General features: G+C 29.4%; 20 protein-coding genes and 2 long non-coding RNA genes across 41 annotated transcripts; 10 read left to right on the top strand and 12 right to left on the bottom strand.

Annotated features, from left to right (window-relative positions):
- Window positions 1-27,814: 27,814 nt before the first annotated feature.
- On the bottom strand, window positions 27,815-31,870 carry LOC100750155 (cysteine--tRNA ligase, cytoplasmic). Its single transcript, XM_003490347.4, has 10 exons — window positions 31,262-31,870; window positions 30,972-31,166; window positions 30,514-30,856; window positions 30,229-30,369; window positions 29,936-30,146; window positions 29,400-29,869; window positions 29,147-29,291; window positions 28,792-28,997; window positions 28,361-28,723; window positions 27,815-28,300 (listed from the first exon to the last, which is right to left on the bottom strand). The coding sequence occupies exons 2-10, from the start codon at window positions 31,148-31,150 to the stop codon at window positions 28,175-28,177; spliced, it is 2,184 nt and encodes a 727-aa protein (XP_003490395.1). The 5' UTR covers window positions 31,151-31,166; window positions 31,262-31,870; the 3' UTR covers window positions 27,815-28,174.
- Window positions 31,871-32,428: 558 nt separating this feature from the next.
- Window positions 32,429-41,443, bottom strand: LOC100749957 (carboxypeptidase D). 2 transcript variants are annotated; one of them, XM_012386842.3, is made up of 15 exons: window positions 40,860-41,443; window positions 40,521-40,765; window positions 40,278-40,433; window positions 40,022-40,197; window positions 39,799-39,946; window positions 39,623-39,717; window positions 37,499-38,001; window positions 36,898-37,374; window positions 36,551-36,819; window positions 35,932-36,109; window positions 35,454-35,839; window positions 35,156-35,297; window positions 33,591-35,070; window positions 33,328-33,504; window positions 32,429-33,108 (listed from the first exon to the last, which is right to left on the bottom strand). In XM_012386842.3, exons 1-15 carry the CDS (start codon window positions 41,316-41,318, stop codon window positions 32,972-32,974), a joined length of 5,028 nt encoding a protein of 1,675 aa, XP_012242265.1. In that variant the 5' UTR covers window positions 41,319-41,443; the 3' UTR covers window positions 32,429-32,971. The 2 variants fall into 2 exon arrangements, with proteins under 2 accessions (XP_012242265.1, XP_033177132.1); XM_033321241.1 differs by lacking the exon at window positions 32,429-33,108 and adding an exon at window positions 33,205-33,236.
- Window positions 41,444-42,068: 625 nt separating this feature from the next.
- On the top strand, window positions 42,069-43,736 carry LOC100749837 (nuclear speckle splicing regulatory protein 1). Its single transcript, XM_003490344.2, has 2 exons — window positions 42,069-42,289; window positions 42,370-43,736. Exons 1-2 carry the CDS (start codon window positions 42,264-42,266, stop codon window positions 43,487-43,489), a joined length of 1,146 nt encoding a protein of 381 aa, XP_003490392.1. The 5' UTR covers window positions 42,069-42,263; the 3' UTR covers window positions 43,490-43,736.
- On the bottom strand, window positions 43,607-45,737 carry LOC100749717 (serine/threonine-protein phosphatase PGAM5, mitochondrial). The gene is made up of 5 exons (XM_024368305.2): window positions 45,361-45,737; window positions 44,861-45,048; window positions 44,533-44,747; window positions 44,328-44,458; window positions 43,607-44,172 (listed from the first exon to the last, which is right to left on the bottom strand). Exons 1-5 carry the CDS (start codon window positions 45,522-45,524, stop codon window positions 44,022-44,024), a joined length of 849 nt encoding a protein of 282 aa, XP_024224073.1. The 5' UTR covers window positions 45,525-45,737; the 3' UTR covers window positions 43,607-44,021.
- Window positions 45,738-46,380: 643 nt separating this feature from the next.
- Window positions 46,381-48,907, bottom strand: LOC105680891 (serine/threonine-protein phosphatase PGAM5, mitochondrial). Of its 2 annotated transcripts, none has more exons than XM_012386720.3 (5): window positions 48,418-48,907; window positions 47,853-48,031; window positions 46,932-47,146; window positions 46,694-46,824; window positions 46,381-46,616 (listed from the first exon to the last, which is right to left on the bottom strand). In XM_012386720.3, the coding sequence occupies exons 1-5, from the start codon at window positions 48,567-48,569 to the stop codon at window positions 46,472-46,474; spliced, it is 822 nt and encodes a 273-aa protein (XP_012242143.2). In that variant the 5' UTR covers window positions 48,570-48,907; the 3' UTR covers window positions 46,381-46,471. The 2 variants fall into 2 exon arrangements, with proteins under 2 accessions (XP_012242143.2, XP_024224071.1); XM_024368303.2 differs by lacking the exon at window positions 48,418-48,907 and adding an exon at window positions 48,156-48,178.
- LOC117151766 lies at window positions 48,904-49,512 on the top strand. The gene is made up of 2 exons (XR_004461879.1): window positions 48,904-49,170; window positions 49,236-49,512. It is a non-coding gene; the product is annotated as an uncharacterized LOC117151766 (long non-coding RNA).
- On the bottom strand, window positions 49,491-53,788 carry LOC100749532 (centromere protein J). Of its 3 annotated transcripts, none has more exons than XM_012386876.3 (3): window positions 50,166-53,787; window positions 49,874-50,069; window positions 49,491-49,751 (listed from the first exon to the last, which is right to left on the bottom strand). In XM_012386876.3, the coding sequence occupies exons 1-3, from the start codon at window positions 53,537-53,539 to the stop codon at window positions 49,623-49,625; spliced, it is 3,699 nt and encodes a 1,232-aa protein (XP_012242299.1). In that variant the 5' UTR covers window positions 53,540-53,787; the 3' UTR covers window positions 49,491-49,622. The 3 variants fall into 3 exon arrangements, 2 of the variants coding, with proteins under 2 accessions (XP_012242299.1, XP_033177139.1); XR_002946853.2 differs by having other exon boundaries at window positions 49,652-49,751; window positions 49,874-50,016; window positions 50,166-53,788; XM_033321248.1 differs by lacking the exon at window positions 49,491-49,751 and having other exon boundaries at window positions 49,927-50,095; window positions 50,166-53,788.
- A 240-nt stretch (window positions 53,789-54,028) lies between these two features.
- On the top strand, window positions 54,029-57,366 carry LOC112212994. The gene is made up of 4 exons (XR_002946850.2): window positions 54,029-54,268; window positions 56,889-56,998; window positions 57,072-57,146; window positions 57,230-57,366. It is a non-coding gene; the product is annotated as an uncharacterized LOC112212994 (long non-coding RNA).
- LOC100749413 (E3 ubiquitin-protein ligase TRIM33) lies at window positions 55,500-61,043 on the bottom strand. 2 transcript variants are annotated; one of them, XM_012386848.3, is made up of 12 exons: window positions 60,922-61,041; window positions 60,190-60,714; window positions 59,245-59,474; window positions 58,877-59,157; window positions 58,670-58,780; window positions 58,398-58,592; window positions 58,213-58,325; window positions 56,874-58,052; window positions 56,603-56,762; window positions 56,347-56,530; window positions 56,110-56,262; window positions 55,500-56,007 (listed from the first exon to the last, which is right to left on the bottom strand). In XM_012386848.3, the coding sequence occupies exons 2-12, from the start codon at window positions 60,518-60,520 to the stop codon at window positions 55,834-55,836; spliced, it is 3,111 nt and encodes a 1,036-aa protein (XP_012242271.1). In that variant the 5' UTR covers window positions 60,521-60,714; window positions 60,922-61,041; the 3' UTR covers window positions 55,500-55,833. The 2 variants fall into 2 exon arrangements, with proteins under 2 accessions (XP_012242271.1, XP_012242272.1); XM_012386849.3 differs by having other exon boundaries at window positions 55,834-56,007; window positions 56,603-56,741; window positions 60,922-61,043.
- Window positions 61,044-61,471: 428 nt separating this feature from the next.
- On the top strand, window positions 61,472-63,915 carry LOC100745661 (WD repeat-containing protein 55 homolog). Of its 3 annotated transcripts, XM_033321334.1 has the most exons (9): window positions 61,472-61,610; window positions 61,651-61,677; window positions 62,107-62,271; window positions 62,403-62,595; window positions 62,693-62,875; window positions 62,949-63,022; window positions 63,091-63,257; window positions 63,334-63,551; window positions 63,634-63,915. In XM_033321334.1, exons 1-9 carry the CDS (start codon window positions 61,541-61,543, stop codon window positions 63,893-63,895), a joined length of 1,359 nt encoding a protein of 452 aa, XP_033177225.1. In that variant the 5' UTR covers window positions 61,472-61,540; the 3' UTR covers window positions 63,896-63,915. The 3 variants fall into 3 exon arrangements, with proteins under 3 accessions (XP_033177225.1, XP_033177226.1, XP_003490357.1); XM_033321335.1 differs by lacking the exon at window positions 61,651-61,677 and having other exon boundaries at window positions 61,473-61,610; XM_003490309.3 differs by lacking the exons at window positions 61,472-61,610; window positions 61,651-61,677 and adding an exon at window positions 61,684-61,883.
- A 1,377-nt stretch (window positions 63,916-65,292) lies between these two features.
- LOC100749174 (cytoplasmic FMR1-interacting protein) lies at window positions 65,293-71,504 on the bottom strand. The gene is made up of 19 exons (XM_024368279.2): window positions 71,365-71,504; window positions 70,955-71,182; window positions 70,688-70,867; window positions 70,409-70,590; window positions 69,812-70,336; window positions 69,530-69,734; window positions 69,250-69,464; window positions 69,012-69,142; window positions 68,765-68,935; window positions 68,610-68,692; window positions 68,304-68,372; window positions 67,856-67,929; window positions 67,385-67,790; window positions 67,098-67,297; window positions 66,477-67,006; window positions 66,313-66,407; window positions 65,970-66,208; window positions 65,753-65,900; window positions 65,293-65,678 (listed from the first exon to the last, which is right to left on the bottom strand). The coding sequence occupies exons 2-19, from the start codon at window positions 71,162-71,164 to the stop codon at window positions 65,463-65,465; spliced, it is 3,879 nt and encodes a 1,292-aa protein (XP_024224047.1). The 5' UTR covers window positions 71,165-71,182; window positions 71,365-71,504; the 3' UTR covers window positions 65,293-65,462.
- A 5-nt stretch (window positions 71,505-71,509) lies between these two features.
- On the top strand, window positions 71,510-74,579 carry LOC100745539 (putative neutral sphingomyelinase). Of its 3 annotated transcripts, XM_012386816.3 has the most exons (7): window positions 71,510-71,647; window positions 72,547-72,679; window positions 72,856-73,029; window positions 73,110-73,293; window positions 73,378-73,704; window positions 73,788-73,893; window positions 74,005-74,579. In XM_012386816.3, the coding sequence occupies exons 2-7, from the start codon at window positions 72,606-72,608 to the stop codon at window positions 74,349-74,351; spliced, it is 1,212 nt and encodes a 403-aa protein (XP_012242239.1). In that variant the 5' UTR covers window positions 71,510-71,647; window positions 72,547-72,605; the 3' UTR covers window positions 74,352-74,579. The 3 variants fall into 3 exon arrangements, with proteins under 3 accessions (XP_012242239.1, XP_012242241.1, XP_033177227.1); XM_012386818.3 differs by lacking the exon at window positions 71,510-71,647 and having other exon boundaries at window positions 72,220-72,679; window positions 72,856-72,952; XM_033321336.1 differs by lacking the exon at window positions 71,510-71,647 and having other exon boundaries at window positions 72,220-72,679.
- A 586-nt stretch (window positions 74,580-75,165) lies between these two features.
- LOC100749296 (rho GTPase-activating protein 26) lies at window positions 75,166-84,747 on the bottom strand. Of its 6 annotated transcripts, XM_033321331.1 has the most exons (22): window positions 84,706-84,747; window positions 84,557-84,641; window positions 83,421-83,584; window positions 82,810-82,967; window positions 79,905-79,976; window positions 79,709-79,810; window positions 79,528-79,638; window positions 79,323-79,427; window positions 78,688-78,759; window positions 78,379-78,445; window positions 78,202-78,299; window positions 78,018-78,112; window positions 77,864-77,945; window positions 77,666-77,789; window positions 77,362-77,583; window positions 77,116-77,221; window positions 76,706-77,027; window positions 76,416-76,605; window positions 76,176-76,332; window positions 76,040-76,096; window positions 75,855-75,934; window positions 75,532-75,771 (listed from the first exon to the last, which is right to left on the bottom strand). In XM_033321331.1, the coding sequence occupies exons 3-22, from the start codon at window positions 83,578-83,580 to the stop codon at window positions 75,680-75,682; spliced, it is 2,472 nt and encodes an 823-aa protein (XP_033177222.1). In that variant the 5' UTR covers window positions 83,581-83,584; window positions 84,557-84,641; window positions 84,706-84,747; the 3' UTR covers window positions 75,532-75,679. The 6 variants fall into 6 exon arrangements, with proteins under 6 accessions (XP_033177224.1, XP_033177222.1, XP_024224048.1 ...); XM_024368280.2 differs by having other exon boundaries at window positions 84,557-84,726; XM_033321333.1 differs by lacking the exons at window positions 84,557-84,641; window positions 84,706-84,747 and having other exon boundaries at window positions 75,166-75,771; window positions 76,047-76,096; window positions 83,421-83,580.
- A 427-nt stretch (window positions 84,748-85,174) lies between these two features.
- On the top strand, window positions 85,175-92,156 carry LOC100748936 (transcription factor SPT20 homolog). Of its 3 annotated transcripts, XM_024368347.2 has the most exons (22): window positions 85,176-85,475; window positions 86,476-86,586; window positions 86,679-86,870; window positions 86,985-87,103; window positions 87,210-87,459; window positions 87,611-87,823; window positions 87,945-88,123; window positions 88,205-88,414; window positions 88,517-88,676; window positions 88,760-88,834; window positions 88,952-88,970; window positions 89,058-89,284; window positions 89,371-89,530; window positions 89,614-89,819; window positions 89,889-90,036; window positions 90,141-90,334; window positions 90,408-90,545; window positions 90,631-90,727; window positions 90,898-90,974; window positions 91,060-91,243; window positions 91,457-91,623; window positions 91,770-92,156. In XM_024368347.2, exons 2-22 carry the CDS (start codon window positions 86,539-86,541, stop codon window positions 91,923-91,925), a joined length of 3,219 nt encoding a protein of 1,072 aa, XP_024224115.1. In that variant the 5' UTR covers window positions 85,176-85,475; window positions 86,476-86,538; the 3' UTR covers window positions 91,926-92,156. The 3 variants fall into 3 exon arrangements, with proteins under 3 accessions (XP_012242307.1, XP_024224115.1, XP_003490385.1); XM_012386884.3 differs by having other exon boundaries at window positions 85,175-85,475; window positions 88,952-89,284; window positions 91,460-91,623; XM_003490337.4 differs by having other exon boundaries at window positions 88,952-89,284.
- Window positions 92,157-95,563: 3,407 nt separating this feature from the next.
- Window positions 95,564-107,294, bottom strand: LOC100747930 (1-acylglycerol-3-phosphate O-acyltransferase Pnpla3). 2 transcript variants are annotated; one of them, XM_003490328.4, is made up of 13 exons: window positions 106,809-107,294; window positions 100,232-100,344; window positions 99,942-100,061; window positions 99,660-99,848; window positions 99,428-99,511; window positions 98,982-99,158; window positions 98,730-98,905; window positions 98,063-98,173; window positions 97,359-97,513; window positions 96,627-96,714; window positions 96,453-96,546; window positions 96,178-96,376; window positions 95,564-96,103 (listed from the first exon to the last, which is right to left on the bottom strand). In XM_003490328.4, exons 1-13 carry the CDS (start codon window positions 106,966-106,968, stop codon window positions 95,913-95,915), a joined length of 1,857 nt encoding a protein of 618 aa, XP_003490376.1. In that variant the 5' UTR covers window positions 106,969-107,294; the 3' UTR covers window positions 95,564-95,912. The 2 variants fall into 2 exon arrangements, with proteins under 2 accessions (XP_003490376.1, XP_003490377.1); XM_003490329.4 differs by lacking the exon at window positions 98,063-98,173 and having other exon boundaries at window positions 106,809-107,291.
- A 1,246-nt stretch (window positions 107,295-108,540) lies between these two features.
- On the top strand, window positions 108,541-112,359 carry LOC100746144 (ankyrin repeat and LEM domain-containing protein 2). Its single transcript, XM_003490313.4, has 10 exons — window positions 108,541-108,999; window positions 109,096-109,427; window positions 109,521-109,829; window positions 109,955-110,107; window positions 110,174-110,400; window positions 110,495-110,642; window positions 111,415-111,550; window positions 111,640-111,745; window positions 111,852-111,980; window positions 112,125-112,359. Exons 1-10 carry the CDS (start codon window positions 108,873-108,875, stop codon window positions 112,171-112,173), a joined length of 1,716 nt encoding a protein of 571 aa, XP_003490361.1. The 5' UTR covers window positions 108,541-108,872; the 3' UTR covers window positions 112,174-112,359.
- A 132-nt stretch (window positions 112,360-112,491) lies between these two features.
- Window positions 112,492-115,381, bottom strand: LOC100747100 (clathrin light chain). 2 transcript variants are annotated; one of them, XM_003490321.4, is made up of 7 exons: window positions 115,222-115,381; window positions 114,577-114,735; window positions 114,289-114,375; window positions 114,120-114,209; window positions 113,925-114,036; window positions 113,706-113,717; window positions 112,492-112,874 (listed from the first exon to the last, which is right to left on the bottom strand). In XM_003490321.4, the coding sequence occupies exons 2-7, from the start codon at window positions 114,728-114,730 to the stop codon at window positions 112,694-112,696; spliced, it is 636 nt and encodes a 211-aa protein (XP_003490369.1). In that variant the 5' UTR covers window positions 114,731-114,735; window positions 115,222-115,381; the 3' UTR covers window positions 112,492-112,693. The 2 variants fall into 2 exon arrangements, with proteins under 2 accessions (XP_003490369.1, XP_012242195.1); XM_012386772.3 differs by lacking the exon at window positions 113,706-113,717.
- Window positions 115,382-116,248: 867 nt separating this feature from the next.
- On the bottom strand, window positions 116,249-118,831 carry LOC105680898 (cyclin-A2). Its single transcript, XM_012386769.3, has 6 exons — window positions 118,441-118,831; window positions 117,773-118,243; window positions 117,464-117,687; window positions 117,173-117,377; window positions 116,850-117,097; window positions 116,249-116,756 (listed from the first exon to the last, which is right to left on the bottom strand). The coding sequence occupies exons 1-6, from the start codon at window positions 118,600-118,602 to the stop codon at window positions 116,675-116,677; spliced, it is 1,392 nt and encodes a 463-aa protein (XP_012242192.1). The 5' UTR covers window positions 118,603-118,831; the 3' UTR covers window positions 116,249-116,674.
- Window positions 118,832-119,620: 789 nt separating this feature from the next.
- LOC100745419 (nuclear fragile X mental retardation-interacting protein 1) lies at window positions 119,621-125,827 on the top strand. 2 transcript variants are annotated; one of them, XM_012386768.3, is made up of 6 exons: window positions 119,621-120,388; window positions 120,917-121,108; window positions 124,511-124,809; window positions 124,879-125,084; window positions 125,206-125,391; window positions 125,502-125,827. In XM_012386768.3, the coding sequence occupies exons 1-6, from the start codon at window positions 119,960-119,962 to the stop codon at window positions 125,819-125,821; spliced, it is 1,632 nt and encodes a 543-aa protein (XP_012242191.1). In that variant the 5' UTR covers window positions 119,621-119,959; the 3' UTR covers window positions 125,822-125,827. The 2 variants fall into 2 exon arrangements, with proteins under 2 accessions (XP_012242191.1, XP_012242190.1); XM_012386767.3 differs by having other exon boundaries at window positions 119,622-120,388; window positions 124,879-125,108.
- Window positions 125,828-125,916: 89 nt separating this feature from the next.
- Window positions 125,917-130,349, bottom strand: LOC100744691 (RNA cytidine acetyltransferase). The gene is made up of 17 exons (XM_012386764.3): window positions 130,218-130,349; window positions 129,828-130,091; window positions 129,604-129,762; window positions 129,233-129,469; window positions 128,953-129,157; window positions 128,771-128,892; window positions 128,557-128,693; window positions 128,199-128,474; window positions 128,043-128,124; window positions 127,863-127,979; window positions 127,610-127,786; window positions 127,398-127,545; window positions 127,168-127,312; window positions 126,887-127,092; window positions 126,638-126,810; window positions 126,290-126,538; window positions 125,917-126,197 (listed from the first exon to the last, which is right to left on the bottom strand). Exons 1-17 carry the CDS (start codon window positions 130,323-130,325, stop codon window positions 125,970-125,972), a joined length of 3,033 nt encoding a protein of 1,010 aa, XP_012242187.1. The 5' UTR covers window positions 130,326-130,349; the 3' UTR covers window positions 125,917-125,969.
- Window positions 130,350-130,737: 388 nt separating this feature from the next.
- Window positions 130,738-132,828, top strand: LOC100743628 (adenosine kinase). The gene is made up of 6 exons (XM_012386770.3): window positions 130,738-130,752; window positions 131,121-131,342; window positions 131,620-131,793; window positions 131,870-132,140; window positions 132,254-132,523; window positions 132,595-132,828. The coding sequence occupies exons 2-6, from the start codon at window positions 131,143-131,145 to the stop codon at window positions 132,793-132,795; spliced, it is 1,116 nt and encodes a 371-aa protein (XP_012242193.1). The 5' UTR covers window positions 130,738-130,752; window positions 131,121-131,142; the 3' UTR covers window positions 132,796-132,828.
- An 864-nt stretch (window positions 132,829-133,692) lies between these two features.
- Window positions 133,693-135,669, top strand: LOC100742429 (zinc finger matrin-type protein 2). Its single transcript, XM_003490283.4, has 5 exons — window positions 133,693-133,918; window positions 134,289-134,509; window positions 134,594-134,667; window positions 134,764-134,909; window positions 134,999-135,669. The coding sequence occupies exons 1-5, from the start codon at window positions 133,910-133,912 to the stop codon at window positions 135,140-135,142; spliced, it is 594 nt and encodes a 197-aa protein (XP_003490331.1). The 5' UTR covers window positions 133,693-133,909; the 3' UTR covers window positions 135,143-135,669.
- The last annotated feature ends 4,459 nt before the right edge of the window (window positions 135,670-140,128 follow it).

The raw sequence follows: 140,128 nt of genomic DNA, 5'->3' as shown, positions 1-140,128 counted from the left end.
TCCTCGGGGAGTTGTTAAACGACACTTTAATGTACGACTGAGGGATGGAATTGGATATCGATTGCATTCGTTCGTGGAGATACCGAATGAAAAATATCGCGTGTATGTATGCAAATTTGTGGGTATATTGGTTTTTTTATATCCATAATAGATATTATACACATGAAAACATTTGAGTTTATAGAGTAAGATTTCGAGAATTTTCACACCCTATAGATAAATTGCAGGTTTACTAGGGTATTTATATGTATAACTAGTAAGATTTAAAGAAAGTACTTTTGCAAAACGTCTTCAATTTTACTCGCTTAATATTATCATCGTCTTGCTACATCACGATAATAATTATTAATTTCTCGCTCGCAGCTGAAATTAAGAAACTCAATTTATTTGTAATTTCTTTGCTCATTAGCAAGTGAAATTTCGGTTATAGCCGGTTAAGTAATGTATCATTCTTACCATAATAAGGGATTGTAGCTTGACAATACCTATATTACTAAAATATATTTTCAAGAAGTGCATACATAATTGACAAAGTGCAATAGTTGACAAACAGAAGATTAAAATTTGTTTACTTTTATACTAGACATTTATGACATTGATAACGGTGCAACATCTGTACCGTCTGTTACATCCTAAGATAAATACATTATATTTTTTTATTGCTCTTGTCGAAATCATAATTCTGTCTGAAAAAAAGAGATGTTGAAACTATAGCATTTAGTTTAATATATCTCCATTTTTGTCTTGTATCTTTTGTTCGTCTTTGAGGCAACCAATTACCGGGAGCATGCAGACTGTCGATGTTGCAAAGCTATTGTGAAAAACACCATGAACGCATGAAGACAAACACTGTTTTCGAGATTAAACTCCGGAAAACTGAAAGGTTTCTTGACCGTTATGTTGTTACCTGAATATTGGTACAAAATAAATAAACATACGTAATCTGTACCGTAGTAACTACATATAGCAATAAACCAATTGTCTTACTGGCTTAACTCTAGCAGAAAAACTAAGTACATTCAATATCTTTTATTAATTCAAATATCATATACTGACTCTGTCAGACCTGTAAACCAAGGAACATTTCAGTACCACAAATACGAAAATATTTATACCTCAGCTATTGGAAGGGTTGGTTTTATTACTTTTCGAAATGCTTCTCCGACATATTTATAATGCTTAAAATTGCAAAATATAAGTGAAAGCGATAATCTTTCGTTCATTATAATAGAACAATTTCCAAATCCGACACGAGAGAGTAATCTTATGATTCTATATCGACAGTCTTCTTATTTGATTTAGATTTAACGATTAAACTAATGATACACGTTACGAAACATTGTGCATCCGTCATTTACTTGCGAAGGTTTTTAAAAACCTTGAAACGGTTAAAAAATTCTACCACGGTACTGGAGACCTTAAAGAAACAATAGAAAATAAATAGCTCCCAATTCCGACTCACCAGGCCTCATTCTTCAACTCCATGCTCTAATTCCACAGGAAAATCTACTCTGTGGACTGCTTTTCCACCTTCCAAATAATCGTAAGCCCGTGAGCGACGGTATACTTTTATGCGTGCCTGGATTTCACGTAATTTTGGGTTTCTCCGAAAAGTAAATGGTATCGCATTTCTTGGGGCGCTGCATCGGATTGGCGCATTGTCAACGGTGGGCCACCTAAGGACCGAGGGTGCCACCAGTCCACGATCCCTTTCATCTCTCTTTCTTCCTGACAGCACGCGCGCTTTGCCCCTATAAAGGAGCGTTTTTTTTACCAAAAAGACAAAAAACAAGGAGGCTGGCCGATGGAATAGCGGAAGAGGGGCTACATCAGCGTCTCCTTCTGCCCTCTTCTCACTCAGTTCATCGTGTGTGCTTTTAGTAGGACGCGTGGCGTGCACACGACGTCATTATTTCACGTCTTTCTCTAATGCTTCTCTGCCCCCAGTGCACCGATGGAAAATTTATGGTGAACTAGTTGCGCGTTTCTCGAAAATTTCCTCGTCGAGTTGTCTCCATTAACGTCAGTTCAAAGATCGTCCTCGATCTTTTTAAATATCGCTGGAGGACTTCCATTAACGATGTTTCAACATTGATAGTGGACTGCTACCGGATCCACCCCCTCCTTTGCAGATTCCTTTTTTTTTTTGTACGGAAGTTAGCCGGTTGTTATAAATCTTCCAAAGGGCATTTTTTAATATCTGCAAATGGATTTTCCATATCTCTTATATACCGTGGTTCGCGAAAGTATTTTAATACTTATAAAATATAATATTTTGAAATGTATTTGATACTGTAATGAAACTCATCTGTCATTCAACATTCAACATAAATCTGAAAATGTGCATAGAAGCTATAAAATATTTAATGAAAGTAAATATTTCGTAGCAATCAGAAAGGTATTTATTATTCATACAGTCGATTATTCATTATATTAGTAAACCTCGATATTCACCGTGCATATTAATTCTTTATTAAATATAATTCGTTGTAGATATCTCGTAACTTTTACATATATTCTCAGATTGGTTTTAAATTCGAACGACGTAATCACAACAGTCGTATCTCGTTACAGTGCTAATGAAATTTTGGAATGTTTTATATAACACACATAATATAAATATACAAGTTTTCCGTAGTCTGTGTTGAAATATTTTCGTGTGCCAGTATATCTATTAAAACATAATTTTCGTTTTCAGCTACATAGCCCAAAGAAGAACAGCAGGGTTAATAGGTATAGAGGACCATGGGACAAGCCATTCAAGGCAATAAACATCCAAAAACTTCACCAATTTCGTTCTTTTGTTCCTTTTTGTTCTCTTCGTGGCATCGTTTGCATGGAAATCGAACTTAATGCCCGGAGATGGAAGTCACGCCCGAAGGAGATCGCCGTTTCGTGCGATGTTCGAAATAGCGGCGTTGATCGTTTTTTTCATTGTTCCTGGGCCATATGTCGGGAATAAAGCCGACTTCCGTAAAACGGGAAGTCATTTAAATTTAGGCTGTTTACGGAATTTAAGAGGCGAACCGAAACAGAGGGTGGAGAGGGTGACGCTGCTCTCCGACTAATATATTCCAATTTTACGTTCATTTCGAGCTTCTACGAATTCTCTGGATCCGTGTATTTTTAGTTACTTGCACGAAACTGTTTGACTTCCAAAACTAAACAAAAAGACACTTTTGGTAACACATTCAACAACGTATTGAATTGTCAATGTATTTTGCTCCTCTATAATCGTCATATATATTAAACGGATTTTTATTGCACTTATGGGATTTTTAACTGTGCAAAAATTCGCAAAAACAGGCATAATACACAAGTATTTAATAAATACAGAAAATCCTTGCCTGGGTTCTAACCTTTCTATCATTTTCGTAAAAGTATGTATTTACGTGCATATTTGTACAATCCAATAATAAATATATAAAATATCTCTGTTCTTACCCATTATGATTGAAGAAAATAAAAACATAAATATATATGAACATGGCAAGACTAAAAGGAGAAAAAAAGAAGAGAAGAGAGAAAGAAATATACGGTATATGTTCGATCGAAATAGTTTCATTTACTGATGACCGGATATTTCCGGAAGTGCGTTTCGAGTGGACGATGGAGAAGTGGCGGATTCGAATTCGAAGGACCGCACGGGGAGCCGAGCAATATATTTTCGAAACTCGTTTTCCAGCTAGCGGGAGAAAAAAAAGGACAATGAGCTGCTCCGGTGAGGCCCGGTTTCGAGTCCTAATTATACAGCACACGCCAAATAAATGGGCATCGTTCCTCGAAAGCACCGTTGCCTCTCGGCAGTCGAATGCTCTTCGGCTTCTCGTAGCACATCTAATGATAAGTAGAAGACCATATGGCGAATCCTTTTGCCACCAGTCAAAATCGCCAGGCACCAAGTTGCACGACCTTCGGACGAACTCTTCGCGTCACGAACCGATCCTGATATTATACATCGTGGTTATAGGGTAATTTGAGTCATCTAAACTTCGACATTGTAACATCCAGTTACGAACAAACAAACTTGTCGTACATCTTGAGACGCGATTATTTTTCAACTTAATTAAGAATAGGAAAATATCGTTTTCTTTAGGTCCAGCGAGAGGAAAAATCAATAATGAGAAAACGATTCGTATAATTCCTCCGAAGGTTTATTTGACTCTGCGAGGAAGTATCATATAAAAATTAAGAAAATAAACAACGAAATAACCAGCAGAAATAAAGTATGCATCTTATCGAAGTATAATAATTACAAATGAGAAAGTATCGTCGAACAAACTTCATTCCTTCGTATCCTCGATCTAATGAACTAAACTTCAGCGAAGAAAATAGATCTTGACTAATTCGCTTAATCGTACTGTCAATAACGAATTTTTAACCCAATTAAATAGTAGTCGATATTTAAAAAATGTCCAGGAGAAATGTAAAAAAATTCCAAATTTGAAAATATTCTTTTGGATATCGAGAAATCGGATTCAAAGCGTCGTTTCACGAGAACCGATAATCAAATCCAAAACATCGTTTCACGAGATCTGATGGCTCGAACGCGAACGCTCTCAGGAAATTAGGTTCGAACGGTTGCTGTCCGCTTCACGAGTTTAAAGAGAAGCGCGCGGTTTCCACTTACGTAGAAAATTCATCCGATAAAATCAGAGAAACGCTTGGTTACCGCAGTCCACCATTGCTTTTCACCTGCTTTCCTATCTTTACCGCTGTATTAGTTTATATACGTGTGTGCATTTATCGCCTGTCATCTTAGTCTGCTAATGCCTACGGAGAATCCACCTTTCTAAGTGACAGGTGCCACATTCTGGACAGAATCGTTTCGGTTATGCTCGAAAATAGCACCACACCGGTAATAAGCTTTAATTTCGTTTACAATACATAACGAACAGTGAATACATAACGGATATCCTTCAAATCGGACATATTCGGACATGTTTGCGAACCGATATCGAAGAACCAATGGAAACTATTGAATACGATTTGAAATTAACGAAGATTATTATTGGCTTCACTTTTAATCGAAATTTTTCCATTTTTCATCTGTGTTAATTTATTCTTACTATCAAAATATTTAATCGTGAAATTTATATTCTTGAAACATATTGTCTTTTAAAGTTTCTGCCCTTTAAAATATTACCATTCATCCGAATTAAATGTTGCTTCCTATGAGAAAATATTGTACGAGTAATAAACGCTTTCATTCTGAGAAAAGCATAGGTAAAGTTAAACTTCGATAAGAAAAATCTGTATCTATTCAAGTACACATAAAAACATCTAAATTCATCAAAAAATTGTCTAAACACAAACCTCATATCCTCCTGTTACTCGCTTCGTTCTTTAAAAAAAACTATATTTGTTCTGCTAGATCTTTAAAACAATCAAACAATTCTCGATCAATCCTCCTCATAGAAATCTAATTGAAAAGCAATAATTCTTATCGCGGTAACCAAACAAACATCCCCTATAGGTATCTGTCTTTCGTTCGAAACTTCACCCATCGTCTCTCTAGCGGTTCGATCGCTGTCCGATCGAATTCACCGCACGAATCAACGGAAAGAGACTCGAAAAGCTGGGGAATCACCAGAGACATCGTAAAGACTTGTATTTTAAAGACATCCCGGGCGCGTTACAACGCAGTTTGGCCACGCAATCACGTAGCTGTGGGAAACGCCGGTAGCTTCCACAAAGTTCCGCGTAAAAGTAAGCTCGGCCCTCGTAAAAAGGAGGATTCGAACATGAAACGATCCAAGGGGTTGGCCGCTTAGGTGACACCACCGTGCCAAGGGTTGTCAAACCCCTCGAGATCCACCCCCGTGAAAGTAACCCCTGCAGCCTGCAACCCAGTATGCTTCGATGTTCCTCCGCTGGCTCCGTGCAAGGAGACCCCTATAAGAATCGGACCGAATGGACCTACGCGTTTCTTTATCGCGTTACAGTAACCGAATTTCACAAGATGGCAACGCCGAACCCGTGTCCAACGTTGGACGCCGTCTTTTCCATGTGGAATTTCATTTTTCGATAATGTTCTTGCATGGTCCCCCTCTTTTTTTTTTGGTGGTCCCCCTTCAGGAGATTGAGCGTTGGAATATCGAAAGTGGATTTTAGGACTTGATTCCGCTAATGAGAAGAGATTCGTTGATCGTGATTTTTATAGAAGTTGATTGCTCAAAAATGTATTATATTCAGCGTTGCCCTGTGGAATTTTAATCTTCGATAACATTTATCGCGTGACCTCTCATTCGATGGTTAGTTCCCTAAGGAAAGATCGACCAAAATATTAAAAGCCAATTTTAGATGTATTTCTATTGAATTTGTGAAGAGGATTTTTGAAACGTCTTAGCAAAGTTCTGCTTTCGTGTTGGATAAGTATATTTTTAGAAATTTGCAAACGTAGAAGAGAGTAATGTAAAATAAGATTCATCTCTATCTATATAAATCCTTTATGTATTTGTAAAAGTGATACACAATAAGCTTGAAATATTGAATTAGAGAAATAACTGAGAAACAATTCGGTAAGAAATAGAGAACTATTTTTAGTATAGCAGAACAACGTGAATAATACCGTAAATTTACAATATAATCTCAATTTTCAGAAATCCAATCGAGTATCCAAAAATTCCTTGAAGGAGCTCTCGGTTTCTCTTCGTTACTCTATTAATCGATACGATACCGCACTTTACAACCTCCTTTTGTTCCAAACAGGCCGACAAGACCTGGTTACCTTTTTTTCCCTTTGCTTCACAATTAACGGTACAAACAGCTTCGAGTACGTTTTACCAGCACAAAAAAAAACAAAAGGAAGAGAGAAAAAAAGAGAAGGAAAGGGAAATATGCAAACAGAGAGACGTGACACTGCGGAGAAGACTATCGAGTTCGACGCGTTGCTTAAAAGGTTATCTCGTCCTTTGTGAATTAGATTTTGTGGACTGCGCGAGACTGAAAAACTCTGAGGCCGCTTTCATCGCAGAAGAGCCGATATCGTGAGCATTAAACAGATTCCATGGTATCAAAGAAAGGGAGAGAGTCAGAGAGAGAAAAAGAAAGAGAAAGGGAGTGGTAAAAGGGTGTTATTAGGCTGGAGGGAACTGGTCAAAGGGAATGCAAAAGAACGAGAGAGGAGAAGAGAAGAACGTTCGCCCAGAGCATATTCCGGAACAAAGAGTGGCTGAGTCTCTGAAATATGCATCGACTTACCAGTCTGAAGGATATTCCAACGGAACCAACCCTCCCGCGAGAATATATACGAAAAGCACGATCGGAGGAGCCTCATATTTCCTGATTTAGGGTGAATTTAACTCTACCGAATCGCGAGAGGTTGCATTCCATCCGGAAGAAAACTGCGTACACCAGATATCCGAGGTAAGACTTTACGCGTCTATCAGTCCCTATAAATGATCCATATTGCGTGCTTGGATCAGAGAAACTTGTAATTTATCGTTATTTCGCCATGCTTGATCGCGCCTCTGTATCCGCAAATTTTCCCATTCCATGGTATATCTCTTTTATAAAAGTGTCTCTTAAATTTATATTGGGTTTTATAAATGCAAAATATTATATATCGGGAAAATAAAGGAGACTATCGGGTTTAATCGAACTTATTGATATTACGAAACAACAGATGCAGAAACAATGGATCTTTGTGTTTGTTTTATCGTAGATCCGTTTCCCAGAGTTTTCTAAAACTATCGTAACCTTCGCGACATTCTCGAAAAACACGGTCAGATATTGATTGTCAGAATTAATCGCGACCCGTGCCATCTTAGAATATCTACGTATATGAACACTTCAAGAGCCACATTCGTACGGCAAACATTACTTTTCTCAATTTCTCCTAGAATTTGCTATCCTCTGTGTCATCTGCTTGCGATCTCTCATACACGCGAATCATTCGTTTCTACGGTATCGCGCACCGACCGTATACTCTAAAGAAAATGTAACGAAATTAAAAAGTGTATATTAATATTTGATTGTTTGTTGACGAATAAAATATCCGAAGACCAATATAATTCTCATAGGAATCTACGTATTCGACTCTGCCAACTTAATCATACCCTGTATATCTACCGTAACCGTAGCCTAAGCGTGTACTTCCGCGATTTCTTCGTCAGTTAGTTCGCGTCCTTATCGCGCAGGCAATGGGAAAGGCTGAGGATGCCTCGGAATCAAGGAGGGATAATTCGGAGCAGCGGACGTTCCACGGACGAACGGACCAACGGACTGACGAACGGACGTAGAAACGAACGGACGGGGTAGAGAGTTGCTATAGAAACACTAATTCCGTCTCTGTCGTGCCAGCGGGCCGCGCTTGGCGATCCCTGCAGCCGAGGGAAGAAAAAATAGCGAGGGTGAAAAACCTGGGGGTGACTCAAATAAAAAAACGGATCAATATTAACTCTTTTTTCAGGGGCGGATGGCCCACCGGGTGGGGATGCCTCGGTTTTTACCCCTCTCTGTACCGCTCTTTTTTTTTCCTAACCTTTTCGCGCTCTATACCTCTCTCTCTCCTCTCTCTCTCTCTTTCTCTCTCTCTCTGGGTTACCACATCGCTCTCCCTTGCTCTTGTTACACATTTTCGACCCTTTTTTTTTCACCCTTCCAATGGGCCTTCGTAGGTCCTCTTCGTCCCGCCAACGACACGCACCGCTTCCTTATTCCTCCGCAGGTCGAACAGCACGAATACGAAATTAGCGAGCACGAACATCCTTCTCTTCCATTTTCTTCCACTTTCTTCCGATACGACTTCGATATGCTTGTTATGCTCTGGATGGTTATCAGGTTATCCGTTGAGAGCAGAATGTCGTTGATGAAAAATTTGATTTTTACGTTCCACGTTGCGAGCTTAAAGGTTTCCAGGCAATTTCATTTCGTTGATTCGTTGTTTTATAAGAGGATTCCTTGGAAATTTGTACGCGAAAGCTGCGATTGATAGGCGTTTCTCGAGAATTGATTATATGCGTTTTTAAGTACAGCTATCGCACTGCAAATTGGTTTCTCTTTGGTAGAAAGTTGGGTTAACAGTAAAGTAATTTCTCTAAATATTGGAAAACGGAAGAGATATTTTAATGTGAGCGCAGAGTGAAAAATGCGATCGTATAGAATGATATGTTTATATATGTGCATCGAGCAACACGTATTTAAGCGGTAAAGGATAGCGATTTAATAGTGTGCCGCAGTCCAAAATACTCGATAAAGATTGATGTATTGCCTGGTATCCCGATGTTCCGCCAACGAGGGATTCGCGCACAAAGAACCTATCAATATACCAAATAGCGAAATACAATTTGTTCCTCGTTTCTTAAATATAACGACACGTGTCTCTGCTACGACCAATTCGAATGATTAATCCACGAATTTAATAATCTTATGAATTACCAAATGTAAGAAGAATTTTTCGAGTACTTTAAATTATTTAATCAGAGACTTGTTAAAATGATACGCACTTTGTATGCATACGCTTGAAAAATTCAAGCCACTCTTCCTGCATCATGAAACCTAAACGTCAAACAGAATAGTCGTAAATTCACGTTCATATGAAACGTCTTTAACACCGAAACCTTCAAAGTTTCTCTTACGTTGAAATATCTTGTTTAAAAAATTCCTGCAACTGAGGAACTTTCTGCAAAAGTGACTCACAAAACAAAATGAAATTCAAATAAATTGTGTAGATCCCGTTACGTTTAGTTACAGTAATCTTTTAATGTTAGCTATTTAAAAATGACCGAAAACCTCATAACGATTCAGCTACTTGACAAAAAAAGGATCTAAATGGCTTTCTTACAGAAAGCTTCTGTGAGAAAGCCATTATAATTTAAATCCTATCAAAGCGTTAAGCATAAGAAGTAAACAGAAAAATCCACGTGACGAAGTGGAAACACCCTCCACGCACATTCATCATCCTGTAACGCAGCATCAGCCTTAAAAAAAGAAAAAAATGAGAGCAGAACGGTGGCCGAGTTTCTTGAAGTCAGTGAATGCGTCCTTGACTTCCGCGGCCGACCCTCTGCAACCCTTCTTTGCATTCAGTGGCCTCGAAAAGCGTACCCTTTCACCCTGCGCGCGCCCTCGCCTCTATGACCAAAAGAGCCCCAAACAAACAGGCATTTCCATGGTTACGCGCAATTACCAGGGTTGACCAACGACTAACTACCCGGCCTTTGAGTTTCCACCTTGAAGAACGAGCACCGCTAAGCAAATCGGTCAGGGGTCTCGAAATCGAACGCGAACGCGTTACGCGGCAGAAACGGGAGACCGAGAGAGCCAATATGCAGTAAATTCGCGCGATCACGCGTGGCCTAGTTTTGATCTATTTCCTTGCCGGTTCCCTACGAGCATCCTTTTTATGGATTACACTTATGGGGGAGGAGGGAAAGGGGTGCCGCAGCTCCTCGCCTCGCCTCGTTGATATAACCGAACAGAATGCGAATTTTCACCGCTATTGCTGTTCGTCGTCTTGGCATTTATTTGAGAATAGAATGTTCTTGGAGAAAAAAAAGGAACAGGTGGATTTCGAAAGGACGATACGAATGAGACGCGCGGATGTAATTGCTTGTTAGGAGTTATGGGTTTGGTATATCGGTAAACAATTATTGTGATTTCGAGCAGAATAGCGTGACCTGGATTAATAGTTTTATAATAATTGACAAGGGTATAGAGATTTTTGTGTACAATTGCTGTATGAATTGGTATCGGTAAACGGAAGCTGCATTGGTGGTTTTATAATTATCGCGCGTAATTGAGATGCAGGGTATAATAATGCGATAAAGGTACGTTGAACTATCGAAGCATTGATTCGAGGGAAATTTTTGTTCCCGGGGGACAGAGTTACGGTTTTACTTCAAAATTGTCTTTCTTCTCGTGTCATAATTAGTTTAGCAAATTGAGGTTCTACCATACTTTTATTGGAATACTGAAACATTGCTATATCTACTTGCCTTTTATAATACAATATCGGTATAGTTATAGTGATTTGTACGATACACATACAATAAACTTACATTAGATGCAGATTACAATAAGTGGACGTAAAGGATTCTAGACAGTTCGAGTATTATTAAATACAGTAGAATATGCCACAACGAGCAGTTTTTATTAATAAAAGCCAGATGCTATAACGAAAGCAGATGCTATAACGATCACCGTTTATTCCTTTCATGTGTGTTAGAGTGTGTACGCCTTTTATTAAGGAAAGTTTGCTCGAGGTTTAACACGTATATATTGCATAAAAGTTAGGTAAATTAACTTGATATTATTTTTGCGTTACTTTGTACCATGTGTTATACTTTACAACCTCAAATTGAATAAACTATTGCGTTCAAGTAGAACGATCCTGATTAATTTCCAGAATACAGGTCATTGTTTTTCTCATTCGACATTGGCATGGTTTCGAAGCCACAGGCCGTGAACAAAGGACATGAGGCCGGTTTTAAAAACAACAACAACCTTCAATTGGTTAACGCGTATCCATCTATAAAGGGGTGATGCTCACTTTACAATATTTCCCTTTGAAACTCTGCAACTTCAATCTCAAACACTCACCCCGTTAATAATTTCAACAACATATTTAAAATATCTAATATATTAAGAATATTAAACACATCGCGTTAAAAACAAGTAATTATATCTATAACTAAAAAAAATTATACCAACCATTTGAAAATAAGAGAAAGAATATTAAATGTAGCGTGTTCTTCGATGAAATACTATGTCATTGTTAAAATAAGATTACAAGGGAAGAACGTATGAAATATTGAAATAAAAAGGAAACGTCGCGAGCAGAAATTCCTTGTAGCTCTCGCTGTGAAGAGATTGATTTCAAAACGGTTGTTGACCTTGGACTTGAACACATTTGTGCATGTCGATGGAATTGATGCCATTGATTTTTTTTTCTGCGGGACTACTACAGCTATGAGTCTGTAAAGCGAACGAATATTCCTGATCCTCCCCACTATATGTTCACTATACATATATTCGCTGTATGTACATTCGATTTTTCGTCCATATAATAAAAAGTTTACGTTGAAATAAGTAGATTCAGTCTGTAGTTTATTTAATCGGACATTAATTAAAACTTCACTCTATTAAATGAAGTTTTCGTAGGTACTCGAGATTCATAAAATGTAAAAAAAAAAAAAACAGCGACGTGCTAATCTAAAACGATTCACGTTTCGAGCGACAACAAATATTTATAAACACCGTAATGATATTAAAGAATTACGTAAAACAGATATTATAAAAATAAGACACTTTTCTCAGTCTTTTGTAATCGATGCAGCATTCTAAAAAAATTAAAAGAATAAAATTCCGCAATCGTCGAAAATTTCCAATCTTCCTAAAGATTAGACGAATGAAATGTCACAATCGTCGCAAGTATTACATTTTTCAGAGATTAAAAGAATAGAACTCCGCGATCCTTCAATTTTCAAACATTCAGAAAGCAAAAAGAGAAAAATAATATTCTACAACGGTTGGAAAATTCGAGTTTGCCGAAAAATTAAAGGAATAAAATTCTGCGGTCGATGCACGCCAAAGATTAGAGATCGTTTGCATCCGAAAGATTAAAAGAACAAAATCGCATAAGCGTAGCTTTCAAACTTTTTCAAAGATTAAAAGAATCGAATTCCGCGATCCTTGCAAACTTCAAATTTTCCACAGTCACGGATCACAGAAGTTTTCTTTCCTTTTAAATAAATGCTCGCTACGTGTGATTTGCAAGTGATCGGTGGTCGGACACACCCTTCCCGCGTCTTCTCTCCTCTGCAGCGTATCTCGAAGGCCCGCTATGAATTCCTCACAATGGAACGCTTGTATAGCGGATATTTTATCGTTTATGGGTGGGTACCATGGTGTACCAAGGCTGATTTACATAATAGTGTCCGATACCGAAGCATACGACTTACACGAACACCTATACGTAACCGCGACTCATCGTGATTTATGCGCGAACACATTCCTACATTTCGTAACAGCCAGCAATTTCTTGTATTTCGCCGTTCTTCTTACGAAACACAAACCAATCATTTTGTGGTGGGACGTGATTAATCGAAGAACGGATAGAGTCGATCGTTATTCCGGTATAATTAATCGTATGCAAATCATTTAAGCGAATCAAGGGCGTGATTTATTCGTGACGCGCGACGAGCAGATGTAACTTGATTCGACGCTGCCTCTCACGCCCAATGATTCCGAGATTAATTCAACGAACATGAACGAGCGAATAGGTGGCCTCGTTTAAATATCACCACCCTTAACAGCATCATAAATTAGATAAACTCGGTGCAGCTGGTGACTGATTCCACAGTTCGATCGCATAGTATTCGATTTCACTGGTCAGTAGAACAGTGAGGATTTTAACAGACGCGAAGTTAGTTCTCAGTATTTTGGATATAGGTGAAATGTATGAGAAATAGGCGCCTAAATTTTAATGATGGGTCGTATAGTCATAAATACAATTGAGAATGCTTCCTTTTCTTGGATATGCACAAATACCTTTTCGAGTACTTTTTAAACTAAATTCTCTCATTTAAATTTATCAAGCTAAGAGCAGTAACATGTTCGAATACATCGTTATTTTTAACTTTTCAAACAAATCCAATAACTTGAAATGAATTAAATTTGATCCAAAAATCATTAAACCTTCAAATAGCTACAGTTTCCGAAACAAATCTCATCCCTGTTACCTGATCGATCCCTATTCTTAAATGGTCCACTCGTTCAACCTATTTCCCTTAAACCATCCCCCGGTTCCCAAGGAACTTTGATTACAATTCTTCCGCGAATGATTCAACATCAACGACATCCAACGACCATGGACCTATCGTCGAAGAGGGGTTAGACAAGAGAAGAAACAACGAAGGGAAGAAAGACGATGCGAGGATACGCCGGAGTAGAAGCGAGAAAGAAAGAGGAGGAGACGCAAGACGAAGGTATCGCGGCACGAGTGTCTCGTGGCTGTAATTGCTGCTCCCGAATTAAATAAAAAAAGGAAGAAAGCGGAAAAAGAGGAAAAGAAGGAGAAAATAAGACGAGGTCTAGGAGAAAAGAAAAAGCCGCTGAAACGAGCCTGCGACTCGGCCCCTCCTGGTCTCTACTCTTCCTACTCCGGCCGATGAAGGGTCGGAGTCGTCGCTGGTGCTCCGGCATATCATTACCCTCACTCTAACCAACGATCCTCCCCTTACCCTTCGTACCACTTACCATTACTCTTTCTCTCTCTCTCTCTTTCTCTTTCTTCTTCTCGCTATATCCAGCTCAGTCTATTCCCGTCTTGCTCGGCTTCTTCTCCAGGGCTCTCTTCACCCTTCCATCTCTTCTCTTGCCGGTAGCAACCCTCGGCACTTCGATTCGCGCGGCCTCCAACCTCCCTCTCCTCGGTTCGTCGGCCCACACCGGGGGCAATATCGCCGCCCCTGCACACTGGATACATTACGGCTGCGTTGCTTAATTACGCAAGATACTTCTTCGAGGGGGGATCGCGCGTGCTACCGTGCCGCTCCCTTCTCTTCTTCACCCTTCTTTCTGCTCTATCCTTGCGCACAAACCACCCACACCCAGCGAACGTCGCATCGTCGATGCTAAGGGACCAGAAGGAGAAGAGCACCACGGGCTACGGTCAAAATATTTCCTCCTCGTTCCTTATTTCTTCGCCTTCTGCGTCCGCTTCAAGGAATCTTCCTCCTTTCACCGAGTAGCTCCAGTTCAGACAAGCAGGATGACAAAAACAGATTCGTAGGTCGAAAGAAGAAGCGAAATTAGTTTGTTAACGCTCGCTACGCAATTCTTCGGACTAAATAAATTTGCGGATCCGCGGCTTGCCAATTATCGTACAGAAATTTCTACTTTCTGTCGTAACGGGGTTGTGTGGTTTATGGGGTAAATGAGGGTAAGTGATCTGCTCCTGGATGCCTCGCGGTATACATGTTGGCAGATTAATTAGATGTCCGATAGATGTAGGGTAAATAGTAATTAAAGTGGCTGGTTTATAGACACTGGGGTGTTTATTATATCGAAATTTTATTGGTAAAATTACTTGTTATAGCTTCCGCGTGATTAAGCTGAATTATCGAGTTGTTAGATTATTAGTAAATCGAGTTATATGTAGATACAGAAAGTATGTATGTATATTGACACGCCGTTGTATTTTTTAAAAATGTTTTTAATTATTTATACATGCTCGATATTCAATTCGGTTAATAAACGCAGATTCTCATTCTCATTCTTTTAACAGATTTATTCCTTACACTCTGTATTTAAGAATTTTGTTTTTAAATTAAAAACGGGTTGTTATGATAACAAGTAGAATATACAACACATTATAATACTGTCAAATTCTCGTACAATTTTCTCAGCCACTTTTTATTATGTTCCAGTATCATCATTCTAGTGCTCCATTCTTGTTCTTCTACAGAACAAAAGATCTCCTCTGCAGCGTATGATGTTAGACTAAATAATCGACTAGACTATGCAAACAATGATCAAAATATCCAGAAAAATCTACATATATAACCGTGAACAATTTCGTCTCACACCATGTCTTTTCACCCTTGTCGCTGTTCCAAAGACTCGGTAAATGCGCTGGATCGGCGGAAAAAAATTAAAAATTAAAATTACAATTTCCCCTGAACAGTGTCTGCTTGGCGAAGAAAGGCGGAAGGAGGACAGACGGAAATGGAAGAGACAAACGAGAAGGTAGCGAAGAAAGACGAGGCTGAGTGAGGAGGGGGTGAGCCAATGGCGACAGAACAGGGTGAAGAGAGTGCTCGGCATAAGGCATAAAAAATAATGCGCGCGTAAAAAGGCGACGCCCGCTTTTGCGACCAAAAAAGGGTACGGCAGAGGGAAAATATTCACGGTTTAGTAACGGGCCATGAATAATAAACCGAAGAAGTAACACGAGGCGAGCGAGGTCAGATGAGAGCCCATTAGCGGATATCTTGGTAAAAGTGTCCTAGTAGATACAAAAGGTGTTCAATTATAGAACACTTTGTCCGTCTTTGACTTCGATTCACTTTTCCAACGTTTCACGTCTTGATCTACTGTTAAGCTTCCCATTGTCTTCCCAGCTGGTTAAGCGAAACGTTTTCCGATGAAAACTTCCTGTTCTATGATCCGAACTTATAAACACGCGCGAAACGTTGTTTTTCAAATAAAACTTCAACTGCACATACAGTAGCTCCTGGAAATATTCGAATATTCGTAGAAATCTTTAATCTATATATTACGTGTGTTATACAAAGCATTCTGAAATTTCATTAACATTGTAATGAAAGTCGACTATCATGATAATGTTGATAAAGTTTGCTACAAATCTGAAGGTATATATAGAAATTACAAGAAATTTAATACAAGTACTTGGTACAAGTATATGTTTGCCATGATTATCGTGTAGGTTTAATATATATTTTCATATTGGTTTCGAATTTTGATCAATATGATCAATCGTATCTCACTACATTGCTAATGAAATTTCAAAATGTTTTACATAACACAGACAATATACATACAACGTCAAATTTTTCTATGATAATGGTCGATCCACTTTCACAATCCACCGTAAACCGTCGCAGCATAATCATACACATTATACGTCTTTGATTTCTCGCAGGAGGTACAAAGTCAAATATAAATAACACGGCGAAGTTATCTGCAAGAAGCCGGTTCGTTTCCCGTTCCCCGGTAACGCTTCTTTCCTTCTCTGCCTATCAATCCGCTCGGCCATCCTTCCTACTTTCTTTCCTCATCTCTCTTTCCCTTTCTCTTTTCACCCTTCCTCCTACTTATCCTTTCAACTTCTTCAGAGCAGCGAGAAGATGTACGGCTCGATACCCTACGGCCAAGTTGCTCCGCAGCACTCGAGAAGTCCACCCCAAAGATTTGATCAGGAAAAAAAGATACGCGGTCCCGGGTGGGTCGAGGGGCGAAGGGTGGCCCGAGGGACGAGGGGTGGGTCCCCTAGTTCTCGTCCGGAGCAGAGGGTGGCCTCGCGAAGCGCCTGGCCCGCCGCACCCCAAGCGCTATGAAAAAAACTTGGCTACCCCCTAACGATTTTTTTCTTCAACCCCATCTCCACGCACACTAATTACGTTTTTAAGCGAAATTACTTGCGAGACCCGGGCGAACGCGCCGCGACCAGCGCCTGATACTAACGGTTCAGACCTGTCAGGGATATACAGCTCTTAGGGGGGGTGTCAGCGATGCTCGTGCCGTCAGCGGGGTAAAATATCGTAGGGGTGCACGTTTCTTTTTTCTTAATTTTTTTTTCTCTACTGACTGAACGAGGATAGAATATATTATAGAAGAAGACTTTGAAGAGGTAACGAAGAGAGAAGCCAAAATGGGGAAGTGGGTTTCCCTTCTTCGTTTGAAGCAGCGGTCTTTCTAAAACACGCGAGGAGGATTACTTTTGATTATAAAATGTTAAATGGCATCGCCGATCTCGTTATTCATCTAAATTTTATTCGTGCCGGCAATTGGCCCCGGAGCAAAGGTCGTGGAAGAATCGGCTGGGTCAGCGGAAAGTGGCAATCACAGCCAGCCTCCTCTTCTGATCCTCTTTATTCCGTCCTGCCACCCCTCGGTGATCATTGCCAGGATTTTCGTTTTTTCTTTTTTTTTTCATTAATTTCATTGGCTTCGTACTGTAGCTGGCACGTGAAAGCCCCCCGCGCCTGTGCCTTTAATTCCTTCCCTTCTCTTTCTTAAACAGGCCAGCTAGCCTTCTAGTTTTTCCATCTATATGATAATTGGAACCGCTGTGTCGTTTGAATTTTGCAACGTGTCAGCGTAACGATGCAACGTGTTTCTGTGTCCCCGGGACAAATTCTTCTCTTTTTTTTTCCTCCTTCCGGCAACCCTTCCCAATATCGGTGGTCGATCGAGAGATGCAGCAGTTACGCGCATCTCATGAATAATTTCATCGCCTCTCTGTTTCTCTCTTTTGCTCGCTTTCTCTTTCGCTCTGGGTCGAGTTCTGTGGGTCGATCGGACGTTAGCTCGCGGGGTTTAGGTATAAGGGTGCAACCGGACCTAGGCTCGCTACAAATCCCTATAGATAAAAAGTCTGCACCCACCCTAGCCGCTATCACCCTAGCCGATAGTAGTGACTCACCCACGATCACCCAACCCATTTTTTTCAACCCCTACGTACCACGGATCCGTGGGTCCGCGGCTGGAAGGGATGAATCCTTTCGCCTCGTGCCTGCTCCTTGTACCTTACCGCTTCCGTTGAGAAGGGTTCGTCGAACTTTACGCGAAGGTTCCTCGTCAACTCGTTTATCAATGGAAATAGTAAGTGGTAACGGTAAGAACGACCGCGTTTATAGATAAATTCGTTCGTATTTTTTTAAAGCAGTATCGAAGATCATTGCTTTTATATGAAGACTACAGGTGACAAATATGACGAGCAATTTTAAAATTCAATAATCAACTTCGTGTTATCAAAACTGTTCTTTGAATCGCTTATGGAATTACGTGCACTGGTTCGTGAAAATATCCGGACACTTGCCATAGAAACCTTTTACCCTCACATCGTACGCATTATATAAAACATCTTAAAATTTCATTAGCGCTATTATAAAACACGATCATCGTGATTATATCAAATTTAAAATCAATCGGAAAATGTATATAGGAACTACTAGATATTTATTGTTCGAATACTTTTCCTGCATATTTTTGCACGCTATTGAACATTCCAGAATTGATTTTTTATTTAATGGTTTATCTAATGGTTTTAAATAAATAAAATTGTATAAATTGATCACCCATTTTCAAGGGATTTATATTTATGCCCAAATGTAACAAGTTGTTCGAAATGGAGAAATTAATAAAAATGTACTTGTTATTTTTCATTTATTATGTAATATTCACTGTTTTGAAAGAGATGATCTGTATACTTTTTGGTATTTTCGTTCGCATCATCGTTTTCATAGTAAGCATACAAATTGACAGGACTAGTCAGTGTGAAACATTGCGTCGTTGATCCCCGCGAGGATTGAACGGTGATCGCCGTTTAAAAATTCTATAACGGCAAAGAACCGATCGATGAACGGTATAACGCGTGTGTACGCTAATCTACGCGTGTAGTCCTAACAAAATTTACACACGGCGGCAACAGACACCCTTTAACATCGTTTTTGGAACGCCCCAAGTGTTATGTATCCGTCCACCGCCGTGACACCCTCGCTCAATCGAGTGCGGATCGATTTGACACAAAAAGCCTGATATCCTGTGAAAGCGTACACCTCTCGAAAGCCACCCTGAAATCATTTTCGTGACACTTCATCTCCATAACACGTGTCGACGCGGCTAATCATTTGCTCTACGCTATTTCGATAATCGTCAACGACACTGTGTGCAATTCTATTTTTTCACTAATAAAGATATTCGTGTTTGCCATCATACGCGAAAACCGTAAGAGGAAGAACAATGATAATTTCCAATTTTTTACAGGAAAGTAACTATAACATTCACTACGTTATCAATCAATCTCGTTCACGACCAATCGAGAACATTGCTTTTGCATTAACAAGACGTCTTAGCATCGAAGATTCTTACGATTGTGTTTAATAATTTTCTTTAAAACGAAGCTTAAAAAACACATTAAATAATTGTATGTTCGAATCGAAAACCTTTTGAATCCACATTTATTGAGAAACTATTCTCTAACGACTGTCTAAATATCGAAACACCCTCTACATTACACTTTTTGACGCGTTCAACGTTGCTTCCACTCCTTTCCCGTTTACAAGACTCGTAAAACGCGGTACAAAATAAATTTCAGTAAAAGCAGAGTGCCAGAAGCTCGCGGTATGAACATCCTGTCGAGCCAGTACCACCTGAGTCCAAGAATTATGTACGCTTGTGGAAGGACGTTCCAGCTCTAACGCTGAATTTATGTATACGGTCCCATTCTTCTCGAGAAAGTGCCACCTAAGTAACTCCAACTATGGTAAATTATAAAAACCCTGGTATTAGTACTAATGAGAGGACCGTGTGATTCTTTCTCTTAGATATTTTTGTCGAATGAAAACGAAGAATGCGTAAACAGGGAACGCGATACCAATGCGTTTCAACGGAAAGCAAAAAAGTAAAGAGTGGAACGTCGAATGAGTTTTGGCATGAATAAACTCGAAAAAATATAAGAAAGTAAGGTAACTTACTTACTGTCCGAGTACTTTTACGATTTCATTATTTAACTTATTATGTGGCGGATCGGTATCAACACGACGCGGACAGGTCGAAGCATCAACGCGGCGCAACACTTCCCGGGCGATCCGCTGGTACCAACCGCCAACACTAGAGGGCTACGACGACAACGAGTCTGTCTAACTCGCTAGTGGTCGAATATACGAGCGATTGATATAAATACCGCACCTAGCGAGACTTTCTCTACATCTAAGACAGGGACTACCGGGCATAGCCTTAATGACGAGTCCACCGGTAGTCCTGGGACGAAACGCACGACTCTCTTTTCATCCGCCACAATTATTTAGTCCATTATTTAATTCTGCCATTATTTAATTCGCCGCTTACTAAATAGAAAAATGTGTACGTTGAATAAATAAAATTAATGTTTCGACCAACTAGAACAAGTGTTCTAACATATTAGAAAATTAATATTAATATTATAATTATTATTATAAAGCAGTAATCTCGCAATTGCCGTGGTGTCCAAATATTAACGAAGATCGCCGTATTTCTTGCATCTCTTATAATTTATCTCCTAAATAAATCCAAGCCGTTATAAAGAATTGAAACGCAAAATATTCAAACGAACCTTTTGTTCTAAAGAGTCTTCGATAAATTTTCCTTCGATCTCGTTTAATAGCGACTGAAACATCTGAGAATCGCGTGGATGAAACGAGAAACAGGTTTCGCGAGTGCAGAGGAACGCGACGAAGGGAAAGAACGTAGAACTGGAAATCCGGTGCAAGAACTGATTACAAATTTATAAAGAGATATATCTCGCGATGCGTGTCCCGGGAAGGGAGGGGTCCGCTGCCCTTTGGATTCACCTTTGACCTCTCACCCTACCCCGCTCGAAGTGTTCGTGAACGAAGACGAGTCGTCGAACGGAGGCCTGTGCAACGAAGAGAAGACGAGATTCGCTCGTGGACCGGCGAGGAAGGAATGGAAAAGAGCGAAAGAGGCGAAGGGGATGGGCTGATTGAAGCAGGCATGATGTTTAATTCAAAGAAACTGAAGACACGCCCCGCTAACTACGGAGCAAGCCGCGCCATCAACCCCGAAGAAGACTGGACCAAGTAGAAGGAAGAAAAAGGAGTTTGGAGAAAGAAGAAGAAAAGAAAGAGGAAAGACGCTGTGATCCTCTTTGCCCTCCTTAAATCTCTCTGGTAATTGCTTCCTTTCAACGAAGCATGACTTTACGCGTGGCAGTGCAACCTCGAAGACGCTATCGGCCTATCAGAAACCACGAAACGAACGAAACGAGACTCAGTCGAAAGTCAAACGACGTCGAATTTGAATTTCAAAGTTGCTCGTGTGCTCGAAGACAGATATAGGTATGTTGTATGTATATCGACGATCGATGGGAAAGTGGTGGATTCGATGAAAACAGAAGATAAAAACAGTTTTTATATCTTCAGTTTCTAAGGTGTTTATAAGGTTTACAGATTCAGCGATTCCGCCATCGCTACGAGCGCCTACCATTTTGTCTCGGGTGCAGCAATTACCGAGGTTGCATTGCAGACTTTCCTGTGCGCATGCCTTTCAGGGTGAAAGGGTTAAAGTCTGCCCACCCTTTGCTCGAAGGCTGGTCTTCGAGATCTGTAATTTCTTCCTACCGTATTTCTCCCTTAGAGAATTATCGTTTCTTTCTTTGCCTACTTTCTGTTTGGTATGAATTTTGGTAGGAATTTTGCATTTTTGAAACTTTGTTTCAGAGTTGTTTAAACCTTCGCTTTGATTTATTTCACGACGATACTGTTGCGCGCATAGAAACTCTTTCGTCCCACATCGGTTATTCGTTCATTTTTATTAGATCGTCTAACAGCTTCCCAACGAGTTTGTAAAAAGTAAATTAAAAATTAATTATTATTGCTACCAAAATCGATATCGACAGCATTGATAGAGGAGACATGAAAATACAAAATATTGTTTCGCGAGAATTTAGATTAAATATAGTCGCTATATACGAAAGACGCTCATTTTTAATCTCATTTAATGCATCCCAACCAAAATTATTAATAAAAGTCTCGACCAACGAAACACTGGGAAACTGCAAGAAAAAAAAGTACGCGAACCTTTCGTGATTAATCGGATAACGGTACTCGCAGGGACGCCTCGTCAAGTCTAAAAATAAAAATAAATAAGTATCTCGAAGGGTTGAGCGGATTATAGGCGGCGAGAAAGCGCGTTACGTTCATTTGCAACCGCTCTTACTTTTCATCAAGCCTGACATTTTTTCCTTCTGTCTTTTTTTCGCTCTCATTTAATTCAAGCCAATCTTCACCCTCCGCCACCTTTCTTTCTGGTTACTTCTCCCCCTCTTTTTTCCATCCTTACTATCACGGACTACGGCAAAAACTGACCCCTAAAACGTAGCCTAACTGCGAGTCGACACGTGGGTCAGGTCAAAGCATAGGCGCGTGCGTTTTGTTTCATTAAAAACACGCGGGCAGAAAAAAAGCACGTGAAAAACTTAGCCGAGACAATGCGCGAACGCAGCTGGTTAAACGCGGAAGGGTTACCGATTAACATAAAAGGGTACCATTACACGACGCGAGACGCAATCGGATTCGAGGTGAACTCGTCTAACAAGCTGTATTTATGCGCTGTTTTTACGCTGGAAAAACACACACTGGCACGACGTGACCCTCACCCATGAGATCGGATACAGACGATCAAGTAGCGTCTATAGCTGCTTAAAGCGATTCTGGAGTAATTATGGTGGATGGTGGATGGTCGATTTCGTCGGATAGCTTCTCACGGTTAACGCTTACGCAAGCACTATACATATCGGTCTCCTCGGTTGAAATTCAATTTCTTAGTTCAATCTTCAATCTTCAATCAACATTTTCGTGCTTTTCAAGTTATATTGGTATTCCAAGTAAATATGTTAGAGATCATATGACAATAATTTAATTAAATGCACAGTGGTAATTTCTTACATAGGAGACATCTTTCCTCGATGATATCGGAACTTTCTAAAACATAGCTTTTTTATGGTTAATATAGGTAACTATAACTTTCATTGTATCCATATGTAAATATAATTGTAGAGATTTTAATACGGGAAATGCAATAGCTAGTTGTTGTAATCGAATAGAAATTGAAGAAATATAATACGAATTATAATGAACATAATTCGTGAAAAATATAATCATAATATTTCCAAAAACAATTCCATTCCTTCCATAATAATTTTTGTGCCGGGAACATAAATAACATAAATGTAACATAGATGAAAGGAGGCCGATGAACATTCTATCGGCAATTTGTCATCGACTTTTCGAACGTTTCAACGTGACCGATCAGCCGAAAGGGCGCAACAATAGCAATAATCGGCTGGGCTACTAGGAAAGTTTCGAAAATCACTCCTCCGCGGGAAAAAAAGAATAAATCAAACAAAAGGATAAGAGCACGGTGGAGTCTGCGGTGTAAATCGAAAACCGACGAGAGGGTAGCTGAAAATCGTCGATAGAGTTATAAAAGTGGGCTTCGTGGCCTCTTGCCACCTCTTCGAACGCACCCCGATACCACACGAGCACACACTGGGATGCCTGTCCTCGAATACCGAACAATGCATTATTTATGTCTACCTCATAGTTATCTTCCTAATATCGGAATTCGTTTGTGGTACCAAAGAATTCACGCTTATACTCTAATCTATCATTGCTTAGCGATATATGTATATATAATATATTAATCAATGAAACATTTAAGTACATATGCACATATCATATACTTGAGTAAGGAAAACATTGTATAAATTGAAAAAGAAGGAAACAAATTAATTAGGCCATTCAGGCTGCTTGGAGGAAGGTCTTCGATAAAATTAGTATTTAATTAGTATTTAAAATATGTATTAATATTTTCAATATACTCTTGTCGATGATGTTTATCAATTTCTAACAATTTTGGAATTTGATAACTTCCATTCTGAATTATCTTCAAATAATTTCGAGATATCTTGATCAATCTTCCAATGGTTTTTAACTTACAGTACGTTATAACTAAAAACTGGACTTTACAAAACCTGTGAAACGTTACACGTACGATGATCAACAATGTTTCTACGTATAGAATTCTCGCGAGAAGTCTGTTCTTTCCTTGTTCCACTAATTTCGCCATTGCCCCCGAAATCAATCTTACAAATTTCTACGTAACGAATTCGAGAAAAACCGTTGGTGCGATCAGCATAACGTGCAGGTCTTTCAGATTACAGAGCCCAGGGTGCTATTCTAATTTACCAACGTGATTCAATTCACTATACGAAGTCGATCTCTCGATACAATAACGTTTCAGCTTTCTACCATTCTATATGTATTTTTTCTTCCTTTTTTCTTTTTTTTTTTTTGTTCTTTTATATCGTTCGGTTACTCTGATCAGTGGCGTCACGAAAGTGGAGGAAGAGGAGGAAAAATGGCAACGCGTGAAAGAAACCAGGAGAAGGAAAAAATGTATGAACACGTTGGTAATACGAGTGAAAAGTGGTGCTCGTTAAATTACAACAGTTACCGAACTCCGATTTCGCAGTGAAGAGAAACCGACGAACGAAACGAAACCGCGTGTCAGGAGTGCGACGAAGAGGGTGAAGAGTAGAGAAAGAGGGTGGCTTTATATATGCATACGAGAACATTCAGGTGTCAATCAAGAATCGAGACCTTTCGACTTTGGGGTGTGAAAATCGGACTTCTCCCGAAAAAATTTACGTATTCATTCACGCCGCCACCGATGGAAAAAGATGGAGTATAAAAGAGAAAGAGAGTGAAAGAGGGGGCGAGTGAAAAAGAAAGAATTCGAGCGAAAAGTCTGTTTGCTTTTTTACCGCTCTTGACTTCATATTCGAGAGCATATTTTTTGCGCCAACCGTCACGCATTGTTAACGTCAACTTACTCGTCTTTTTTACTTTCTCTTTCTCTCATTCGCATTTTTTTTTCTTTTTTCTTCGTGCGTCGCAACGAAAAGAAAACCGTCTGGTAAAATCCAGTACACGCTAACAGGAATTTTGTAATTTCGCTAGAATATCGTGCGATCCCGGTGAACGAATTTTGACCAATGTGATTCGAAGGGTTAGGAAGATATGTTACGGTTGCTTCAGGAATAATTGCATTTATATCTTTTCTTTTATTTCGTTTATTTTATTTCGTTTACCATGATTATTTGATCATTAGCAACGAATTCAGCAATATAGCATACAATATAAATTTCATAACCGTTCCCAATAGATACAATGTTATAAGATCTTCAAAACACTCGGTTAACTTTCGTATTTCAGCAATCTTAAATTCTGTTGTGTCGTAAATCATTAAAAACGTTTCTATATCCACTTTTATCTAATGTATGAGAAAATTGTAGTTACCAATTTAAAAGCATTCACAATCTCGTCATTAAATGAAGGTTATGACAAATATAACAAATCAAGCGATCGTATTACGCATACAAATTAGTAAAACTTCGTTTGTTTGTATTTTTCTCAAAATCCTGTTATACGAAAGAAGTAGAAGCTAATAGTGCGGACACTCTATATATTACTTCACCATTTTTTAATTAAAAAAAATATGTACATAATATGAAAAATATGTAAAGTCGAAAGATATTTTGTAATTATTCTGTCAGGTTTTTGATACGAGACATTATCGGACGACGTATTTTCCCGAGTTGGAAAAGCGCATGATACACGACCCGTTTGCCTTTCTCGTCTCGCCTCGCCACGCCGCGCGTTTTCACACTTTCTGAATGCGGGATGAATATCGGTCTGGTTCGCCGCAAGTCGAGCATTATATCGCTTTTACATTTATAAAGCTGTCACACACCAACTCATGCGTCATTGTGAAAGGGGTATTATGCTTTAATAATGGACAGCATCACATGTCAGATTCATCCGGTTAGATGGAAATGGTGCAAAGTTTATTTCGTTCCAGGACTCTGGTGTTTCCAATCGCAACGTGTCACAAAACATTTTGCACGATCGAAAATAATAATTTTATATGTAACAATGACATTATCTGCTTGCATTCTAAGATATCTTTCGATTGTTCTTTACTCCCTCATCTTCGCCATTGACTAAATGCATGATAGACTTGATATCATCAGGATAGATTTCGTGTCTCACGGTCTGAAATACCGACCTCGAAAAAGATCAGTGTTTCTTACGCCCTCTGCGATTTGCTACGGCAAATATGGGAATTGTATTCGACTCAATGATAAAAATGAACTTGTCATCTACGGAGCTTTGTGCCACATGTTCTGTAATACCGACTATTCAGAGGTTTTGTTACGCTCCCTACAATTTGTAACATAATGCCGAGTGTAATTAGTCCGTTTAAACCTGCTCTGTTATTGAAATATTATGCTCATTGTTATTGACATATTAATGCTCGATTAAATAAACCTCTAGTAATTAAATTCATTTATCTGAATGTGAATTACTATTACATGAACGACAAATCGCAAGCAGTAAAGAAAATCAGTATGATCTTAGTACATATATGAACTATTTATCCCGCGACAAGTTTAAATAAATGGAGTGCTATCGTATATTAAAAACAAACCACAGACATTATTAAATAAAATAACATAAGTAATTAAATCAGTGATTCAACTAAAACAATACTTTAATATAATCTTATATTAGAAAGTAAAACAAAATTGCCTGTGTGTCTGTCTATTTATATGCTTAGAATTAAGTTAAACAAATTTATAAATTGTTATAAGATATTATGATGACTAGGTAAAAATTAAAAATCTTGTAAAACAATTCCAAAAAAGCAGTAATTACTACAAGTTGAAATACTATATACATAGGTAAATCTTTTTTTCTTTAGGCTGAGTGATTATTTTTAACCACTGATAAATAACAATTATAGTATAATTATTTTCATCATAATTAAAATTTAATGCAAATTAACATAGTTCTAAGCCAAAAACTAGTACCATAAAAGCGTAAATTTTGTTTTAACTTATAAAAAAGCATAAAAACTATAAAAATGATTATTGTAATAAATTGTTGAAGACGTGAAATTACAATAAAAATGTAGAAATTATTAAATTTGATTAAATTTGATTGTTATAATGAAAAAATTATGTTTCATGACATCGGTGAAGGTCGTTAACTTTCGAGCAACCTTGTCAAAAATATGTAACCTGTCATCGGGTATATATATTAGGAATATTCGATCGAACTTTCGCGCAAGCTCATTTTTCTCTAAATTCTCGTAACGTAAACATCAGAAAAGGCTTTTAATTACTTATTGGAAACAATAAAATTTTTAATTTATAATATTTAAGCAATTAATATTATAACACTGTCTTTTCTATATTTCGTCAGTGGTTTTAATTCATACCATTACTATACTGAATAATGACGTCGCATGTAACAAAAATGCTAAGGGCTTAAGTGACCCCAAAACGTGGGACACAAAAAAATACATATTCTGTTATACTATCTTTATGCCTTCACTAATCTATTAACTCAATGTTAAAAGATATCTCTGTAGTAAATAACATTAGGCTAATTTATTACAAATATCACCAAAACGACTTTTTACCACAAAATGTAGCAGTTTAATCGTAAGTAGTACGTATAAAGTTCTATTTTTATAAATTCATATGGATTCTTTTTAATATTAAAGAGGAATTTATTTAATAAATTTTTATTTAATACATATCATATATAATATTTAAATGTTGATTTAATACAATAGTATGACTGATATTGTAAGTATGCGTATAACGATAAATAAGCAACCTGTAAAATATTGGAAACATGTGCCAAAATAAAATTAATTTCTTCAATTAAGTACTGTACAAACATAAACATAAATATTATGTAAGCATAAATACGTTCATAAACGTAATACGTTCATAAATGCAATGATAAAAAAAGTAATGTTGAAATAAATATATTAAAAAGGTGAAACCAATATCTTTCTTAAATAATCAACTTTCCAGTATACAAGATTAACGCTATGCGGACAAAAAGTGTTAAGCATCATTGGTAGAAGCAAGATATTCGTTGTATCTCTTCTCTTGGGCTTGCTGCAATTTCAGCAACTTCTTCATCTGTCCTTTACTGATTTCTGTACCATCAATATAATGCGTCGGTACACCCTAAACAAGACAGTTTTTTAGTTAGAAAATAGAATGTATTATTATTATAAATCTACATACATTGCCATCGAATTGAGAATATTTATCTTTTTCTAGCTTAAACATCTCAGAAGGCGGAATTTTTCTCAGCGCTTCCTTCGCTGCAGCTTCCGCTTTTCTTCTTTCCTTCTCCAACGTCCTTTCCAACTCCATTTGCTTCTTATGAATCTTCTCTTTTAATAGTTCTTCTTTATTTACTAATTTAATTTTACAAACTTCTTCATTACTATCTTCCAAACGAACTCCAATATTTGGTAAAATATCGTCACGTAATGTATCACATTCCTCAAGAATACTACTAGCTTTCAAAGCTTTAGCATGATTTCTTACTTTCTCACGGAAATTTGCCAAAATTTCAAGGTAGGGCATAACAACTTCTTCAACCTTTAATAAAATTTATAATAAGGAGTCAGAACATAAGGAAAGAGAAAATAAATGTATATAAATCATACATTTAAATTCGCGGTATTGCTGTCAACTGGAAAACCAATACTATCATGCGATGATATAACCCCAAATATAATAAACATTTTTGTAATATAAACTGCAACATCTCTAAGTAATAGTGTATTTGGTTGTTTTATTTCTTTCATGTAAATATTGCAATGCGTCACAAGATCCCTAACGGCATCAAGCGCACTCCTTGTATCAATATTGTCTATAATAAAATGTATCGTAGATTTTATTAACATACAAAATAATATAATATATAATTATATAATATAATACGTATATTAAATTACATAATAGCAAAATATATATTAGTTATACAATTACAGTGCACAATATTTGTAAATGTTCACTTACCACATAATGCGTTATGTACTAAATCCCTGGCATGATAAAACTTTTCATTTAATTCCACTTCAGATTTAGTCCATTTAGTAAAAGTATTAATATTTGTCTCTGAACCCAAAGATCTAATTTTACATTTTACATTTAAAAAGAATTCCTATAATACAAACAAGGTGTTGTACATATATTACATTATTAAATGTTGAATTAAATAATATTAAATAAAATATTCATAAAATATTATATAACAAATAATTATATTTACATTTAAAAACTTTTCATATTGAATGGCCATATGCATGGTATCATCACTGTAATCTAATGTATCTTTCCATGAATGCAAAAGAAATGCAAGCCTAAGTTGTCTTGCTGAGTGCTTTTTTAATGCATCTTGTATAGTAATGAAATTTTTTAGTGATTTTGACATTTTGCATCCTGCTATGGTCAAATGACCAGAATGAAGAAAATATTTAACCCAATTAGAATTATTATAGTATGCTTCTGCTTGTGCCATTTCATTATCATGATGGGGAAACTTCAGATCTATCCCTCCAGTATGAATATCTAAACTTTCTCCACAAATTATAGATGCCATAACTGAACACTCTATATGCCAACCTGGTCGTCCTTTACCCCAAGGGCTTTCCCACCAAGGTTCTCCTTCCTTTGAACATTTCCAAAGTGCAAAATCAGTTGGTGATCTTTTTTCAGATACCTTTGTACCACTTAAATCTCCTAACAAAAATATTAAAAGTTATCAAAAATGAACACATTCATCTTCAAAAAAAAAAGAATTTTTACCTTCTCCTTCTTGCAAACTCGATGTATCGCCATATGCTTCTGGGACGAGTTTAGCATAATAATGTTTATCCTGCTTATCAAAGGTAGCAACATCGAAATATACAGAACCATTACTTTCATATGCAATTCCATTTTCTATAATTTTTTCAATAAATGTTATAATTTCAGGTATGTATTCACTAACTCTTGTTAAAACATTTGGCCTTAATATCTAATGAAAATTTCATTATGAATTATTCAATATAATTAATAAATATATATAGTTAAAATCAAGAAAATATACTTAATATTACATTTAAAGAATCCATATCTTTGTGAAATTCCATTTCCCAATGTTGTGATAATTTGGTAAAAATAGAATGTTCTGTAACTGTAGCTCCTTTCGTTTTATCCAACCATTCTGCCAAAGGATCTCGTGCTTCTTTTAATAATAACTGTATCCATAGAAGTTACAAAGATAGTATCTTTAGATAAATTATTAAATAAAATTAATAAGAATATTATTAATATTAAATTACATAATCTCTACTTATAAATTTATTACTTATACTCTAAAAATATGAAAAATATATATATACTTCTTGATATTCTTTCATTTTTTCTTCATCTTTAAGCTTTACTACGTTTTCCAAATTTTCAATAGCTTTTTCCACATTGCACAACAATGCCTCTAGCATACATTTTTTATCTGTATCATTCGTATTCTTCACTGTATCTTCAAAAATACACATTACATATTTTGCATCATCCAGGATTTCGTCAAGAGTATGATTTTCTTCTATATATTTCTCATATAAATAATTTTGTCTAGCTCTCTTTATAATTTTATCATCTATATCAGTAATATTCATCACATATAAAATATCGTATCCAAAATAATCAGATAAGACACGCCTTAATATATCGAAAGATATATATGATCTAAATAGTGACAAAAATGATAACAAATATATAAAAAATAAATATTATTATCTATAGCATTTTAATAAAATAATACGCATTTTTTAAATACATAATTTTATACGCAACTTTGTACCTAGCATGTCCCATATGTGATGCGTCATAAACAGTAGGTCCACAACTATACCATAATATATGATTTCCAAATTGAGGAACAAATATTTCTTTCTCCCTAGTTAAGCTGTTGTATAACTTAAGAACTGAGCTGCTTTTTCTTTCTGGTGGCATCCAAGATGGTTGTAACCTTTTTGCCATTTTTAATCTCTAGAAACTGGAAATATCCAAAAGTGATGAAAACCATAAAGTATATCTTATCTATCTCATTACTTCTCTTCTAGAAAATGAAAGTTATACAATTAAACTTACCTCTTTATGAAAAGCTTCACTCAAAAATATTTCGATACAAAAATTCTGTGTACAATTGTTTTCAAAGAAATGTTTAGACAAATATACAAAGAAAGATTGTCAAATAAATATCACGTGTCTCGAATTCTGTTGCAAATTTTTACTTCTTTCCACATACATTACTTTTTCAATATATTCGCGTATAGGATATTTAGTATTAATGTTAATATATTTCTCTTAATTTAATCAAATAATACAAAATACTGTTCACATTAACTATCATTAAACTCTTGAATGATTCACGTTCGATATCCGAAAAGACACGAGGAAATCGTTGCATGTATATATCAGTGTAGAAAGAGCGTTCACATTGTGACGTTGTCTAAATGTTCTGTTATCTCCGATCTCCGATGCTTCTACTCAATCTTTAATATCATGTTGTAAGAAACAGTTTAATGTGATAATATTTGAACTGTTTGTCGTAAAAGTAATTTATTTATTTTAACTATAAACCATATGTAAAAAAAGAAGTAAACCTCATGTATAAATAATTAGTCCTCGAATACAAAACTTGCATCATCCTAACCTAATTAACAGTTTGAAATGTAATGACTTCAGTGCTTTACAATATGTGTGTGTGTGTGGGCGCGCGCACGCGCGTGTGCGTGTTCGTGTATGTATGTATGTATGTATGTACACACACACACATACACACACACACACACACATACACACACACTAACTGATGGTCTTTGACCGGATGTATATCCTTAATAATTGAATTTTTAGATAGATTTTAATATTAAATAGAGTACAGATATATAAATATTACTTTTGTCATATTACTTACTAGATCTTTTAGATATATTAGAATTATAAATATATTACGTCAATAATATTATAAATTACAACACATATATGTAGTCATATACCAATAACTTCATTCTTGTTAAACAAATTAATATACCCACATAACTTGAAATAAAATTTTAGTTATATCAGTAGGTGATATATTTTTATTCAAATTCTTGTATAAAGTACATGTCATTATAATAAATATCTTTATAAACATATTTTTCATATTTCAAAGGTTCTGTAAAAATACGTGAAATGTTCCACACATTTATGAACTTAATATTATGATTTTTTTTTAAATGTGATATTATGCATAAAAATCCTTGTTTCATATATGTATTAAAAAATTTACATCATTTTATTATATTAAATTTTAAGATCACACATAGATAACATACAAAATAAGCACTTTGGAATGTGTATAATTCATATTCATATATAAAATATTAATCTTATGTTATATATAAAAATATAGAATGCAAAATGTTAGCTAAAGTTTTTCAGACACATACCTTTTTTTTCAGAACAAAGTTCATTATATTGTTAAATATATAGATGTTTAATTATATATATCCTGCTTTATCCTTATATTACTTTAAGTACGACAGTTTTTCTACATAAAATGATTTTATTGTTTTTATTATTTTTTATCTTGATCAAGATTGACTATTCCAGAGAACAGTATTTTTTGAAAAAATCATTTTATCATTTAGTAAGTATAATTGATTCAACATTTAAGTTAAACAAAAGTACGTGTTGCCATTTTAGGATTGTTATTCTTTTCTTCTCTGTTAGTAATTATTTGTTCAGTTTTTATACTTTCATATATAATTTAAATGTAATAACAAAACATCTCATTTAAAAATTAATATTGTATTATCTATGTTCTTTATTTGTCTCTTCTTCCCATTCTTTGCCTGGCCTGATAAATTCTAAGTCACTAGCATCCTCAGAACTTGAAATATTATCGTCATCAAAATATGGTTTTGTAACTTCGTTTGGTTGCATATGTCCTAAAAAAAACATGAAATAACCATACAAATAATCATATAATTAATCATAATAAAAATATAATACGATCCTGTATTAATAATTTGTAATAGATATTTCAAAACTCTGTCATTCTACATATTAAGAGAAACTGCAAATAGTTGCCTTCTAAATTTTTACAAATATTTAAAAAATAAATATTTAAAAGACTTTTATATGCATCACTTTGTTATTATACTTACCATTCAATGGTCTTCTAAATATTTCAATTTCTTTTTCATCATCATCAAAAAAGCTTGTTCCATCTTTTAAAAGACTAAACGCATATCCATTCCAATTATTTTTTTTTAAATTTTTGGAAGATTTACAGTTAGCACAAATAAAAATAGAACATGCAATAATTCCCAAACATACAGTGGCTGCAAAAATATGATTTAAAATTATATTCTAATAATACGTTATAACTTATGTGTTATATATATTATAAAAATATTGATTATCTTACTTATAAGAACTATAAAAACAATTCTAGGCATCCCAAGAAAGTTGTCATCATATTTTAATTTGAATATCAAATGCGAAACACTATGTACATCTGATGTTATAAACAATTTAGTCTGTTGAATATATCCAGATGCGCTAGCACTTATAATATGAGCACCAGGTTTGAATAAAAACCAGTAAGCTCCATTTATTCCACTTCTAACATGATGCACTGATTTATTGTATGATAAAATAGCATTTTCAATTGGCTCATTGTTCTCATTAAGGACAAATCCTTTTACTCCTTCATTAAGCTTTTCTATCATCATTAATAAACTAGCCTTATTATCTTCCCATATATTTCTTGAATCATCAGTGTTGCAACAAGTAACATATACATCAAGCATCAAAGTACTCGTATTTAAATAAAGATAATCCATTAAAGAATGTTTTCTTTTTCCACTTATACCGATGCCAGCATGAATAATTCCATTAGAATCTATATTTAAATCGTGATCACATTCTGGATTTTTAAAAGTCATGTTCATCTTATGTTTAGTATATAATGATGCTAAATCTTGCAATACATCATTATCATCGGTGTTATATATCTGTTCAAATATTTTTCCATACTTTCCCGCAAATGGAATTTCAATATGTTGCGAACCAATATTTAAATTTATTGCTAATACAGCATTAATGTTTTTGAACCAATTAATTAGTGTACTTGCCTCAGTGCTTAGTCTATCATTGATAGGAAATTGTAAATTGTCCACAATGAATGAATCACAAGTTTGATTATCATTAGAATTTTGAGATAAATCCGGTGCAATGTATATCGTAAATTTATCTAAATAATTTGTAATTCTAGTATCTTTCCGATAACGATCTAGTAAATAGGTCGCAAAATTAAGTAAAATTTTAGATGTTACAGGTGCACCATTTGAAATACCAGCCACGAAGGCTATAGATGGTCGACCAATGCGTTTGTAATTACCTTCAGTTCCAATTTCTAAACATATTATTCGAGTGCCCGTTTGTGATTTACCAATAATATGTAAAGTTGATAATTGTGAATATTTATTGTTCAGATTAATCAAAGCTTGATTTACAACATTTGTCTCTTGATCGTTATCGTATTTTTGGTGTTTTGCTTTTTCTACATGACGTTTCGTCAATTTAATGTGAAGATCAGTTATATTTTTATCATCTACATGGACTTTAATAGACTGTTCTATATAACCTTCACAAACAAATGTTAACGAATATTCACCAGGAAGAAGAATAATTTTAAAATAAGCCATGTTTTTAGAAACATGGTAACTATTTCCAATCTTAACTACAGTTTCTCTTAAGGGAGCATCGTCAGTATCTGTTACCACTGCTCGAACACCAGTTGTCAGACCCTGAATAAGTTGCTTCAAGGGCAATAAATTTTCACGCCAAATAATTGGAATAGATCCTGGAAGTGGATATTTACAACAAGCCATGTTGATACTTATCTACAAATATAACAGATTGTAACAGATTAATATACAAATAATATAAACTAGAAATGATTTTATACATTAATAAATAATTACTTACTGTTGGTATTTTATACTGATTTTGAATATAACTCTGTACTTTTTTAACATCATTGTTAATAAAACTGCAAGTTTCTTTTTGTATTGAATGTTCATAATTTTTGGCCAGAGTTTTGTACACATTCAAGCTATCATCTGTATAACTAAAATAAGAATATAAGGTATTATTATCTTAAATTATGTTATACTATTTTAAATTTGAATCATATAATATAACAAAAAAAAAAAAAAAAATACGTAAATATATTTTATTATACTATATATTAGTATATTATATCAGTAACTTAAATTTTCGTTACCTGACTTCAAGTGCTCCACTTCCTAATATTATTATTACATCATATTTTTCATTAGATAACATTGTTTTAAATGCATTAGTAATCATGTTCAATTTATCTGATGTAGCATTATTATTTTGTAGCAATAGCCTTTTGCCTATTTCATCATCTACAATAGGATTACACTCTTGAGCATTTGGCACTATATTATCAAAATCTGGATCTATGTAGGGTACAAAATGTAATACAGAGTTTTTCAATATTCTTTCTATAGGGGGATCTCCAATTTGATTTCCTTTCAGTATATGAGTTGCTAATCGTAACAGCATTTCTCTACCAATTGGTTGAGATGCAAATAGACCCCCAATTAAACCAATATGATATTTATTTTCTTCTGGTGCACCCATCTATAATTAATAAATTTGTAACTATTTTTTTATAATCGTAAAACGTAAAATTTGGAATAAATGGCTATATATTTTTTAAATGATATGCTCACATTATGTGTAACTTTTAAAGAACGAATATCTACACTGATTAATGACTCCCCTTGAGCTTGAAATTCTGCAATGTTTGGTTGATCATTTTCTAATTGATTAAATTTATCACTTAACTCGACATTTGTTAAATAAATATTGTCTAAGTTTGTCATTAACCGAAAATCATAAGCAGATGACCTGAAATAGAAAATTATTACATAAAATACGAATATATACCAAATTAAGAAACAAAAATTTGTTTTTATATTAAGTATGAAAAAATTAATATGTAATTAAAAAAGATCTATTCATTAAAATACTTGATGATAAGGAAACACATAAAATGATTATACAATAAAGCATTCTAATAATCAGTTCTGCTTCTATTAAAATATAATTGTAATTTACTTTATTATAGTCGAAATATATTTTATAATATATTAAAATATTTACTTCCGTGAAGTTTTTAAATTTCTTCCTAAAATGAAATTTTTATAACTCCTTATCAAAAACAATCCTTTTTAACATTCAACAATATATAAGTATCATTATTCTGGAAATTGCAATGCTTATAAGAATTATATTAAAGTACTTTCTAGTCTTAAGAAAATCATAAAATTATATGTTATATAGTTATACCAGTGTTGAGGATCATCTCGCATTAATGAGAAATCCAATACTACTCCTTCTCCAATATTAAAATCATCTGATACCACTGCAATTTGCGTTTGAGATTCATACCCTACTGCACTGGCTGTAACATTATATTTGCCTGGGACTAAAAGACGCCAATAATCTCCATCATTGGCTGCATAGATATCATGTTTAATTCCTTCTATAGATATTTTAGCATGAGGTATAGGATTTCCAATTGATGAACGTATTACTCCATGTATTCCTTTATGAGACTATAAAAAAAAATGTATAAGTATAATGAAAGAAATAATTATTTTTGTAACATGCTATACATATTAATACATAAATACCATTTCAATTAAACGTAGGAGAGGTTCTCTATTTTGTAACCAATACTCTGGTAATTCAGTTGCATTTGGAAATTTTGTACATCCTACTTCTATCGTAATTTCAAAATCATTGCTATGAACGTAATTATAATCTTGCATGCCTCCATTAACAGAATACCAAGCAGCCCCATTGGTTATACCATTTGGAAAGCTTTTCTCTAATACATTTTGTACTGTGTTTAATCGTCCATTTAAAAATGAAGGACATGGTTCTCCAAGATGCATACGAGGATGAGCATTTGAATATGCTAATGCTAAAGCTTTGAAAACTTTATCATCCGGACTTAGATTTTCATTATCATACATGTATTCTGGTTTATTATCATATGGATAATTTGCCACTAATGCTCCTCCATGAAAATTAGCAGAAAGTACAAATGGAATACTTGCAATCCAATTCATTACTGCTTTCGTCTCAGGTTCTGGTTCTTTATTATACTGTAAAATATAAAAATATAACTAGTAATCTAAATTTATAGAATCAATAAACATTTAATAGATATAAATATAAAATGTGCTAAATCCGTCAAAAGTGAAACAATAAAAAAGTGGAAATTCATACATTATTTGTTTCATATTGATCAGGAAAATTTCTGTTGAGATCAACATTTTTAGCATTTGTTCTTCCTTCATATATATTTTCTTCTCTAGAAATTTCATAACCATCTGGATTCATGCTTGGCATTACATGTAGTCTGACACTCTTTAATATTTTCGTAACTCTTTTGTCAGTTCCAAAATTTTCACAAAGGAACTTCAACAGCATTAGTAAAATTTCTCTGCCAACAACTTCATTCCCATGCATGTTTCCTATATATTTTACTTCAGGTTTATTTTGGCTATGTTTACCAGGATTTTCTGTTATTTCCATAACATATAACTGACGTCCTTTAACAGACTCTCCTATACTATAAAGCCTTGTGATATTTGGATAATTCAAATTTAATTCTTTCAAGAATTTTTCCATTGCTATGTAATTATGATGTTTGAATTCCGTATTATGGAGAAAACCATATTTGTCAGTAGGTCTAATAAATTCCTCAACTTCATCTGACTTTAATTTTCCTACAAATTAACATAATATTACAAAACAATTAAAACTATCGTATTGTAAAAATAAATGTCTTAAATAAAAAAATTAATAGTTCAACAAAAAGTACATATGTAAATATATCTTCTATAATAAACTTTTCATATGCATTAAAAAGACAAAAATAAATTATGAAAAACATGAAACTAAAAATTTAAAAAATATGCAACTATTACAACATTTACAACACAACACAAGGTATAGAGAACACAAAAAACCAAAGAAACAATAAATAATATATTATAATAATATTCAAGATGTATCACTACTTGATGGATAAAAAATATAGGAAAAGGCTGGAAAACATTTGAGAAAACTAACTCACTGTTTGAAACAAATATAGTATTTTATTTTTTAATTTTTTAGACATTATACATTCAATTTGATTATATTATGCTATACATCAAATTACAAATATGATCATAAACATCTCTCAGTGTTTTACATATTTTTGTTAATATTAATAAAATTACCTAAAGATATTTACGTTTCATACTAAAAATCTTTGGATATATTTTTCATAATTCATACATATTTTCTTATATATGTATCTCATTTACTTCATAAAAATGAGATTAACATATTCTTTACATTTAATGAAATAAACCTTCTACTTTTAGTGTGTAGTTTTTCTTGTTTATAAAGTTTAATCTGATTTTCATAATACAGATCTTTAAATGAACATTTAAATGAACACATGAAATTTAAGGAAGAGATACTACAAAATATTTTTATAATCATTTTTAAAAACTTTATTTGTTATGTTATTTGTTCTTGTAATTGTTCACTAATATAAAAGAGAGCATTCAAACAAAAAATAAATCACGATTTGCTATTTGTTCGATAACATAAAAGTTATTCACCTCAAAAATGTGAGTGTTACAAGAAGATATGTTTTTGATGTGCAGTAATGCTTAGTTCTCACAATCCAATTGTACATCTACAAAGTATTTAGACCAATTGTTTAAAATTATAAACTTATTACATTCTTTTTTATTTAACAAACTTTTGCATTTAAAATATCTTTCCCTAGATACAAAACAGGACAAATAAATTTAAAAAACAAATAAAAAATAATATAACAAATAAACGTAAACATAAAAATAATAAAAATGATTAACAAATTTATGTTTAACATATGTTTATGCTCCAATTAGTTCATAAGTAAATAACTTTCACTGTAAATAATTATTTTTGTGCAAATCAGAAAGTTTCTTTATCTTTTTCTCCATACCTTGTGTGTATCTTTTTTATATTTGCTTATATTAAGGACATAAACGATAATAAAATGTATAGAAATGGCAGTATCACATACTCTTGTGATATAATCATATCAGTGCTGTAAAATGAAAATAAGAATGATGATAAAACTAATTCATGAAACAAATAATAAATTCATATGTAAATATAAAAAATAATAATTTCGTTTCATTTTCAATTTTATGAGAAAACAAATAAAAGACAAGAAAATTCTTTAATTACGTATATGTAAATATAACTAGTAATTCATATCATCATAAGATGGTATTAGTTTATACAGTGCAAAATTCTGATTAGGAAGTGGGAGTGTATGAACAAAAGGAGCATCCTGATTACCTTGATCATCATAAGTATCCTGTGTTAAAGTGAAATTGACAATAGTTGGTTCATCCGATTTTACTGTCACATTTATTTGTTCACTTGGATGATATCTAAAATCATAAAAAGTTGATATATAGATCAAACCTTACTAAACAAAATACTAGTTTTGTAACAACGTTATGTATACTCACGCCCATGCTTCTGCATGCATGTTATATGTTCCAGGCAGTAACAAACGCCAATATTCTCCATGAGGTGTAGTGGATACATTATGATTTATTCCATGCACAATGATAGTTGCTCCTTCTATTGGTTGCCCATTTATATCTCTTACAAGACCTAAAATTATAAAATATAAATTAATATATACCATCGTTATTAATAAATAATTATACTTAATGAATATTTAAAGACCTGTTACTCCAATATGGGCTTGCTCGAGATATTTTATAAGAGATTCCTTATTTAATCTCCAATGTTCTGGCATTTCTGAGGCATATGGATATTTACAACAACTAAGTTCAAATGTTATCTCAAGTGCATTGGAGCGAGCATAATTGAAGTCTTGCATCCCTCCAACAACTTCATACCTAAAACAGATAAAGTTTAATAACATTTTCTTCACAAATAATATTTTCCAAAAACAAATAATTCAGATATGTATGCTCACCAATATGCACCATTGGTAACACCACCCTGAAAAACATCAGAACTGCATGCTGTACCTGTACGCATTTGTGGATGATTATCTGCATATGTATGTGCTAAATATTTGAATAACTCATCATCTGGACTTTTACTTTCAATACAACAAGATCCTTGAATGCTAAAAATCAATACAATATATAACTTTTATAAAATAATAAGTAAAATTTCATAATTTATTTTATAATTGCATTTATTATTATATTACCCAGAATCATAAGGATAACTTGCTACAACAGCACCTCCATGAAGATTTCCTGATAATACAAATGGTTCTGTAGCAATCCAAGTCATCATGGCTACTGTTTCATTCTGACGTCCATCTAATATAGTGCCACCTTGTTGGAGATAATTAGTTCTTCTATTAAACTGATCTGGAAAATTCCTATTTAAATCAACATGATTTGCATTTTCACGACCAGAAAAATCTTTTCTCGAGTCACAGTTTCCTTCCTAAAAGTTCAAAAGAACATTAGACCAATATATGCATGGATTTAAATTAACTTAAATCATAAAGGGAAATAATAACAAAAAATAGAAACATTACCGCTGATTTTTCAAAGCCATCAGGATTCATTGACGGCATAAGGTAGATATCAGTATTATTCACTAATTTTGTAATTCTTTCATCTTTCCCATAATTCTTCAAAAGATATTGAGCAAGATATACTAATAATTCTCTACCAACAGTTTCATCACCATGCATATTAGCAACATATTTCACCATCGGTTCACACAGTTTTCGTTCCTTAACATTTTCAGAAATTTCAATAACTAACAAATCTCTGCCTTCCACGGATTTTCCTATGGAAAACACTCTTGCCAAATTTGGATATTTTAGAACCAATGAATTAAACAACTGTTGAAGCTCTTCATAATTTGTGTAATGTGGGATGACAAAATCCTCATCTAATTTGTTGTCAGAATTTATCACAAAACCATTAATAATTCCAATAATTAAGAAAAAAAGTAACACGATGTTATAGATAATACGTGCGTGTACCATATTTAAATATTTATTAGCGTAAGAATATAACAAGCTTTTTTGACTTTAACGAAACATTCTACACAATTCACGATGTCGGTGTTAATATAGCATAAAAGTACTGATGACGTCCACAAGTGCGAGCGTGGGCAGAGTAGGGTAGAAGATTACTAGGAATGATATAGATATATGTATATGTATAATTTTTCATTGAGAATAAAAACATTTATTGTTCAATTATTTTATATATATTATATATATATATTATATATATATATATATTACATGTGTAACATCTGTATTATTTTTTAAATTTCTATAACAATTTCTCGTAAAAAATCACAGAAATTTTAATGAAAGAAAAATGAATTCTTGTATATGTGTAAGTAACATAGTAAGAAACGTTTTATTTGTATGTATATAACATACTGTACATGGATAAAAATTTTTGATAAGAATAATTTTTCTCTTCCTTTTCCTTTGTGATACCAAGTATTTACATATGTATGTATACATAATATATATAGTTGAAATAGTTCATAAATTACTAATGATATTCTTAAATATATATGTATATGTATATATAATTTTGAGTTGGCAGTAAAAAGATGTTTATAACTAATTTATATGAAATCTTAGTTTAAAGATATCTTGGTATAATTCAAATTAAATTCTAAAGACAATATTGAATAAATAATTGATAAGGGAAAGTCAAATGCATATTAGTTTATTTCAAATATTCTAAGTTTCTTATTTCTTATCTTTTGTTAGATATAACGATAAAACTTTGTTTCAATATTAGAAACATTGTAATTTCACTGAAAATTATTTCGAAAAATATTGTCGGAGAGAGGTTATGATCTTACTTCTACGAATTTTATTCGATTGCTTACAAAATGTACACAAATTATTTTATGTAATAGTAGATAACAATTTGTATGACTTCAGTGAATAATATTTCGAAACATGTCTAACAGCAAAGAAGAAAAACAGTAAGTTGTGTAAAAATATTAATAACCAATTAAAGAAAATAGAAAAATAAAAGGTCATTCACTATTACAAAAAATTTTAGGTATGGTTTAATTTTACCTAAAAAGCAACAACGTATTGCCCCAAAGGTAAGCAACATATTTGGCGATAATAATGATTCGGATGAGGAAGATGGTACAGATTGGGTTAAAAAGGCTCTTCAGGCAGAGGGAGAAAAAAATAAAATAAAAAGGCAAGTAAGATTAAATATGCAAAAGGCTTTAAAGGAAGACCCAACAATATTTCAATATGATGAAGTATATGATGACATGGAAAGGACAAAAGATCAGTCCAAAACTGCAAAAGATGAAAAAAAGAAACCAAGGTATATTCAAAATCTTTTAAAAGCTGCAGAGCGAAGAAAAAAAGAACAGGAATATAGAATAGAAAGAATGGTTCAGAAAGAACGTGAAGCAGAGGGAGAAATGTATGCAGACAAAGAAAGTTTTGTTACTTCTGCTTATAGAGCAAAATTAGAAGAATTTAAGAAAATGGAAGAAGAGGAAAATAAAATGGATAAATTAGAAGCTATTGCAGATGTTAAAAAGCAACAAGATATTTCAGGATTTTATAGACATTTGTATGAACAGACTGTTGTTCAATCTTCAGAGGAATCTGGAGTTAAGAATGATACTAATGATAATAAAACTAATTTAGATAACAATTTAGAGGATATGAATAAAGAAATAAATATCAATCACAACAAAGATCAGGTAAAAAATAAAGAAATAAAAAAGAATAGACAATATAGGCAAAGAAAAATAGAAGAAGATAGTGATACAGATACTGAAATTCAACAGAAAATGGAAAATAAAGTAAAAACTCCTGTACCTGAAAAACGTAAAAATGTTGAAAGGGAATCTGAAAGAATAGAGGAACCTGATGTTAAAAAACAAAAACAACAAACTGAAAGTGCTAAACTTGAAAAAAGTTGTAATGAGACCAAAATAGAAAATCCCATAAATTCAAAGGATGTGGAAAAAATATTAGAAAATAGTAAAAATGATGAAATTGAAAAAATAAGTATTAGTGCAAAAGAAAAAATAGAAGCAGAGAAAAGAGAGAGATCTAAGATTTGGGAAAAAAGAACAGTTGGGCCTGTATTTGAAGCAGCATTGCAAAGATATTATGCTAGAAAATCTATGAGGTTATCAGTTGCATAATTTAATGTCACTATAAAGTGTGTGTACAAGGAAGGAATTGTTTGTCTATGTATCTGTGTGTTTAAGTACTAAGTAATTTCAGCAATCTTTTGTTTAGGAAAACGATTACACTATATGTATGATAACATTTTTTTAATATAGCATTTGTAATATAAAATTGTATAGAAATTGCACTAATGATACACTGTATTCCGGAAAAACGTCTGTCTTTTCAATATTATAAAATATAAATTTCTATACATAGAAACAAATGATGGCACATTATAATTATAATATACCTCTTTAAATTCTACAATATTAACATACAGTAATGAAAACATAAATATTTTTCTTAATTTTAAAATTATTTCAAATATTAAACTTAATTTTTGATATTTAATAATGCTTGCAAAAATTTTTTATGATGAAGTTATAATATTAGTTATTTCACAAATGAATAATCAAAAATATTTTGTTCCTATATTACTTATTATAAATTGCATAACTTAAATATTTCATTATTAAACAAAGGTATAAGTTATATCATTCAGTTTCAATAAGATGAAATAAGCTGTGGCTCCATATGTCCACTATCACCTAAATTTCTTAGTGTTACTCTCCCATTAGATCGAATAGATACCCATGTAATACTTCCATGATTTAGACTTAAACGCAACCAACCCTCAGGTGGAAATTGCAATGCTCTGAAACACATAATAAAGAAGCATTTAATTCTGTGTATTAATACGTTCGCTACCTAGCCCGCGATTTCGCTCTAAAAGTCCGACTGCACGGTATTTTCAGACTGGGCAACAAACACGTTACTATTACGCGAATATCATTTTTTATGAATAGTTACCGGCATACAAAATATCTAATAACGTTTGCATGGCAAACAAGAATAACATATGAATCCTTTTCCTGGCTGGGTTCTGGACGATGAAAATATTTTCTAAATGCAGCTTCTATTCTAGGTCCATCTTCATAAACCTAAAATATATTACATAATATTATAATATAATAGAAAAAAAATAAAAATTCCCATAATAACATAGTATACTTACAACGACTTCAGAGTTCCAAATATCAATTGGTGGATCAGGTGCAATTGGCATACCTTCACTAAGAACAGAATCTTCCTCAACAATTATATCGTTAAGATATTTTTTTATAATTTTAGCAGTTTCTTTAGCTCTGACTATTGTTGATTGTATAATCATGGAGTATGGTAATCCTAATTCCTGTAATCTTTTTCCTGTTGCTTCAGCCTGTTGTCTGCCTTTGTAACGTATATTTTTACACAGTAAATGACAAAACTTAATATATTTATAAAATTATAAAATATTAATATATATGACATAATAATACATAAATAACATGAGAGATACCAACCAAGAGTTGTAAGTATTCGATCTGAATCCGTTTTACCATTTGTATTATATTGCCCATGACGGATTAAAATTATGTGATGTCTAACATTTGATTGTTGTTTGTCGTTTGTAATAGATCTCTTTTTACGTGACTCTTTATCACTTTCATTGTTTAATTTAGCTACATTTGCTAGCCATTCTGAATGTCGTCTACAAATAGACACAACAAATTATAAATTGAACTTTTAAATAGTAGAAATAAATTCTAAACAAAGAAAAAAAAATGTTTTACACTATCCAATGAATATGAAGTAGATGAAAATTTACAAATACTGGAATAATATTTATTTTAGCAATATACATGTATACAAAGTATATTTAGTACAGGAATTTTATTTGTGATATTTATTTAATTTGACGTAAGAAAAAGGAACGAAAGAGGGCCTTAATTATATATAATTATTAATTTGTAGAATCAATAATATTTTTATAAATAAATACAATAGCAGTAAAGAATATAACCTATCCCAATTATGATCCCATCTGCCCCAGGATGACGGAGGTATTATCCAAGATTGTTTTTCTGATGATTGAGTATGATCGTTTTCATTTGGATAAAAAAGAGCTGCACCACCTATCGCAACAAATCCACCGATCCATTTTTTAAAATTTAAACGTATAGGCATTATTGTAGTAAATTGCAGCGACTAAATTTTTTTAACGATTTAAACCAATACTGCTCATCTGTGGAACGTATTTACGCGATCGCTATCTATATACCTTCTTTTATAATAGTTATAAAAACAGTAAATATGTTTTGTTAAGAGGCGAGATAAGTTAAATGCTATTTCAATATCAGTGATGAGATCAGAAAGATAAAATTGGAGAATTTTCCCATACTTTGAAAATTATTTGAATAGTAACTGCTTACTGCCGCTTAAAATCATTACTTCTTGTCCGGGAAATTTGAAATGATTCCTTGGCACTTAAATCAATTTCCCTCTTTTTTATAAAAACGACTCATTGTTGAAGTTCATATTAGGTACAAATTATATTTTAACATGAAATAATTGAAATATAATTTAACTATTTTTATTCCATATAAGATTCGCGGATATACATATATAATACATACATATATATGTATATTAGATATTTGTAATTTTACAATCAGATTAAGTACATATTTTTTCAAAATATTTTCAGAGTAATAGGTGTAATACATAGTAATTATTATTATACGTAGTAATATATAGTAATATATAGTTTTTACGTGGTATATATAAATATTTATACACTTTGCATATTTATTTGCAAATAGGATTTATATACATTGTTTCAAAGGGAGTATCTTACCAGAGACATAAATTTTGTTTAGGTGGAGGTTTATAATAATAAGACTTATCGCAAATATAAGAATATGTATTTTTCATCAGTCTTTAAATGTACTGTCCTTGATTGTTAATAATTAAAAAAGTATTTCTTAGTTTTTTATTAACAAATTATAAGCTTTCATAGATAAAATAAATGGTTAAAAATACGTTCTTGTAAAATTTATATATTAAAATGATATCAAATGTAGATAACGTAAGTGTATTTTATTAAATAAAGTGATACGCTATGGTCAATTTAGTTATGAAATAAGTTGTGGTTTCATATGTCCTGATTCACCAAATACCCATAATTTTACAATACCATCAGGGTAAATAGTAACCCACGTAATACTAGCATGATTCAAGCTTAATCGCAACCAGCTTTTGGGTGGAAATTGCAATGCTCTGAAATGAGTATCGATATTTAAGGAAAAATGTTTAATACAAATCCATTATGAGAGTGATTATATAAAGTAGTGTACCTGCATACAAAATATCTAATAACATTTGCATGGCAAACAAGAATTGTATATGAATCATTTTTCTGACTGAAATCTGCACGATGAAAATACTTTCTAAATGCAGCCTCGATTCTAGGTCCATCTCTATAATACTGAAATGTGTTAATATTATTCAATATTATTTTAACTAAACACAATATCAAGTTTAAAAAATATATACATAGAAGTTTTAAATTCATATAAGTAGTAATATTCTTACATTTACTTCAGGTTTCCAGTTAGATGATGGAGGTTCAGGTTGAATTGGTGAACCCTCGTTAAGAATTGGATCACACTTTACCTTTATATTTTTAAGAGATTTTTCTATGATTTTAGCAGTTTCTTGAGCCCTTGTCATTGTTGAATGTACAAGCAAAGTATATGGAAAACCTAATTCTTGCAGTCGTTTTCCTGTTGCCTCAGCTTGTTGCCTACCTTTATAACATTTTAACAGTTTATAACTATAATAGTTCATTTTGCTATATACCGTATGTTTGGTTTATTTGCATATACACTATTATTTCTTTAATTATTGAAAATGTACATTTTACTATATGCCTAGTTCATTTGTATACACACAATTATTCCTTGAACTATTGAAAATACAAAAGAATGTTTTATATGAAAGTTTGACTTCATGGGAGAAATTTAATAAACTAATTCAATGTTTTTTTTATATTCTTATTTAAAGAGATTTCAATACCAATTTAACTTTTTAAAATGGAACTGTACATTTTTTTATACAGTATTTAATGCACCTTTTAATTATCTACAAAAAATCCTTGGATCAATTTTAACTTTAAGACAACAAATGTTTTTATGTTTATGTTTTCCTTGTCTTCATACAATAAGTTTTGCATGATTAAAATTGAAACATCTTTTAAAGTAATCATTTTTGACCCAAGTACTTCTTTGTATACAATTAAAAAGATATATTGAATGTTGATTGAGTTCCATTAAAAAAATTTATATCAGCATTGAAATCTTTTTAAATAAAAATATAAAAAAAACATTGAATTAGTTTATTAAATTTCCTCCATGAAGTCTTTCATATAAAACATTCTTTTGTATTTTCAATAATTAAGGGAATAATAACATATATACAAATAAACTAAACATGCTTTATATTGGAAATACTAACCAAGATTTGTAAGTGTCCCATCTGCATCTGTCTTAGCTTCCACATTATATTGTCCATGACGAATTAAAATTATGTGACGTGTAGCTTTCGCTGTTTTATTTATTAATTGTTCATGATATGTATTTTGATTAGATTCGTTGTCTGGTTTCATTGGTTTCACTAAACTTTTTGGATCTCTCCTATAAATAAAATCATACAAATAAAAGGACCAAAATAATGAATCAAAAGTAAATACACAAAAGCAGAATGCAATATCAATATAATATCAAATAATATAAGGAACAACAAATATTTAACACATACATTTATTTAATAAAATATCAATAAAATAATGTCAAAATCTCAAATAGAATAAAGAATTATGCATTATTTAGAAAGAAACTAACAGAAATGCTCTTAATTTTAATCTATCAACTACTTATTAAGAAAACATTTAAGTTCTTCTATTTATTTATTTATGATACATAACAAAGGAGAAATAAAATAGAATTTTAATTGTACGCTATCATTGTATTGCGAAGCCAGTGACATTTTTATTGGTAACAATAATAACAATGAATACAACCTATCCCAGTTATAATCCCAAGAAGAAGATATCCTAGATTTGTCCGTGTGCAATAATTTATTATTATCATTATTATGTGGATAAAAGAACATCGCACCACCTAATGCGCCAAATCCTATAACCCATTTTTTAAAACTTGGACGTACAGGCATTGCTATAATAAATTAACAATCAAATTTTTTAACTGATTTGAATCGACATTATCGGATCCAAGTATACACCGGATTATGTTGTTATAGCAACATAAAAATATATTTTTGTTCGGACAGCTTTAGGCTAAATGTACACGAGCAACATTTTCGTACGCGCGCGATTCTACTACGACCATATGTCTTTCTTTATTTTCCTATTAAGAACAACAAAGGTAGTCATATGACTACACGATATTGCACTATAAAATGTCGCTCGTGGAGTTTCCGTGTAAAGTAGCGCTATCCAGCGGTGGAATCTTTCATGTCATTTATTTCTTTCTTCTATCATCTTTTTCTGTATTATGCCCACATTGTAATATTAAACAAGTAATTATAAAGTTAATGTTTTAGTTATTAATAACATTTTTCAAACGTCAAAATTGTAGATAACACAATCATATAAACAAGTCTAGACATATTAAAAGCACTAAAAAAACCATTTGAAAATTGAGTCGTGAAAAATCAATATGGAACATAAGAATGTTCTCGTTCTATGTAGGCGTGATATACTATGACTGTCTTAGATAAAGACAGAGACATTCTACTCACCTCTGTCTACCTTGTAAGAACGCGAACTTTGTTATCTTCCATATTGATTTTTCACAATAATCACAATTTAGTTTTCAGGTGGTTATCCCTAGCGAGTGTCGAGACCTGTCTATACAGAGATGAGTTTCTATGATCGATCATATACATATGTATATATAAGCATGATTCAGGGTAATCTCCTCACCTCAAAAAGGCAATATGTACCATTGATCACAATTTTATTTAATCTACTCTAGTTATGCGAGAGATATTCATAATTTGGAAACACTACTACACTTTATGTTAACAGTAAAAGATTCAGTCTTTATTTTTATTTACTTAAAACATATCTCAAATATATCTAATTATAATTTTATTTATTTATTATTATTAAAAATATATTTATGTTAAATATGCATAACTTTAAATAAAATTTAATTGTTTCGTTAGATACTATCCTCAATTTTGTTAGGTGTGATATAATTTCTATTGATAGGAATCCATTAAAAGATTACCATCTTTATCTTTGAGACGTATTCTGCCATTTGAATATCGTGTTTCCTGTGCGCCATCAAGATAGATTAATTTAATGGTTCCATCAGGATATTCACGTCTCTAAATTTTATATAAAAGTATTAAAGTATAAATATGTATAATATAAGTATGTTTTGTACATATATGTATTTTATAAAAAGTTAAGGAATATATATTTTTGTGGAAATATTCTTGCTTGTTACCTTATGAGTACTAGTATGTATTTCACGTTGTCCATTTGGTAAAGTAAGAACTTTTTCACCATTAGTAAAAATTTGCATTAATGTTCCATCTGGTAATGTCCATTTTTCAATACCATCTGACTTTACGATTCGTACTGAACCATCTGGAAATAATACTTCTACTGTACCATCGTGCAATCTTCTTTCTACTTGACCACTAAATAATAGAAGAAGTAATATTCACTGAATAATAAATTTTTATATGCTGAAATTAAAAATTAAATAATAAAATGAAGTGATGAATAAAGCTTACTCAGAAAATTCTAAAATCTCTAAACCATCTGGCATTGTTGTGTGCCATGTATGTGTTGATGCATAAAAATATTTTATTTTTCCATCTCTATTAGTTTCACGAATATCGCCATTATAATATATTAACTTAGTTATACCTTGATCGGGAAATATCTTCTTAATATTTCCATTTGGAAATCGACATTCAATAGAACCATCAGGGTGTTCAATCTGTGTCATACCTTGTTTATCAGTACTAGTATTACTTCGGTAAGACAAAGATATATTCTCTATGTGTATATTAGGTAGTTTATCTGCTGATGCTAAATCTTTTGTATAATTTTCATTAAAACATTTATAATCATTTTGCACATGTAATTGAGTATTGTCATTAATACCATTATGATTAAAAGGTGTATCACATTCTTTATATGATTTTTTACAATTAGCTTTTGTAACATTTGTTTGACTATTTACTTTTTTCAATTCATTGTTTGAGTCTGACTTAGACTCACTTAAATTTTCAAGAGCATCAAATTTTTCTGGAATTTCTGTTAAATCTAATGTTGCTTCTTTGATTAAATTTTCATATAAATTTCGTTTTTTAACAATATCTATTATAGTTGTTTGATTTTTTGGTGGTTTATCATTCATAATATTCGTATTACTATTACAATTATATTCCTTCTTTTTTTCTATATCCTGTTCACTAGCTATACTTATTGTCTTCATTATTGGTTCTGTCAATTTTTGATCATCATCTGATGAAGCATCATTAATTTTTTTAGATTCTTTATACTGCATGTCAATTTGTTTATTAATTTGATGAATTGCTCTTGTATTTGCAGAAGCTCCAGATCTTCCTTTATTCCTAATATTATTTTTCTTTAATTTCTCTACTTCTTGTTTCAGTTTTGAATTTTCTAATTTTAATATTCTCATTTGACATCTATGTCTAGATTGTGCTGCATTCCATCTACTTTCCTTTATATGCATATCCTGCACCAATTGTTCTATTTCTTGCTTCAAATTTTGGATTTCCTGTCTTTCCAATTTACTTTGTTGAGCTTTTTCTTGTGAATCTCGCATTCTATTTTCTAATGCGGACTTTTCACGTGCAAGCTTTTTCCTTTCTTCTTGTAAACGCTCTTCTACTTGTTTTTTATTTTCTGCAAAATTTTTTTCTTTTTCCGCATACTCTTTGCGTAAACTTTGATGATCTTCACGTAATTTTTTACGCTGCATAAATAAAGCTGCATTTTCTTTACGAAATATATTGATTTCCTGCTCAAGTTCCAATAAACGAGCTTTTAAAAGTTCTGATTTAAAAATAGTTTCGTTTGTTTCTTGTAAGTATTTTATATTTTCCTGATCTTCAGTTACAACTACATTATTATGATTATCTACATATTCATCTATTTTTTTGTTGTCACAAAATTTCATATTTTTTTTAAATGTTCCAATATCATAAAAGTTATCAATTTTTTGTGGTGTTAAATCATCTTGTCCAGATTTATGTAAATTACTTACTTCATCATTGGAAGTTAAATCCTCAGTATCTGATAACTCTGATTCATCTTTATGACACACATTTTGGTACATATCATCTGTATTACAAGTAGAATCATTGTTCTCTGTCATATCTTTACAGGTTTGTGCCTTATGCATTTTACTTTTCATTATTACAGGAGACTGTGATACTTCAAATGGCACTGATAATGTTTGTACAGTAGATGTTTCTAGGATTGAGGAATCACTCCAAGCCTTTTCATCTGAAAAGCTTTTTGTTACTAATGATTCAGTTGATATACTTGAGGTATCTGTTAATCCAATTGTTTTGTATTCATTAAATTCAGAAAATCTAACATGAGGACTGACTTCTTTATTGTCTTCAGCAATAGGAACATCAATTCTATTTATAACATTCTGTTCATTATATATAGATTCGATTTGATCCCTTAATGACATGTATCCATTTCTATTTGGTTTTATTCTATTGTCTTCATTAGTATTTTGCAAAAACATTATATCTTCATGTATATCATCATGAATAATCTTTTGATTTATAAAAGGTAAGAGATCGCAGTGAGTATCAGTATCCTTATTGGACTTCATACATTTATATGCTTGATTAGATTTTACAATCAATTGTTCTTTAGGTATGTTACTTCTTGGAGTAACTTGTTTCGCATTGTGCACACTACTGCCCATTCTATATTCAGCATTTTTTATTTTAAATGGTGTTGATTGTTGTAAGAATGCAGTAACTGCACTAGATGTAGAACAGAAGCTAGAATTCTCTGCTTTTTCTTCTAACAATTCAAATATTCTTACTTCTTCTAATTCTTTCTGAGTTCCAGAATGAAAATCTGAAGTATTTAATTCAACTGCATTTTTCACTTCATTAATATCATCTTTCAAATATGTAGTTGTGGTATTAGATTTAGGCGTACTACGAATTTTTTTCTTTGGTAATGAAACATTTTTTAGACATAAATGTTTTTGAGCTACATTTATACAATGTGTCTTTTTTGATAATTGTGCATTCTTTAAATGTTGAGTTTTATTGCATTTATCTTCATTTCTAGGACATTTAGAACTAGATTGTGTATTGTTAGTAAATGATATACTATGTAATCTTGTTTTCAATGTAGAAGGTTGTAATTGTTGATTCAATTTAAATCGAGCCAAACCTTCTCCTTTTCTTAAAAATGGCCTTTTTATTTTATTCCCTGAACTAGCACTAGACTTTTTTCCAGGAAGTTCATTTTCACTGTCTTTCAATCTTTCTTCAAGCAATGTATGAAAATCCTTTTTCGGAGAAAATATTGGTACATCATCAATAGAAATGTGATGAACAACTATTTTATCAGGTGGTAATGGTGCTACTCCATCCATAATAAATTGTTCTAGTTGTTTTTCTTCTTCTATGTCATTTTTTATACCTGTTTTATCTTTTGACTGTCTTCTTATATGGCTTTCAATGTTAATTACATCTTTAATGAATCTTTGTGTCGGTGACTTTTGTCGTGAAATTATGTTTTCAAAATTGCCACTTATATTTTGATCAATGCATGAGTCATTCTTATTTATTGCTTGTGTATAATTTTCTTTCGTTTGTGGTTTATTATGTAACATAATTAGATTTTTATTATTAATTCCAGTATTTTTATCAGATTCATTTGAATTATTTATATCTAATATATCTTTATCCAGATCAAGTTCTTGTATTGATAATTCAAGCGCTTTATACATACAATCTTGTTTCTGAGTTAACATCTGTCTTTGTATCTCTTGCTGTTTCAACAATCGTTCTTGTTGTTCTAACTGCCACTGCCTCAGTTTTTGTAAACGTTTAACTACAGTTGCTTCTAAGTCCATTTTTTGAATGGGCATGGAATGTATAATAATTTTAATATGTAAATTTCATTTATAATATAGTTGTATATTAAAGAAGTATAAACACTCCAATGATTTACATACATAAATATATATATTAACACATACAAACGGGAAAATGTAAATTATATTATGACATTTTTAAGGATATAACATTATTAGTCTCATGTGACATTATTAAATTCTTTTGATATGTATAAAATTTTTAAATTCATTTTAACAAAAAATATTATTTTATTTCTTATTCAAAATTCTAACTACGAATTACTGAAAATTATTAAAAAGCTTTAAATAATCTTAAAACACACACATACACATAAACAAACATGTAGGTATGTACGTGTATATATTATCACGAAAGTATTAATTGATCATTTAAAATTAACATACTTATATTTTCACCTTTAAAGAAAGAAAAGTTACAAAAGCGATAAAAGATACGTTATAAATTAAATTTGTCAAATTCATAATATGTTTTTAAATAAATACAGAAATACTTCTTCTGCTACAAAACCCGATTGACAGTTTAAAAGTAATATGCATATATATATGTAATATGCATATATATATGCGGATATCATACATTTGAATTCATAACGTTATAAGACAGTTACCTAACACTGACTACTGAATACAAGCATGCGATTGGTTACTCGTACAAATGTTTCTTTCATAATGGAAAAAGGGCCACGAAACTGTCTTCCAATGCAACCATTAAGTAGTAAAGTAAGTAGGTAATAAAGTTTCCAATATTATACATCTTTTTTATATTTGGAATCATTTAGAAGTAATAAATTATCAACAATAATTCATTAATATAAGTAGAAAGTATTTATTGAATTAAATTACACTATGTAAAATAACTTTTCATTGTCATTTTTATTATAAAAATAGAAAAATAAAATTAAGATGTAAATATTCATAAATATAAATATATGAATTTCCCACACAATGAAAAGAAATTACTATGTAACTATATACATATATAAGAGTATCATGCAATATTACATAAATTTATTGTACTTATAAAATTATTACACATCAATTTCATCTTTATTGTAAAATTTTATTCTGATGTGTAATATAACTTTTAAGTTATGATGCAATACATTTTAAAATTATTAATCTTTTTGTTGTATTAAAGTAATTTAATTAATATTAAATTTTGTAAGAGTAAAATGTGTATTACAAATTATAATTTTGGAAACGATAAAACAATTTTAAAAAATTCCATTCCGTATATTTTATGTAAGATTATTTTGTACATCTGGTGTAATACAATAATGTGAAATTTAACAACATAGTTGTCTACATTTGATGCTACCAAGTAAATGCATTAAAACGTTTTAATATAAGACAATTTAAATAATAAAATTAATTATAATAAAATGAGAAATAAACATGAAAATTCAAATGTTAATATATTTCAATCTTTTGTTCATTTTCGAGTAACAAACATGTATTTACTTATCAAATACATCAGAATATTAACAATTAAACGGTTTTCTTACAGCAAAACATTTTAAAAATGATATTAATTTATAAAATTTTCAGTCAATATGTTACATAGTTAACTGTAATTTTTTATCAACAAGTAATTCAACATTTTTTCTATAGTTTTATTAAAATGATAATACAGATATACAAAATGTTTCGTACTATGTGAGTATATTAGAGAAGTAAATTGAGAACACAAAAATAGTTCATATGTTTATCTGAATTTTTGTTTTTCCATTTTTATATCCTCAACTCAACTCTGCAATACTGTCACATATGAACACTCTGTGTATATATTATATACATACACACATATATGCATGTATATAAAGTCGTAATACTTTGTAAAAAAATACTTATATATTTACTGAAATATTTTATTGTAAAATTAATGCAATTATTTTTTAGTAATTTTATTATTGATATAATTAAATGATAGGTTTTCTAACAGATTTTATGATAAATTTATAAGAAATAGTCAACACACTCAAATATTTTATGAACTAAATTTGTGATCACCTTTAATTTATAAATTCATGCAATAAGCTCGCAATATTAAGCAAGAAGTAAAATTTTCTTCACTGAACATAAAATGTGAAGAAGTCTATACTACAGTTGTAAATGTCTGCTCAATTGTTAGTATCCGTAAGTATTTATAGACATTTATTAATTAATTAAACACGAAAAGCAATATTAAATATAATTAAGAAATATTCATTATATGGAAATATAATTCTGCTATGTGTTTTAAAAATAATATACTTGTTTATGTGCTTAATTACGGAAAGTGAAAATTAGTCTGTAAGTATACGACGATATTTTCTATTAGGAGGAAACACTTCTTCGTCTTCGTCCTTGTCACCCGAAAGAAAAGGATCGTCATATGCGTAATTTGGTGCCCATTTTAATAATAATTTTTCAAAAAATTCTTCTAAATTACGTGCTTCTTGATACACTTGTGATTCAACCTAAATAAAAAAAAGTATATGATTATATGAAATGTATGAATGTTTTTATAACAATTTTGTATCATATTTTATATGATATAAATTCTTCAATAGAGAACTTACAGGATTATAAGTAAAAGCATTTTTAAACATCAATCTGATGTCTGCCATTACTTGTCTTAAATCTGTGTAATGTTCTGCATGCTCAGGTTTTAATTTATCTCTAATTACATCTAGTGCAATTGGCTTTTTTATGATACGATGATAATCAACTATCTGTTAATTATAAATGAAATAATAACTTTTATGTTCCTTCAATATATTTTATATATTTTTTAAATTTGGATAGAATAAATTTACCTCACTAGATACTATTTCACGGAAAGGTAAGCTTTGCTCATATTGACAATAAAGTTCTAACACAATTCTTTGTGCAATTCGTAATTCTTTTGCACTCATTGTGTTTGGTCTTTTTTCTCCTGGTGGGTCATCTGAGCAGTCTAGTACATTAGTACATAACATACACTGCCATGTTTCACTTTCACTATTGCACAACAAAATTTGACATTAGCTATTAAACATAAATATTATTACACTATATTATTCGTACACTTACTCAGGAAACGATTTTAAACTAGGAATATGACAATATAAGTGGAAGACTTTTGGGCATTTATCACAACATAATACTGCATCTCCTCCATCCATGCATACTGCACACCAGTCTTCATTTGGATCATCCTTTGCCATGGATGCTGCAGCATTTTTTGAATTATCTATTGGACACATAATTGTACATATACACTTATACTTTATACATACAAAATACATATTTAACCAATATTTTGAATAACAATTACATATTTTTATTATTTCAATTAAATTACCTGATGAATTCTCAGCCATTGGATTCAACCCTTCATCAGTTGAACTATCTACTTGGGCCGAATCTAATTGGTTTCGTTGAGCTTCTGGTATTACTACAATTCCATTGCTATCTAATTTTGCGATAGTAAGCATTAGATCATTCAAAGATTTTTGGCAAAATTTGTCTAAACTTTTTTCAGTTTCATCTGATTTTCCAGGAGGCACAGGACTAGGCGTTTTAGGTACTGACGAACTAACTGTATGACCAACAGACACTGAACTTTGTGACTGAGGTGGAGTATCAGAAGCAGTAGTCGTCTGTGTATTATATTTTTGATTTACATTTGATTGTTGATTTTTTAACGTTATCTTGTAGGTATCATTAGTAGGAACTGACATGGAAGGTGTATTTGATTGATGGCGGGAAGTATAAAAAGGAAGACAGGGATTGACATTTTGAGGTATATGCCAACGAGCTGTAGGTGGCTGTTGCATAGGATAATTTATATGTTGTGCGGATGGAGAAGTTGGATTACATTGCTGAAGTCTTATACCAGATACCATGGATGTATTTGTTGGTTGATATGCAGGTGGTGGTACTGGTCGTTGGGAATTATTTGGAGGATATCTATAAGGTGGCAATCGATATGATACATGATTTGTAGAAGATCGGAAAGGTGGTGGATTATGTGCAAGAAGTCCACGTAAACTTGTATTCTGACCAAGTTGATCTATGTGAACTTGTTGATGAGGATGTGTGGACGATGTTACTTGTTGATGACAGCTTCCCAAAGGACGTTGTTGCATTATCATTGGTTGTTGTAATCTGTTATTGAAATTGACTGGATATGGTACACGAGGTTGATGTGCTTGTGGTGATGACCGAGGTGGCATGTTATTCATAGGATAATGTTGCATATAATTTTGCGACTGTGTTTGTTGCTGCTGTTGAGATGCTATATGAAGAGGCACTTGTTGATAGGAATTTTGTTGCATACTATTAGATTGTTGTGTAGCAACAGGTAATTGTGCAGCTATGGAAGAACCATCCATATGTACATTTGACAGATTAGTTGTTTGCTTTTGATCTGTCTGTGATTCATTATATGGCATAGATGGTGTTGTATTTACTCCACCCAGTGGAGATATTGAAGGATATACTCTACCATCCACTACTATTCCTCCAATAGATGAAACCACTAAAATTAAGAAAGAAAAGAAAAAAAATATTTAATATTATACAAACCAAATATTTATTAGATGACTAATTTAAAAAAAAAAGGAAATCAGTTTTACTTGTAGCAATAAAACTACCTATTTAATAACATATAATTAAGCACCTATTATTATTAATTTAACCTTTTATCAAATCTGGTACTTTCTCCAAGGACAAATTTATTCTAACTGGTATTTCTGGATTTGGAATGTCAGCTCGTCTACTTTTTATTCTTTGTAAATGACTTGTAACAGATCTGCAAAAAAAATTATGGAATATTTATATTTATTATATTTATATACATATATTTAGTATTTCAAATACATACTTTTTGCTATAAAGTAATTCCATATCTGAACCTTTTTTTAAGGCATGAGTTACAAATTGGATACAATGATCAGTAAGCTTAGATAATTGATCTAAAGCAACTTTTTTCTCATTTAATGTGTTTTGTTTCTGATCACAAACTTCATTTAGACGCATAACTAATTGTTTTCCTCGTGTATTAATTGCATTTGTTAACCTGTGTGAAAAAATATTACATAAGTTAAATAATTTTGTTTCACTTAAACTTGAAATATAAAATTTACAATAACTTACTGCACCACCATTTGTGTTATGTCTTGCACTAAATTTTTCTTTTTTTCTAAAATAAGAACTTGTCTGTCTTCTATAACTTTCATTGCACTTTTTAATAAAACTCGTTTATAACTGCAAAACAGAGATTTTAAATATAACATAAAAAAGTTAATTTTAATATTTATAGAAAATATATAAATAAAAAAAGTACAAATACAGAAGAATTACCTCACTTCTTTAAGTAAAGTTGACACTGAAGCACGGGTTTCAGTAGCAATTTCATGAATAAATTTGTACTTATGATCTCTGTGTTCACTTAGCTGACAATCTCTACAAGTAAGTTTATCACATGTTTGACAAAATAAAGATAATTGTTCATGTGGATGAATTGTACAAAATAAATAGCCAGGTATTTTTTTGTTGCTTTTTTTAACATTATCTCTATCATTGGCAACTTCATCCTTTGGTTTAATTGTGTGATCCTTTGTTATTTTTAATCTCTGATGTGCCTTTAAGAAACACAAATTCAAAATAATTGTCGTTATTTCTAAAGAAATATATTTAATAAACATACTACTGAGTAATATTTTCATTACCATAACACAGTTTTGACATATAAATTCTTCACATTCTACACACCAACTTGTGGCATTGGCATTATCATGACAGCTAGTACATTTTTTTTCTTCTTCTGTTTCTTTAGATTCATCATCAGTACCTGGACTATTATCCTCTTCTATAAATTTTGATAGGAATCGATTTTCGATTAAGTTTTCTGCCTGTGTGGTGACATTACATATCTGACAAGCAATTACATTACTTTCCACTGCAATGACATATATGTTTTAAAGTCATGGCTTAATTATTATATGATATAATACACTTATATATAAAAACATAAATATTTTATAAATTATATTAATATCAAATGATCATTTTGAATCATAAAGATACTACTAAAAATTTATTCAAATAAACATAAGACTTGTTTCATGCTGTTTCTGTCGTTTAATATAAATAAGGTGTTCTGATATTTATGAATATTATTATACAGATTAGTAAATAATATTGAGGCAGATATAATTTGATGCTATTAATTTTTCAAGGATCAATTACAATACTTAAATGGAATCATATATTTCTTAATACATTAATCGATATAGCTCAAATACTAGTACCATTTTACAATATTATAATTAATATATGTCCTAAACTAATATATTCTTAACATGTCATAAACAGCTTAAAACTTTTTCTACATGTAATATTGCTACATCAATTAATGCATTTAAAAAATTAATGCATTAAACTAATCTTCATATATCCTTTATATCCACCCATAGAAAAGCTAATGATGTTAAATAATATTCTTTTTGATCCCAGTCAATTTCTATTTGGGAAATTTTTTTATACAGCAAGTAATTTACAAGATATTTGAAATCATTAAGCTAGAAGGTTCACTCTATAGATGTTAAGAAGAAAAACTCGCGGAATCAAAATTTAATAAAGTTGCAAAATGTAGACGTATAACATAGCCTTACACAGAACATCCACGTCGACCGATGTGTTGTGATCACTGAGTTTACTATTAACACATGTCGAACATGCTGCATGTAAACATTCTAAAAGTTTTGGATCATCACCGAAAGTAAATGTCTTTCCACAGAACACACATTTCGATAAAAATGCACGTGTCTCATTTTCTTGGCCCTCAGTTGTACACTCGATACGCTGTTCGCACTCTTCCTCAATGCAAACGCCCTGCACTTGAGATTGTTGCATATCTTGCTTCGCGCCAGTTTGATCAAGTGGCTCTTCTTTAATCGTTGCTATAGGACCGGTTGTTAACAACTCATTCGTCCGAGTTTCCATTTTAAAATTATCAAAGTATGAACGTGGCTACACAGAAGAATCGTTTTTATATCTTATGAAAATATATCTTTCTTGAACCATGTAGCGCCATGGTCCACCATGCTACATATTCCACACTACATACTCCACACTCCACTTTGATTGCAATTACTATAGTTAGGCAAGAAATTCGATGCAACGTATAATGGCGCCCTCTGAAATAGGGATTTTGATATTTCTAGATATTTTGGTAATTTTAATAATAAATCAAATATCTTTTTAATAAGGAAAGAAATTAATAAAAATTTTGTAGTATAATGAACTATTGTATAGAATTTCTCTTTTATTAATTAACTATTTACTTAGACAATAGAATATATATTTATACTATTATGTTATCGCGTGAACATAACTTTAATTACCTGTCTCGAATATAGCTTTAGTATGGGCTTAATCTAGGAAGATCGACATATACATGTGGAACGTAATTTGAATTGTTAATTTTAATCGTCGTGTATGTCTAAAAGACAAAATGTATCTAGAAACTGTATAAAGAATTGATGCGTAGTACGACGATGGGAAAGTTAAAATTTGGGAACAAAAATACTTTATTTAGCGAACTTGAGAAATTTTGTTAAGAATCGCAATCAATTGACAGCTTCAGTTAAAGTCACGCAGGCTCTCTCGACTGAATGTTTGTTTCAAAGAATTAGAGATTTAGAACTATATGCTTAAACGTTCTGCTTTTGTGTCTTAAAAGCATTCGGCTAAGTTAGCTCGGTGAAAGCCCAAGAGAACCATACATTTTTTCAACGAATAATTTCTGCGCGCCACGCAAAGTGCATGCTTTCTTTCACACATACACACGACGTTGTCGATTACATCAGTCTTGCGTTCCCACTACCATCCACTAACGAAGATCGGAGAGTGAAGTTAGTATAGGATATGAAGCGTTGATCTACAGGGTGAAAACTATTTTTCGATTAGTCCACTAGGATCTGAGAGGATCCAGATTCTAGGAGAAGAACTAGAAGGAACTTTATGAGCCAAGGAAGAAACAAAAATTGTCAGGATTCTTGCCATTGCAATCTAGGATCGCGACACGCCACTTGTATCAAAAATTATCAGAATGATCTTATGAATCACTCTAGCGAACAGAGCGAATCAGCGTTCCATAGGTACCAACCCACATTCCTGAAAAATCACTATAAATTTGTAACAACACATTTTATATAGTGCAATTTATAGGGAATATTAATTTTAATAGTTTTCGTACAGTGAACAAGTCATACATACTGTGTGTTGTATTATATACGAGACCTTATAAATATCATCAAAAAGAATTAGGATCTTTAAAACATGAATTTAAATAAAGGACATTCAGGTACCTTTTTTTGCTTTGCCTTTTATATTATATTACTATAGAATAAATAATCATTTATTTCTTATTTTTACTTCTTAATATTATTTGCACATGTTTAAATTGATTCCACTATTAACATAATAACAGAAGTTAATAAGAATTAATTCATTAATAACTATTACACAATTTTTTTATATTTCTTAGATTTTTTCTTTATTTATAATTAAATATATGTATTATTTAGGTAATTTTGTTCTTGATAATGAAGAGAATAATAATCTTGACAGTGATGCAAGTAACGATAGTATACAAACATTGTCAGAAGACAGCAGTTCAAGCAGTTATGATATAGATGATATAGACAACGAAGACGATGAGGAACTTTTTCATTCAAATAATGCACACACAAGTAAATTTTATATAAAATTTAATGTTTAAATAATTTAAACTTAATTTTTGTAATAAAAATTAACATAGTGCTATATGCTTTTTATTACTTATAATATTATAGAAAGGTAATATTTCTATTTCTTTTTAAAGGTGGCAGTACAGAATCAATTTTATTAAGTGCAAGTGAGGAAGAAGATGAAGTTGTAAAGGCAATAATTAGATCAAAAGATATAAATACAAATCATCCTCCACCTATTAAAACAGAAGATCATGTGGTAGATATATGTTTCCATCCTAATTCAAACATGATGGCTGTAGCTGATATTGCAGGAGATGTATACTTGTAAATTTTATATTCATTAATATCACATAATTAATATGTTGTTAATAATTTTGAATAGCTTGACACATATATACATGTATATTTCTTTATCTGATAGATTCAAATATAATAATACAGAAACAGATCTGATATCAACTTTAGAATTGCATCTTAAAGCATGTCGTGACATAGAATTTAATGACTCTGGTACAACTTTATTTTCTACTGCTAAGGATTTATGTGTAATGCTCACTGATTTAGAAACAGAAAAGCTAATAAGACTTTATGAAAATGCACATGAGTATGTATATAATCATTATAGTTAATATAAATAAAAATATAAGTGCCATTACTTAATGTTTGATTTATTTTAGGAAGCCAATATATACAATGACTGTAATTGGAGAACATATGTTTGCAACTGGAGACGATGATGGTGTAGTAAAAAGTATGTTATTGTTTTTTTCTCTTCTCTGTTTCATTGAATCCATTATATTTATATTTAAGTATTTTAAGTGTGGGATCTTCGACAAAGAGAGAATAAACCTATATTTTCATTAAAAAAAATGGAGGATTATGTAAGTGCTATAGTAACAAACAAAGAAGGGAAATACTTAGTTTGCGCAAGTGGAGATGGATGTCTTACTACATTTAATATACCAGGAAAGAAACTACATGTTCAAGTATGTGTAAATAGATATCATGTTATCCAATTATATATAATTATATATATATAAATATATATAATCATTTCATTAGTCAGAAGAATATCAAGAGGAACTGACATGTCTTGGTTTATTTAAATATGAAACAAAAATATTGGTGGGTACAGGTAAAGGAAAAATGTATGTATATAATTGGGGAGAATTTGGTCTTCATTCAGATGAGTTTCCGAATTTAACTAAAAAAGCTATAAACTGTATGATTCCAATTACTGAAAATGTTGTGATAACAGGTGGAGAAGATGGAATACTTAGGTATAGTTTAAGATTTATTATGTATCTCTTTTTTTATATTAATTAAAATAATTATGTATTTGTTGTATGTATTAATGTACAGGGCTACCAGCCTGTTTCCTCATCATCATCTTGGAATAGTAGGAGAACATAGTCTTTCTATTGAAGCACTTGATGTTAACAGTGATGGTACTTTAATTGCATCTTCGTCACATGATTATGATATCAAGTTTTGGAATGTACAATATTTTGAAACTTTAGACGTTAGTAAACGTGTAAAAGGTGGAAAGCAAAGACAATTAAAACATAATCTTCCAAGTAGTAAAATTGATAATGCATCTACCTTTTTTTTGGATCTTCAATAAAGAAAATAAATTATTATGAATGTATTGTAAATTTACAAATGATTAAATTATTAGATTCACATATAATACTGAGATTACATATTTTCATATAAATATGTTCTTAATTCATACATAACATGTACATACATATTACATAGTTTATATGTATAACAAAAAGTTGAACACAATTATACTTTTTGAAGATAAAAATAATAAAAAAACATATTTTAATGAATTACATGTGAAATTTTTAAGCTACATTTATCATTATTTATTGTATTTTGTTGCATTTGTCAAAATTTAGAAGCTTGATAAAAATCAAACAGATTTCATGCAACCTGAAAACATACTTTAAATGTATATTTACATTGCTTCAAATATTTTATTAAAATATTTTTGATGTTACTTTCTAATATTTTTAATATTATAAAACAAGAATTATATGTATAAACAAATAAATCTTAGTAACCATTTATACTTAATTTTATATGTTCATTATAACAAAAATATTTTTGAAAATTAACCATAAATGACAAATAAATGTCTAAATTTTGTGATTTATTCAATTCATATTTTAACTAGATTTGATATCAAACAATTGATTCTTTCGTATGTGTTGTACAATTATCATAAAACATACATGAGGAAATTGACAGAAAATATAAGTCATGTAAAAAATATTACGAAGTATAAGTTTTAGAACAGTATTTAATTAGTAGATATTGCGTTTTATAATTCGTAGTCTATCTATTATAAAATTTGCTTACCATACAGTGCTTTATGTTTTTGAAACAATGTTAAAGTTCTACTAAATGTGAGCTTACATCTGTTTTTGTACATATAAAATATGTTTACAAAAAGGATTGAAAAATATTCACGAGATATTCAGCAATGATTACAAATATGTCAAGTATTTCTTATAATTTACATTTAATTTGTAAAAAGAAATCAATTTAATACAAATATATAAAATGGATTGTAATACCAGAGTTCATAATATATTTGCTGTCATATTATGATAAATAATACTGATAGTAAAAGATATATAATTCTTAATTTAAAGATTTGAAATTTTTATGCAATTTCCAAGTATTCTTACTTTCGCACTCATATATGTATAAAAAGTTACTAATAATGAAAATCTTATTTTACATAAACAATATATACGATTGGGAAATATTTTAAATAAAATATGTGATATATGAATATTCTTATTGATTAATAAATATATTGAATATTACCCCCTTAAGGGTTCACTGAATTTTAGAAAAATGTGTTTAAAAAAATGCTTCGCATAATATATTAAATGTAATATTACGAAGATGGGCCTTAAGGGGTTAACAACATAATTATATTATTACAAATTATATATAAGAATTTATATCTTTTTACAGAAAAATGAAACAAATTTTAATGATTTCAATTGACTTATTTCAACGTTATATGCACTAATGTAAACGTAACATACATTACCTTAAGAAAATTTAGATAAATGTTCCAAACTCATATTACAAGTAATTTAAAAAGTGAGATTCAGCCTTGATTATACTAAATTATAAATATTCTTGCTTATAATACTTATATTATTTCACTGATGATTCATTTGACGTAAATATTCTGGTGTATGATAGTGTTGCTGTTGTACATGAGCAAGTGAGGGATGAATTGGAGGTGGGAAACATCGAACGTGTTCAACGCTTGTTGCGTCACTATCTCCACTCTTCAAATATTTGTTTAATACAGCAAAAATTTGTGAATTTAGCACTTGAAATCTTCTAATCCTATCCACCATTCTTTTTAAGTGCTATTTCAAATGAATAACGATTAAATATTTAATAATCGAAAAGATTATATTATAACTCATGTATAAATACTTACGATTCCTTTAACATTTTCATCTTTACCATCAACACGTTGTACTCTCAAAATATGATAGCAAAAATCAAGAGCTTCGAATCTCCTTTGTTGACCAAGTAATACAATCATAGCACATCCAGCCCAGTGTAAACCTTCACCAAATAGTTCTCTGTAATGAAAATGGTATTAAATGATAAAACCTGTATTATTACTAATAGTAAAATTAAAAATTACTTACTCAACAGTAAATTCTGTTTCCCCAACAGGAATGCAATATACAAATTGTAATGCACTCCATAATCTATGAAATTCTGTACATTCATCAACATTCATTACTCCATTTACAGGAGGAGGACCAACCCAAATAGGATCATCTAAGAAACTACGTAGTCTACTGAGCACTACTTCAAATATAGACAAACCACAACAAAGCCGTTCTCGGGTTAATAAATCTCCTTCTCTGGCAATCATTGCTTGCTGTATGATTAAAATAATTTTAAGTTTACAACACAATTAAACATCTTATATATTTTTATTATTTGCATATGTTACATAATGTGTATATTCATTTTATTACTTACTTTAGCTGTACCTAAATTATCTACATTGGGGACGATTTGTAAAGCTGCATATTTTGCTTCAAGTCGTTTTTGTTTAGTCTCTGGTTTTTCACCCTCTAGAATTGAAGTTATTATAATATTTTCAAAAATAAGATTGTTTTGCACATATAATTTGAAAATATTACCTTTACAATATGGTCTTGGTAATATATTTTGAAATGGTGCTGCATGTAACAAATCACAAACTTCTTCTTGTGATAAAGCTTGTTCCATTAAAAGACAAAATAAGATTGTGTTACCAAACTCGCGAAAATTATGAAAAAGTTCCGTTTTAGCATCTGGATATTGCACAATGTCATTTAATTGAGCATGATAATATCCCAAAACTCCTGGGGATCCATAATCGTATCTTGGAAGTTTACAAACTTTTGGCATAGCCTCCATTAATGTCTTAGTAAATTGATGTAAACTTCCTTGAATTAGAGATTTCACAATTTTTAAAAGTTCTTCCATTACTACTGCAATACCTTGATATCCAAGAAGTTTACACATTGTACGGAAATGTTGTGGTCCAACAAATCCCGAATATTGCCCATATTGTGTACTATATGCTAAATTTAATTGTTTACTTCCCCAAAGATAATGATGAGACATTTGAGGAGGTTTATCTCTATGTACTGCTTGTACAAATTGAAGTCCACGACATTTTACAAACCTATTATAAATATATTTTATTTTTAATACAAATAATTATGAATTCTGTATGTATTTATATAATTGGGTTTTACTTTATAACACAATTATACCTATTCGTTGCTGCATTATAACAATAATTCGGTAAAAAGTCATAATTCAATTCCCAAAATACATGAAGAGTGATTCTTCCATATGGGGCTAAAACATTATGATTTGCTTCACGAAACATAGCATCATATTCATCTAATGCAAGCCATTTACTTAAAAGTTTATGAGTAAGACGATTCACTTGTAAAAGTCCTTCCAATTCCTTTAGTACACAAGATATTAAGTTATTAAAATATTGAATGCAAATTAAATACAAGTACAACATATTAAATCTATTAATTCAACTTACCACAACTCCCGTTATATCGCCAGATTCAAATTTACTAATTGCTAAATCTAATGACTTTTGCATATCTGCATTAATGCGTTGCGTAATCAATTTGTTCAAATCAATACTTCTTCCAAGTAACTGAACATGTCTTTGTTTTAATAAAGTTTCATATCTGTTAGCACGAGGATATGGAAGCAAATACGCTCCTAACGCAACACATTCTACTCGAAATCTTTTATCTAACAATATACTTGCAGCAAGTTGTTTATAGTGAGCAAAAATTTGTTCACTAAGCTTGTAAACAAATTGATCAAAACATAAATTTACTTCAGCCTCTACTTCATCATAAAGAAACTGTTTACGAAATATTGTCAAAGCATATAATGCACTATCATTGTATAAGTCAAGTGGATATAAAACGTACCTAAAAACAAAATATTACGTTACAAAATATTTTCCAAATGATAGATATATTTCCTTTTTACTTACTCCATCATTGATGGTTCCTTGCTTCGTAATATATGATCAGTCAAAATCCATGGCATGGACATTTCAATTGGAAACTGAAACATATATTAAAAGCTTTTAAAACTTATAACATAATTTGCATATTATCAATTATAGATCTTAATACATTAATAATATAATAATTATACATTTTCATTAAATAATTTGTACAATTGTACTAATAAAATAATTTTTTAACAGACATACATTGATTTCATTATTTAATGCACACTATTTGTGAAACAATAAACTTATAACAACTCAATGCTTAAAAAATCGTAGAACATGTATTCTCTATGTATTAGTTAAAATCTATACAATAGAAACATCATAATAATAATAATGAAATCAGTAAACCATATTAACGATGATCATTGCAAGAAATTATAAGCATAAATAACTGCTACATCACTCGTGTCTAATAACATACTTGAATACGTTTCTCCATGGTAATCAGATCGCTGCACTCTTCATTATGCTGGTGACGAACTTGGCATTTCTAGACATGAAATCAAGTACACAAAACGCTATTTAATAATATCTTTTGCATACATATATTAATACAAAATATTTACCGGTATTTAGTAAAAAATGAAGCAATAATATCAACTATCATTTTTTAATAAATGAGTTTTAATTAAACTTATTTATTTTAATAAATAAGTTTAATATACTTTAATAAACATGTTTAGAGTTTGGAACTATGTTAAACTATATTAAACAAATGTTTAGTTACTTGTATCTTCCGACCCATGGTCATTTCTAGATAAAATTCTCTGTACCACAATTGGGATAAGTCACAACAATCTTGTAATGATTCTGAAATAAAATAACGCTATTAATATCCTATTTTAATATGAAATATAACTATATCTAATTCATTATACTAACCACTAAAATTTAAGAGGTAACTCCAATAAAAACTAGTTTTATGAAATTGATCGATTTGCACAAGGTATTGGCCATCAATGTCCTTCCTCAAAGTACGTTTTCCGCCACTTTTATCCGCAATTAATGATTCTAACATAGTACGGACCATATATAGTTGTGTTGAAGAGGGTCCTGAGAAAATACATCTTTTAATAAAGTATTGAAGTATACTATTCAAAAATATAATTATATTTATTTTTAATCTTACCAACATTTCGACGTGGTACTTTAATACCAAATCCATTATCAGGATCCTTCTTTCCTTTTAATGCAGGATCTCCTAATGGTTCTACTCCAAAATGCCAATCAGCACAAGTTTCTCGTACTGACACAATGATACTGAAGAATATAATAAACGTTTATAAATCGTTAAACAAGTATATGAAACTATGTTTATATAAAAAAGAAAAGCATGCTTCCATATAAATAAAAAATAATATACAAACCTCCTAATAAGATCCTTTTTATTTTTAATTGCTTTACGTAATGGTTCTCGCAATGTAAGTTGAACAAAATCTTGTAATTCCGCATATATGTTTCTACGTATTGCGTCAATAAAAACTGTTTCCATACGCGCCATTAATACTTGTAATCCTTTAATCATTGCAATTACTTCTATCAGAGCAAATTTTTCTTCATCTGTATAATTATAACGCGTAGCCTGATAAAAAGAAAAGGTATTAGTATACATCATATAGTTAGTAGAAATAATAAATAATGTCTTACTCTTTCATATTCTTCAGCTTCCTGGGGACATTCTTTATTCATATGATGATCAGTAGGATGTAGAAGTTTCCAACTATAAAGTTCTGTTACTACACTTGTCCACTGAGAAAGTAATTGTAATCCACGTAACGCTAATTCTGCAGTTTCTCGATTTTCCGCATCACTGCCACATTCCTTATATGTCGTAGTTACTTCATTACTGTATCTATATCACAGCAAATATATTTTTATAAGTTTAAAAATTAGCATTTTTCTTAATTTCGGAAATATTTTTATTCTCACCTTGCTAATTCACTAATATATTTAACATGATCTTCCCTAATTTGTGGAAGATGTACCATAAGATCTGCTTGTGGACTCATACTATTTGATGAAGAAGACAATGGCCATTTTGAAGCATCAAAATGTTTAGATCGTTTGATATAATTAAAAGGTGCAATTTGCATATCACCAAACAATGGCACTACTTCCAAGTTTTTGAAAATTCTATCAATTCTATCTAATTTTAATTTCTTTTTCTGATCTAACTTATTGATATTGCAAAGCTCACTATCCATTAAAAATAAACCAAATCCCATCACTTTTACCAACATGTGTTTTTCATTTGGAGTCAAATACATTTTAGTTTCAAACATATGAACACATATATTAACAACATCTGCAAGTAATTCTTCATATCCTGGAATTTTTTCTAAATTTTCTTTGACTGTATCACGAATTTTATTTTGTGTAGCTAAAAACATTGATAAATTTTGAGATTCTTGTAATGTTTGAGAATCAGACATCACTTTAAGGAACTGAGCAGCTCTAAAATGAGAATATAGCTATTTTCAATAAAAATTTTAATGATTTAATAAATTTAAAAAGAGTAATAATTACCTTCGGTATGTGGAATAATCATTTTTTACACTAGATTTCATATTTTTAAGTTCATCCAAAACTGCAAACATATTGATAAATTTTCCTAAAGTGAGTAAATATGCTTCAGAAACAAAATCTTTTCTTTTTTCATGATGACACAAACGTTTCACTTCTCCAGAAAATCTTTCAATTGCCTTTCTCTGAAGATTAACATTCATTTATTATTTGTATGTAATAAATTCAACTTTGTCAATATGCATATAATAACAAGTTATTAGATATTTTTATTATACATACTTGAAAATACATAAAATTTAATAATTTATTTACTTCTGGTGCTAATACTTCTACTGTTTTCTCATAAATTTCTACTCTGTTGGGCTGTTCATTTGATTTTGGCTGAGGTATTGCACGAGAACAACATCTCCAAGTATATAACATTACAGCATGCTTCAAACCTTCTTCTAATAATTCATTCTTTAAATTAAAAATTATATATTATATATGTAATAATTCTATTGATAGCACAAAGATAGAGTTATCTAATATCAGATACTTATTTACCAAACTTGCATGAACAGTAGCTTCTTCAATGTACTTAGCAATCCCAGTAACAAAGCCATTTCTATCTTCAAAATTAGTATCAAAATTGGCTTGATATACTACAGAACATGGTTGTGCTTCAATACAAGGTTGTTCATCAGGTAATGTAAATTCATCAAGTACATCAACATTGGATAAGGCATCACCCAAAGTTACTTTATCAGTAGCCATTACAACTTAAGTATAAACCTAGATAAAAACATTACATATTATTAAAGATAAAATCGTATTAAAAATATATACAATTAATTTATTTTTTAGAAACATTTATGGGAAGAATTTTAAATGAAAGTCTAGGGGCAAGTTAATAATCACAAAAATTAAAGTTTGACATAAAAATTGATCAAAATCACAATTATAATTTAACTTACCTCTATAGAGGTTACGTTTCTAGAGACAAGTATACTAAAACCTCGAGTTTTTTATGATAAAGCAAAATGATTCTGGGATTATTTTGCAATTTATTCAGTACATTTTAGTACAATAATTTCTAATTGTACCTTATACACAATTGTATCTTTAACACTCCACCCTCACCTTAGAAAACATAAGATGATTATCCTATCAACAATACTTAGGTACTAACAAAGTGATACAGAGCACTACATCAATTACATACTTGACCCTTTTAAAATAAAAATTTATACTAAAAAGGTTGGTTAAACCTACTTAATATGTATTTAATTCAATGCAACTTTATTAATTAACTATATTTTTCGGGAAAATATATATATCTTAAAGATTAAGATTTAATTTCAATAATGTTATATGATGATTAAATATTTTTACTTTTTCATGATTATGATTCATATAGCCATTTTTGTTAATTAATTAGTTAAAATATTTATAAATACCAAAGTAAAAGATTAGAAGTAAGATTATATTAGACTATATTAGATTAAAATAAGTACTATTACAAAGATGACTACGTTAACTACAGTGATTGTTACTGCATCAATTTTTTTGTATATGATATATTGTAAAAAGTTTTATAGAATATTTTCATATTCTACTAAATTTTATTAAACATTTTATAACAACTGCACTATGTATAACTAGATACATTTAATTACGTAATTTATAAAGAGAAACATTTTTAGATAAATTAAAAATTTGCTGTTCATACAAGAAAGTTGAGAACCATTGCTTAGATATTATACATGTTAAGTGTAGAGACTAAATTCGTTATACGCTAGAAAGGAGAAAATTTCTTCTCTAGCGCTATATATATATATATATATATATATATATAACATATATAGATAACAATTTATTACTAACAATCGAAGAAGAAATTGTGTGATAAGTTCTAGCGTGACCATGAAGGCATTATTGCCACGATTTCAATCTTTTAAATTTCGAATCTGTGATAAAAAGAACAATAATAAGTCAGAATTTTTTAAAATCATTCTCTTCATATTTTTGTAATTTTGGTTAAAGAAAATTATTATCACAATTTCCTATATAAAGTACATATATATGTATGAAGTATGATATTGATAAACGTTGGAAAGAATTAATAAGAAGAAGTACATATTATATCACAATTGCAGATCTGATTGTGGGAAAATATATTTGCAATAATCTGTTTGAAACAATAAAACCATAAAAGATGTCAGACGTAAAAGATGATATAAAAATGACAAATGTAAAAACGTTAATAAATATTCTAACTTTAAATTGTTGGTAAGTTGCATTATGATGTAATATAGGATTACTTTTATCAGTTTGAATCTAGTTTAGAATTAATTATTTTTATACCAATTATATTTTTTATAAATATTTTTCTATACCTAGAATACAAAATTATAATTAACATAAGTATGCATACTGTCATATATTCATAACGTTTTATATTTTAGGGGGATACCATATGTTTCACAAAATAGGAATGTTCGTATGACAGCAATTGCAGAAAAATTTGCTACAGAAAATTATGATATCATTTGTCTACAAGAGGTATGGTCTGTTAAAGATTTCAAAATGATAAGAGCTAAGACAGAAGAACAGTTACCTTACTCACATTATTTTTACAGGCAAATATCTCATTTATATTAATATAGTACTATTAAACTTGCCTTTTTATTACTAATAATTTTAATTTAATGCATTGTAGTGGAGTTCTTGGATCTGGAATTTGTATCTTATCTAGATTTCCTATTAAAGATGTAATATTTCATAAATGGCCTTTAAATGGATATGTACATAAAATACACCATGGAGATTGGTTTGGTGGAAAAGGTGTTGGACTCTGTAGACTTCAAATTCATAATATGAACATTAATGTTTATATTGCACATGTAAATTTAATTATTGAGATTTGTAGTTTTTATTCATATAATTTTCGACATATCGATAAGTATTAAATATGTTTAATATTTTAGTTACATGCAGAATACAATAATCACAGTAATGAATACACAGCGCATAGAGTTCTACAAGCTTTTGATACTGCCCAATTTATTAGAATGACTTCTGGTGGAGCTGATTCTGTAATATTAGGAGGTGACCTTAATGCAGAACCTCAAGATTTAGCTTATAAAATCATTTGTGGCGTTGCTGGTTTGGCAGATGCTTGCTCAAATATTTCAAGTAATTTAGGGACCAATGAGTGTGCCAATAATAGTTATACTAGTTCAAAACTTGCAAGAACTTGTCCTGAGGGGAAACGTATAGATCATATTTTATATCAAGGTTCAAAGAATGTTAAGGTGCATTAAATTATTTTTATTTGTTAGTTATTTTCGTAGGAAATTGCCTAGAAATAACCATATTAATAATATATTATTCGTAGATAGAGGTGACAAATTTTCAACATCCATTTCCAAAACGGATACCTTACAAAGACTTTAGTTATTCTGATCATGAGGCTATTATGGCAACTTTTAAATTTATTCCTGGTAAGCTAATAAATATAGTGATATGTATGATATGTATAATAATAATATATATGGTAAGTTATTTAATCTTTAATTTACATTTACGTTTAATTTACATTTTTATTATTATAGGTGAATTTCAAACTATAAATGTAGATGTCAAAGATTCAATAAAGGAAGCCATAAGTATATGTGAAACGTCATTGAAAACAGTTCGTCGGCGGCGATTTTGGTATCTATTGGTAGGCTGTATATTAATTATACCACTTGTTTGGTCTATGGGGTTAGACTGTTCCTTTACATCTCTCGATGTAACTATTGGACTTAATGTAATACGTATTTTTTTAACAGCAATATTATGTTATATTTTGTTCATGAGTTCTTTATGGAATAGCGTAGAAACAAATGCTTTAAAAGCAGGATGTTTAGGAATGGAAATTTATTTGGCAAATTTAAATAATAATTTATGTAAAAAATAAGTTTGTGTACATTTTACAAGAACATAGTTCAAAATTTGAACTTCCTTTTTAAATTATTCCATAATTTTTCAAATCAAAAGAATCAAATAGTATCATTTTTAATAAGAGTATATTTTCTTACTAAAAAAGTGTAATTCTTAATGAATTATAGCATTTACATACATTAATATACTCAGTATTATATTATTATGCGACAATAATCAAATTAAAGCATAAAAACATATAAAACATCTCATTTTTATAAATTGGATAAAATGCATTAACGATCTTTTATATAACTTCGTAAAATCACATAATTTCAATTCTATATAGATAATAAATTATAATACTTTTTTAAACTAAATTTCATATGGAATAAAAATAAAAAGTACTTAATAGATATTAAATATTAAAAATGAAAAAATAAATAAGTTACAAAATCTTGTTACATTAATTGATAAATTAAATAACGAACATCATTTTAACTATTATTCTGTTAATTATGTTTATTACAACTTAATTGTTATAAAATATTTAAAAGAGTGTTTTAAGATAAAAACTTATTTCGTTATGTAAAATTTTATTTTACAGTAATATATTATTTTAATTACTATTAAAGATAAAAGTCAGTAATGAATAAATTAACATATTTTATAAGGTGATGTTTTAAATACATTCCTTACATCATTTTATTTAATAGTTTTACACATAAGTTATCTAATTTTTAAAATTGAAACGTAAGATTATTATTTAGGAAACTACAAATACGTATACATTTTTTTTGTAATATATTTAATTATAAATTAATGTAGTCTTTATACTATTAAAATCTTTATTAAAAATTCTGATTGTATTTGGTATTTATTTATTTTATCACATTTTGATATTATATGTGTGTACACATGCGTGCACATTACGCGTGGAGATTATCGCACTATAAACAAATATTATTGCCTATGAGATCTCCTAAAAGCTATATACTGGATCAATATCTTTTAGTACAAATATATTTAAATATCATATAATATATTAGCACTATATATGTAGATATATATAAATTTTTCTACAAGTGATTATATACACTATAGTCGTTTTTGAGCAAAAAGGCTCCTAATAAATAAAGATGTTTGTATGTATGTGTATATGTGAGCACACGTGCGCACGTGTGTGTAATTGACTATGTAAATTGTACCCAAAGGAATTTAAATAGAAAACATTATATTTCACAAATGTCATTGCATATCATTCCCGTTTTCGTGAACATATGTTTCAGTAGGCAATAGTACTAAACATACCCTACGAATTATGCAATGTAAAAACAATGTAGGCACTCTTTGGCTTTTCCAAATTCAAGGCAATTGTTCAACATAATTCTTTGGGACCAATCCCGTCTTACCATTTAATGTACCTTCCAACCATCCTGGTTCCAAAGAGGCCTTTACTATAATTAAATATTATGTTAGTACTTTACTCGTAAAGCAATTTTCTAATGTGCAATCATTAAATGTACTAAATTTTGTATACCATTTGTAATAATTTGATTTGGTTCAAATGACAATTCTCCATCGCTTTCGGCCACACAAGCATACAAAGTGCGGACTCTCCTGTAAGAAAAAATATATTCTTAAATAACGCAATATTGATATCATAATGAAAATATATACATAACAAATTATGATGAACATGTTTAATAAGAATCTTATGTTTACCATATACCAGGTACTTGTCCAGGGCTTGAACGTCCACTGCTAGGTGATGTATTAACTCTACAAATAAAATTGTATGCATATTAAAAGTACATTCAAGTAAGAAAATAAAATGTTTAGTTAATAAAAAGGCACTTACACAGATACCGATGGATTGTTTCGTTGAGTGTAACCCGACGGGTAATGTACAGACATCATAGAACCACGTTTTTGTTTTACTGGCAAGTCAGATGAAAATGAGTGTGGATCAGAAGCGATTGATTCACTCGAGCTACTCGTATTGCCACTGGTTAATACTGAATTTATATAATTATTTATAATTATTAAATTATAAATCATGCAGATAAACAAATACATTTTGAAAAAGAATTAAAATAACCTTTATCTGCAGAATGATATATAAGATTTGCATTCGTTAATTTAACACGTCCACTTCGACTATCTAAATATGTCGGTATTCTGTGACTTGTATGTTCTGTTTCTTCGTAGTCGCCATTTTTTCGTTCATCTATAGAAGATGATTTAGTAACAACTGCTAGTGGGCTATCATAGTATGATCTAGTACCAAGCTGTATAAATAATTTAATTTCGAATAATGTATGTATCGTATAATCGACAAAAAGTTTATTTTATGCTTTGAAACGTAAAATCAGCTAATATATAACTTACATGTCCATGTGGTGAAGATATATTAGCATGTACTGGATACCTTAGGAAAGGAGTTCCATTACCAGAAGATGTTGACCCATCTTCTACATTAACACGTTGTGATCGAGAGGGAATGGTATTTTGTGCTGAGCGTACAGTATCTTGTGGTGGACCAGCAATTATTCTCTCACAATTTTCAATTAAAATTTCGACTACTATGTTGTAAAATTTAATATCCATTATAGAAGCTACTGTTTCTTCTTCTGGTCGCAGTAAGGATGGCCCGAAACATACCGCTAAATTACCGACAGTCATTAAATTTTTATCACTTTTTTTCGCCACACTACAAAACAACATATAGTTAGGTTAAAAAATTACACAATTTGCATAGTTTTGAATATTCAATAAAATTGACTTTGTTATTAATATACCTGTACAAATGTTTAATAAGAAGCACTAACATATTGAAATTCGCTTTTGGGAGTCGATAAACAAGATTATGAATATCATTGATACGTGCTTCTTTGATTTCTTGTTCTGTTGAAAAGAATAATAAAAATGAAAAATATAATTAAAAAATATATTTTTTAATTTATAGAAATTTAATATAAAAAAGATAGTATTTTTAATTTAAAGATTTCAAATAAAATAATATTATAGAGAATACCTATACGCACTCGCAGCTGAAATGAAACTATTATAATATCGGAAAGTCATTAACGGTTCAGATAGCGTCCTCAAATATGTTTTGAGTGCACTAGTAATAGTTTTACTTTCCCATTCAAAACGATCATCCAGATTAAGTTTCTCTAGTTTCCTTCTATCTAGTCCCATAGCTAAAAGTTTATTTACTTTGGAAGCAACACCAACAACTCTGTAGAGACCTTGCTCTTCAAGACCTAGAACAGTAATACATCATATTAAAGTAATTTTCTGATGAAATTTACATATGAAATATGTAAATTGCTACCTCAAACTTACCTCTTTCTTCGAGCGTTGTAATGCATTTTGATACGAACATGAAACCAGTTTCATCTAAGGTGGTTTCTTCAGATTTGGTTGATGCACCTACTATAGGATAATTCTGGAATGATAAATATAGATACTGTATCAATTTTTTTCAATCATTCTCGATTTAAAAAATAATGCAGTAGGAATCCAATAATAATTGTTACTTACTGGTTCTTTACCATCCATGGCATCAAGCCATAACTTTCTATCTTCTTCAGAAAGTGCTTGGAATGTATATACTACATTAGGTCTAAGAAAATAAAAGAATTGTAAATGTAATGTAAAAATATTTGTATTATGAATTATTATGAATTGAACTTACTTATCAATAGTGGTGATATCAAAGCAAAATCGTTTTTCAATTGTATCTGACATACGACGTACACAAGATGCCAATGTAAAAACTTCTTTGCTACTCTATTAAGTTAAGACAATATTGATGAATGCTTTTTCTTGATAGTACATTCATAATAACATTCATTTTAGAATACCTAAAGCTTACTTACAAACTTTCCTGTAAGTTGATTATAAGGTATCATCGTAAATTCCTTTTTGTCCTTTTGATATGTGCAATACTGTTTTGTCCATGTTGTGCCAAATGCCTCTATAAAGATTTATGATTATATTAATATGTAATAAATATTCGTTCCATTTATTAACTACATAAAACTTTATATATTTACTCTTTTCCATTAGAAACAAATAACCTTCACGTGTGTATAGTTTATTGACCCCACTTTCTACAGCAGACTACAAAATGAAAATATTACTAGTATTTCCATTATAGATTACTATTAACTTTATCATTATACAATAACAGATTTTTTTTTTAAATACAATGTTTGAACATAGAACTCATGTTCAATCATTTCTAGAATTAATTAATCAATTTTACATATTATGCTTTAATAACACATCTTCTTATGCATTGTAAATAACAATGATGTATACTAAAATTAAATGATAAAAATAATAAAAAATATATCACATACCTTTTTCATATCCTTCATTTTATTCATAAGTGATTCTGTTTTATCCCGGGTAGCAAGGAAATTTTCTCTAGTCTTGTAAAACACACACACACACATAAAATTGAAAATTAGTAAGCTATTTATCATGCTGTTATCCTAATAATATTTGCACCACACAATAATTTAGTAAGAAGTTACATTTAAGTATATCTACAAGTAGTTGAACATTAACAACCAAATCAATTATGAGAGAATTACTAATATTAAAATACTTCAAAGTGCATAACAAGACATTTAAAAGTACCCAAATTATATATCCCAAATAATCTTTCAAAATATTTGGAATATGTTGTACCACATTCTTGTAATAACATAAGTTAACAAAGTAATTTATATTATAATAAAATGATAAAATTTTCATTTCCAAATTTTGTATAGCAACTCAATAAATAAATTGTAAGATATATGAGAGATAGAATGTGAAACAACAATGCACAATGTATTTCATAGATTTATATAAATCAATGTTATAATGCACAAAGCAACTTTGTTGTCATCTGAATAGTGCTAATGTAAGTAATCAGTTTTAGAATCGTGCTTCTAATGCTTTTCATATATTTTAAAGCAATGAAATACAAAGTAAGGAGAGAACTAACCTTTTGTATTTTTAGCTGCAGTTCAGTCATATAAGGTTTAAAATCCTCTGCAACTTCATGTCCTTGATGATAAAATGTTAACCAACCAAACATAAAACCTAGTAACTGGAAAAAATAGTATTATTTGTAACTTGTAATATTTAATTATTCTTGATTTAAAATCTATAATAATTTAATGAAAAACATATAAAAAGAGAAAACTTACAGTTTCCACAAATTCAAATTTTTTACGTTCTTGTACTTCTTGAAGCAAGAACACATACTCTAAACTAGCTTGACAAAAATGTCTTTCAGCCATTTCCAGTGTTGCATCAGCCTAAAAGTAATTATATTATTAGATCAAGTACTATAAATATTTTGCTTTTATAATATGTAAATATTTATACCTCTTGAAGAACATTGTCTTGTTTTTTGGTAGACAAATTCAAGTAGCGTTCTTGGCTTTGACAAAATTTAATAGTTTGTTTCTCAAATTTCTTCTTTCCGTCCTATTAATATATTAGTTTCATATTATTTCATAAATAAAAGATTGTACTATATACATTAACTTTGAAATTTAATTTACTAAAGTTTTTACATTACCTTGACGCCTCCAATGTGTTCTTTTCTAAAGTTCTCCAAAGGGAGTATAATTTGATCATAAGCACGTTCAAGCTAAAAATAAAAGTTATTGAATAAAGTAAAATTTTTATAAAAGAATAACTTTAAAATTCATTGAATCACAGTAAGCAGTGATCTTGTCTTGTACTGAAATAAATACATACAGAAATAAAATTATATAACTTTTAGGAATTATATGTGCATATATGCACAACTACATATAACATATAAATAAAGTTAATCATAATAAGAAACAATAAAAAGTGAAATTAAATCATAATACAAATATATATACAGAGAAACTAAATAATTATATTGTGAGATATACAGCCAATGTTTATTACAAAAGCAACATTATAGAAAACATAAAATAATATTATATAATATATACAGGGCGTTCTGCAACTCGTGAACGATCGACTAGGGGATGATTCTGCATGTAAAAATGAATCAAAAAGAAAGAATACATTTTTTTCATATAGTTCCCCGTTTTCGGAATTTAACTAATTGCAAACTGAATAGAAATATAATAATAATCGACACAAAATTGAAATATATATGAAAATAAGTAATAGATGTAGAATTCAAATTTTGTATAAAATTCTTTGTTTTCAAGAAAAATAAATTTTAAAATGTATCATGCGCGTGCACTAGACCAGTTCTTAACTAAGCATGTTCAAACTTAGTTTTCTTGAAAATAATGCCTTAAGCGGAAAAATTTCGTTTTACGTTTTTGACTTATTTTCGCACGTAATAACAAATAATCTCCTGCTAATTGTTTATCCATATCTAATCGATACTTAACCGAATTTTCAAACTCGATTTTTTCGGAAACGGGGCCTCGGTCGAAAATATTCTTTCTTTTCGATTCATTTTCACATGAAGAATCACCTCCCACTTAATTGTCCACAAGAGATTTAGAGTGCTCTGTATAATAATAAATAATATACACGTTTATCTTAGACTGAAACAATAAACATGTCTTCTGTATTTAAGGTGATAACAATAATATCCTCGTATAATAAAGACATAGTTTATTTAAAATTTGTAATTATCAAATAATTTTTTAAGGATATTAAACAATGTATTGATTATAATAACTCTAATCTTTGTTGACATTTTATTTAGAATACATTTTTAACTACAGATTTTCAATTTCTTGCAAATTTTTATAATTGCTTTTTTGATACATAAATGAAATGTATTAGAAATTATTTTATTAACATATGTATTTATATAAAAGCCATATGTAGAATATGTCTCACTAAATAATAGTAACATAAAAAGATTTATACAGGGTGGTTGATAACTGGTGGTACAAGCGGAAAGGGGGTGATTCTACGCGAAAAAAGAAGTCGAAAATATAGAATAAAAATTTTTCGTTCGAGGCTTTGTTTTCGAGAAAATTGACTTTGAATTTTCGCTCGGTACGCGTGCACTTTATCACGTCTCGTTATAACGGATCTCACTGTAGATCGTTGTCTCGATGGAAAAATTAAAAAAAAATTTCTATTCTATATTTTCGATTTCTTTTTTCGCGTAGAACCATCTCCTTTCCGCTTGTACCACCAGTTACCAACCACCCTGTATAATACAAATTAGACAATTTATGTAAATAAAATGATTAAGCTACAACTTAGTTATTTCATTTATTACACATTTATGTATCGTAACATTTATGTATTTATGTGCATGAACACACACATATGTTAGTAGTAAGAGAAAATATATGACTTATTAACGCACATTACCTGAATAAGCTTATTATAACTACTTTAGCACTAAATACTAAACTGAACAATATTGTGTTCTTATATTCAGAATGGGGACTAGATTCAATCATCCAATCCTGATTATTTATTCTAAACATCATAAAATCTTGTACCATATCAATACTAAAATAGAAGATCAAGTACAAAATTATTGAACTATAAAAGAGTTACTAAGACACATTCCTTGTTTAAAAATGAATGCAAATGCATGTATGTGTCCTATGTTCACACATACACACAAGCACTGACATTGCTATAGAAAAACAAGCATAACAACATTCTGTTATTTCACTATTTGGGGAAAAACTTATTTTTTGTAACAGTAATTAAATATGCAACTTACCTAATGCATTAAAAATGATTAAATATATAACTTGTTAAAGAATGTTACTAACATGTTAGTGCTAAGAATACTTAGTCTTTGTTTTTATATGCATTAAATGCTTGAAACATTTTATAAAGATATGTTATATGTATATAACAGTTACATGCAATAATATATAAAATTTTTACTTGTTCCTTGAAGAGGATATTAATGTAAATGTTAAAAGCTCTTTTGTAATTCAAAAATAAAAGCTATTTGTGTGTGCATTCAGAAACATGACAAGAAATATGTACATTGTAATATACTAAATTGTTTACTTTTAAAAAATATTGAAAAAATAAATATAATTTAATTATAAAAAGAACTTTGATTGAAAATATGTTTCAAAAGATATACCATTAAATAACCAGGATGTGCTCCTTCTATAAAAACAGAGTTTTTATATATAGTAACACTTATTATATTTTTATAAACAAATAAATCATACACAACAATGTCTTTTTGCAGAAAATATAAAAAAAGTATATCATTTTAAATATTTTAGTTACTAGTTTAATAAAAAATATGATACATAAAATTGTACTACTTTTATGGTAAACTTTTATCAAAATTATAATTTTTGATTTCTTATGCCAAACATAAAATTTAATTTTTATTGTTAAATATTATGGAATTGAACTATAACAAATTAATAAAACTATAAAAAATATTATAATATGAATTGCTTTCATTCAAGAATAGTCTTTCCAATGAATATAAAATATATTTATATACTAAAAACATTGCATACCATGCGATCCCTTTCATCTTCTATTGATGCAATAAGTTTACCAAATTCCTTAAGGCTTTGTGATATGTGAGTTTCGTCCTCAGTTTGAGTTTCTCCAATACATTCAAAACTAAAATTCTGCAATGTTTTGGAAAATGCTCTCTGCGCTCTGGACAAATCTAAATAAGTTAATAGCTGTTATTTTCATGATCATAGATTTTACAATAAATATATTTATTCAGAACCTTATTACTTGTATCTTCAATTATATAAATGGTAAAAATACAATTATAATAAAATATAACATTATTCCATATGATATTATAACATAGTTTATGATATGACGAAAATAATAAACAAAATTAAAATTTAGTATAGTCTATATGTATAGTAGCACAAATCAAATATATTTATATTACAAAATATGAATATGACATACATCATAAATTAAAAAATAACCTAAACCTTGAAAAAAATTTAGTGTCAATATAGTTGATTAAAAAATTGTTCAATATTATAACTTTGTAACTAAAATATGTTACTGGAAAACATGAAAGTAAAATAGAATAAGATAAGAGCAGCTGTTACATGTGTACACAGAAACTTATCAACCTTGTGACAAATAGACTTACTTTTGGCAGCTAATAAAAGATCTTTGACCTCTTTGATGAGCCGTTTAATTTGTTGGCTGGTCTTCTCCAATTCACGCTCATGATAATGAAGATTCTCTCGAAAGTAAGGACTATCAGTTAAGCAATCCGTAAACTCTAATGGTTTGAGGCCAACACCCATTATTCTTGATTGTATATTAAAATTCAAATGTCATTAATAAATCAAAACAACAGACCCGATAAATTAACACTTAGAATAACTATTACGATATATGATCATTTAACGGAGACAATATATCACAGAATGTGCATCAAAACACTTCGCAGCGCAAATCCTCTTTGACGTGAAGAAAAATCAGTTCACAATATTTCTTTCATTTATTGATAGTCATGAACGATATATTTCTGAATCTTCGTTAAGATTAATACTAAATCACTAGCACGATTACGTAGACAGGAGCTTTACAACGACGATTAAAGATCATATACCCTCTTGAGCCAAATGAACTAACTACAGTTTAAATGGCGGGTTATTCAAAACACCGCGATATAACACAATGTATAATATAAAATTATATATTGTGAAAACAAAACAATTACATAGTACTTTTATAAAATAACTTATGCCTTATGTGTACAATTATTATTTTTATAAACTAGTAACCTTTACTACAATGAAACTATACATTGTTATCGTAATATTTTAAATAAATTCACAAAAACTACATTAATATATAAAACTTATAATTAAAAAGCTACAAACCATTCTTTTTTAATAAATAATTTCTCATTGATTAAAAATAAAAAATATATTTATAAAAATAGTTAATTAATATTAATATAAAATATATGTATATGTATATATATACGTATTTATGTAAGTGGATATATGAATATATAAACCTATTATGCTAAAATAAAATTAAGAATAATATAGTATTCAAAAGATTGAATATACGTATTATATGTCCATAAAATATTTTACAAAAATCAAATTTAATAATTAAGTATATAATGCTACCAAAAGATAAAAATTTCTACATTTTTTTAAATGTAATTCATAATTATAATAAAGATTATAATAAATAAGAAACAATCAAATATTAAGTAATTTTCCAATTATTCCTTCTAAATGACAGTATTAAAATATCACTTACCTAAGAGTAGGAATTGTTGCGAAAATTTGGAAGCAAAATTTGCTTTCTTAAATTGACTTGAATTCCATACATTTCTCATTCAACACTATGATGGTTTTTACATTAACATAACATTGTAATTAGCAAAATGACATTGCTTGTATACTTACAAATATCGATCTTCGATACAAAATGTCTACGTCTTGAACTTAGGCTTGGATTATCGTAATCTTGAACATGAACAATTTATCTAAAGAATGGAATCCCACTTGTATATTGGTAATGGTATTTTAATGTAGTACCTAGTAGTACAGTTGTACCATAAATGAAAACGAATTTATACAAATTAAATAAATATAAATTTTTCATAAAAAGTTTAAAATCTAAAGCTAATATATGATTCTTGAATAAAAAATTTTTATTCTTATAAAATTTTAATCAATTAATGTAGGTTACTATTTATGTATCCTTTTCATAAATAAATTTACTAAAAGCTGGTTAGACTTCTTAATACTGTTTCTCTCTTACATTAATAACTTTCCCGATAGATCTGTCTTCTTCTCGAATAAAATTCGAGATCAGTGTTCGACATGAAACACTAAATTCGTCCTTAGTTGTTCGAATGCTAGTCGAGCTTGCGAACTATAAATTGAGTAACTCACTAGAGAGAAATGTGGTCAATTTTCCAGTCTATGATTGTGTGGTGTTTGTATAATAGGTTACATTGTGTCCTCTAAAATGACGTTTCTTACTTGTAAATACTATTTATTTGACACTAAATAATTTTTATTGATTATAAGAACTCGTTGACAAAAATTTTCGTTATCTGTAAACTTGTGTATTATTTACCAATTCGTGTGAGGTTATGATAAGAAAATTAACTTGAGTCACATCCTGTGTCCAATGTTTACTATTAGATTACTTTGTGGATCCATTAGAGGTAAATAACCTATTGTTTATGTTTTATTCGAAAGATTTAAATGTAATTTGTATTAATTCATAAACATTTACATAACCTCTCATGTAGCGTGCTTGTTTTGACATTCGGTGAATTCACGCTATGATTAAAACATATTCTCTCATATTTATTTGTAACTTGTACATAACCCTTTGTTTCGATAAATCTTATTTATTGATCTTATTTTTTACCTTTTGATACTCTCTGATTGCATTAATTTACTATTATGTTTGAAATACTTGTTATAATGTTCAAAAGGTGAGATAAGAAACATAATAGCCTCATCGATAAACAAATGTAATAAAAAATGCATTTGTAAAATATTCCACATTAGTATTTTTTACAATTCATAACAAATTATGTTCTTACTCTTTATCAAATTATTATACTTAACTAAAACCTTTTCCAACGTTATAATTTTTTATTTTGTACTATATATATATATCTTTTTGTATATTTTATCTACTTAATATCATATTATTGTATTATATTGAATATAGCTTTATGTAATGTTTTGATATATAACTTTAAATTAATTTTATTTATAAATGTGATACAAATGTTAGCAACGAAAGTTTATTACACAAATTTTTATATTTTTATATATATATATGAATTTAGTTATTGATAATTAAACTATATTAAGGATAACCTATTTAGATGAATAAAAAATACTTTCTCTATTCCTTTCTCTTTCTTTTTCTTTCTATCATAGATTATACTAATCGCACTATATTATATATGATTATATATATAACTAATATCATATCATAATATTAGCAATTTATGTCTTATATTAAACACATTTTCTAGAATGTAATAATCTTAAAAATGTTGTAAAATTTTAAAAATTATAAAAAATATCTTATAGTAAAGTATTTTATTTACTTAAACATAATGGCATAAATGTTTATTAAATTAATATAATACAAATTTTGTGTCATAAAAACTATGATATTAATATTTTATGAAATTATTTTAGATTGTGAAAATTCATTATTATATCAGATATGACATTAAATGGTTTTAGCAATCAAAAATTAAAATGATTGATACAGCCTGTAGCTTAGAAGATGCGTGTCGGCAGGCTCAGGTAATATTTTATTATTATTTTCTAATTTATTATAAGTTTCTAATTAATTCAAGTAGATTTTTTAATTTTAAATATTTACATTTTATATGCAGGATATGATAAATCAGGTATCCAAATGTTGGAAAAATGTTCAAGGACAAAATTCTATAAGTTCAGCTTGTGATAAATCATCTATTCAAAAAAAAGAACAGAATCATTCTAAACACAGCATTCAATCTAAGTTGACTAGATTATATTTTGAAGAACTTACTAAAGTTCCTCATGCAACTCCTGACTCTGTGTTGGTATGTATACTTCTATAGAAATAATATTTTTAATATTCTTAATATTAAATATGTTCCAAAAAATTTAATATAGATTAATAAACTAGTTTAATAATAATATTTTTATTTATGTAGAATAATCTAGAAAATGAATGTGACCTTTTGGGAAGATTGGTGCAAAGAGAAGGTCTATATACATTAATCGTAAATCTCTATGCTGGTAATAAAGGATACTCACTAGCTGTAAGAAATAGGTAAATATATTATACTTTTCTATTAAGTATATGTTAATATTTATTTACAATATATTTGGAAACTAAATTAATAATAGTAGATTAATAAGTAATTTTAATTTAATAGTGATAAGGGAAATCAGTATGATAAAAATTCAATATTAGCTGAAACACAACTGATGGGTTACGAACAGGGTGAATTGCTTTCATGTATAGATAATGGTCAATTGCCTGCAATGTTGGCTGAGCAACTAGAAACTAATCATTCTCATTTATTTTATGATGGTTGTATAATAGCTGAAGTTCGAGATTATCGAAAAGCATTTCCTCATACTAAAGCTGAAGTTCACCATGTGCTTCTTAAGCCTACAACACAAGTGAGAAATAAAAAAAAATACTAGTTTTTCACTAGAAATGAAATTTGAGAAATACTAATATAAGTGACAAAATAAGATAATAAATAAAATAATAATTAAGTTTTATCTAATGAATTTAAATTAATCAGCATAATGTCTTAATATCTTTTAGAGTGTACTCTCAGATGTATCAACCTTAACTAGTGATGGTGATTGGAGTCATGAAGAACGATTAATGTTAGAATCACATTTAGTTGCAGCTACCCAAGGACCTCTTTGTCTTGATCCAAATCCTATTCCTAGCATAGCTACAACACGATTAAGGCAATCTAAATCTTTGCTTACTGATCACCAACTTATGCGACAAGCCAAAAAGTTTTCACAGGTAATTAATTGTAATGGACTAGAATGCAACTGTGATTTCTATTTAGTTTGCTTGTGCTTTTAAATATATTATATCATGCTTAATTCTAATATTTGAAATATTTTACCTTGTTTTTTTATAGGTTACAGTTAATCGTAAGAGAAAATTGGAACAATTAGCACAACCAGAGGGATTAACAATACAAGATTTAATGCAAAAATTAAGAGCAAAGAGAGGAGTAGCTACAACCACTGCCTGTCCACCGCCTTCTCTTACAAATCCTCCTCTACTTCCACCAAATACACCTATTGATGTTTTAAGGTACATTTCAGTAAAAAGTTACTATTATTTATCAAACGTCACTATATGTATTAATACAAATTTATGCTTCATGTATGATAGATTTGCAAAAGCATACGAACGCCCGCGAGAAACAAAAGACTGTTTGCCACATGTTATAGAAGAATATATATTAGAAACGGGAGGAAGTCAAGGTGAAATAGATCACATAAAGCTCTCAATTCTACAAAGACCTTCTAATTCTGAGTACCTGGGAGAGCTTTATATGGATAAGAATCATCGTGAAGGAGAGAAAAACGGATCTGCATGCCGGCGAGTATTTGCTCATCATTCTCTTTTTATCAAATAGAATTTTATATTTTATTGAAGTTATAAAAATTGATTGGACAAATAAATATTTGGAATTTTTTATAGATTTACATTAGGTACAAGAGTTCTGGCAAATCATTACATTCAACAGTTTACGGAAATATTTACGGAAGAGGGTAGAAAGAACGTTAGAATAAAACATGTTGTACCAGGACAGGTCCCTCGCGTAACATGTACACCCGGTATGCAACGAGCACATCAACAAGTATGTATACTACAAAAGTGAAATTTTTTTCTTATTGTATGAATTTTCAAATAAATACTTTTTGATTAATAAACTTGTTTTAGGCGCAGCAAGCAAAAGCAGCGCAATTAGTTGCTCAGCATTTACAACAAGCTCAATCTCAACATGTCGCGCAGCAGGTAAATTAAATATTTCTTGCTAAATATTTGAATAAAATTATTATACTTTTAATAAACGTAATAAATCTTAATAAGACTGTTCTGAACTAAACTAATATTTAATAATAATTATTTCAGATCTTATCAAGAGCTCAAGGTCAGTTAAATACTCTAGCTGGTCAAGTAGCTTCAATGAAATCTATGACAGAAGCCACTACTTCTGCTAATAACTTGACATGCGTAGATGCAACAAATATTCCGCAAGTTATTGCTCAGACTGAGACTACGTCAATGAGTCCAGGGCAACCTTTAACTAATGGTGGATCAAATGCCTCCACATCTGTACAGATTGATAACTCTACTATGTCGGTTGCTGATGGCAATTCCTGTAATGGATCTGGAATTTTAGTTTTTCAGCAGAAATTAAACAGTAATATTAATAATGCTACATCTACAAATGTTCCAGTTTTGGTAGGAGTTATACATGAATTTATATGAATTATGTGTAACATTATATTTTGATGTTCGGACAACTTTACATATTTCTCTACTTATAGCAAGCTCAATTGCAAGCTGGAACACAAAATTGTGTTACGGAAACCGTTAATCAGAGCCAAAATGAAATACCATTTAAAAAACATTCTACTAATCCCGCGATAACAGCACTTGTAACATCTCTCATGAATTCTGCTCAACAATTTCAACAGCAAGCTGCAGGTTTGTTATGATGTTGATATAAACTGTAATACAAAATAAAAGAAATGCTAAAAATAAAAGTATTTTATTAAACATTCTTTCAGCAAATGCAGCAGCTGCTGCTATGAATAGTAATGCACAGACTACAAACAAGTCAAATAATGCTGCGATCCTTAGTTTGTTAAATAGCAGTCCTGCCAATTTGACGCAACAGAAAGTCCAGCCACGAAGGATCTCTTTGAATGCTTCCATCCCATCTAGAGTTCTTAGTCATGGAAATGTCATTAATGTCCCTAATACAACTGGTCAAGTAAGTCAATTAAGCTCGTACTTATACGTTTTTAACAATATTATGAAATTGTAAGAAATATATTTTTAGGTAAGGGTGAGTTTAAGTTCAACTTTAACAGGACAATTAAGTTGTAAGCAGCAACCAGTCAAAGCAACAGCTGTGAAATTAGCTCGTGTGCAAGATCCTAATTCAACACTTGGATTATCAATGTCAGGACTTTCAGCTTTGTTAGCAGGTAAATATTTGAAGATACACACAAGATACAATTAGTGTGTATTTTTTCTATTATTTCTATTCTGTCTTATTTAAGGTGAACATAATTAAAATTATGTATTATAGGGACGCCATCTGCAGATAATCCAATACCAGGAATTAATTCTGGTTCTTCTCTCCTTGAGCGGTTAACTGCTTCTTCCAGTCAGAATAATCAATCTGCAACGCCAATGAGTACTCCACCATCAACCAATGTAAACCTGCAGGGTGTAAATCTTACTAGTCTGTCGAATTCCATCAATGGTCTTCAAAATGTTCAGGTTGTGGAGAGCTGCTTATTTCAACATATGGCGTAGAAGATGAAATACTACTGTACTATTCATTATACAACAGGTATCATTTCCTGGACTATCACAACCCATTACGATGTCGCTAAATGTGTCAGCAACGACGGGTTCCGTTACACCTACAGGAGTTATTGTTTCTCTGCCTATATCATCTGCAACTAATACTTGCACCACAGTTTCTAGTGTTAGTTTTTTTATATTTCACGCGTCTGCTCATTTCGGTTAGTTTAACACTTAAATTTTTCTGAAATATTGATTTATATTTCTAGATGGTAGCTACTACAGTTGTTACAACAGCTATTGCTGGAAGTACACCAACAGTAGTAATAACTAATCCTGCCAATACTCATTTGTCGTTACCAATTGGTAAGAATTTTTTCTTTTTGATGCACTGATTCTAATCTTCATATTAAATTACTTTATTTAATATATTAATGTTTGACTAACAAAGATAAGTAAATGTTTTATGCCTATATAAACTGAATAATTATGATATACGAAATAATCTGTATTTTATTATACAATAAATGTTGTAGCCCAAATAATACCTTCAGCAGTCAAAGGATTATCACAACAAAACATACGTAATAGTAATTCTGTTACCCTTGCACAGGTATTTATAAATTATATATTGTGTTATATAATATGTACATAATAATTTATTAAAGTCCCAAAATGAGATAAAGATTACTTCTTAGGGTGGACAGGCAATTCAACTTGTCGGATCTCAAAGGCCACGAGTTAATCATATAGCGCGTCAAGTACAACCAAATCAAGTTAAATCAACTGTTTTATCAAATCAATTAGTAACTGTGGCTAAAACAGTGACAGCCAGTCAGTTAATACTGTCTGGTAATAAACAGGTGTTAACTCCTATAATGGGTAAGTTACCATAGATACCATGTCACAATATATTGTTATTTAAAAATAGATTATAGACAGTAACAACAAATTCTATTGTTTCCATATTATTTTACAATTTCTATTATACATTAATATGTATAAATATTTTTATATAAGCTGCTTAATTTATTCATGTTTAGGACATTATATTAAATTTTTTTCAACAAATAAGGATAGTGTCATGTTTTATAGCAGCAACGAAACCAGTGCTTATGGCGTCCCAGACGACATCTTCTTCCCAAGTAGTACCTGCAAATAAACAAACATTATTGACAAAATCCTTGCATGCTAGAGCTTCTACAGGGCAGTGCAGTCAGCAAACTCAAAGTCTTGGAGTGGCAACATTATCACAACAACAAGTATGTATTTTTGCATTATTAGTATAAATTTTTAGTTAAGAGAAGAAAATTACATATTATAAAAGATGATGTAATATAAAAGAATATATATACTTTTGAATTTATTTAAAATTATAAGTACAATTCAAAGATTGTTTATTCTGTAGTTACAGAGAACTCTTGTTAAACCTGTACAGCTCCAACAGTTACAGTGTTTAACTACACAACATAAAGTAGCGGTTGCAACTAGCAATTCGCAAAACAGGACTCAAATTGAGCCACAGAGAAATTCTACATCTGGCCCTGGGGAAGATCCAGCCTGAACATGTTCAAATAATTAATATTTCATCACACTGAAATAATTGGAGCCTGCCTATAAGAAATGTAATGAGGTTTTTATATATTAAGTTAATATGACATTTGAAAATTTTAATTATGCATGCAATTATAATTGTAAATTATACAATTTTTATTCATGAACGATCAATGTTTAACAGTAAAGACATATTTTATAAAAATCAGCATAATACATATTTGTGCACATGTGCAATAAATTATTTCTACAAAAAACGAAAGAAAAATTTCTGCCTCAAAATATTACTTTGAGGATGGTTTCAATTATTGTATATATAACTTATACATACAATATGATTTGTTTTATATTAAAAAATATAATAAATATTCCATTTTTTATTGACCTCGACCCATCTTTATATTATTGTTATTTATTTCAAATAAAAATATTTTATGATATACACTTTTTGTAAAAAATCGGTCGCTGCTAGCTACACATTTAGAACTAGTGCAGACGAGCGACTTTGTCCGCAGTATATCACTCTGATCATATGTCTGTTTTCGTTGTTGTTAACTGGGAAAACAAATAAAGATATATGATCGCAGCGATATCGCGCGGATAAAGTCATTTGCTGCATCGGGTTTTATGTTAGTTCATATGTACACATTAGAATTATTAAAAATGTGTGGGATTGTCTCGAGACTAGGGAATCAACTTGGGATTCGAGATGAATCATCAAAATTTGAGTGGAATTCCGATATTTTCGTATTTCTCAAGATTCTGAGATCTTGTCCGAATCCACCTGAATTCTAATTTATCCCAAGTTCATAATATTAATTCGTCAATAATCATAAACATAAAGTAAATTAAGTTTTGTCTTAATGTTTTTATTTTATTAATTATATATATATTAACATGTCATAATTTAATATATAAACTCTTGAAGATAGCTATTTTCAGTATTATTTATAATTACAGATACTGAAACAACTTTCAAAATAATTTTTCATAGTTCAAAATAAGCATGAAGTGTTATTTATATTCTTAACAATTGCAACAAAATTTGTGAACCGTTAGTTTCATACGAGAGTACTCGAGAAGATATCCAGAAATAAAGTAATAAGTTAAAATACAACAAATCTTTCATCCAAATAAGTAATTAATCTTAAAATAAAATTACATAACTTATGTATGGGATCGAGTGGAAGTTACAAATATGTAAGTCGAATAATAAAGCCGAAAAAAATAAATAAATTTCAATTATGTAACTATATACAGTTTTTAACACCACAAAACATTTTTTATGTACAATTTAGATAGATTAAGTAATATACAGTATCACTTTTTAAACATATAAAAATTAATACATATATAACATTTACATATAAGTTACATGATAATAATCTTGGATGTTCTTATACCTATACTAAATTAATACATACGTCAAACATATGGTACAGTACATATACCTATAAACACAGCAATTTTTTTTAATAATAATATAATTTAATATGTAATTAAATGTATAACTTGTGCTTTTTATAATTATTGCTATAAGTCACTTATTACGTAATGATATTTAGTTCAGTATATGATACAAAAATGTCATTCTTTAACCATAATTAAATATCCTCAACAGTGATTACGTCAATAACAAACGGTATAAAAATTTTGTATATTAGTTGGCATTCAGTTCCAGCTGTATGCAATAACAAAATTTGTTTTCTTATTCTAATTTAAATAATTAATTTCATTATTTGTTTAAGTATTTATTGCAAATAGGAACTGCACAAATAATTTGGCACTGCTCTGTGTTGGAAAATATCTACATAAATATTTTTACTAAGAAGTATAATAGAATTAGAAAAGGAGAAAAAATGGGGAAAATAATTTACTCAGCTCTCATGCTTACACTCCTTGTCAAAAAGATAACCCAGGTGTGCTATCTTCAATTTCTTAATGATGCATGTAAAATTTTTCGTCTGTAACATATAATATCAAAACATTATGAGCTCAGAATATGCGGTTCGTTGAAAATAATTAAAAATATTATGAGATTTAGTGTGTAACAAAAAGAATTGTTTTATTTTAAGAACGAAATGATAACACATGTACAATAAGAAAATAATAATCAACATAAACTGTAACTAACAATAATTACTTATCAAACATATATATTTATTTAATAATGGGTACATCCCCCTTTATTTTCCATTACTTCTATTATAAGATTTGGTATCGATTTATATAGTTTCTGGATATAATTTTGACTTAACGTATCCCATTTGCGTATAATTGCATTTTTTAATTTTTGTACTTGTTGATACTGCTTTCCATTCGCGTATATGCCGTGAACAAGTTCTGTCCTACAATTTTCAATAATATTAAGGTCCGGGGAGCGTGCAGGCCACGGCAAAATAGATATATTATTTTCATTAAAATATGATTGGACTAATCTTGATGTGTGTACAGATGCATTATCTTGTTGAAAGATGTAATCAGGTCCAGAAATGCGTTCTGCAGGATTATTTATTTGTTCTTTGATTAAATTTATGTATCGGACACTATTCATTCTCCCATTGAAGAACTTGATACTTGTCTTGCCAAAATAACCAATACCGGCCGAAACCATCACGCTGCCTTCTTCTATTTGTCGTCGAATTACTGACATTGTCTCTTTTCTTATGTCACGAAAATAATATTTGAACCCATCAGAACCATCCAAGTTGAATCTTTTTCATCTAAAAATTCTCCATTTCTTTTTCCAATGCATTCTTTCTTTTGCAAAGCGTAAACATTCTATTTTGTGTTTCGTTATTAACGAAGGTTTCTTTTTCAATCTTAGCCTCTTAATATCTTTGCAGGATAATAAAACTCGACGAACACTTGAAATACTGGCACTAAGAAGATAGTAGAACTCGACGAACACTTGAAACACTGGCGCTAACATTAGATTTTTCCATTATTTGCTTCGTTGTTAACTGCGAGTTGGAAGCTACGCGCAAGATTGCTCGCTTATCACGATCAGATAACGATGACGGTCGACCAGTACTTTTCTTTTTGCTATAATCTTCAACATTTTTAAAGAAATTGTGTATTACTTTACGACTTCTTCTTATTATTTTCGATATTTTTGTTACTGATAACTGTTGCTGTTTTAGTTCAAGAATTTCTTTTTTTCAGACTCGTTTAATCTCTTTCCGCGTCCTTTACAAATTTATATAACATTGTACTATAATCTTTACTCGTTGATAGATCATGAACTACTGAGCAATTTCTAAACATATTAACAGAGTGTGTTATCATTTCGTTCTTAAAATAAAACAATTTTTTTTGTCACACACTAAACCTCATAATATTTTTAATTATTTTCAACGAACCGCATATTCTCATGCTCATAATGTTTTTATATTATACGTTACAAACGAAAAACGTTTACACGCGTCATTGAGAAATTAAAGATCGCATACCTGGGTTATCTTTTTGACGAGGAGTGTAAAAGCATTATGGTTAACATATGAAACTTCTAACAATACTCAACATAAAATCCGAATAAATATCTTTTATGATGTGCATTTCCATCATAGTCAGCCTCTTTCTTGGAGATCTACTCATACTTGATTTACAAGTATTTAATAATGATGTTAAATGTTTTTTACCATGATACATTAATAATAAAATACTGCGTATGCTCTGTTGAAGATACTTCTTATATATATATATATCACATTTTTATATGGTTACTTGTGTTGCATCTTATACTTATCAGTGCATAACACAGACTGCTCTTGTTTAATAAGTGTTTTCATCCATACTCTTTACTTCTTCAAATGTTATAAAAAATTATCAATATTGAGCACACTGATACTATTTCTCTCTATAATATCACCAACATTATTGACTACAAAAATATGCATACCTGATAATATAATTGACTATAGATAATGATGATACTCATTGTCTATATCAATTATCATAAGAAAAAATCTATTTTACTTTAAATCTTTAATCATTGTTAATCCATTTCTGATTGGAAAATTGGTGGGTTGGAAGCTCTTGTTGTTTGTAAATTTTTACTTATTTCCCATTCACTCTCTGGATCAGAAGATGTATTTAACACACCCAAAATATCATCTTCTAAAGACATTTCTGATAAATTTTCTATGCTTTGTTGATCTGCATCAGTATATAGAGATTCTGTTACAGCTAAAAGATAAATATTTCATGTGTAATCTATTTATATAATATATATACAATAATCAGTATTTAAAATAACTTACTATCATTGAGGGTGTGTTGAGATAACCATGTGGGTGTATCCCATTCATCAAATTGTAATTTTGTATTATTTTCAATTTCTTCTATAGATAACATTGCATGTGAATCGGAGTCTGTAACGTCAAATATCTCTGTCACTTGCACTTTGTTATTATCATCCATGTAATAATATGCCATTACAGCTTCTTGCTCAGAAGTTACCTATATATTTAAGAAGAAAATTTACATTGTATTGATATTGATTATATATAATCATTAATAAATGTTCGTAGTTTACCTGAAGAATATTTTCAAAAGTATCATCAACAGTTGAAAGATTGGACATATTTATAACACAATTTGACGTATTACTATTATCCTCCCATGGTTGTCTGAAAGATATAAGTTAAAATAAGAAATATCATTTATTAATTAAAAAGTTTTAAAATACTATTAAGATTTATAAACTTACAATTCATTGTATTGTAATGTCAAATTTAGATTTTTCTTATTTTTATATAAATTATCAGTCTTGTCTGCTACTTCCATATCATATATGTCTAAAAAATGAGAAAGATTAATATACAAGAAAATGTTATTTTTTATAATTAGTACAAAAAATAAACAAAATTCTATTTACTTGAGCCATATTCTGTAATGTCTAACTGACATTTAATAGTCTGTGGCACTTGGTAATAGGCATTGATTTTAGGAAATAGCATACATAATTCTTTTAATAAAAATGTTCTTAATTCTAATAGGTTCCTTCGCAATTTAGGCACATTCAAAATAAACCTGAAAATAAAATAAAATATTAATTCATAGACAACTGTTATGAAACTAAGAAAGTATACGCATAGTAAAAAGAATAAGTTACAGAAGCAGAAAGTTAAGATTTTTGACATTAAATGTAAATAATTTAAATAAATAACTTAAATAACTTTTTCACAATTTAAAACATATATTATATATAAATATAAAAAATTCTATTTGCTTGAACCATGTATGTAATGTCTAACTGACATTTAATAGTCTGTGGCACTTAGTACTAGACATTAAGTTTGAGAAATATCATACTTAACTGGTTTAATCAGTCTTGTCTGCTACTTCCATATCATATATGTCTAAAAAATGAGAAAGATTAATATACAAGAAAATGTTATTTTTTATAATTAGTACAAAAAATAAACAAAATTCTATTTACTTGAGCCATATTCTGTAATGTCTAACTGACATTTAATAGTCTGTGGCACTTGGTAATAGGCATTGATTTTAGGAAATAGCATACATAATTCTTTTAATAAAAATGTTCTTAATTCTAATAGGTTCCTTCGCAATTTAGGCACATTCAAAATAAACCTGAAAATAAAATAAAATATTAATTCATAGACAACTGTTATGAAACTAAGAAAGTATACGCATAGTAAAAAGAATAAGTTACAGAAGCAGAAAGTTAAGATTTTTGACATTAAATGTAAATAATTTAAATAAATAACTTAAATAACTTTTTCACAATTTAAAACATATATTATATATAAATATAAAAAATTCTATTTGCTTGAACCATGTATGTAATGTCTAACTGACATTTAATAGTCTGTGGCACTTAGTACTAGACATTAAGTTTGAGAAATATCATACTTAACTAGAAAAATTTATATATATATATATATATATATATATATATATATATACATTTATTATATTTAAAGAGATCTAAAATAATAATGCATTATATGTGAATATATGGAATGAAACTTTATAAAATTCTTATTCAAAGTAATAAGAATTCTATTTATAGTAAGTATTTTCAATTTATGTATTTTCCAATTTCATTTTTCATAATTGTATGTTCAGATAATATATAAGACATTTTATATAGCAATACATAAGAAATGCAAAGCTTACCAAGAAGATGTCATATTATGTCTAGCACATGACATTTGTGGAGATGTATGAAGAATATTGCCAATTATATTGTATTCCAAGGTGTGACTTTCTATCTTGTTACCAATCAGACTATGACCACATGCATAATGTTAAATATGATATTATACATAATCACAATATCAAATAAATAAAAAAAAAATTCATTCAATCAGACAATTAGAATATGAGACAAATTAAGTTATATTTTATCAATTTGGATGATTACGGGAATTTTAATGTAAATATGATTTTAAAGTAATATTACATAGAGTGAAGTTGAAAGGTTGAAAACATAAATCCGATTTCTAATGATAACTAACCATAAAAATTAATAACCAGCATTAGTTAATAGATAGAAAAGATATGAATATACTTACTAATTTTACTACAACAACAAGTCTGTATTTATATATATTATTAATTTTTAATTTAATTATAAATCATTTTAATTACACTATTACTTTAGTAGCATGCAGTTTTAAACAAGCAATATATCATGCATATTAGTTTCTTATTCCATTGATACACACAACTTAATCAAATTATGTAAACATTACAAATGTAATATATATATTAATTATTTTAAAAATAAAAGATTCGTCAAAAAGAAAAAAACAAATGATGCAATGCATAATAATATACTTACTTTGTGAAAGTTGCATATACTACATCTGCTGGCAGTGTACATGGTAGACTAAGTAATGATAAAAGTTTTACACTTCGATGTTTAAATAACCAATTAATGAGACCTTTATTAGCAGAATCAATTGCATCTTGAAATATGGTCATAACTGTTTCAGGTAAATTAGATACTAGCGCTTCCTACAAAATATATGTGTACATTTATGTATAAAAAATATTCTTATTGTAACTTACACTGTACATATTAAAGTTATACCTGTCTATGCATTTTACATTCTAGGCATTCAGGATCATAATCCATGTTATCATCAAGAGTTTCTGAGACTACAAATGTGGACTGTACAGCTAAACATCGGGTACAATTAAGTAAATTATTGCGGTGAAGAAATCTTAATGCATCATCAAAACCTTGTTTACACATGTTTGAGAGCATCTGTAAAGGCAATTATATATTTATAATATATTTAATAATATTAATATAAAACTATATAACTGGTAATATTTATAACTAGTTATAACTAATAACTAATATAACTGGTTATATTTAATAATATTAAAGCTCTTTATGATATTAATGTTTAAATCCTATCTATATAATTTTGTTAATTTTTATTTCTTAATATCCTTTTTATGTTATCTTATCTATGTTATTTTATTTCTTTAATATCCTCTCTATGTTACAAGTACTTCATATAAACTTACCTCTAGATTTGGTGGGAAAAGTATTCTTGCAAACCTATATATATTTTGTCTTGAAAGCTCAATACTTGTATTGGCAAGATTGACCTATTAATTATAAATGTTCATTTATTATATTTTACATACGATTTAGTAATCTATTCTTTAGTAATCTAGTAATTTAATCTTAGCAAGAACAGTTATTTATTCAATTTAAATATTTCGTAAATTATCTGAATAATCATAAGTAACTTACATGGAAAAGTTGGGAAGAAACATCTCTAGGGCAAATATCACTTTCCCCACAAAAAGGACTAATTGTAATAGTATTTTCATCAAGTGTAGGAAGATTATCACTAAAACCACCATCCATATATCTAACACCATGAAATCTTGGTGGTAAGAGACCAGAAAAAATTGGGACAAATGCACTAGCCAATAATGCCTATAAAAGAAAAGTTTCAATATTACAAACTTAAATTTATATAAATTTTTAGTTATATAAATTATATGAATTTTAACATGAATATTGTTTTACCTGCAATAAATCTTCCTTAGACGAGAATTGTGAAACAATTACATTTCTTCCGTCGTATACTCTTGTTAAGGAAACGTGAAGCTTGCCGCTAACACGAATATGAGCATCATTAGGCAGATGCTGGAACAAGGATAATATTTCGTTATATATTAAAATATTAACAACAAGAGTTCATCTTAGAAATGTCTATTGCTGTATTTAATAACTTTAAAAGTGTAAATACTATATATGTTATTTTTGCAAAATTCGAATATTTATATTCATTTTAAATTATAGTTAATGATATGTACCTTCTGTAAACTTTCTAACAATATCTCCTGTACATTAAATGATGGACTAAATGGACCAAGAGTTCGTTGTCGTGCTTCACGCGCAACGCGTAATACGTTACTTGTGATCTCTCCTATAAAAAATGTGTGCTTATAATTATTATAGGGAACAATAACTAGGAATAACTTAAAGTAAATTATAGAAATAAATCTCATTAATTAAAAATTAATTATATTAAGATTTACTTGCATAAACTCCGTTTAAGTAGAAATTTCATTTAAATCGTATATAGCGATCTATGCAATCTGATGTAGTTAAAAACAGATCATTTATTTGTCTTTTTCCATCATAAAATGGGAAAAAGCTATAAATTGTTTTGTTCAATTATAAGATAGGAAAAATAAGAAACTTTGAGTTGTTCTTGATATTTTCACTTACAGCTTCATATTTACACATTTTTTTATTTTTTTCAAAAATCCTTAGAAGTTTTTATTACATTAACTTAACATATTTTTCGAGATAAATTTAGTATATTTTTATACCTGACGTAAATAAGAAGCAAATACCACTGATGTATTTATCTTATCCCGAATTTACAATATACTTCAATTATATCAAGATTAAATTGATTGTGATATATACATATCCCTATATCACAAATATAAATACACGCAAAATTATATCTATAGGGTGTGTTCATTTATAAGCTGTGAAAAAATATATGTATATAGGGTCAGAAAAATGAATGAATTTATATTATGAATTAACTAATATTATAAGAATATAAAATCGATATTTTTGCATATTTATTTAGCATTAATACATCAGCCAATTTATACGATTTAACGCTATGAAGCCTCATAATGAATACAGATTGTATGTAGAATTTCATAACTTCTACTATCGTTTTACATTATACTTCCATTATACAACGTTGAATCTACCTAAATTATCTTACAGTTTCAAAGTTAGACATACTTCCTACATTTATTACATGATCGCAGTTACAGTTCGTTTAAAAGTATACTATTTGGTTAATGACTTAATGATTAAAAAAATGGACAAAAATATGATAAATTCTTATCCGGCAATGTTATAATTTTCACTTTTTTCACTTTTTATAAACTCATTATACTATGTTCCTGAAAATTACCATTTAAAATTGTTCATAACATTAAACATTTAATATCTCATCTAGAAATCGTGAAAATAAAGTAAACATAATTTTTATCTATGCACGAAACGTTGAATGCAAGATAATAACTAAAAGTGAACATTTCTATTATAGGTAGATAGAATGTGATTATCATGCCAACAGATAGGATTAAAAACGACAATAAAAGATCCTTATATTAAGTTATTGCAAAAAGAGAACAGAAATATAATAGATTGAGAAAGTTCTATTCAATTCGAACTATAAAATATTTGACATTGCTGATAACTCTTCAGAGGCTACAGATAAATTATTATCAAATGTATCTTAGATCGGCAAGGGCAACACGATAAGAAAATCTTACGAAGTAAAGACCTTAAACCTATAAAATTCGGAAAAATGTCCAGTTTGAAATCTATGATTTATTACACCAATAACGATACACCAGTATGAAAACTTTTTAAAATCATTAGGGAATAAATTTATTGCTGCTAGGGATTATAATGTCAAGCATAAATTATGGGGATTACAAACTAACACACCGCAGATGAAATGTTAGAACAAGCTATACGATTCTTATAGACCTCCCATCCAAACCAATGTACACAAACGTAACAAATCACCTATACAACAATAGCACTAATTAGGCTCAATTTAAAAAATACCTAGAAGCTAAATGAATAATAATATACCTCTAGATACCTCAAGTTGAATAGCCACCAAACCAGTAGAAAATGATAGAAATTATCTATCCTTCCCGGCTTATACATTGCAGAAAATTAAGTTTAAACGTAAATCGAAAAGTAGTTGGCAAAAACATAAAACACAGCTCAACAAAAGCAGATTAAACGCCATCATTAAAGAAGAACAATTAATCCCAAATCATTGCAATATAGAGTTTCACGAATACATAATGAAATTATCACCCAATGAAGACATGAACTATTCACTCTGGAAAGCTACCAAAAAGAAAGCATCTACATGATAAATATTCAAAACACTACTAAAACAATTTACCAAATATCCTTCTTGGACAAATTGTAAAGTGCATTAGAGTTATAGAAGGATAGAAAGGAAAACGATTTATTACACGATTACAAAACCTTCTGGGAATACTAAAAAATACCCTCTGGCAATGCTGAATAGAGCCCTTAAATACTCCTATACGAAGAAAAACAAATTCTTTAAGCTGCTGATTCACAATGTAAAGTTTGGAGCGATTCTTACTACGAACTACCTGGTTAAAATCTCTAACATCGTAACATGAAAGAGAGATTGTGAGAGAGATCATAATATAAAAGATAGTTCGATATTTTATAACATAAATATAATTTTGCGTGATTAATGAAAATAGATGCAGCCGCATCAATTTCACGGATTCCGTGGATTAGCATTATTTTGTAAAATAGAGTGGTCAATTCTTATGTATTCATATATATATATATATAGGAATCATATAGTAATCATATATATATATATATTCATATATATAGCCTTATCTTTTATCGTATGAATTGGCATTGCCTTTCTACAAAAACAAACATTCCTTTGTTTGCTTAACATGTTGCATGGTATTGATGTTATCAATACCAGAAGGGAATAGTTTATTTTCTGACTAGGACACTTAAATCATGACGCTTTGATAATTGGCATTTTTAATGAGAGAAACTACAATAATCTTTTTAACTAAAAGATGTTATTCTTTAAAGAAAAACATTCTTTCATTCGTTTTAGAATAAATGTCTTGATTTTTCTTCATAAAAAATTTATCGAGATATATCATCGACATATCGATTATCTTAGCATAAAAAAGAACAAGAATAATAGGTCATTGTTTTTTTAAATTTCGACGCAGTTTTAGATTACCAGCCGCGTTCAATCCTCATATCAAATTACTCGTCTGTATTTGCTGATATTAATTAGACTTTAACCATTTTTTTCGCGATAACAAAAATCCTGAATAATGGAAATAATTGATATTATCGAGCTGTTTGCATACCACGCGTGTATATTTCTTACAGTTAATTTAAAAATTTCCATTTTTTCTAAACATGAATGACATGTTACAGTTTATATAACAAATATAGTAAATATGCATCTTAGAGACCATGTAGTTATATAAGTTGAATAGATGTACTAATTTTTTTCAATAATAACCTTAATATATAAATATCGTAAAAAAATGGGACTGAAGTACATAATTGTTTTCCTTAATAAAGATTATAATAAGTACTACGTTTTGCATATTTTACATATTTTCGTATATTCTATGTATTGTCACATCTTCAAATTTTCCATAGATGAATAAAAGTCCGCATTACATATTCATATAAGAATATTGAAAAAGTAGTATACCTATCACAAATAGTACAGAATTACAATCATTTCTTAATTTACTCTGTAGCTATACTCTTATTCTAGGTATACGAACCAATATTTCATTATTTCTCTGTATCTGAAGTGTTAAATATGTATTATGCACTAGCTGTCGAACATGTTTCGTTTCCAGGATATGTATGTATATTGTTTTAAATGCTTCGTAGCTGCATCACTTATCGCTTATTACAAACGTATTCATGTATATTTAATATACGTGTTATATAGTAGTTGCATTAATCTGGAAACGACCTTAAATGTGTCTTTTCGGTAGGATAACATTGTGAAAACGTTTACGTCATAGATTATACACGTGATTATAGAATGCTGTCATGCATAAGTATCAGTAATAAAATTATCATACATTAAAATTACGAGCATATATACATATAAATTGTGATTGACTTAATTAATATTTTCAATATGATCGAGTTATTTAATACTGATTCTTTAAATACATATGAATGAACATTAAATGTTACTTTAATTAAAAATCATATATTGTAATCAAAATAATATTTAATGCTTGATTGCATATATACATTACACATAAAAGATCTATATTGAGAAAATTCAAAATATGAATAAATAATTTTTTCGAAAATGTTGGATTCATTTATTAAAGAAGCATATTAACAATGGAATTTGATAAGACTGATTGCTACATGTATAGTAATAGTATACAATAATACACATACATATTTGAATCACCGTTTCGAAACAAATACCATCTATCTTTTTGCGATTTAATATTAACTTATTAATATCGAGACTGATTTGTATATGTATAACTATGTCTTTGATCTGTTATCGCTATATGTATTATAATTCCATATAGAGTGATACGGAAGTAATGACGCTAGAAAGATATCAGGCGATATTGTTAATTTGATAAATAAATATGTGATGTGTATTGAAGGAAATGAAATTTAATCAAATAACTGGTAAATATTTTTGAAATTAAAGATGTAAACACATAAAACGTAAACTATGTAATATGTGTGTGAACCAAATTAATCTTTCTCCATTTTAACATTGGATATTTCATATAAATCTTTCGCACATATATTAGCATTTATTGGCTAACAAGTCGAAAATCCAAATTAAGCACAAAAATAAATTAAAAATATACAAAACGATCATAAAACCTACGGAATACCACTATGGGGAACAGCAGCAATGAGCCATATAAGCAAAATAGAGACTATGCAAACTAAAATTCTTAGAACAATAGTAAACATCCCATGGTACGTTAGAAACGAGGATATTCGGAAAGACCTGGGAATGCCAAAGGACAAGGAGATTAGCAGATGAGTAAGAAGGTAAAAAGAAAGATTAGCAACGCACCCGAACCGACTGGCAGCGGAAACGGTCGGCGCATCAAACATAAAAAGAAGATTAAAAAGGAAACACCCAACAGATCTCACAAAGGATATAATCTAATAAACACGAAAGTGGTACCCCGCTGGGGGTAGCCACCCACATGATAATCAAACAGCCAAAAAATTCTACCAAATGTCCAAATTGGACAAATTGTGAATGTAAACAACTAAATAAAAAAAAAAGAAATATATTAGCATTTTATGTATATTACGTATATGTCACAAGACGTATATGTTTTAATGACTCTATATGTAAAACATATTTGTACCCGTATCGTCTATAAAAAATGTTCCACGTAATACATACTTATTCCAAAACATTTCCAAAGGATATATAAAATTATAATACATTTTATTCGTACCATGTTTGTTGTTCTTATTATTTAAAATGTTTCAACAACTATGTAATACTAATCGTAAATATTTAACTATGCGTTATCAGGTATTTATTATTATTACGAAATATTATGTATTACGAAAGCATCGGATTTCTAGTTGGCCATGGTACTGTACTACAAGATAGGATGTAAACACAACAGTGAATTTATAAGCGGATATATATACATACGAAACGATTAAGAATTTTCGCAGTCTATATATTCTGTGCGTTTACATATTTATTCCCCATTTATATTAAAAATCTTCAGAGAGTACTTTTTAACAACATTTATATAGTTTTTCAAACGATTATTTTGATATTTATCACCAATTATAAATCTTCATCTTATAAATTTTTTGAGTAAATTTTTTGAGAAATTATTGCAATGTTTTGATTAGAAGATTAAATGAAATTACTTTTATATTCCAGCTTAAAAATATTTGATAAAATATTTTACCATTGTGAGATTTACTAAAATAAAAAATACTTCTCTTTTACACAAAGTGATAAGTTTTTATTACAATAAAAAATTTTCAGTAATGCGCAATAACTAATGCCAATATGCCTGTTATAATTGCTTCTATTATATTGTATATTTATTCTCAGGCTTACTACAAAGAAAAGCATTTGATAAGTGTTCTTGTTACTACTTCCCATTTGCTTATTCTATGCTTGACCTAATTATGAGATTCATTTCCAGCATTACCAAGTTCATACAGCTTCTATCAATAATTTTGAAATTTTATAAACAATAGGAAATGTAATATAGAGACAAGCAGAAGTGAAATAAATTATATTTAGCTGCATATAGTGAAATAAGGATTTTGAGATTTTAAAATATAATTACAATAATTACGTTTTATAAATTTTATATCATTTATTCACATAAGTAAAAAGAATATCATTTATATGGTCTATATAACAAATTAGTAATGATGCTTGAAAAATGTTAAAATTTATAATCGTTATTTAAGATTTATTTAGGAAATATAAAAACTGATGAAAGTCAATTTTGACAGCTATATTTTTTACATTAACAGCACATGAACATAACCTTAAGTATATATTGAGTTGCAACATCGTCATATTTTATATTAAAGGAGTGAATAAAGATATTTACGGTTTAATTACAGCGTGAAATCACCGGAGCCACCGGGACAATTTGTTTAACATGCGCGCAATGGATACAAAACGTAAGATCGTGTAATATCAGAAAGTCAATAAATCGAACCATAACATTGAAAAAAACTAATTATTTAAGATACTATATATCTGGTAGATATATATAAACAAAGGAGTTCACTTACCGAGGGGTAAATCACAAAGAAGACAACAAGCAGCGATAGCACCAGCCGATGCACCACTAATCTTATCCAAAAGTAAATGTGGAGCGTATTTCTTAAAGCACACTGCTACACCAACATGGTAAATACCAAGGAAACCGCAACCAGCAAACGATAAATTCATTTCGGAATTCTCTTATACTTTATGTCGTTTATTGTTAATTCGTTTAGATCGATTGTCAAGGATAATCATATGATAAATAAAAAATACTGATTCCCTTTCTTCGGCACTATGAACATCGCACATAAAGAAAGACAGTATGAACGACGTACTTCGCACGACGTCCGCGTTTCAACTATTAGTAGTCCTTTGCAGCAGCAACAATAGTCTCCCGAAACTCTTGAGTCTAATCTTGAATACGATTGAAAAAAAAAATACATGATGTTACAAACAGCCAGAGAGATAATACACATTTGATGACGTACGGTTTGTAAATACTTGCCAAGTTCCTGATTGGTCGATTTTAATCACATCCCAATGGTGTGGTGATAGCCCCGCCCACTCAGCGTTCTTAAACTCATTCAATGTGTAATACATATTTCTACAGGTGCACGTGTTTTCCCAACAATATGATTGTCTTAAAATGCGTTCATGCTCATTTAATAAATAATGTTTGACAAATCGTATTATGATTATTTAATGTAAATAAAATTTACTGAAATGACAATTAATGTCCTTTTTTATATAAAATATTCTTTCTTATATATTTTTTTAAATATTGCATTTATGTTATGCAATTATTAGCAATTTTTCAATTTTTACGTATAAATATAGAATTTAATTGACAAAAATAGAATTTTTATTTGTATTAATCTAATGAATATAATAAATAATTGATCTGAATAAAGTCCATGGTACAAGAGAATATTATAAGAATATTATAAGAATTTATTATAAGAATATTATAATAATATATTATAATAATATAACAATACTAATTTAATATATAAATATAATAATATAAGAAATATTATAATATGAGAGAATGTATTGGGTTGGCAACTAAGTGATTGCGGATTTTGTCAATACCACCCAATGGCAAATAGTTGCCAGCCCAATATTTCTTATTAACAGTTAAATGACTTATGGAATTTTATGTTATGAAACTGTAAAATCATAATCAGATACTTCCTAGTTTGTTTTGGTAATCAATGAAAAATATAGATTTGAAAATGATTATTATCAAAGAAGAAATTTCTCTCACGAATGCTATTAATTAATGTATGTATTAAACAAATGGTGTTACTAGATTTATATTTAAGTTAATTTTAGTATTATTTAAAAGTAAATAGTCAAAATATTATAAATAAAATTTTATTTTATCTTGTACTTGGTTAAATTGTAATTGGTCTTGTAATTGGTCAACCATTTAGACTTCATTTAGGATTGGTTCGTTTTGTAAATAACAGTTGATTATGAATTGATACGGTTTTTAAGCATTTTCTATTTTGCGTAAGAAAGTTATACTTTATATTATGAATTATATTGATTTCATAAATATAGCATTTTTAATGTAAACGCTTCTTAAATTACGGCTTAATTGTACATTATCTTGAAAATTAAGTTTAACCTTGAATTTACTTGGCATACCATATATGTTTCCTATTTTGTTTCTTGAAAATTTATGTTTGATAAAAGATGCTTGGTGTATTTTATTATAGCTTTTTATATATTAAATAAGATACTTTATAAAAATAAATTTCAAAATTAATACCAATTATTTGATATTTAAAAACCATATAAATTTTAACTAACTGTTAAAAATTACAATATAGATTTTAAAACAAACTACGTATTACAAAGGAAGAAGACATTAATAGTACATGAAATTTTCCGATTAGAAAAAAAAAGAGAGAGGAGAAAAGACAAGAGAAATTGCATACCGAATTATAAATATCACATTAAATTTAAGCAGTTCCAGTTTCAGTGTATGTTTTTTGACATTTTCGTATATGACATATAACGATATAACCAATAAATGACTATATGACTTAAAATAATTTAAGAGAAAAACAAAGTTGAATACAATGGATGAAAACGTACAAACATTACATGGGATTCATGGAAATTCCAATGTATCAAATGAAATAATTTATCATGCAGTATACATACCTGAAGAAAACATTGATTCTTCAATAGAGAACAGTATTAAAGGTAAATATATAAAAATAAAGAGTTATCTTGTTATTTTTTTATAATCTTGCAACTATTATTTGAATGAAGTAAATAATTCACATTTAATTATTATAGAAAATATTCGAGTTTATCAAGACAAAGCAGAAGCTTTAAAAGTAATTAAAGAATTTAAAACTGGTCGTCTGAAATCATTTAAAAAAAGATCAGAAGCTGAAGAGTATGCTCAAACTGGCTTTGAAAAATCAAATTATGTGAATAGTACCTTAATAAATGCAACTGTACCTGTAGTGGAAGAAAAATCAAATAATTTTAAAGCTCCACGATCTCAAGATCTGATATGTTTTAAAAAATTAATTAAAGATGGAGATTTATATGCTGTAAAAACTACAGTATGGGGAAATCCGCGTTACTTAATTGGTAGTGGAGATACACCTGCAATTCTGCAAGTGAGTTTATAATTTATAATCATGTTTAAGAAAGGTATAAATTATCTAATATGCATGTATAATGCTATATTTTTTCATTATTACTTATTATAGGAAGGATGCCGTTATAATGCATTACATATTGCAGTTAGGGCAGACAGACCTGATATGTGTGAGTTAATATTAAACACTGTTGGAAACACAGACTTCATAAAGTTACTTTATGGTGATGAATGCAAGAGTTATGTGGATCGTGCACAAATTATGTTAGATTTATATTTAAACACACCTGACAAGGGATTAAATGAAACTCCATTACACTTTGCAGTCAAATTTGGTTTAAAAAATGTAGTTCGAATTCTTGTTTCATATCCATGTTGTATAAAGACATTACCAAATAAATATAAACAACTACCAATAGATGTACGTAATAAAATATTTAAAACTTTTCTATTATTGCTTTTGATTTATAATCTTTTATTATTTTCTATATATTTTTGTAATTACCACTATAATATATGTTAATTTAGTTTGTGTTAATATTACAGATAATTTGTACTAGAACATGTCAAGAAGATGAAGGATTAAAAAAAGAAATACGTTTGCTACTAGAAGATCAGTATTATGTACCTGTATTAAGATCAGATGATAATACATTACAACCTGTGATTGGGGAACCTTTCTCTCCTACTAATCTTTTGGTATGTTACAATATTTCAATTTATATTGTATGTCTATAATATTTTATGTGGATAATATTTTTGTAGAGTTTAAATACCGATCCAATTAGTCCACGTTTAGAAGTACGTGCGTTTGCTGGACCAATGACAAAATCTCGGGCATTAGAATTTAGAAAAAAGTGGAAAACGCCACCGCGTCTTCGTATGACTCCTATTAAAAAAACTGATGATGAATCTAATGCTATAGATAGTCCCACTAATAATTTAGCTTTAAGATTACAAGATGTAGAAAAGGGACTTGAACGAGTTGGAAGGTATATTTCATAGTAAATTTTAAGATTTATCATAATCATTAAAGATTAAAAAAGAGAATTACAAACCCAATTTAATTTACAATTTAATTTTTAGAGACTTGGCAGAAGAGTACCAAGTATCATGGAAGGAATATTGGCTATTTTTAAACGATTTTGCAGATTTTCGTACTAAGGAAGGTTTAATAAAACTTGAAAAATATTTAGAACATAAATTTCAGAATCAGTTACTTCATCATAACCAGGTACAACAAATATTCATTGAATTTTTAACACTGTTACGTCGGGCGACACTCTACCTAGACCAGGCCATACACCGCAGGTCAGATGGGAACCAGATGTCCGCTCATCCTTATTGCGTACCCTCAATAGTCTTAAGGACTCATCATAAATCTCAGTAATTTGCCAGCTAAGGTCCTTCAGGTCGAACAAATATCTTTGTTTCTAAATCATTTTCTGTAGATTATTGTCTAGCAAATTACTGAGATTTATAATGGGTCTTTAAGACGCAATAAGGATGAGCGGACATCTGGTTCCCATCTGGCCCATAGTGTATGGCTTGGTCTAGGTAGAGTGTCGCCCGACGTAACAGTGGTGAGTGTTTGTATGTTAGGTTATGTCCTTTGTGAGATCTGTTGGGTGTTTCCTTTTTAATCTTCTTTTTATGTTTGATGCGCCGACCGTTTCCGCTGCCAGCCAGTTCGGGTGCGTTGCTATTCTTTTTCTGTACCTTCTTGCACATCTGTTAATCTCCTCCTTGACCGTTGGTATTCTCAGGTCTTTCTGAATGTCCTCGTTTCTAACGTACCATGGCGCGTTTGCTATTGTTCTGAGTATTTTAGATTGCATTGCCTCTATTTTGGTTATGTGGCTCATTGCTGCTGTTCCCCATAGTGCTATTCCGTATGTCCAGATTGGTTTTATGACCATTTTATATATTTGGTCTAGGTTGAGTATCGCCCGATGTAACAAACATTCATTAAAAATTATTATACTTCTTACATAATTTTTTCACAGACATCAAATGAGAACCTAATTAATTCAAACGAAAATTCACAAACGAAATCGCAAATTGATGAAATAGATTACTTATATAATAAATTACAATCATGGTCATTGCTTACATCAAATGGTGAAGAACAAAATAATGTAGGTAAGTCTAGAATGCTTTATAATCAAAATTCATATTAAAGTATGCAATAAAAAGTATCTATAAATATGACGTTTTATTTTTTTCTTTAGATGAACTAGAATTTTTTACACCGCCATCATCACCAAAATTAACGGTAGATAATTCAGATGATGAAATGCAAAATGCAGAGGAAGGACATGGGACATTTCTAGAAGGGTAAAATATCACATGAAAATAAATATTGTTTTAGCAAAATAACTATTTTATATAAACACATTATAATTACTATACATATATATTTCCGTTATTTATTATTTTATAGGCCAGTGCCAACAAAGTTAGATCATGCTGTTTATAATGCAGTATCAACATCACTTAATTCCATTACATATCCAAACATATATCGTTGGCAACATGACATGCAACTTGCTATGAAGCGTGATTTACATAGGTATCGATCTTTTATCTTTCTATACTTGTAAGAAGTAACTAATATTATATTTTTTACAATAATATAATACAAATTATAATTTGTTATTTTTCTAATTACATAGGTATTAATTATTAATACAATCTAATTTGTTGTTATTTTCAGAAAAAATAGCATAAGGGGAATTAGAAGAAAATTGATTATGAATTTTTAGATATGTGAGATATCAAGATGTTAAACGATGTAAAAACTAAAACTATAAAAAATTTTTATATTACACACAATAAGAGTTATTTGTTAAATAACATTAATATACTTCAAAACTTATTTTAAGTGTACTAAAAAGCGATATATTTTCATAAAATTTTATATATGATTAAAATAATTTATGAAAATTTTATATATTGTTTTGTAAACTACCATTTATCGTTAAATTTATATATGTAAGGGCGTTATTATGTATATCTTTATATATAACGACATTAGTAATTACGTTACACATTTAATTTTTTAAATTTAATATTTATGCACGTACTTGCTATCAGTAATCTTTATTCACAATAATATTACATTTTTTCTTAACAGACCATATATGATCTTTCTTTCAAATGATATTATTATAACTTGCATACACTTTTCTTTTGTTTCATAATATATTTATACATACATATGTGAGTGTATGTGTGTATATATATATGCATATATCTATAATCCATACCAAATTATTAATTTAATCAAAGACTGACTGGAGCTGGTGGAGTTTGCTTCAATTGCAAAATAATTGAACGCATTCGAGAAACATCTTTTGAAGTGCGGGAAGATTTGGGATTAAAGTCGCAAAGTTTTGCAATGCGTTCCCATTCAGTTCCTGGTTCCACTTCATCAGCTTCTGCTACGAATTGTTTTTCTGCGTTCCTAGAGATAAATCCATTATATTACATAAGTTACAACGTATAAAAATTGAAATGCGACAATACTTGAACATTAAATGCACTAATGACATTGCAGTATATGTATTGAATAATTTTATTTTCGTTTCTTACATATAATGTGTGCAGCGACGCAAATTCGAAATTTTTTTTGTAATTTTTATTCATATGAAGATATGCTTTTTGTTTCTTGTTTTCGTTTCTGATAAAATGTATCACGAAAGTTATAACCTACGTAACGAAAATTGATACAAATATTTCATATAATTCTATCTATGAAATTGAAAATCGTAAATAAAGAGGAAACGTTTATATTTTTGTATCCGTTCTTAGATAAACAAGTTAGATAACTTTACCATACTTTAAATTACCATAAGAGATATGGTAATTTGATGTTATATAATGTATACATACAATATAGAAATGAATAATTCCTATAGTATTTATACGTTTGAAACATTTTAATATATTTGATAATGAAATTGTTAAAATTTAATTGTTGTAACATTTATGTCAAAATATAACGATATAAAAATTATAAAATATTATAATGTTTTAACATGTATCTTTATGATAATTTCTAATGTAATTAAAGTCAATAAATGTGTGGCTTACATATGATATGATTTGAAACAATGAGATCTCAAGTATAATTGCATCAAGCACAAAATATACGAATTATTACAAAAAAGCAGCTAACATATATGAAAATATTTCCGATACCATTCTGCAAGTTGCTTTATAAAGTGAATAAGCAAGCTATATTATACAGCAATGCAATGCAATTATACATGCAAAAAAATATAGTATAACTTACTTGGCAGATTCCCTAAGAAGCAGAATGAAAATAATATAATTGTATGTAGTACATATTTTAAATAAAATATTTATAATTTTATACAGAATAAGACTTTTAATTGCATCTACAGATATGCGATTAAAAGTTATATTTATAAAAAACATATTGAAAATATATAAAATAAAACAAAATTAAATAAATTAAAAGAGAGGGATAAATGGCAATTTTAAATATTACCTGTTTGTAGTTTTTGTTTTACTAATAGCTTCTGCATGATGTTTATACCATTCTTCTAATTCTTTTCTTGCAGCTTCTTTCCATTCTTCCTTTTTCTTCTCTTCTTCTGCATCTAAATAAATTACATATAACAATAATTAAATATTAAAATTATGAATGTTATATAATGGAATCTAGCTAAAAGAAGATATTTACCTTTTTCTTCTAGTCTAGTTTTTTGTTCTTCTCTCCATTTTCGTATTTTTTCAGGTTCTTCCTTTACAGGTGGAGGCTTGGGAGCAGTTTCTGAAAATATTTTTAAAAATATAACATCCCATAATAAGTTATACATGATTTAATAAAAAAGCAATAAAATATGGTTTACCTATTACTGGAGGTGCTTGTGTTTCAGAAGGTTGTCCAATTGCATCTATTATTTCAAAACTACCTTCAGCATCACCACCTGGGCCAACTTAAATTTTTAAAGTTTGGGATAATTAATTAGAATTACCCAAATAAAAATATATTTGTAATTTATAGTGATTTGTTTCATTATGTGTATATTAATATACAGTATAAAAATGAAACATTTTGTCGATATTAAATCAAATATTACAAAAGACAATAAAATGATAACTTTTCTTCTACTTATACATATATTGAATTTAACTACCATCTATATTAGATGCCATTGTAGGAGCAGACATAGCAACTGGTGGAATTTCATTTTCAAGCCCTGCCAACTGATCCTGTTCTCTTGCTACAAATTCTGCCACTGGATCTACTTCTTGCTCATTGACAAAGTTGTCACCAAATGCCATATCCATTTTGTCTAATAAGAATATCAAACAAATTGACAAACTTTGTATTAATATCTTTAAATATAAAAAAAACCCTATGAATATAAACTTTTATTTTATACAAAATTCTCATACATTTATTGTTTAACATTCAGTCAATCAATTTTATAAGAGACAAATATACATTACTGTTACTATTATATTAACTACTTATTATTATATTAACATTTTTCACTTTCATTTTATTTATTAATTATTTATTAATTAATATTATAATACATTAACTTTCAAATCAATATAATATATATTACTCATTTTATAGGTTAAATTAAAATCCTATAAATAAATTTGTTTATCCATCAAAAAACATAAGTAAAAGTAACCTAAAAGCATGTATTTATTCATTTAAGATATGATTAAATTGTATAAAATCGAAAATATTGAGTATAATATGCGAAATAAAATGAGAATATTTATTTAATGATAAACGTAAGAAAATGTTGAATCAAATATTATACCTCAATAATATTATGGAATGTGTAATTTTTATCTCGGGAAACTCCCACAACTGTCTTTTCGTTTGATTTCTATTAAATATCAACTGCAAATTGTCAACGTCAATACTAGTTTAGAGCACAACGCACACATGCGCACAATTAAATATAATGGCTAAGCAAGAGAAATCAGTACTACCAACATCAATAATATGAAGAGAGTATCTTTAAGAATACTAAAATGTTTTATGTATTTAAAAAAACACATGTCATAATATGTGAAATTAATAACATCGTTTATTTTATGAATAATATTAGTAATAACCTAATTCTTCTTGTCATAGCATATGAAAAAAAATATTCTACTGAAACACCTATTTCAAAGTTTCTTGTTTAAATTTGTCTAAACGTTTTAACATTGAATATTGCTATTTAACTATTAACTTCCTGCTTAATTTGTTTTCAAAGTTTGTAATTCAAAGTATGTATCATAACAATTTGATTTCGTCATGTCTTTTTAAAAACATTACACAATTATCGTATGAGATGTATCTTTATATATATCGTAAATATTATAATTAAAACATTCAATATTATAATCGAAATACAACAAAAAAAACAAAATTATGTGTATATCCCTTTTTAATATGAACATTATAGACACGCATAGTGTATCAAACACTTGAATACTTTTGTTTTGCTCAGAGATCATGCATAAAATATGATATATATTTTTAATATTTAACGAAAGTATCCATATGAACATTCGTATAATGTATGTTTTAAAATGAAAATTTATCTGTAAATGTACGTGTATGTATAAACAGAAATGTCTTTAAAATAGCATGATCTATGAAATGTATGTACAATAGAAAGTGATTAATAACATTACTTTTGTTGGTTACACCATAAAAATCGTAAATAAATAGCTATGTCAGAATCCTAAAAATAAACGAATGTTGTAATCATTTTAATACATAAACGCGTTTCCATCACAATGATGTATATTTTTAGTACAATGTGAATAATAAATACAGTTATTGTTTCTTACACTTCCTATTATTTTATGACAGATCACTGGCAACAAAATTTAGATATCATGTATGTAGAGCAAGTGTTCTGTTAACAATCGTCTAAAAAATGCATATAAAAATACAAATTCCTAAATAACATAATTTAGAGCTTCATTCGTTAATATAATGACGGAGCTCTAAAAACAGTTATTAAAATTTACCTACAACCTATAAAACGTATAGGTGGTGGTGGGATATGAAAAATAAAGTCAATATGCTTGTCTAGGCTAAACATAGTGACCATATGTTAATAGAAGTAACTCGTTCATTTCATTTGTGAAAGAATAGCTCAGTCTTGCCCTAATCCCCTCCTTGTCTTTCAAAACACGGGATTTACAACGGGAGGTTCGTTATCTCCAAATATGTATAGATTTTTAGATTTTTCTATTTCTGTGTAATGCCTATTAGGCATTTTCTTCTTCATCTTCAGAGCTCAGTGTAACATTATCAATACATCGTGGTAATAATAATGCTACATGTCCATATCTAAATAAAAATATATTAGACATAATGATAAAATCATTGATTTAAAGGATAAAAAGAAAAGAATTACTTTGAATATTAAATATCTAAACTTACTTGCTGCTTTTGTATTTTTCTTGGATGGCTTGTTGTAGAATATTTAATGCATTGCAAAAGGTTTTGTTCAAACACAAAATGCATTCTTTAAGATCCTTTAAGCTATACCCTGACGATAATTCTAACTCATGTGGCCACATCTCTTCTAACAATGTATGCCGTGCAAGTGCAATTGCAGATGCAGCTAAATGACTAGGTAAAAATTGGAGATATGGATCTCCCTCAAGCATTGATAATTCACAGAGATACTATAAAATTTTGTATGAAAATTAACATATATTGATATGTTACACACAATGAGGAAATATATGTAATGTATTTACCATTGCTAAAAATTTAATTTTTTCAGAAAGGTTATTACTAATACAATATTCCATAAGGAAGGTAAGTGGTGTTGGAACAGTTAGATCAAAAGATAAAACCCTCAATATTAAATGCTCCATACGTAATACTTGTTTTTTCGTATATGTGTCATCTGTGATATATACAAATTCGCCTACATCAGGTGGATAAATCTCTTCGTATTTTCTAAATTATTAGTATAATATTATTTTTTGAAAAACTAAAGACTAGATATAATTAATTAAATAGATATATAAATAAATGAAACTTACGCAGCAATAAACATAGCTGCTGTACCTACAAGTTGTAATTTTGCTCTTACAACGCTCATGTATGATAAAAAGCGATCTATATATGAAACAGCTAAATAAAGTGTTTCTGTCTGTAACCGATACTCTTCGGCAACTTCTACGAGCCAATCCACTAATATCGATCTCATTGAATATGTTATATCAGGTTGTTTCTTCATATAGCCTGGTTTTGGTCTATGCTGTGTCTAAAATAAAATATTTTATTAAAACAATATGTTAATATCTATTAATTACTCTAAATTTAGAAAAAAATTTTAGGTAAATACATACTTCTGCAGCACGTAAATAATTATATATATCAGCTCTATATTCATCTACATCAAAAAAATTCATTCTCAATTCTTTAATAGACTTTCTTCGTTTTTGATGGTTTTTCTTTGAGGAAGACAAATAAGAAATTGATTTTTCTAAAGACATTGGACTGCCTTGTGAAAAAATGACATCATTTTCTTTCTTTTTATTTATATCTTCAATAGCATTATAAAATGTTGGTAAATTTGAGACAGTCATAGGATTCACTTCTAACCTTGGCTTTTCTCTTTCTGGTTTCACATCTTCCTTCTCTTTTATTTCTTTCTTATCCTTTGTGTCTCTAAGTGCAACAGAAGTTTCTTCTTCTAACTTATCTTCATAGATTTTAAATGTAACTTCCTCCTTTTTCTCATCATAAATTTTAAAAGGTTCAAACTGTGTAGGTATAACAGCTTTTGTTTTTGGATACTTTTCATCCTTGTATATTTCCTACACAAAGTCAAACGAATATAATTACATATTTCACTATTAACATTGATAATAAATGATTTTAAGGTCATAAAAATGTTGTACAGCTTCAAAAATCACTTTCTACAGTTTGATTAATGTGTACTATAAAAATAATAAATATCGAGTTTTCCAGTGTAGAAAAACGCGGGAGGAAAGATTACGAAATGTATACATACTGGTTTCGTATTACGATTACAATTATTGTGAAGAACACCTAAAACTGCACGTTTTGTTGGCTGCAATGTTTGACTTTGAAGAGGCACGGAAATATTTTCTTTGCCGCGACGAACATCGCTAATTCGATTTTCTTGATCCTCATGTACTCGAATCGTGGCCATTATTTAGTTCCAATTTTACACCAAATCTTTTATATATAACTCGATTCTTCTCCTTTTCTAAATTATTATCACTTTTTAAACACTATGCATGCCCACTTCTTGTTACAATTAAGAGTATTTACCGTCCATACATGGCAGATAAAATTTCGAAGCTCTAAGCAACCCAACAAACTTCAGTTGCCGTTTGATTTCAAACAAACGTAACTTCAACAGCTGGCGATACGTTAAAAGCGTTGCTCAAATAGACCAATGAGAAGAGCATGTCTCTTATAAATTGGAAATACACCAATCAGATAAATAACGTGTTAACTTGCGCCTTTAAAATTATCCTTGCTTATAGGCGGATATACACATTAATGTGCGATAAAAAAACTTTTTTGAATATAAAAATTTGTTATCTATACACATTTTTAAACGTATGAATTATCCTTAAATTTCTTAAGGCTTAGTTTCATCATATAATATAGCTATTTCAAGTGAATGTAGATAACTAAATGTAAAAGCCATACTTTAATGATTGATATTTGCATTTATTATCGTATTATGTAAAAAAGGAGATATAGTTTTTTATATAATTTATTTATAATGTATTTTAATTGATTGGCTAAAAATTGAATTGGTTAAAAAGTTGTACTACTAAGAAAATTATTTAAATTGAAAAATGAAAATGGCAAAATTATTATATAGAAAAATGAAATAAATTATATGTATCGTATTTTTTCTAAATTCAATAATATATAAATTATAAGTTAATTATGAAATAAGTATTATATGTTTATTTTTCTTCTAGTATAGTATAGATACTATTTACACTGAAAATGACAGTATAAAATAAGTAAAATGACAGTATATAATCCTATTGAGAAGGGAATGTAAAAATAAGGAAATAATTGGTAAAATAATCAGCTAGCAAAATAAGTATTAATTATACAATATCAAATTTTTAAATTGTACAAAATATTTCAGATCAACTTTCTAATATCTTTTACTTTCAGATACCGGAACTTCAAATCGATTTATACATCTTGAAGTTTGTTGTTCGTGACTACTGAGAGCAAGCTCATCGGTACTGATTGCTATTTGCCGTATAAAAGGTTTATTTGCGTACAAGTTCGTAATGTTTTCACGATTTTCTCGACTACAACTAATACCGTGATTGGTTTTGCAATCGAAGTTAATTACGATAATATCGAGAAGTGTATAATATCGACATATATTACGTATTTCTCGTATAAACAGTGTGTGAAGTTAGAGTCTTAACCTCGTAAATAACGTTTCACATTCGACGGTATATCAATCATATACTGCTTAAAATTGTAAAAGTGATTGAAAAAGATTCACATCAAAGAAAATAATAATGAGTCCTTTAAATCGAGGACCTCTGCTAGGGCCAAGAGTCCCACCCGCTGGTATACGACCTCCACCACCTCCTAGATTTGGTGGTAGACTTCCACCTCCTGGTTTACCTCCAAGAATGCCACCACCTCCAATGAATCCAGTTTTTGGGCCGATAAGACAAAGATTACCACCACCACCACGACCAGTTGGAGTGAATCGACCAAGTGGACCAATGCCATTATTTGGTCCAAGAGTCAGAGGTATTGCTCCTATGGTTCCACCGATTAGTTTAAGAGGTGTAGGACCTAGAGGACCATTAATGAGGCCTTGGCATAGAAGAGCATTACCTCCTCAGATTTTATCTCATATGAGACCAAGATTTTCAGTTGGCAATGGCAATGCAAAAGGCAAAGCACTGAATAATGTAAAAAAAGTCAGTAAACTTGAAGTAAGTATGAAGATTTTTAATCATCTTGATATTTGTAGAGTTGAGCAAATAATAATTCTATTACTTTGTCAAAACATGTAGTAATAACTGCATGAGAATGAAGGCATGAGCAATGAATTTATTTAATTTATTGATTATTATTTTTCTTATTTAAATATGATTTACTTGTATTTTAGTCTCAGTAGTATTATGAAGGAAATAATTATCTACTTTTTATTCTAAATTGTCTTTTGTATTTAAAGTCACTTATTTCAGATTGTGGTATTTAAATAAAATGGATTTATGAATCAATCTAAAATTAGTTATTATGAAACACATGAAGGAGAAAAGTTTATGTTTCTAGATATAATTATTAAAATTCTTCATTGCCTAATAATAGATTTCTGATAAAATTTAATGTATTGATTGACAATAAACAGCAACTTGTTTTATCATATACATGTATATGCTTTGATATCTAAAAAGAAATTAAGAATACAAATTTTGAAGTTATTTAAATTCTGACTAAAAGATATTATAATTATTTAGGAATTAGAACTAAAGAAACCATGGATGACTGATGAAATTCGAAGTGAAATACAAAAGAAAAATAAGTTGTATGCTAAAGCAAAAAAGAATAAAGATGCAAAAGAATGGGAAGAATTTAAGGATTTAAGAAACAAAGTAACAAGGATGATCAGAGATGCTAAAAATGATTATCTTGCAAAACATCCAGAACAGGTATTTTTTCCATTTAATTTTTGTACATATAGTATAAAATAATATTCTTTTCATAACTAACAATTTATTAAGGGAGATTAAACTATACTTTTTTGATTAATAATCATTTTATATATCTTTTATTTAAAATATGCTATGTACAAATTATGTAAAAAGAAGAAGGTGTAATTTTTATATATAAAGTAGTAGCCCTACAATATAGGAAAAATTACAACAGTAACTAAGTTTGCAATTTTGATCATTTTATTTTCTGCATAATAAATTTTAAATTATTTTAATAAAGAAGAGTCAATATTTTATATATTTATAATTTGATATTTTGTGTACTATACATTTTCCTATAATGTTTATAGATATTATACTACGATTAAAAATACAACACCATTTACAGTTTCATATTTATAGAAAGATTTGTTATATACTTTTATACAATTCAAAAAGTTTGTGAAATATTAGTTACAGGATTGGTAATCTGTATGGCTGTGTGGGATTCCAAGACTTTTGAGTTTCCAAGTCTTGAGACAATTCTGCACATTTCTAATAATCAGTAATTATTGTAAAAAACGAGTATAATACACTAACTTGTAGCACATCCTTTTTAATAGTTTTAACAATAGCTTTACTATTATTACTTATGTAATAAATATTTCATTATAATGAGAGGACAAAAGAGGTAGACCACCCTGTAGAAATAAGTAACAAGTAATTGTACATGCTTTCAATGCAATTAATATCTGTATTCTTCTACTATTTGTGAGTATTAACATAATAATCAAAGACTGTATTTGGTGTATCTTATATCATAGGTACAATAAAATTCCACTTCATTTGTTTTAGCAATTTGCACTAAGTATTTTTAAAACATTTCTTAAGATTTAAGGGTATTAATATAATATATAATATAAGGATTTAGATTTATTTGTTGTGAGATGATTTATATATGTATAGACATGCTAAACAGTTATAGTTATAATTTATAAATGTAAATACTTTTTTATAATATTCAAATCATTTACAAGCCAACAATATTTAATTGCATTATAATAATTATATATGTAGATACATTTATTTCATTTATTTCATTTGTATTAATTGTTTTATTTAAAATAATATATTTGGAATTATAAAATATAATAAAAGTATTTTTACAAAAAGAAGATCCTAAAAAAATTACATTTGTCTAATAATAAATTTTTAATTTTGATAATAATACTACTAATATATTATTTATGTACAAGATAAATATTATTTGCATCATTTAATTGGCTCCTGTCATAGTTGACAAATTGCTTTGATTACAGGGTGGTCAAAAAACAGATGATAAGAATACGATCGAATCCGAGGGTGTTCAGAAAACTGAGAATGCGACTGAGCAATCAGAGCAAATGGAGCTAACGGAGGAGATGCAGCCTTCCAGCGAACAGGCACAGTCTTAAGCTTCAGGCTACTCCTCCATATAAACAATTGAACAGTTGAAATTACACAAGTATTCTGTTTTCAAACTTCAGAACGATTTGATTCTTTCTTATTTCAATGTGCAGTATATTGAGAATACTGCAGTTTAAATACTTGTATCATTTTTAATTACAAAATTTGTATTATTATCCGTTTTTTTGTCATTTGTAAAATATCATTTCTTTGCAATATAAGTTCATTCTTAGCATTTATATTATAAGTGTGTAATGTTAAACTATCATGCTAAAATATTTTGAGAAAGTAGAGTTTAATGATGAATAACATTTGAATAATAGATATTCTCTTATTTTTAGTAATACTTATAAAAACTAAACTGTTTTTTTTTCTTACATCATTAGTATATGCTTATATATAAATGTAAAATTTTGTATATTTCCTATACATATACTTTCATGTTAGAAGTATTAAATATCTAACCTTTTTTCACACCAATATATCTATATAAAAATCTGGCCTTTGTTAACTCTGTTATCATAAAGCTCTTTAATTGCTCTTTGGCCAGTATACAGTGCTGCAAGCTATAACATTCTTAATGGAAAATTTTGTGGAATCGCTAAAATATTCTCTGACATACAAATTTCATTCAATATAAAATGTTTCTTAAATATTTTCTTCATAGCTTGTGGCTCTGTATCAAGATATGACAATTTTTGTAATTGTTTGTTATTATGTGCCGTAGTATTGAATATTTTCATTTCAATAATACATGACTTCCACAAAATATAAATTCAGAACAAGATAAATTTGTAATTAAGATACGTATTGTAAGAATAAATCGTATTTCTATAAGTTCTAAATCTGGTGTCCCCAATTACTCTATAAACCACAAAAAGAATTCTAATATGCGTTCAATAATCGTTCTGAAATATGAAAATGACCTTTTAGATTTCATGCATCAAATAACTTTTATAAAAGTATTGTCTTCCTAAAATTTTGATCAATTATACGTTACATCATCGCATATAATAAAGATATACTTTGTTTAATTAATATTATGTGATAAGTAAAATTATTAGATCTACAATATTAGATATACTTTTACTTCAAAACAATTTAAAATAAGAATTTATTATATTGCTTAAAAGTTTTAATGAAGGACTTTTTATACTGCCAATCTAATTCTATATTTTAGGACCATAATATTTACATTTTTTACAAATTACTTTCTAGTGCTATACATTTGTGGTAACCATAAAATATTTTTTTTTGTAACTATACACAAAATTTATCCTATGTTAATTGTTGATTTAAAATATGAGATATAAATGTGTGTTTATAATACTTATGTAAACTTAATAAGTGAATTTCTGAATACCCTGGAAAAGATTTTAAAATGTAAACTGTAAGCAATAGTTGCATATAACAGCAATCATACAAATAATCATTATTTGTAATACATTTTTATATTTACTTATATACATATATCAAATATTCATTTTACTCAAATAATTATGAAAAAATACTTCTATAATCTTATAAATGTTACAGTACCGTTAATAATTCCTATTAATTTTTAATATCCTTTTCTACAAACTTTATATTGAGAATGTAGGTATGTGAATGTAGATATCTCAATTAAGAAATAATTTACATTATCTACTAATGTAAAACATCTTTGTAAGCAATTACTCTATGCATAACTTTATATCTAAATTATTCAAACTAAAAATCTATCATGTCCTAAACAAAAGAATTATTTTAAAAAATACAGCACTCTTCGAATTTCAAGTAAATATTCATGTATTATATGGTACCAAAACAAAAAATTATGAAACCATGGAATTAATGTATAAAACAGACATTGAAAGAAGTCAGCGAAGTCTCACATATTACTACTTTCATTAACAATTGTACCTCAAGAAGTATTTTTGCATTGAATTTGAATGTGAACAATGTATAAAAAATATTTGAAATAACCATTTTTAGGCTCATCTTTATCCAAGTGATGAAGAACCATATGATCAAAGAGATGAAAATTACATCAGTTCAGAGGATGATGAATTATTTTATTGTGAAATATGTGATAAAGATTTTTCATCAGAAGATGCTCTTTCTGAACACAAAACGGGACATAAACTTTGTGGTATTGATGGATGTACCTTCTCTGCTCATCCATTACTTATTGAAAAGCACATTATTATGCAACATAATACTGGTTTGTATCATAAAATAAAAAATGTATCAACTCCAGAAGAGATTGAGAAGTGGATAATGGAGCGAAAAAGGTAAGTTATAATAATTTTTAAAGTTGGTAATAATTAAGATAATTTGTATGATATTTAATAATATTGTAGGAGATATCCTACAAAAGCTAATGTTGAATTGCGAAAGGCAGAAGAAATGGAAAAGGTACAAAGAGGAGAAATAATTAAACAGAAACAAGAAGTTACTAAACGGAAAAGAAAAAATTTTGTACGTTCTAATAATAAAAAAACAGCAATAAAGAAGGAGCCTATCAAGATATTGAACAATTTTGTAGAACTGAAAGAGAAATACAGGGGTGTATATCAATTTTCTGGAACATGTGAGCATTCTATTATTGTGTTCATGTAATTTATATATATATATTTTTTAATATTCTTTTTTCGTTTTTAACATATTTATATGAATAATATTTGTAGTAAGCTTAAGAAATGAAAGTTTACAAACAGAAGATCAATCTAATAATGATATTAAAGATGACTACAAGGAAAATAATAATTATATTTCTGATGAAGAGGAAACATTAGTTGCATTACCAAAATTTACTATTGCTACTTGTAGTATACCCAATTTAGTAGCAGATTACAGAAGTGCTTCTGAAGAAAGTAGGTATATTTATATTAATTTATAATAAACTCATTATTCGTAATGGAGAAGTTATTATTTAATGTTCATATATATTTTATATATAAGTTCTATAAAATAATATTTGTAGGTGATGCACCTGAAGAAATACCATTTAAACAAATAAAATTAGATAATGACACAATAATAGAAGAAAGTAGTGCAATGAAAAAAATTGTTGATAAAAATAAAGTTGTTGGGAATAATTTGCAGTCAACAGATACAGTTCCTAAAATTTCTAAGATTAAACAGCCTATTACAGTAAAACGAAATTCAAATACAACGATAAATAAGAAACAACCATATACGTCCCAATTATTGCAAAAATTACTTTCAAGATCTATTCAACATGAGAGAAATTTAATTTGCCAATGTGTAAAATATATAGTAGATAATAATTTTTTTGATTAAAATTTTGTAGTTTAATCCGTAATGTAGGTATTTGTTAACTATCTTCTTTTATATCAAAATATATCTTTTATTAAAATAGAGCAAGGATAAATGAATATTATGATATATAATCATTTATTAAATTTTATAGGTTATATATTTACACCAATTAAGTTTTGAAAGAACGTTTTTTTTTCTTAAATTGTTTCTTCGGAATTTCTGAAGCATTATCATCTTCTCCTCCTCTCTTCTCTCCACTTTTTATAGATATAAGATGCTTACTTTTCTTTCCTGAAAGTGCATCATTCCAATCAGTTTCTGTCCCTTTAATTGCATATTGTTCTAAGTCTTCTCTTTTCAATTTTTCCAATTCAGCTTTTTGTTTTGCTTTTAGTTCCTAAAATTAAATTTATATAATATAATAAATTTTATTATAGATATATTAAAAAATATTTAATATATTTGATATTGTAAAGAAAATAATCAAACCTTAGCTGCAGATTCTAATTCATCGTACAAACTTTGTCCATTGATGGGATTCAATTGGACTTTTTCATTATCAGTTTCCATTTTCATCATGGTGGTTTCAATAAAATTCTCTGCTATTCTATTAAGGCATTGTACAAATTTACGTATTGTACGATTGAATAAACCAAGTAGCTGTGTTGGTGGTAAATCTAATTCTTCTGCTAATTTATCAACAGTTTTGTGTTGCAAGCCTAATCCTAATAAAATTGCCTAAGAATAAAAATAGGAACATTAATAAATATCATAAAAAGTTATATTTAAATACAATTATTTCAATGTTATTAGAGACATTATAAACATCATAAATACCGATTGCACTGCCGATAAATTAGTATCACCCATCATGTTTAGAAAGTATGTACGTGCTAATGATGGCAATAAATCCATTATTAAATGATAGTCTGCCATATTATTACCATACATGGTTAAACGTTTTAGATCGTAAGATGTAAAATAAATATCTAATATATCTTTCGTCAATGCTAAAGAAAGTAATTATATATATTATAGAGACAAATATAAACATCAAGGCAAATATATCATTAGAAATGCACTAACTTGTAATCTCTGATGAAACCGATTTGTTAATCAATATACTTAAAGCCAATGAGGACGAATACATGTTAAATGATATAGACAACAGATTTATAAATCGTTTACGAAAGTCATTCCAGTATGCTTGTAGCCACTTAACATCTTGTTCAGAATTTATTTTGTACAACATAATACATGAATGTTCACCTGTAATATCATTTGTTGTTTGCCTAAAGAAAGAAAAAATAAATATTTACTTTTGTTTAATATATGATGTAATAATATTAATAAACATTAATGCTAACCTTAAATATACTGGTACAAAACTAGCTCGTTTCCAAAATTTTAAGAGGGGTTCAGTAACCCCAAAAGACACTCCAATATAATCCAAACTTTCTGGGCGTCTTTCGCTTAGTTTTAAAAGAAGTGGTGGCAGAGAAGCTCGAGGTTCTAAAAGATAATTAATATAAAATTAATAGGATAAATTAGAATTATATAATGTTTAGTATATAGTACAATAAATTTATGCAGTTACCTAATCTTTCTTCTAACAAATTCACTTCTTCATCTTGAACTTTTGATATTTGTGTTGTGCATGTTTCTGGCAGTGTTTCGTTAATATTCAGTATTTTCATTTCGTAATATTGTTTCAATAATTCCAGTGCTCTAGCACCATATCCCATCTATATCAAAATATTTATTGAGTACAAATTACTTTCATTGATTTATATAATGATATACACTTACTCCCTGATATTCAGGATGTGTTGCAATGCGGACAATACGTGCTCCAGCCAACGCCGGAAAATCTTGATCTTGATATTGTTGCGCAATAGTCCATGGTATAAGATCACCAGCTGCTCTACGCCCTCGAACTAGTCCATCATTTATAGTATTTTTACTTACTTCACCTTCTAAGCAAATCTACACATTATAGAAATATTAGAACTACCAGAAGTATTGAAGTTACATTATATACATATTATATTATATTACTCACTTGAATAACCACTAATACCTCAGGTAATGTTTTCTTGTTTGAATCTATTGGACCCAAAAGACAAAATAAATGATGTGCTGGCGCATCAGACATCATTTGTAAATCATTTGGACTATTCTGAAACATTATTAGAAATTCTGTGTCTTTTCAAATTTTAAAGGTATGAAATAATATATTTACCTTATAGTGCGAGGCGACATAAAGAGCTACTAATCTTTGCAAAAATAATTCAGATGCTTTGTGATAAGAAAATAAGGTATCTCTAAAAAAAGAATGTAATAATATGAAACACTAAACATTATACAAAATAATAATTATTGTTGAAAACTTAATTACCTATTTATGTAATATAACTGACACATATCAGGAGGTGGGCATCCAGATAATATAGGTGTATTTGTTGTAGCATTTAAACATAATAAATCGCACAGCCATTGCTCAACAGAATCTCCTGGTTTATAACGAATAGATTCCTCTAAAGTCAGTTCATGTAACTGCCTCCCAATAATAATCTTTTCATTTTGTTGTTTCTCGTGACTATTTGAGCCTATAGTTTGACTTCTTAGTTGTTGTAATAGTTTTAATGATAAAGATCTACCTGTTCCTTCATATCTATTAAAAATATATAAGTATAAGTTGTATATAAATATTAAACCATGATTAAAAAGATAATTGAAACATAAGATATAATTACCCATTAATAGTTGATGCAAGAAATATTAAATAAGGACCAAGCATAGCTTTCACATAGGGGAGAGGTATTGCTGCAGCTTCATCAATTACAAGTAATTCAGCTTGACTTAATTTGTGGGCATCAGTAGGATGAATGTACTAAGAAAAATAGATTTCTTGTTAATTATATTTACATTATTATTTTGACAAATTGATCTTATATATCAAAAGTATACCTGAATTGTTTGCCTGTGATCTCGAAAGACATTTACACGTACAGTAGCTTTATTAAATTCAGGATTTGTAGATTGTACAAGTCCATAATCAAGATGTTCTTGATATCCTAATGCATCAAATCCTAAAAATATAAAATAAAATTTTACTATATTGAAATATGACATTACCTTTTAATATTTACCTTTAAAAACGAATTCAAATAGCGTATTCAAATTTTCTGGACTTGGACTTGAAATGTAGATGTTTGAATAACCAAATGTTATGGCACCAGCAACAGCTAAACCTAATGCTGCAGATTTTCCACGACCTCTGGCTGCAGTTAAGGAAACAGTGGATCTCAATGTTTTTTCTGATATGCATTCAATAAATTTAAGAAGTGCTTTTGCCTAAAAATATTAATATATCTTATATATCATATATTTTACCAAAATATACATATTTATTTATTTTATGTATTAAACCTGATCAACTGTCTTGCAACAATTAACAAGAGAAGAAATAGGTTGTGTATCTTTTAAACTTTCTTTCAATGCATCTAATTCTGATAAATTTTCAGAAGAGGTTGGTTTTTCTATGGATTCAATCTTTAAATTGTGTGATGATAATGGCAATACATTCAATTGATCATCAACAACTAAACATCTTTTACATGAAGCAAGAGATAATAAAAATCTTTCATTAAATCGACCAACAACATCCTAGAATTAGATAAAAAATATTAAGAAATTATTTAAGTTAGTTAAAATGTTATTAGTTTACAAGTTACTTAAAACTATTGTTCAAATTAAACAAATCTATTTATAAACTAATAAAATAAAAATTAATGACATACTTTATGTGCTTCTGTACGAAATCTTTTATGCACATCCATATTCATGGTATATAATTGTTTTAAGGAGTTTATTGATTGTAAAAGAAATACTATAAGTCCTCCTCCTTCAATAGTTTCAATAGTTCGTGCTAATAAATTTGGTGTAATTGCTTCAAAATCCTAAGAAAAATTATTTTCTGTTAAAGTGATCATTTATGTCCAACTTAAATAAATGGAAATCTTACTTGTAAAACACACATGCCATATGTGTTCCCCAATATTTTATGTGTTTCATGATAATAACAATATCGTATATTAGTAGAAACAACAAATAATTCAAATGGGTCATCTTCATTCACATCCAATTTTCCTGATCTAACTTTCTTTTGTATGGATTTCATTCGCTTCTTTCTATGACTACTAAAGCCTAAATCTTTCTTATAACACCAAAGAACGGAAGGTCTAGCTTTTACAATAGTCTTTGATAACATATGATGTAGTAAAACAATCTAATAAAAAATTGTAATTTTAAAATTTTTAAAATTTATTAACACATATAAATTAACATAAATATATAACAGAAATTTAATTATACACTTATATATTTATTATTTACAAATTTAATGTATACTAACCTGATCTCGTGCTTTTTCACCAATAACAATAAACATTGTTCTATGTCCCGTAACAACACCATTTTCAATTAAAACACGAACACGATTATCTATCTTTTTTCGAACCATTTTGAGGATAAAATGCTTCTCTCTTGTCTAAATTTTATTCGAAAACGTGTACCACGCGCACATTGTACGTTTAAATCACAATGCTCGTATCCATCTTATATCCTTAATGTTAACCCACATGTACAATAAATTGTCACTAGATATTTTTATGAAAACATTTAATTATTATAAAAAATAAATAGTGTAAAAATCATTAATTTTTATAGCTATACGATTTAATTATATCACAATAATACATAATACATTAAAATTGGACGAAAATTAAATATTTAGACTCGATTCATATTAAAATTGAATAGTATGTGAAATTTATATATTTCTTTACTTAGGTATCAATAATTTGACTATACGTATATGATTATAACACGAATAAAGATTTTGATTATTTATTTAATAAAAAGCAGGAAGCATAATTATATATTTAAAGGTATTTTGAAGGGTAGTAATCTTTACGTGGATCTTAAGTAGAGCAAAAATATATAAAGCATATCACACGTAATTGATTTTTTCCGCGATTACATATTATTCATAAAAACATGAATATTTTTATAAAAAAAAACATTTGAGAACTTTTATATTATATGAAGTGAATATTAAGAAAATATTTTTAATTTACTTAAAGTACTTTTAGATAAATAATGTAACTATTAGTTGTACTTCTTATCATAAACATATTACAGTTGGTTTCAAATATTATTGTTTTTAAAAACTGCAAAGTGCATGTCGAATATTTATAATTATAACATACATAAATATGTTATAGGTTAATTATAAATGATTTATTTATAAATGTAGCCCTGTAGTATATTTATAAAAAATGGTTGAAAAAGTTTCATTAAGAAAATCTATTGCAAAACTGGATTGTCCAGCTATTATAGCTTTTGGCAATCCTTTGCTGGATGTTTATGTAACAATAAAAAATGATGATTTGTTGAAAAAGTTCAATCTTCCTACGGATGGAGAAATAGAACTTCCTGTTGAAAAAATGCAGGAGTTGCTGGCGGATTTACCACTAGAGTTAATAAGTATATTTGTTAATACATGTTATATGTTCACATTGTGTATATTTTATACAAGTATTTATTTTTTCCTGTGGTTTAAAAATCAAAATATGAATGTAATTGATTTGTTTGTGTAAAAGATATACAGTGCAAACATTGTTACTTTAATATTTATTTACAAATTTTTTAAATTCAATCAATATTGTTTGTTTATTAGTATCATTACTATAAAAGAAAACAACACAATTACATTACTAACAATTTAAATGTCATTAATGATATATATGAAATAGATCACGACATAGATTCAATGCTGGAGGATCAGCACAAAATTCAATGAGAGTTTTACAATGGCTTTGTGATGAAACTCATCAAAATCAATATACTATATATTGTGGAGGACTTGGAAATGATTCAGGGGGGAAAATGTTGGAGATCTTAGTTAGATCAGCAGGTGTGGATGTCAGGTTTGTAGATGCTTTAAATTTTCTGTCTCAGTTTATTCTGTTTATGATATGTTTTTAAATGTACATATTTTTACAGATATGCAATACATCCAACTTTACCTACAGGACATTGTATAGCATTGACAAGTGAATCAACTCGTAGTCTTGTTGCCAATATAGGAGCTGCTGGTGTATATACTCTAGATGACCTTAAGAAAACCAATTTATCATTGGATACAATAAAAATAATTTATATTGAAGGATTTTTCCTAACACATAGTTTTCCTTTAGTAAAAGACCTTGTTAAACAAGCAGAAGAAAGAGACATAATTATTGCTTTCAACTTAAATGGAACATATATATTTAATGTACGTAAATATTCTAAATTTTAACTAGTAGTTTTAATCAATGAAACAACAAAATTATTACATCTAGGGTAATAGTATAGAAATTAATAATAATATTAAATCAACTTTTGTAGGATCATCACATAGCAATTTGTGAAATGGTGGGGTATGCAAATATTGTATTTGGTAACGCAAGAGAAATGGAAGCTTTGGCTCAATCATTAAATGTTACATATGAAGATGTAACAGATATACCATTTTTACTGAATAGTTTAAAGAGAATTACAGTTAATGTTTGTAATACAGTCAATGAAGATTGGTTGCGTCATGGGGGAGTATTTGTTATGACTCAAGGTGGCTCAGCTCCAGCAATTACTGTTTGGGGAAGAAGTCAATCTGTTCAAGTATGTTACAAAGAGAGAAATAATTTCCTAAGTTACAAGACTGAATGAAAATTCGTTTATATTTTATTCAGGTACAACCAATTAAACCAAAGGCTCCTGTTGTAGACACTACAGGTGCTGGTGATGCTTTGGCAGCTGGTTTTCTAGCCGGCGTTTTAGCTCGATGGAAACCAAAATATTGCTTAGAATATGGTTGCAAAGTAGCATCATTTATGGTAACCAAACTTGGTATTACACTACCAGATAATGTACCACCAGATTTATTAGAATAACAATGTTAATTACGAACGAAACGGTTTATCATTAAACAATACTTATCTATCTCATGTGAAATTCTACAAGTAACTTTTACTCAGACTTTTATTAGAAAAAGAATTGTTGTGATAATAGAAATATAAAGCTTCATATTTATGTTTACATCTTAACTACATTGTAGCTTTATCTACAACTGTTATACGATTGTTGTAGAAACAAAGTTTTAGTTTATTTAATATGTTATATCAATGTTAGATTTATAAAATCTAAAAATAATCATTGTTTTTATTGTGAAAAAAGTCATATCGTATATCTATCATATAGATTGGTGCCAAGGGATTTACTTATATTGTTAATTGTATTTTAAAAATGGTAGAATACAATATCTTTAACAAATTTCTATTAACATTAATAAAAAGAACAAAATGTATAACTGTTCAGATATATAAATGTTTGTCATATTGCATTGTACAAAATCTTATAGTTTAAATTTTTAAACAAAGAGAGTTTAGCTGATAAAGTTTATTATACACTGGGGAAGATGCTATATCTATAAAAACTGATGTACAAAAGTATTATACAAATTTATTTTTACAAATAAAATTATTTTGAAAAATATCTCTTCATTTTTAATCATAAGACATTTTTTAATCCAGTTAAAGTAATTTTTTTCTATATAATTTTAAGGTTAAATACAAACATATTCGATTGGTATTTATTTCTATATTGTTTCAATATCTTATTGAAAAAAGAGTGAGAAATTATTAAAAAAATAAATACAAAATTTAGTATTGTTTAAAATATTATTTTATTTTATTCAATATTTTATTTTAATCAATAAACTATTAATTCCAGAATATATAAAAAGTTAATTTTAATGAACGTACTGTCAGTCAAAAAATATAACAAGGGAGAAAGTTAATGAATTTCTAATCATGTTTGCGCTTTAATTTAAGTATAATAAAATGTTATAAAATATTTTTTCATAAAAGCAGGTGTATTTAAATTCACAAATACTCAAATACAAAATGGCGCAATAGAAGTGTGCTCTTAGTGCAAGTAAAACGAAGCGAGGAAAATAATTTATTTTTCTATGTGTAATAGACTTGACTGAAATTAAGAATTTTGAAAATGTCTATGGTAAGGATTTAAATAATCTTCATACATATGAAGTTTCATAGTAAATTCCGTTAATGTATTTCTATCATTAAAGTAATTTATACGATTTCGATTAAAAACACCGTTTATTGTATTTCCTAACCTAACTTTCATGTTAAAGTAGTAAAAATAATAATATTTTAAACATGCAATCATTAATTTCGATATGATGAGAAAAAAAAAAGGGAAATTAAATCATGAATGCAGCTTATAATATATATCTATATGTGTTTATATGCATATATACAACGAACGTGCACAATTTTTCATATTCATAATTAAAATTTTATATGTCTTTTATACTTTATTGGTATCAGTTTATTTAAATAACGTAGTAAATTAACTTTTTTAGCGACCTGATGATCATAGGAGAAAATGGAACAGAGAAGAGTACGAAAGAATAGCACTTCAGCGTCTTCAGGATGAGATTGCTGAAGAAGAGTTGGGAATTCCAAAACAACCTGCAGTAAAAAGAGAGTTGCTCAAACAAAGGGATTATAAAGTTGATCTTGAATCTAAATTAGGAAAAAGTGTTGTTATTAATAAAAATACACCATCATCACAAACTGGAGGGTAAAAATAAATTTTAAAAAGTCTCTTTTATATGAAATATAAGATACAAAAATTGTAATTCTTGTAAACGTATTATACTTACAGGTACTACTGCAATGTTTGCGATTGTGTAGTCAAGGATTCTATTAATTTCTTGGATCATATCAATGGCACAAAACGTAATCAACTATATACATTATTTTTTATTTTATTACATTATTATGTTATTTTGTATACTTCAATAGATATTAATTGCTTAAATAATTATCTTTCAGATCAACGTAACTTGGGTATGTCAATGAAAATAGAACGATCTACATTAGAGCAGGTTAAAGCACGCTTTGCAACGAACAAAAAGAAATTAGAAGAAAAAAAGAAGGATTATGATTTAGAACAGAGAGTAAAAGAATTAAAGGAAGAGGTTTGTTTTATCCCTTGTATTTCTTTTGTGCAAGTATACTTTATTTATTACCTAATTTTTCATAATTAAATATTTTTTATTGTCCACAGGAAGAGAAGATAAAAGAGTACAGAAAGGAGAAGAGGAAAGACAAGAAAAGAAAAATTGAAGAAATCAATGAAGATAATGGTGGACCTTCAGATGAAATGGCAGCGATAATGGGTTTCTCAGGTTTTGGTTCTAAAAAAAAGTGACAATGAGATACTATCGGATTATTTGATGAAAAATTGCCTTCTGAAGATGTATCTTAAGAAAAGACTATGATGTTATTAATTTCTTAAGAAATGTTTCATTTGAGAATTAACATTGAACACTACAAGATCATGGATAAAAAAGACTGATCTTATTATAAAGATTTATCTTTGATATCAATATTTAAGTTTCAATATAATGTAATTTATTTCCTTTTTCTTGCATGATCAGTGTTTAAATGAATAGATAATTTTTATCTATATCTGATATAACGAACAGCAATTCATTTTCTAACACAATGAAAGTATGTTGATTTAGCATATAAAACAGTAAAATCACTATGGAAATTATGTGAAATAGCTTTAGCCTTATGAGTCAGTCGTCGTTAATGTACTCTAGATTTACTGCAATACTAAAGTTAAGCTTTATGAAGTGTATTTACAGTTTTCCTGGACCAGCAATGTAATGAACATTATTTAAACAATATTGTAATTTGTCAATAAAAGTACAAGATTTTATAAACATGGAATTATTGTCGTTTATAAAACTGCATTTACATTATTGTACACGTGAAGTCTACGATAAATAGCAAGTTTCAAATTTTTGATAAAACGAAAGTGGATGCCTCTGAAATATTCGCTGCTGTATCGTAATCATTTCTACAACTTTCTTTCTTGCACTTCCAATCTCTCGTTCCTTATCTTACCTTCGAAAAAGAGGAAGATAATATCCACTCGCAGCTTACCTTCACGCGCACACATGCATATTCGACACACACTTAGGTATATTCTCACTCTTTTTCTTTCTGAAGTTGCAAGAGAGAAGGTATCCAGGAGAATTGAAAGCAAGTAAGTATGTAGGCTCCTCCTACCTAGAACTAAACTCTGGGACCGTTTTACTTGGTTCATCTTAGCATCGTAGTCCAGTGTAGTCAACACTTGTGATCACGGAGCGTTCACGAGTGCCGCCATTTATCCGAAGGTCGATCATTCGTAGTCAAGAGATTGGAAGCCGTAGTCTCGGAGGTCGTTCCTCCGCGAGATAGTTTGCACGTGATTTCTGATTGACTATAGTCAGTGCACGTGCGTTAGTGGCACGCATCAATTTGACGTTTCGATACTTTGCTTCTTTTGCTCTTTACAATCCATAACGTGCAAATAAACAGTAAAAATTTATACTTCATCATATACTCAAGTAGTCGATACTTTACTATTTTCGCTCTTCAAAACTCATAACGCGTAGATAAATAATAAAAATTTATGTCTTTAGTCATATATTCAAGTAGTTAAAGAATTAAGTGTAATGCTGCAAAATATAAATTAACCTAACAAATTTGAAAATTTTCAAGAGCAACGTAAATCAAGAGTAACGTTCGAGTTCTAAACAATGAATTGAGCAGCGAGAATTTCAAGAAAAATATGATGTTTCGTGATGGTTGTCGAAATGACAGAAGTCAAGCAATTCTGACAGAAAATTCGTTGTGATATAACGCGGATGAACAACGATTAATTTGAATGTCTTCATGATAGATTTTACAAACGTGAGTGCTGGTGAACTATTATTCCGTTCTATGAAAAATTCGAGAAATTTCACTTAACGATGCCACGAACTCTCCATCCCATCCAGGAATGTAACTCCGGAAAGTCAAGTGAGTTTATATATTTAGTTTATACATTCATACATTGCGGACAATAAAATATTTTATTATATATTATTATTATATATTATATATTATTATATTGCCACAATTTTGTAGAACATAGATATTAGCTACATACAGTGAGCCACGAAACTATTCGTACGCAAATTAAATACACATGTTTCTACATTACAAAATTATTATTTTATTATTTCATTCATTTTTTTAAATTCCCGACTGTACGTATAATTCTGCGAATCGTTGTATGGTTTGAAAACTAAACTAACTTCACTACATTAATAAATTTAATGTGATAATAATAGAATATGGCATATAAAAAGATAATTTATTTGACGGAAATGTTTGAAAAAATGTAATTCAAATTATTCTTAACGATTATTCGTAATTGTTTTTAATGAATGAAAAATTATCTTCTTCGGAGTGTATTTTAACGGATCATATGAAGAATCTCTTTTTACGTATTACAGATGTTCGATGTTTCTTGTTCTGAAACGACGTGCACTTTCCCTTTTCTTTTCCACGGAAGTGAAAATAATCGGTCTAGAATGAATTTTTCCCGTTATATGCCGTTTGCTTGCTTCTCTCCGACTTTTATTTTCAGAATTTCTGTTCACTCGTGCGCGATCGATCGCCACAATCGAACCAATGTACCGAAACGATCGATATATCACGATGAATTTCTCGTTTGTCTTAACTTCTAACCTAAAATTGATAAAAAAAATAGAGTAATGAATAGAAGTATTGGCGCAGACTAACTTATCTCATAAAATTCTGTGTGAATTGATAAAAAATCATGATTCTCTATTCAATCCTCTGCAAAATATGAGAAGTAAGGGTTGAAAATAGATATGATATCGATTTTGGTTTATAAAACATTCTGAATAATTGTTAGAAGGAACTGAAATTTTTGTTCGCGTCTATATTGAGGTAATAGAAATTTTAATAAGATGTATTTTATGCATTCGTAATAACATTCACTAATCTCCTATTATAATGTTTATTATAATATTATAATATTCTTTATATATATAATATTCTTATATTAAGATTAATATTTTTAATATTATTATGATTGTATTAGCAATATGTATTATAATGTTAACGTCACTAACGATATACAACGCCAGTGATTTCAATGCCTGATAAGAATACTGTGTCGTCATGCTGAACGCGTTCGTTATGTACCTCTATATACCAGTATTTTATATGAGTGGCACTTTGAGATTAATTTAGATTTATTTTAAGTAACGAAATAAGTTAATGTCAAATTGACGTGGTTAGTTAAATGAATCTCAGACAATTATTGCTTGGAATAAAAGTAATATTGTGTTCACGAATGTAATATCTAGCTGTGTCTTGTGATCAGGCTTGATCGAGAAAGTAAACGTCGAAAGTCGCCGACAGAAGGTGTTTAACGTACGACGTTAGTTTTAATGTAACGATAGCCATGTTCTATGGAACTTTCTGAAAGTCTTTCAATGTCCAGTTTTTAAGAGTGGTACCCATAATGACGTCTCTCGAAATTCATACAACACTGTCCTCAATCATAACGGGTTTCTTCTTTGCGGGCTGAACTAAACTAGAAACGTGTTCGTTTTTTGTCGCGTAATATGATTTGGCACGTGGTAATTTCGATCGATTTTTAATCACTGACCTATCCTTCTTACATGCTGTTGTATTCATTCTTCTTCTTATCCTTGCTTATTTTTTTGTTCGAACTTTACTTTTGTTGGTTTTCATTTATATAAACTTTTTGTCAATTTCCAGAGTTTATATAATAAAAAATAATCAATTTCTGAAGTTCATATAAGAACATAGCCACTTTTCCAATTCTGCATCAAAGTGTGGATAGGTGAAATCCTTTTATTTTACCAAAATTTGATTAAGAAAGAAAAGTGAAGAAGAGAGAAACTTCGAACGTCGAGCATCCAGTCTAAAAAAGTTTCTGTTATCAAATAGAAAACGAGAATAACAATTACCAAGTTTAGCAGAGCGAATCTAGGTTTACCGTCACGCTGTTGTTTCAACGTGGACACACGACGCGATTAAATAATAATTTTAATTGAGTTACACGCGTTTAATTGTGGAGGACTTTTAAATATCAATACTTTGCGCACAAAGTATTTGTTAAATTACGATATAATCGACATGATAATGATCACTGATAATCATGATAATGATCGAATAAATGAAAAATATTGTTTCGAACATGAAATCATTATTACTTACTTGTATAGAGATACTTGTATAGAACTAGAAGCATAGGTCGTGTTGAATGAAGAAGTTGTTTAGTTTCTGAAATAACAGTACCATGACGTTATAATATACAACCAATAACTGTATTGCGAGTTTTAAGAATCGCACGTCTCCCAGTGCGACAGTGGAATGCAGTTCTTTGAACTATTCGGTCCTTATAAGTTCTTTGTAATGAGAACGCGTCGATACATTTTTTGTTACTTACCAATGATTATGATAGCATATGTTCGATCATTTATTTATCCACTATTTGTTTCGTTTTAATAAATTGTAGTTTAAACACGTAACGATATTTGTTAGTGCACTGTGATATATTAGATATAATATAAATGTGTTATCAAGCCTGACATAATTTGTCAAGCATTTTCATCATCGTTATTCAAAAAGTACTATATCATCCTCAAAAAATTCGCAGTTACGTTAATTTATTTATTCATTTAACGTTAATAATTACATTCAAATAAATTTAGTCTATTTTATTGTATCATCTTGCAGTGCTATCATCTTTGTAATAAATGCATTATAATTTATTGGTCACCTTGTGTAGCGTCTTGTCACGATGATACGCGAGTTTCTACAATGGCCGACGTTTATCAATTTTTCTAGCGGTATATTATCTACTGTCCAGCTATTTACGAACGAGCATGCTCGCCTAAAGCAAAACGCGGAAGAATTTGCCGTTGGAACATCGGTATAGCTAGCTAGTGATTATCGGGCAGAATGCTCCGACCTCTAACACCTGTTAGAGGCTTGTCTCTCTCTCTCTAAGTTAGTTTTGCCCGTGGATAAAGGGTCTCGAAGTTTCAGTCACGTCTCTTCTAAACTTATGGTTCACACGTGAAAAATCCGTGTTTCCACTTTACCATAATCGGTACCGAGGGTTAACGGTCTTTCTTCTGTCTGCAATTTTCCGATGATAACAGTTGCTTCTCCATAGGAAAACGACACACTGTATATGTCACCGTAATTGCAGATATTTTAATACTGGAAACATAATCGCACTTACTAATTGTTAGGATGGTAATATATTATTTGATATCCACTTGTGAGAATCGCGTTGAATGAAATGCCT

This window comes from Bombus impatiens, unplaced genomic scaffold (assembly GCF_000188095.3).
Source record: "Bombus impatiens unplaced genomic scaffold, BIMP_2.2 scf_0418, whole genome shotgun sequence".
Taxonomy (NCBI): domain Eukaryota; kingdom Metazoa; phylum Arthropoda; class Insecta; order Hymenoptera; family Apidae; genus Bombus; species Bombus impatiens.
This window is presented reverse-complemented; position numbering and strand designations above follow the sequence as displayed.

Coding starts and splice junctions, on each gene's coding strand:
- LOC100746144 (XM_003490313.4), top strand. CDS start 108,873: ATGGATGAAAACGTACAAACATTACATGGGATTCATGGAAATTCCAAT. Junction 109,428..109,520: donor ATACACCTGCAATTCTGCAA/GTGAGTTTATAA, acceptor TACTTATTATAG/GAAGGATGCCGTTATAATGC. Junction 111,981..112,124: donor ATGAAGCGTGATTTACATAG/GTATCGATCTTT, acceptor TGTTATTTTCAG/AAAAAATAGCATAAGGGGAA.
- LOC100742429 (XM_003490283.4), top strand. Junction 134,510..134,593: donor CCATCATCACAAACTGGAGG/GTAAAAATAAAT, acceptor TTATACTTACAG/GTACTACTGCAATGTTTGCG. Junction 134,668..134,763: donor TCATATCAATGGCACAAAAC/GTAATCAACTAT, acceptor ATTATCTTTCAG/ATCAACGTAACTTGGGTATG.
- LOC100745419 (XM_012386767.3), top strand. CDS start 119,960: ATGAGTCCTTTAAATCGAGGACCTCTGCTAGGGCCAAGAGTCCCACCC. Junction 120,389..120,916: donor AAAAAGTCAGTAAACTTGAA/GTAAGTATGAAG, acceptor ATAATTATTTAG/GAATTAGAACTAAAGAAACC. Junction 125,109..125,205: donor ATATCAATTTTCTGGAACAT/GTGAGCATTCTA, acceptor TAATATTTGTAG/TAAGCTTAAGAAATGAAAGT.
- LOC100749717 (XM_024368305.2), bottom strand. CDS start 45,524: ATGCCTATACGTTTAAATTTTAAAAAATGGATCGGTGGATTTGTTGCG. Junction 45,049..45,360: donor TGGGATCATAATTGGGATAG/GTTATATTCTTT, acceptor GTCTATTTGTAG/ACGACATTCAGAATGGCTAG. Junction 44,459..44,532: donor TTTGGAACTCTGAAGTCGTT/GTAAGTATACTA, acceptor AATATATTTTAG/GTTTATGAAGATGGACCTAG.
- LOC100747100 (XM_003490321.4), bottom strand. CDS start 114,730: ATGGATATGGCATTTGGTGACAACTTTGTCAATGAGCAAGAAGTAGAT. Junction 114,210..114,288: donor ACAAGCACCTCCAGTAATAG/GTAAACCATATT, acceptor AAATATTTTCAG/AAACTGCTCCCAAGCCTCCA. Junction 114,037..114,119: donor AACTAGACTAGAAGAAAAAG/GTAAATATCTTC, acceptor TAATTTATTTAG/ATGCAGAAGAAGAGAAGAAA.
- LOC100744691 (XM_012386764.3), bottom strand. CDS start 130,325: ATGGTTCGAAAAAAGATAGATAATCGTGTTCGTGTTTTAATTGAAAAT. Junction 129,763..129,827: donor ATGGCATGTGTGTTTTACAA/GTAAGATTTCCA, acceptor AATTTTTCTTAG/GATTTTGAAGCAATTACACC. Junction 129,470..129,603: donor TTCGTACAGAAGCACATAAA/GTATGTCATTAA, acceptor ATCTAATTCTAG/GATGTTGTTGGTCGATTTAA.
- LOC105680891 (XM_012386720.3), bottom strand. CDS start 48,569: ATGCCTGTACGTCCAAGTTTTAAAAAATGGGTTATAGGATTTGGCGCA. Junction 48,032..48,417: donor TGGGATTATAACTGGGATAG/GTTGTATTCATT, acceptor TTTTATTTATAG/GAGAGATCCAAAAAGTTTAG. Junction 46,825..46,931: donor ACTGGAAACCTGAAGTAAAT/GTAAGAATATTA, acceptor AACACATTTCAG/TATTATAGAGATGGACCTAG.
- LOC100745661 (XM_033321334.1), top strand. CDS start 61,541: ATGAGCCAAGGAAGAAACAAAAATTGTCAGGATTCTTGCCATTGCAAT. Junction 62,876..62,948: donor CTTTATGAAAATGCACATGA/GTATGTATATAA, acceptor GATTTATTTTAG/GAAGCCAATATATACAATGA. Junction 63,552..63,633: donor GGAGAAGATGGAATACTTAG/GTATAGTTTAAG, acceptor ATTAATGTACAG/GGCTACCAGCCTGTTTCCTC.
- LOC100743628 (XM_012386770.3), top strand. CDS start 131,143: ATGGTTGAAAAAGTTTCATTAAGAAAATCTATTGCAAAACTGGATTGT. Junction 131,343..131,619: donor CTGGCGGATTTACCACTAGA/GTTAATAAGTAT, acceptor TATATGAAATAG/ATCACGACATAGATTCAATG. Junction 131,794..131,869: donor TCAGCAGGTGTGGATGTCAG/GTTTGTAGATGC, acceptor ATATTTTTACAG/ATATGCAATACATCCAACTT.
- LOC100750155 (XM_003490347.4), bottom strand. CDS start 31,150: ATGGCAAAAAGGTTACAACCATCTTGGATGCCACCAGAAAGAAAAAGC. Junction 29,292..29,399: donor AATATGAAAAGTTTTTAAAT/GTAAATATAATT, acceptor TTTGTATTATAG/GAATTCTTTTTAAATGTAAA. Junction 28,301..28,360: donor ATTCTCAATTCGATGGCAAT/GTATGTAGATTT, acceptor TGTCTTGTTTAG/GGTGTACCGACGCATTATAT.
- LOC105680898 (XM_012386769.3), bottom strand. CDS start 118,602: ATGGCCACGATTCGAGTACATGAGGATCAAGAAAATCGAATTAGCGAT. Junction 117,688..117,772: donor ATTATTTACGTGCTGCAGAA/GTATGTATTTAC, acceptor ATTTTATTTTAG/ACACAGCATAGACCAAAACC. Junction 117,378..117,463: donor GCAGCTATGTTTATTGCTGC/GTAAGTTTCATT, acceptor CTAATAATTTAG/AAAATACGAAGAGATTTATC.
- LOC100749532 (XM_012386876.3), bottom strand. CDS start 53,539: ATGCCCATTCAAAAAATGGACTTAGAAGCAACTGTAGTTAAACGTTTA. Junction 50,070..50,165: donor GAGATTTTAGAATTTTCTGA/GTAAGCTTTATT, acceptor TCTATTATTTAG/TGGTCAAGTAGAAAGAAGAT. Junction 49,752..49,873: donor TACATACTAGTACTCATAAG/GTAACAAGCAAG, acceptor TATAAAATTTAG/AGACGTGAATATCCTGATGG.
- LOC100749837 (XM_003490344.2), top strand. CDS start 42,264: ATGTCTAACAGCAAAGAAGAAAAACA. Junction 42,290..42,369: donor AACAGCAAAGAAGAAAAACA/GTAAGTTGTGTA, acceptor AAAAAATTTTAG/GTATGGTTTAATTTTACCTA.
- LOC100749174 (XM_024368279.2), bottom strand. CDS start 71,164: ATGGCTACTGATAAAGTAACTTTGGGTGATGCCTTATCCAATGTTGAT. Junction 70,591..70,687: donor TAAATTTTATGTATTTTCAA/GTATGTATAATA, acceptor GTTAATCTTCAG/AGAAAGGCAATTGAAAGATT. Junction 68,373..68,609: donor CCATGGGTCGGAAGATACAA/GTAACTAAACAT, acceptor TTTCATGTCTAG/AAATGCCAAGTTCGTCACCA.
- LOC100749413 (XM_012386848.3), bottom strand. CDS start 60,520: ATGGAAACTCGGACGAATGAGTTGTTAACAACCGGTCCTATAGCAACG. Junction 59,475..60,189: donor GGTCGACGTGGATGTTCTGT/GTAAGGCTATGT, acceptor ATGTCATTGCAG/TGGAAAGTAATGTAATTGCT. Junction 58,326..58,397: donor GAATTACTTTATAGCAAAAA/GTATGTATTTGA, acceptor TTTTTTTTGCAG/ATCTGTTACAAGTCATTTAC.
- LOC100749296 (XM_033321331.1), bottom strand. CDS start 83,580: ATGGGTGTTGGCCTCAAACCATTAGAGTTTACGGATTGCTTAACTGAT. Junction 78,446..78,687: donor AAATGAAGGATATGAAAAAG/GTATGTGATATA, acceptor TTCATTTTGTAG/TCTGCTGTAGAAAGTGGGGT. Junction 76,097..76,175: donor AACAATCCATCGGTATCTGT/GTAAGTGCCTTT, acceptor TTTTATTTGTAG/AGTTAATACATCACCTAGCA.
- LOC100749957 (XM_012386842.3), bottom strand. CDS start 41,318: ATGGTACACGCACGTATTATCTATAACATCGTGTTACTTTTTTTCTTA. Junction 40,198..40,277: donor GTTACCAATGGTGCATATTG/GTGAGCATACAT, acceptor TATCTGTTTTAG/GTATGAAGTTGTTGGAGGGA. Junction 35,298..35,453: donor AGTGGAGCACTTGAAGTCAG/GTAACGAAAATT, acceptor TTCTTATTTTAG/TTATACAGATGATAGCTTGA.
- LOC100747930 (XM_003490328.4), bottom strand. CDS start 106,968: ATGAATTTATCGTTTGCTGGTTGCGGTTTCCTTGGTATTTACCATGTT. Junction 99,512..99,659: donor TTTCTTCCCAACTTTTCCAT/GTAAGTTACTTA, acceptor TATAATTAATAG/GTCAATCTTGCCAATACAAG. Junction 96,547..96,626: donor ACATTACAATACAATGAATT/GTAAGTTTATAA, acceptor TATATCTTTCAG/ACAACCATGGGAGGATAATA.
- LOC100748936 (XM_003490337.4), top strand. CDS start 86,539: ATGATTGATACAGCCTGTAGCTTAGAAGATGCGTGTCGGCAGGCTCAG. Junction 87,824..87,944: donor AAGCCAAAAAGTTTTCACAG/GTAATTAATTGT, acceptor GTTTTTTTATAG/GTTACAGTTAATCGTAAGAG. Junction 88,677..88,759: donor TGCAACGAGCACATCAACAA/GTATGTATACTA, acceptor AACTTGTTTTAG/GCGCAGCAAGCAAAAGCAGC.
- LOC100745539 (XM_012386816.3), top strand. CDS start 72,606: ATGTCAGACGTAAAAGATGATATAAAAATGACAAATGTAAAAACGTTA. Junction 72,680..72,855: donor ATTCTAACTTTAAATTGTTG/GTAAGTTGCATT, acceptor TTTATATTTTAG/GGGGATACCATATGTTTCAC. Junction 73,030..73,109: donor TACTCACATTATTTTTACAG/GCAAATATCTCA, acceptor AATGCATTGTAG/TGGAGTTCTTGGATCTGGAA.